Raw genomic sequence first — 144,179 nt, 5'->3', positions numbered from 1 at the left:
CGGCCGCCGATGCGCTGAAGCTGGCAAAACGCCTTGAGAATAGCGCGCACGTAACAACAAGTCGAGCGTACAAAAAACACGATCGTTCATACTGGGTTGAGGGTATGATTGAAGAGAGTCGCACAAATAGGGCTCGAAGCGCTCCTGAAATGAAGCGCGAGGATACACCTCCCGCTTGCATCGAGGATATGGACGCGGTTGAACTGCGGACCGAATTGAAAGCTGCTGGCATTTCAACGAAAGTAAAATCAGTTCCCAAACTGCTTGAAATGCTTCGCAAAGAAAGAGAAAAACGATGTTTTCAGCAGTCGACTTGACTTCTATTAGCAAAAATTGCCTGCAATTAGCAATTGCCTGCTCGCGATGTTCCACAAGTCTGTATGCCTCAGTTTTTATCATTTCTTACTTTTTTAATGAAATATTCATCAAAAATTTTTGTAGTGCAGTATGTGCACACTTGCAGCTTGAACGGTTTACTATGTCTCTTCACTCAATGCTAAAACTCGCATTCTCGCTGGTACGACTAAACGAGAGTGAAATGCTTTGTTTGTGCTTGTGGCGACTTATATGTGCAGTAAATGTTCTTCGCCATATTTGTGATAATCTTCCTTGATGTGCAATATTTACACGCTGTATCTGTATTCATGTATGATATGTTTATATTTTTTGTATCGCGCCACACTGTGTTGTTTTGTGTTTTTTGGGTTTCATCAAGATTAGGCCAATTGTGTTTTATAATTACTGCAGTGCACGCTTGACATGCTTTCGCAGTGCACCTCTGGCTGCCTATGTTCCCTGCGAAACGGCGCGGTTCACGTGGCTGACCTCATTGTAGCGCGAATGTTGCACCTCTCCTTTCCTCACAACCAGCCTAGTGTTGCATTTGGGTTGTAAGCCCCAAGGGTAGCGTTGGCCTGGCGGCCTGGGGCAAAGCTGGAAACATCCGAAGGTCCCGGCAAAGGATGACTCGACTGGCAACAGAACAACTTGTTTATTCTGGCATCGCAAAAGAGCAGCCGGTCAGGGCGACCACGTTACTCGAAGGAAGGAATCGAAGTCTCTCTCGCGTCCGGCGCAGCTGTCTTTTTTTATACCCTCGGAGTCGAGGGCAAGAGGGAACGGCTTGGGAAGAGTCATCCGATACGGCGACGCTTGAACATGTTCAGGCGTGACGGGCGCGTCCGCCAGGCCGGCGCCGGTCAGACCTCCTCGCCTCCCAGTTGAGGAGCTCCTCTCCCCGGCTGCCGCGCTTTGACAAGCGTGGGCAAAACAAGCACACACACACACACGCACGCACGACGACACGTGGCACTGAAACATGCCTGGACGCGCTTGGCGGGAGGCGTCGCGGCGGCGATGAACGAAGCCGCGGCGTCCGTTGCATCCGCGCCGGCTATACCGCGCGTCGTAGGTAGGCGAGACGTAACAGACCGCCCCGCCGGGAGAAGGAGATCCCGATGGTCAGGGGACTGCATCCGCTGTCCAGAGGGATGTCGCTCGATGATGCTCGTAATCGAAACCGATCGTCCCTCGACGTTGCTTGAGCGCAGCGCACAGAGAAGGCCTCGTTCTCGGGTTCAGGATCACATAGGACACTGTAAAGTCACTTCGGGAGAGTTGCCATTTTTGTGCTCGTTCCCAGCAAGCGTTAGAACTACGCCGAAACGCAACCGCTCAGTCAGCAAGCACGAGACAACCCTCACTAAGCTCTGCCAGGCTCTTTCCCCTTTTATACTACTGCCTAGTTCCTTACAGTAGTCAAGCAGCACTCAGAACGCGTCCACAAATTGGAAAATTGCACTAGAAAGCACATAATCACTTTGAAACACTAAACAAAAGCAATATGTTAAAAATCCTGCCTCAGGAAGAAAACATCAGTAACCAACAACTTTGAGGCGGATTCCTACGTTAGGGGCTTCGACTTAAGCCATCGGCGTTACCGTTGAGACTCCCCTTTTTGTAACGCACCTCAAAGGAATATTGTTGCAAAGCGAGGCTCCAGCGCAGGAGGCGGCCATTTTTGGGAGAGATGTTCTGCAGCCATTGGAGAGGGCAGTGATCCGTCTCAATGATAAACCTCGAGCCGGCTAGGTAGCATGACAATTTCTGAACGGCCCACACGAGACACGCACACTCTTTCTCGGTGGCGCTGTACGCCTGCTCACGACAGGTCAGCTTACGACTAGCATACAGGACGGGGTGTTCCACTTCTCCATTGTCCCTTTGGCACAGTACAACGCCCATGCCTCGCTCACTAGCATCGCACTGAACAACGAACCCTTTGGTATAGTCTGGCGATCGTAGCACAGGCTGGCTTGTTAGGGCGCTCTTTAGGGCGCTAAAAGCTCTTTCCTTTGTCTCGCTCCAGACGACTGTTTGGGGCTCTGTTTTTCTTAGAGCATCCGTCAGGGGAGCCGCGATATCGGAGTACCTGGGGATGTACCTCTGATAGTAGCCGGCGACACCCAAGAACGACCGAATATCGGTCTTCGTGCGCGGTTGCGGGAAGTCTCGCACAGCGGCCACCTTTATTTCAGAGGGGCGGCGACGACCCTGTCCAATCACGTGACCGAGGTAGACAACCTCGGCCTGTGCTAATTGGCACTTGGGAGCCTTGACTGTCAAGCCCGCTTCGCGCAGGCGGGTTAGCACTGCCCGCAAGTGTGCCATATGCTCAGACCAGGATGCGGAGAATATCGCTACATCGTCTAAATACGGTAAAGCGAATTCTTCCTGTCCTCGCAACACTTTGTCCATGAGGCTTGAAAAGCAGTATGGTGCGTTCTTCAAACCAAAACTCAAAACTTTAGGACGGAATGTTCCCATTGGTGAAATGAACGCCGCATACCTACTAGCCTCTTCTGTAAGTGGAACCTGCCAATAACCCCTGACAAGATCTAGGGTGGAAATAAACTGAGCGCTACTAACTTTCTCAAGGCGCTCCTCGATGTTAGGGATCGGATAAATTTGATCCTTAGTAATGGAATTAAGCCTGCGGTAGTCGACGCAAGGACGAGGTTCCTTGCCCGGTACCTCAACTAAAATCAAAGGGGAGGTATAATCACTCTCACCTGCCTCAATAACACCGAGCTGTAGCATTTTCTTTACCTCAGCCTCCATAATATCGCGCTGGCGGGGTGACACCCGGTACGCCTTGGATCGTACTGGCTCTGGCGAGGTAAGTTCTATATCATGAGTAAGGACAGAAGTCCTACCAGGCCTCTCAGAGAACTGACCTTGAAACTCTTGTAAGAGTTGGTGTAGTTCGGTTTTCTGCTCAGGCGACAGCGGTGCTTTACTGAGTAAGTCACTAATGACCTGATCAGAGTCTTCCCTGTTCGTCACTGAGCCTAGTCCCGGAAGCTCGACCGGAAGCTCTTCTAACTTTCCTGTGTCGTGCATTTCATCTCCAGTACCTGGTGCCTTCAACGCTACAGGCTCAATTTTATCCATTTCTGACGTGCTCGGAATATCAGCTTGCTGCGCCTCCGACCCTTTCTCATTGTTCGACAACGTCGGCCCCGCAACTACCGCCTTTGCAGCGAGCTCCCGAACTCTCGATCTGGTTAAGGCCTGAACGCTAGCCTCACCAAACAAAAGCCCCTTCTCGCGCAGGAGGTGATCGGACCTGTTCGAAAAAAGGTACGGGTACTGGGGGGGCAGCCTAGATGACACTACGGCCTCCGTCTCAAGTGCTCCGAAAGGTCCTTCAATAAGCACTTTTGCTACGGGCAGACACACGCTATGAGCTTCCACGGCTTGCTTGATCCATGCGCACTCGCCCGTGAACATATCGGGTTCTACGTAAGAGGGGTGAACTACATCCATTGTAGCTGCGGAATCACGAAGCACTCGGCACTCTTTCCCGTTCACGAGGAAGTCTCGCATGTAAGGCTCGAGAAGCTTCATGTTCTCGTCAGTGCTACATAATGACAAACACACGACTTCTCTTTTTGTTTCTGGACACTGCGCCGAAAAGTGACCCGGCTTCTGGCACGTATAACACACGCGCGCTTGCCTCGCCTCGAACCGCTTTCTGCGTTCGGCTTCGGCTGCCGCCGTCTCCTTACGTTCGGTCGGACTGCTTTCACTCGCATCCGCACTACGCGTGTCCCCCCTTGCTCTCATGGGTGTGAACTTCGGCCTCTCAGACTTGGAGCCAAATTCACCCTTTTGACCGTCCTTAGCTCCGCGAGCCCGACGCGTCACAAACTCCTCGGCTAGCTCGGCGGCTTTAGCCACTGTACTAACGTCTGGCCTATCCAAGACCCAGTACCGCACGTTCTCAGGTAACCGACTATAAAACTGTTCCAGCCCGAAACACTGCAGAATTTTCTCGTGGTCACCAAACGCTTTCTCTTCTTTGAGCCACTCCTGCATGTTTGACATAAGCCTGTAGGCAAACTCTGTATATGACTCATTTCTGCCTTTTTCATTTTTCCGAAACTTCCGACGGAACGCCTCCGCTGACAGCCTGTACTTTTTTAGCAGACTCGATTTCACTTGGTCGAAATCCTCTGCCTCCTCTCTCTTCAAGCGAGCGACTACGTCGGCCGCCTCGCCGGGTAACAAAGTGAGCAAGCGCTGTGGCCACGTTTCCCGAGAGAACCCCTGCTTCTCGCACGTTCGCTCAAAGTTAACCAGGAACAAACCAATGTCCTCTCCAAGCTTAAACGGCCGCATCAGGTCAGTCATTTTGAACGATACCCGTTCTCCTGCACCGTGTGCCTGACTTCCATTACGAGCGCGTTCCATCTCTACCTCGAGACGCTTCATTTCTAAAGCGTGGTCGCGCTCTTCTTTCTCTTTTTGCTCTTTACGTTCGCGCTCCTCTTTCTCTTTTTGTTCTTTCCGTTCGCGCTCCTCTTTCTCTTTTTGTTCTTTACGTTCGCGCTCGTCTTTCTCTTTTTGTTCTTTACGTTCGCGCTCCTCTTTCTCTTTTTGTTCTTTACGTTCGCGCTCCTCTTTCTCTTTTTGTTCCCTCTCCTCAATGGTCTCAAGGCATTCCGACAGCTCGTCATCCTCAGCCTCCAACTCAAGAATCGCCCTTAGCAGTTCTGGTTTTCTGAGTTTGTCTGAGACATCAAGACCCAACTCTCTTGCAAGCTCCAGCAATTTCGGTTTGCGCAACGACTTCAAATCCATGGCTGCTCCGAATGCTGCTTTCTCTACTGCCTACTATTGTCTTGCCGCAAACTAACCCGGCAGCAACGACAACCACAATTACCAGCTCTGTTTCTGACACTAACAAAAGCCTGGCAAAACTCAGAAGAAGAAAGTCCCGCACTCACCAAACCTCGCAGCCAAGAATTCAGCGCAGTCGTTCCGCTGCAGGCAACCAGTCATCACACAGGGCTCGTTGCACTGCTCCCGGATGGTCGTTGTGCTGCTCAGCATACAGTTGACCGCATATCTTCGCTGCTGGCCTCCGTTGTCGGGATCTCACCGCTGGCAACCAGTTGTTGCATTTGGGTTGTAAGCCCCAAGGGTAGCGTTGGCCTGGCGGCCTGGGGCAAAGCTGGAAACATCCGAAGGTCCCGGCAAAGGATGACTCGACTGGCAACAGAACAACTTGTTTATTCTGGCATCGCAAAAGAGCAGCCGGTCAGGGCGACCACGTTACTCGAAGGAAGGAATCGAAGTCTCTCTCGCGTCCGGCGCAGCTGTCTTTTTTTATACCCTCGGAGTCGAGGGCAAGAGGGAACGGCTTGGGAAGAGTCATCCGATACGGCGACGCTTGAACATGTTCAGGCGTGACGGGCGCGTCCGCCAGGCCGGCGCCGGTCAGACCTCCTCGCCTCCCAGTTGAGGAGCTCCTCTCCCCGGCTGCCGCGCTTTGACAAGCGTGGGCAAAACAAGCACACACACACACACGCACGCACGACGACACGTGGCACTGAAACATGCCTGGACGCGCTTGGCGGGAGGCGTCGCGGCGGCGATGAACGAAGCCGCGGCGTCCGTTGCATCCGCGCCGGCTATACCGCGCGTCGTAGGTAGGCGAGACGTAACACTAGTGATGTGTGGCGGTTGCAAGTGGTACACGTCTATGCAGAAAGTGTAAAGTTTTGCCATACTTAATATTTACTACCGACACTTTCTCAAGCTGGTTCTGTGCATAAGTGCATTGCGTCTAGCAAACTGTCGAAATGTATCGTTTAGACTTTTTCTGCGCCATGATGTGATGCGATAATAAATGTATTCTGTCATGTCAAGTAAACTGCCGCTTTGATTTTTTGTACGAGTTTTTGTAGCGATTATTACGGCAGCATTTCGAGCCTTCAACGTGGCAGCGACGTGGTGGTGGCGGCACCGCCACCCTCTGGCTGCGTTGACACCCTGTAGATGCGCCGCCACCCTGTCACATGGTTGGTCACGTGGTGCGGCTGATCACGTTGTTGGTCACGTGACCAAGTTCCACTCGGGCAGCTGTAGCTATCGCGTCACTTCAGGTTTAACCAAAGCTAAACCACCGTTATTTTTTTTTTGCAACTTGCACAAAAGGACAGGAACAAAGAATTGAGCAAAACACTCAACAGGTTAGGAAATTCGGTAGGCTGAAGAAGTTAAACTGAATGTACGCATTGCTACATTTAATTTTCGCTATTTTCAACTTCACTCCTGAACCTAATATGGCCTCCTTTTGGAGATTCTCATTTGCGATGGCATGTTCTATCTGCGGCCGCCTCAGCATTCACAGTTGACGGCGAGGGGACCGAATTCCCGGGGGTATTCAGCGTCGGTCGTAATCGAGTCACGTCACCATGCTGGTGAGTAACGTCATGTAGATCCGGGCGTCAGGGTACGTTAGTAAATTTCAGCTTTAACATAAGTGATGTGTCTCCACTTGGATCCCAATTTAGATCAGTTACGAAAAACAACAGAAGGAACGAAGAGGACCCGGTGGGACGCATTGCTGCCGTTATATGATCTCTAATCGTCTTTGAAACATTTGTCAGGCAGTGCTTTCAAATACGTGAAAAGGTGTTTGGCGCATCACAGCTCCAGCTGCCGCTGAGCGAGTTCTTACAACGTGAAAAAGCAATGCTTGCTTTCCGATCCCTCATATTTATGTCACACCCAAAAATAATTGTGGAATCTCCTTCATCACGCTTTTCCATAAGCCGTATAATATTTCCATGCGTTTTGGTTTATGGTTTATCGTCCCAAAGCGACTCAGGCTATGAGGAACGCCGTAGTGAAAGATAATGCAAAAAAACAGCGCGAACAAACGGGGACTAGACGAAGAATACACAGGAACAAGCGCTTGTTCCTGTGTATTCTTCGTCTAGTCCCCGTTTGTTCGCGCTGTTTTTTTGCATTATGTATCACCAACTCGCCCGCTTATCCATCCTGTAGTGAAAGACTCTGGAAATTTCGACCAGCTGAGGTTCTTTAACATGCACTGAAATCGAACAGTACACGGACCACTAGCATTTCGCCTACATCAAAATCCAAGCGCTCCATAACGATCGCAAAGTACAACATTGATGACTTGACTACTGTTACGTCTCGCCTACCTACGACGCGCGGTATAGCCGGCGCGGATGCAACGGACGCCGCGGCTTCGTTCATCGCTGCCGCAATGCCTCCCGCCAAGCGCGTCCAGGCATGTTTCAGTGCCACGTGTCGTCGTGCGTGCGTGTGTGTGTGTGCTTGTTTTGCCCACGCTTGTCAAAGCGCGGCAGCCGGGGAGAGGAGCTCCTCAACTGGGAGGCGAGGAGGTCTGACCGGCGCCGGCCTGGCGGACGCGCCCGTCACGCCTGAACATGTTCAAGCGTCGCCGTATCGGATGACTCTTCCCAAGCCGTTCCCTCTTGCCCTCGACTCCGTGGGTATAAAGGGGGCTGCCCCGGACGCCAACGAGAGCCTTCGATTCCTTCGTTCGAGTAACGTGGTCGCCCTGACCGGCTGCTCTTTTGAGATGCCAGAATAAACAAGTTGTTCTGTTGCCAGTCGACTCATCCTTTGCCGGGACCTTCGGATGTTTCCTGCTTTGCCCCAGGCCGCCAGGCCAACGCTACCCTTGGGGCTTGCAACCCAGATGCAACAACTGGTTGCCAGCGGTGAGATCCCGACAACGGAGGCCAGCAGCGAAGATATGCGGTCAACTGTATGCTGAGCAGCACAACGACCATCCGGGAGCAGTGCAACGAGCCCTGTGTGATGACTGGTTGCCTGCAGCGGAACGACTGCGCTGAATTCGTGGCTGCGAGGTTTGGTGAGTGCGGGACTTTCTTCTTCTGAGTTTTGCCAGGCTTTTGTTAGTGTCAGAAACAGAGCTGGTAATTGTGGTTGTCGTTGCTGCCGGGTTAGTTTGCGGCAAGACAATAGTAGGCAGTAGAGAAAGCAGCATTCGGAGCAGCCATGGATTTGAAGTCGTTGCGCAAACCGAAATTGCTGGAGCTTGCAAGAGAGTTGGGTCTTGATGTCTCAGACAAACTCAGAAAACCAGAACTGCTAAGGGCGATTCTTGAGTTGGAGGCTGAGGATGACGAGCTGTCGGAATGCCTTGAGACCATTGAGGAGAGGGAACAAAAAGAGAAAGAGGAGCGCGAACGTAAAGAACAAAAAGAGAAAGAGGAGCGCGAACGTAAAGAACAAAAAGAGAAAGACGAGCGCGAACGTAAAGAACAAAAAGAGAAAGAGGAGCGAGAACGTAAAGAACAAAAAGAGAAAGAAGAGCGCGACCGTCAACACGCTTTGGAAATGAAGCGTCTCGAGGTAGAGATGGAACGCGCTCGTAATGGAAGTCAGGCACACGGTGCAGGAGAACGGGTATCGTTCAAAATGACTGACCTGATGCGGCCGTTTAAGCTTGGAGAGGACATTGGTTTGTTCCTGGTTAACTTTGAGCGAACGTGCGAGAAGCAGGGGTTCTCTCGGGAAACGTGGCCACAGCGCTTGCTCACTTTGTTACCCGCCGAGGCGGCCGACGTAGTCGCTCGCTTGAAGAGAGAGGAGGCAGAGGATTTCGACCAAGTGAAATCAAGTCTGCTAAAAAAGTACAGGCTGTCAGCGGAGGCGTTCCGTCGGAAGTTTCGGGAAAATGAAAAAGGCAGAAATGAGTCATATACAGAGTTTGCCTACAGGCTTATGTCAAACATGCAGGAGTGGCTCAAAGAAGAGAAAGCGTTTGGTGACCACGAGAAAATTCTGCAGTGTTTCGGGCTGGAACAGTTTTATAGTCGGTTACCTGAGAACGTGCGGTACTGGGTCTTGGATAGGCCAGACGTTAGTACAGTGGCTAAAGCCGCCGAGCTAGCCGAGGAGTTTGTGACGCGTCGGGCTCGCGGAGCTAAGGACGGTCAAAAGGGTGAATTTGGCTCCAAGTCTGAGAGGCCGAAGTTCACACCCATGAGAGCAAGAGGGGACACACGTAGTGCGGATGCGAGTGAAAGCAGTCCGACCGAACGTAAGGAGACGGCGGCAGCCGAAGCCGAACGCAGAAAGCGGTTCGAGGCGAGGCAAGCGCGCGTGTGTTATACGTGCCAGAAGCCGGGTCACTTTTCGGCGCAGTGTCCAGAAACAAAAACAAAAGTCGTTTTTTTGTCATTATGCAGCACTGACGAGAACATGAAGCTTCTCGAGCCTTACATGCGAGACTTCCTCGTGAACGGGAAAGAGTGCCGAGTGCTTCGTGATTCCGCAGCTACAATGGATGTAGTTCACCCCTCTTACGTAGAACCCGATATGTTCACGGGCGAGTGCGCATGGATCAAGCAAGCCGTGGAAGCTCACAGCGTGTGTCTGCCCGTAGCAAAAGTGCTCATTGAAGGACCTTTCGGAGCAATTGAGACGGAGGCAGCAGTGTCATCTATGCTGCCCCCCCAGTACCCGTACCTATTTTCGAACCGGTCCGATCACCTCCTGCGCGAGAAGGGTCTTTTGTTTGGTGAGGCTAGCGTTCAGGCCTTAACCAGATCGAGAGTTCGGGAGCTCGCTGCAAAGGCGGTAGTTGCGGGGCCGACGTTGTCGAGCAATGAGAAAGGGTCGGAGGCGCAGCAAGCTGATATTCAGAGCACGTCCGAACTGAATAAAATTGAGCCTGTAGCGCTGAAGGCACCAGGTACTGGAGAGGAAATGCCCGACACGGGAAAATTAGAAGAGCTATCTACAGATTTGCTCATCGCGCCTACGTCCGATGGACTTAATAGGTTGCTAAAAGTCAGCCGGTCGGCTTTGATAGCAGAGCAAAAAAAGGATGGCAGCCTAGAAAACATGCGGTGCAATGTCAAAGAAGGTATCGCCAAGAAAAATGTTCGTTTTGTGGAAAGAGGTGGGGTCCTGTACCGGAAGTATCTAGACCGCAGAGGAGTCGAGTTCGATCAGCTGATCGTGCCTCAGTGCTACCGTCAGGATCTGTTGCGCTTGTCGCATGGCGGTTCGTGGTCCGGACACCTAGGAGTTAAGAAGACTAAGGACCGTCTCTTGCAAGAGTACTATTGGCCAGGGTGTTTTCGTGACGTAGAAACCTTTGTGAGGACATGTGACACCTGTCAGCGGGTTGGCAAACCAGGGGACAAATCGAGGGCGCCGTTGAAGTTGGTACCTATCATTACGGAGCCTTTTAGACGGCTCGTTATTGATACAGTGGGACCTCTGCCGGTAACAGCCACGGGGTACAGACACATTTTGACTGTGATCTGCCCAGCGACAAAGTTCCCTGAAGCAGTGCCGCTTAAAGATCTCAGCTCAGTTGAGATAGTCAATGCACTACTGTCCATATTTGCGCGAGTTGGTTTTCCTGCGGAAATCCAGTCAGATCAGGGCACAGTGTTTACCAGCGCTTTGACGACAGCCTTTCTCGAAAGGTGTGGGGTAAAGCTGTTACACAGCTCAGTGTACCACCCACAGTCGAATTCCGTTGAGAAGCTCCACTCCGTCATGAAGCGCGTGTTGAGAGCATTGTGTTTTGAGCAACAAAGTGATTGGGAGCTGTGTCTGCCTGGGGTGATGTTTGCATTAAGGACCGCGCCGCATGCGGCTACGGGGTTTTCGCCAGCTGAGCTGGTGTACGGTCGCTCGCTGCGGTCTCCGCTTCGCATGCTTCGAGACTCGTGGGAAGGCAGGGGCGACGACCCAGTCGTGGTCGAGTACGTGCTTAGTCTCCTCGAACGCTTAAGAAGGGCACAGGAGTTGTCAGGTGAAGCAATGGCAAAGGCCCAGCAGAGGGCCAAGGTTTATTATGATCGGACAGCCAGGGCCCGTCGTTTTGAGGTGGGCGATGAGGTGATGATATTGCGCACATCGCTAAAAAACAAACTCGACGTGCAGTGGGAGGGCCCAGCACGGATTGTTCAAAAACTGTCGGATGTTAACTACGTGGTGAGTCTGCCAGGAAAACGGAAAGCACAGCAAGTTTACCACTGTAATCTGCTCAAACCATATAGACAACGGGAAGCAGTGGTGTGTATGATGGTAAACGTTCCCGAAGAGCTTCCGGTCGAGCTTCCGGGACTAGGCTCAGTGACGAACAGGGAAGACACTGATCAGGTCATTAGTGACTTAATCATTAAAGCACCGCTGTCAGCTGAGCAGAGAACCGAACTACACCAACTCTTACAAGAGTTTCAAGGTCAGTTCTCTGAGAGGCCTGGTAGGACTTCTGTCCTTACTCATGATATAGAACTTACCTCGCCAGAGCCAGTACGATCCAAGGCGTACCGGGTGTCACCCCGCCAGCGCGATATTATGGAGGCTGAGGTAAAGAAAATGCTACAGCTCGGTGTTATTGAGGCGGGTGAGAGTGATTATACCTCCCCTTTGATTTTAGTTGAGGTACCGGGCAAGGAACCTCGTCCTTGCGTCGACTACCGCAGGCTTAATTCTATCACTAAGGATCAAATTTATCCGATCCCTAACATCGAGGAGCGCCTTGAGAAAGTTAGTAGCGCTCAGTTTATTTCCACCCTAGATCTTGTCAGGGGTTATTGGCAGGTTCCACTTACAGAGGAGGCTAGTAGGTATGCGGCGTTCATTTCACCAATGGGAACATTCCGTCCTAAAGTTTTGAGTTTTGGTTTGAAGAACGCGCCATACTGCTTTTCAAGCCTCATGGACAAAGTGTTGCGGGGACAGGAAGAATTTGCTTTACCGTATTTAGACGACGTAGCGATATTCTCCGCATCCTGGTCTGAGCATATGGCACACTTGCGGGCAGTGCTAAACCGCCTGCGCGAAGCGGGCTTGACAGTCAAGGCTCCCAAGTGCCAATTAGCACAGGCCGAGGTTGTCTACCTCGGTCACGTGATTGGACAGGGTCGTCGCCGCCCCTCTGAAATAAAGGTGGCCGCTGTGCGAGACTTCCCGCAACCGCGCACGAAGACCGATATTCGGTCGTTCTTGGGTGTCGCCGGCTACTATCAGAGGTACATCCCCAGGTACTCCGATATCGCGGCTCCCCTGACGGATGCTCTAAGAAAAACAGAGCCCCAAACAGTCGTCTGGAGCGAGACAAAGGAAAGAGCTTTTAGCGCCTTAAAGAGCGCCCTAACAAGCCAGCCTGTGCTACGATCGCCAGACTACACAAAAGGGTTCGTTGTTCAGTGCGATGCTAGTGAGCGAGGCATGGGCGTTGTACTGTGCCAAAGGGGCAATGGAGAAGTGGAACACCCCGTCCTGTATGCTAGTCGTAAGCTGACCTGTCGTGAGCAGGCGTACAGCGCCACCGAGAAAGAGTGTGCGTGTCTCGTGTGGGCCGTTCAGAAATTGTCATGCTACCTAGCCGGCTCGAGGTTTATCATTGAGACGGATCACTGCCCTCTCCAATGGCTGCAGAACATCTCTCCCAAAAATGGCCGCCTCCTGCGCTGGAGCCTCGCTTTGCAACAATATTCCTTTGAGGTGCGTTACAAAAAGGGGAGTCTCAACGGTAACGCCGATGGCTTAAGTCGAAGCCCCTAACGTAGGAATCCGCCTCAAAGTTGTTGGTTACTGATGTTTTCTTCCTGAGGCAGGATTTTTAACATATTGCTTTTGTTTAGTGTTTCAAAGTGATTATGTGCTTTCTAGTGCAATTTTCCAATTTGTGGACGCGTTCTGAGTGCTGCTTGACTACTGTAAGGAACTAGGCAGTAGTATAAAAGGGGAAAGAGCCTGGCAGAGCTTAGTGAGGGTTGTCTCGTGCTTGCTGACTGAGCGGTTGCGTTTCGGCGTAGTTCTAACGCTTGCTGGGAACGAGCACAAAAATGGCAACTCTCCCGAAGTGACTTTACAGTGTCCTATGTGATCCTGAACCCGAGAACGAGGCCTTCTCTGTGCGCTGCGCTCAAGCATCGACGAGGGACGATCGGTTTCGATTACGAGCATCATCGAGCGACATCCCTCTGGACAGCGGATGCAGTCCCCTGACCATCGGGATCTCCTTCTCCCGGCGGGGCGGTCTGTTACGTCTCGCCTACCTACGACGCGCGGTATAGCCGGCGCGGATGCAACGGACGCCGCGGCTTCGTTCATCGCTGCCGCAATGCCTCCCGCCAAGCGCGTCCAGGCATGTTTCAGTGCCACGTGTCGTCGTGCGTGCGTGTGTGTGTGTGCTTGTTTTGCCCACGCTTGTCAAAGCGCGGCAGCCGGGGAGAGGAGCTCCTCAACTGGGAGGCGAGGAGGTCTGACCGGCGCCGGCCTGGCGGACGCGCCCGTCACGCCTGAACATGTTCAAGCGTCGCCGTATCGGATGACTCTTCCCAAGCCGTTCCCTCTTGCCCTCGACTCCGTGGGTATAAAGGGGGCTGCCCCGGACGCCAACGAGAGCCTTCGATTCCTTCGTTCGAGTAACGTGGTCGCCCTGACCGGCTGCTCTTTTGAGATGCCAGAATAAACAAGTTGTTCTGTTGCCAGTCGACTCATCCTTTGCCGGGACCTTCGGATGTTTCCTGCTTTGCCCCAGGCCGCCAGGCCAACGCTACCCTTGGGGCTTGACACCCAAATGCAACACTACACAACTCCTCATTGCGGCAGCACTATGAGCAGTACTTTTGAACAAAGAAAAGAAATCGCGCTGAAATTAAGAAATTTGGGGAACACTTAGCTCCGCCTTATTGGTATGATGCTATAGCATTAACAGGTCTTTTCTGCGGCTTGGTGTCCTCTGCATATTTTGTATTCGAAATTTCAGGCTATTTCGCATGGTCTCATGACGTAACATTTAGCCCGGCGAGCAATGAGCACTCGACCGTATAACCAGCCAACAGCCACCCGCTAGTGCACCTCCCATCTCGGACATGTGACGGCGCTTGGTCATGTCACCAGGTATCGTAATCTAGTATCTTAACCCCGCTCAGCCACAGCGTTTAATGCCGGGATGCATGAGGCGTTTTTACGGCGTGAGGCCGGCGATTTTCACCCGATGGTGAGCGCCGCCACCAATGTGGACCTATCAGATAATTTTCGCACGTCGTCCGACGACGGTTGATGAGGCGGCGGCTGACGCGAGCGAATAGGTGCGCAGAAAGCCCGCTCTTTTCCGATATGACTGCTTGCGCACGTCGCCGTCGACGAGGCCGCTATGGCCGACGAGCACGTGGCGACTTGGGGGGCGGGCATGGAAACGTGACTGTCTTGAAGATAAACGATTCATCAAGCATAGCATTTCTTTTTTTTTATGGGGACATGAATTACTGTCGTATGAAAATGGGCGCGCGCGTTTCCTCAAGGCCGGTGGAAGAAAACCACGCGCGCAAAAAGCCTGTGTTGTCTCGAGCGTGTGGTTCTCGATATCTGGACATGTTCATGCGGAGTAATGTGATGAAAAAAAAAATCCGAGGGATCTGGTTGCATGTTACATTCTCGAATTTCCTGTTTACATTATCCCTACGTCATAAGACAGGCCGGTGATCAGCCATGGAACTTAAAAGCTTCACATCCTGAGCCGGCCCTCGCCCTCCTAACCAAGCCAAACTTGCGATAAGCCAAGTGGGAGCTCCGCGTTTTTGCGCCACTGCATGCAATGGACTCTACCGTGGCGCACGCGCGCACACCCACACACTCAGGCCAACACACACACACACACACACACATGCAGAAAAAGGCAGTGAACTAGGGCGCCAGAAAGTCACGTGCATGCAGGTACAATTCCTATACAAGCGCATCCCGAAAATGGTTACACGTTTAAATGGTATTATTCAATAATTTGTACGCTGAGCAACCTGTCACCATACTTGTGTATAAATGCAGAAAACACTTGTTGTGTGCAAGCAGCCTAGGTAAAATGATCACCGCCGTTCGTAAGTAGAAGGCAGCATATTTTCATTTTTGCGAAAGCATAGCAGCTCATAAGGAGGAAAATCAGGCGTTGTCCTCCCCAGAGGTTTGGAAAAACCACGTGACCTAATCAGAAAAAGAAAAATTAAGTTTCGTAAATAAAATACTTTCCGAAGTGGGTTCCGCACCCACGAAGGGAACCCGCCGCATTGGCTCAGTGGATAGGGCGCGATGTCAGTGCACGCTAAACATCCCCAGGTGGTCTAAATTATTCCAGAACCCTCCACTACGGCACCTTTTTCTTCTTTTTTTTCACTCCCTCCATTTTCCCTTTAGGCGCGGTTCAGGTGTCAGCCTATGAAAGATAGATACTGCGCCATTTCCTTTCTCAAAAAACCAATTTTCAATTTTTACTTTCAAGGTTAGTTTCTAAAATTGGTTTTGAGGAAAGGAAATGGCGCAGTAACTGTCTCACATATATCGGTGGACGCTCGAACCACGCCGTGAGAGGACTGACCTCTGGCCCACTTGAAGGTCAAAACCGTAAGCACCGCGAAATCGTTACGAGGTAGCATAGTGAAGCTTTCGCATCAAAAGTGAAGGAAAATAATGTTGCCGGCCGTGGCAATTGCTATCTAATATCTTAACCACCCGAGCTGCAGCCGGCGGGGGAGAAAGGGAAATGATATCGAGGAGAAATATAAAGGGGAGCGATAGCAAGGAAGCATAGGATTGAGTATTCGGGTGTGGCTCAATCCCCGGTCCGCTTTCGAAGGGGGATGCCATTCACATACCTGGCTTAATATCTCATATGGGCCCTTGAGGCTTGGGTGTTACGCATATTTTTGAAAGTATGGCGGAGTGCTTGGCTTAACGCACTCTGGCACAGGTCAGCCCGGTATTGCACTGCCTCCGGGATTGGCCCGTGGCACACGGGCTATTGCGCGCGCTTTTCTTCTGTCTCTTTACTCCCATCTTTCACCTCCTACTATCAGCACGCAGGCAGCTGGGCATGGCTCCGCATTGAGCCAGTAAGCAAGCCCGTGCTTTTCCTTTCGTCCTTCTGTCGACAACTCAACTCAACTTGAAAAAAGGAAGCACAGGGGCTCGAGCTGGGTTTGGGTATCGTCGCCTTCATCAACTTCCATTCGGGCGGCGTTAACTGATCAGCTTGGCTGGCCATTGCATTAGAGCAGCACGCCATCGCCGCAGCCCAACACCACGCTGCAAGCTTTCTCCTTCACAGCTCGTCAGTAGACTTAATTGTTGTCCGTAATTTTTTTCCCCGTTGCGAAAAAACTTGACAATTATGGTGAGTCAGGTTATAACTGCAACCTCTTTCGAAAAAATAAAAACACTGACGTGTAAACAAATGCGCAACACAAGGTTCTTACTGATGCTTATACGGCCGCTAGTTCTGTTCTGTCACCAGTCATCAGATTTTCTGTACAGCAGAACACCATTTACCATGAAGACACAGACCGTCCCACGGGGAGAAGTTGGGTGCAGCGCTAAAAAAATTCTATTCCACGCATTATGCTCTGGACTCACTGAGTGATAGCTGGGCCTTGGCACAATTCTGGAACGTTTAGCCATATCTTGTGTGATGTACATATATACCGCCAGTAGTTTTTGACAAATGGCCCCTCAAAGTCGGACAAAGACGGGGCGTGTACACCGCTTCAACCCCAACCCGACTTCTTTCTTTTCTTGCACCGCAGTAAAGGAACTGACTAGGGGAGCCGCACAGTCAGCCCGTTTCGAACACGCTGGGTGGAAAAAAAAAACAAACGCGAAGGGTGCCCCCCTCCCGAGGAGCTTGGCTTGAGGGGAGGACACACAAAGCGGACAATGGGCGAAGCTTACTAGTGTCTCTCTCTCAAACCGGGAGGAAGAATGTAAGAGAAGGAGGAGGAGCTCAACTTCATGCGGCCCGTGGTGGCGGCGTTGTGAACTAGGAGCGGATGAACCAGAATCCTGGCCATGAAACAACTTTCTTGAACCGAGGCTTGTGGCTCCAACAAACCTGTGCCTCCCGGAAAAGCACACACACATCTAGAAACTGAAGGCTATTGTCTTGTGGCATTTTAAATGTGAAACGCCTTCAACTTCTGGATCTGCGTTTACTTTTCCGGGAGGCACAGGTTTGTTGTTTTAAGGTACGATTCGGCCCATTCGAAGCTGGTAAAAAGGGGAATCGCTGTTAACTGCCTACACGCTGCTCTCGCAAAGTCATGTGCACACCTTATGGCCACCAGTGTGCAGCACCAGCTCAAGCGTCTAAATGCCGCGGGCTACCCGAACGAACTTCTGGCGTCGTTAGCTGACAAAATGTTGCGGGAAGTGGAGAAGGGGGATTGAGGGCGGCCAGAGCAAGCCGAAGGCCAGAAAGCAAGACCTGTTGCCATTCCCTATATTCGTGGTCTCCCACCGACTTAAGAAGGTTGCAGGGAATGCGGCGTCCCAGTCATGTTCTCTGCTCCTGAAAAGTTGTCACGGCTATGCCCTAAGATAAACGGCCGATGGACTGGCACTGACTCTCGCAAGAAGAGGAGTCAGGCCCGCTTCATCCCCTGTAGAATGGGGGTTGTGTATAACTAAGATACCTCTGTTATGTGGAAAGAAGTACATTGGACAGACGGGTAGGTGTCTAAACGACAGATTGCGAGAACACCGTAGAGCAGTCGGATGCCGTGTAAACAATAGCTACCTGGCTGAACATTGCAGCGGGTGTCCTATCCCTACCAGACCATCATGCACCTCAGCGTTGAGCAATACATGTGTACTGCACAGCTACGAACTTGATACTGTGAAGTGATCTAATGGATAAACGTTGTCTGCTTGCTATTGTTTGAGGTCGCCTAGAGAGGGAGGTGATGACCCAGAGCATCAAGCAAGTTGTGCACTGATGCGGTGAGGTTTCAACGACCAGTCCACCATCATGCTTTTCTGATCAAGTGCTCCCTTGGCTAGGAGTTCTTGCGGTTTTCTTGAACGACCAAATTCTCCACTCAACTTAGGAGCACCTTGTGTGCTAGTTTGTAATATATGGCTTCTGATCTGGAACATTTTCATAGTGCCCACAGCAATCATGCAAAACTGCTGCTGCATGGAGGAAGAGATTTGAAAGTGAGATATCTCCTTTGTTTTTGACATTTTTTCATAAAATGTTTTCTTTCAGTTCCTGCATGACTTCAACCTTCTCGTTAAGAAGGATGGACTGAAGGCCATAGAAGAAGGGTTTGCCACCACTCTGAGCCTTGCTTTCAGCGGCGCCCTTGGAGCAAAAAAAAAAAAGACTTAAAAGCCCTTCTGCAGGTTGATGGTGTTAGTTAGTTAGTTATATTGATTTTAATGGCGCAAAAGCAACTTAGGCTATGATGCGCCAAACACACGGTTAGAGCTTTTGTAGTTTGTATAAAACATTGGCTTCTCTGAGAAATTTAAAAATGCTAGAAAAATCAACCAGTGCTTGATCTCCTAAAAGTAACATGGGGTGTAGTGGGATGTATTCATTGTACAATGTTGTGAAATATTTTTTCCTCAGTTGTTCCAGTTTTCTGCATACAATTAAAATGTGGTTTACCGTGAGTTCATCGCCACACATTTCGCAGAGAGGTTTGCCTTTTTTTGTCAGTAAGAAGTTGTGAGTAAGGTGTGTGTGTCCAATGCGTAGTCGACACAAAATAACATCTATGAAACGCTCCTGATGTGTACATGATCTCCATTCTCCCAAAACAGGTTTTATAGAATGTAGTTTGTTGTTTGTTTGTTCGTCCCATGCAATCTGCCACTTATTCCCGAGTTTACTGTGCAGTAATTTAGAAAAATCCCTCTGTGGTATGTTAACTTGTTTTATATGGCCAATTCTAGCTTGTGCTGCGCAAGCATCTGCTCTCTCATTACCTAAAATTCCAACATGGCTAGGGACCCAGCAGAATATAATGTTATGTTTTTGCTTTGTAATTTAGCTATGTTATGTATGATTTTTCCTATTATGGGTTCAGCAGCGTTTGTAGAATGCAGCGCTTTTAGCATACTGAGTGAATCGGTGTAAATGATGCTATTTTTTATGTTTTGTTTTACTATTTGTTCTACAGCTACAAAGATGGCATAACACTCCGCAGTAAATACCGATGCATACTGTGGCAATCGTATCATTTTTTCATTTGTTCCTTGAATTACTGCACTTCCGATATGACTTGCTGTTTTTGAGCCATCAGTGTAAAATTCGGTGTAAGTGTCATATTTTTCTTGTAGTGCAAAGAACTCTTGCAGTATGTGCTCGTGTGGTATTTTCTCTTTGTTTACGTGTGTCAATGTGAAGTCACACACTGAAGGAAGGCTGTACCATGGTGGTAGATATTCATGTCTTTGTGCAATATTAGGTAGGGCGTCCAGCACTGCTAAGTCTTCACATTTATCTTCAAAGCGCATTATTAGTGGCCTGATAAAATGTGGTTTATTATTGAATAATCTCCTAGATGGGCACTTGGTAACAATGGGATAGCAGAGATGTTTAGGGAGCGAACGGGTTTTTAGGATGTACGTGCATGTTAGTGTGACTCTTCTATCCTCTAGTGTGGGCTCATTAGCTTCAACGTAAAGACTCTACCGGGGATGTTCTATAATCCAGTTGATAGGCGCAAACCAAGATTATGAACAGGGTCCAGTCGTTTCAAGTAGGATGCTCTTGCCGAACCATATACCACACACCCGTAGTCCAACTTGGAGCGCACCAAAGAGCGATATATTTGCAATAGGCATGCTCTATCGGACCCCGACCGTTTTCGCGAGAGTACCTTTAATACATTGAGGGCTTGGGATGCTTTCTTTTTCAGGTTGTTAATGTGTGACAGAAATGTAAGTTTCTTGTCAAAAGTGACGCCTAAAAATTTATGTTCCTGTTTGACTGGCAGTGTGGTTTGATTCAAGCACAGATTGGGATCGACCTGTAGGCCTCGTCGTAATGAGAATAAAACAGCTACTGTTTTTTGAGGGGAGAACTTGAATCCATTTTTCTCTGCCCAAGCAGCCAGTTTATTTAGTGTGATTTGTATTTGTCTCTCGCAGGACAGTATGGTGGAAGAAGTGTATGCTATCTGTATGTCATCTACATAAACTGAATACATTACGGACTTAGGTATTACTTTGGCCAAGGAATTCATTTTTACTATAAAGAGTGTCGTACTTAAAATGCATCCCTGGGGTACGCCACTCTCTTGGGCGAATGTCGTTGATAGAGTTGCTCCCAGACGGACTCTGAATGTGCGGTTAGTCAGGAAGTCGTTCAAGCAGTTCAGCATCCTGCCGCGGATCCCTAGATCTGCTAGGTCATGGAGGATGCCGAACTTCCACGCGGTATCATATGCCTTCTCCAAATCGAAGAAGACACCGATACAGTGCTGTTTGTGGATGAACGCCTCTCGGATGGTGTTTTCTAGGCGGACAAGGTGATCAGTGGTCGAGCATGCTTTCTTAAATCCACATTGATGTAAATCTAAGAGTCGACGAGATTCAAGTGTGAAGGTCAGTTTAATGTTTACTATGCTTTCGAAAGATTTAGCGATGCAGCTGGTGAGGGCTATCGGTCTGTAATTGTTAGGACTTGTTGGTTGTTTTCCGGGTTTCAGAAAAGGTACTATTATAGCTTTCTTCCACTCCTCAGGTACATTCCCAGTTGTCCATATTTTGTTAAAGAAGTTCAACAATGCCTGCACGGCAGCCTCAGAGAGATGGGCGAGCATAGCGTAATGCACATTATCTGGGCCTGTTGCTGTCTTTTTACCACAAGATAATGCCCTGATCAATTCCTGGAGTGTGATGGGTTGATTGTAGTCCTCGTGCATACCTGCTGCAAATGGAAGTTTTTGTTTTTCTGCTATTGCTTTGTACTTCTGGAATGTGTTTGTGTAATTGGACGAACTGGAAACTTCAGCAAAATGCTCACCTAGTATGTTGGCCTGTTCTTCTAATGATGTTTGTGTCCCGGGTGTAGTCAACAGAGGAAGTGTGAAAGGGGTATGGTCACTACTGAATCTTCGAACTTTTTCCCACATTTTTTTTGAGGTTATTGAGCTGTTTATAGAGGACACATATTTCTGCCACGAGGATTTCTCGGCATTTCTCCGAACGAATCGCGCTCTGGCCTTGGCCCTCTTAAAGACAATCAAGTTCTCCGCTGTGGGATACCGACGTAGAGAGCCCCAAGCTTTATTTTGTTGTTTTTTTGCCAATGTGCATTCTTGTGTCCACCATACTTTATGTTTTTTGTGTACGAGTCCTGTTGTTTGTGGTATGGCTAGTGTAGCGGCCGATATTATGCATGTAGTAAATTTTCCATTAATTTCGTCTATGCTGAGATCTTCACAAAATTCTTTTTCTAGTGTGGCACTTGCTGTAAAAAGTGACCAGTCGGCGAGGTGAAGTTTCCAGCGCCGTGGTCTTGTGGGGATGACTGCAGTAGACGATGAGGTCATTTAAAACATCCCATTTAAAATCGTTAAAAAGCGATGGTGATGCGAAAGCCAAATCGAGAAAGCTCATTTTTGCCGAGCTTGGGCAACAATAAGTTGCTTTTCCTGTATTTAAAAGACAGATGTTATTTGAGAGGATAAAATCTTCGATTGTTTGCCCCCTAGAGTCGCAGCGCTCGCTTCCCCAAAAAGGGGAGTGAGCGTTAAAATCCCCAACTACCAGATATGGCTCTGGAAGTTCATCTATCAATTCTTCTAGATCATGGACTGTTAGTGTAAAATGTGGAGGAATGTATACGGAACAGATTGTTAGTGTTTTATAGCTGACGATGCTGACTGCAACCGCCTCAAGTTTTGTATTGAGCTTGATTTCTCGAGCAGGAACGCCGCTTTGGACGACAATTGCGACGCCTCCTGAAAGTCGATTTGCCTGCTCGCGATCGCGTCTAAAAGTTTGATAATGTTTCAGGATATGTACATGTTGTGGACCAAGATTGGTCTCCTGAAGACATAAAACTATGGGTAACATTGACCCTAAAATATGTGTTATGTCACTATAATTCCGCATAAGTCCTCTGCAATTCCATTGAATTAAAAAAGCCATGCTTGTGTTTTTGAGTGAAAATAAAAGGAGATTTACTTATGTGGTGGGCCCGTTATGAGGGGCCTGTCTTTTTTCCGCTCAAGAGAGCTGTTCCGCCTCTGTAGTGGAGGCGGAGTGGGTGCTGTATCCATCACCTCAACCGAGGTGCTGGAGAACCGCGGAGGGCCCGCGGTTGTGTTAGTTTCAGGCTTCTCCCGACGGGGGGAGGTCCTGCGGGATGCCGACCCATGGACCGGCGCTCCCTGTTTTGAGGGTGGCAGAGCAGCCTTCGCTGTCCCTGCCCGGGGCGTGGATGGCCCTGCCACTGGCTCTGTGAAAGCAGCCTCAGCAGGTGCCGTAGAGCTGTGCGGTGCTACGCCCCCGCGCACCACATCAGCGAAGTTGGGTTTTGCTGTGAAAGAGAATGTGTTCGTAAGCGCAAAACGCCTCCTTGCTTCTTTGAATGAAATGTTTTCTTTTGTCTTTATGGTAATTATTTCCTTTTCTTTTTTCCAGGACGGACATGCCCTGGAGTACGCTGCATGGTCTCCTTCGCAGTTTGCGCAGCGCAGTGCTGCATCACATTCCTCAGAATGCTGGTCTTTCGAAGCGCATTTCGCGCAGGTTTTGCGGCCGCGGCAACTTTGTGAGCCGTGGCCAAACTTGACAGTTGAAACATCGGCGGGGATTGGGTATATAATGTCTGACGTTGACTTTCAAGTATCCAACTTCGATTGTTTCGGGCAAGGTACTAGTAATAAATGTGAGGACCATGTGTTTGGTATCTATTTCTTCGTTATCCCTGCGGATCTTGATTCGGTGAACGTCGATTACATTCTGGTCGGTAAGCCCTTCAAGCATTTCAGCTTCTGTGATATGGATAAAGTCTGATTCCGAGATTACACCTCGGACTGTGTTTAGAGATCGGTGGGGGGTTACTGAGACAGAGATGTCCCCTATAGACGCAATGTTGGAGAGTTTTGAACACTGAATGCTGTCGCGCAGCTCAAGAAGTAAGTCGCCGCTGGACATTTTTGAGACCTTGTAGCCAGGGCCCAAGGTATCGGTTAAGCATTTTGACACAAGGAATGGGGATATTATTCTTGCCTGTATTCCGTCACTTTTACTGTGGATTACGTGGAACTTTGAAAATGTTTGTCTCTTTTGAGAAAAAATCAGCTGCTTCGTTCCGCCCTCTCTTTAGAGAGCGATCAGGTTTGGATAAGGGTGGAGCCATGAAAAAATTTAGTTTTTCGGTCATGGTGCCAGCCACCCACCACGGAGTCCAACAAGGGGACGGGACAGGAACTTGAAAGCAAGTCCTGCCCACGCCAGCTGTACACCTTAACTATAACCAAATATGACAACTCAGGGTAGTTGGTCACACAAGGTTAACTCTCGCCGCCAGGAAAACAGGAAAAACCAAGAAGTGAGTAGGATATAGGAGAGTTGTGAGACAGAGATAGGAAAGTGAAAGATGGAGGGGAGGATAGGAAAAGGCGACTGACTGCCGATTCCCCCAGTCACGTCAGGCCGGAGGTGCCGTCTGCAGGAAGCTGGGGCCAAAGTGGTGTGTTCTCCGTCAAGGGGCCTTAAGGGTCCAAAACGTCGGCATCGGCTCAGCCACCAGGATCTCCTTTTCCCCGGACACGGCGATGCCACGCACGGCTAGGCGCGGGTGCTCGGGTCCGTGGTGATGCACTGTTCACCATCATCCGGGGATGTCCCTGCGGATGCTCGGGAACCCGTGGTGTCGCCTGTCACCAACGCCTACAAGCTGCAGACGCCCTCCTGCGAGGTTCCTGGCACGTGGGAATGGCTGCTCTGCTACGTGGGCTATCCGGCTGTTCGAGGCTGCCGGGACTTCGGCAGTCCTCTACGCCCTCCTCCTTGTGACTCTCAAGACCCCCCCGGCTCAACCGCCTTGAGATTACTCGGCGGAAATGGCTCCGCTGTCGCTTGGGAGTCCCACGGAGCTCCCAGATCCCGGCCACCCTAGCCGAAGCAGGGGTGCTCCCACTGAACCTTCTTTTCTTGCAGAGAGGCCTCATGCACACGGACCGGCTCCACCATGTTCCTGACGGTGAGGCCCTTTGTGCACGACTCTTGGGACGCGCCCACTCCAGGATGGGCATGCGATCCGGTGCATACTTGGAGTCGCTGGGCCCACCTACCAGCCATCTGGCCCTCCTCCCGCTTCCTACGCGTCCTCCTCTGCAGGTCCCCCTAGACCACGGTGTGTGATACGACGGCGCACCTCCGCCGTGCAACCGCCGCGGAGAACATTCGGACGAACTTCCGAGAATGCCGTGAGAGGGCGCCACTGTGTGTCGGGCCCACGTGGTCGGGCCGGTCGGGTCTACCGTGTCCCATCGCCGCACTATTCTAGCGCTATCTCCGTGCGTGGTGCTCACTCCACGTGCTAGCTAGCTCTTGTGCTGTGCTTGACATTCGCCGTCGCTCACGCGCTCTTCACGAGAATCATTGCTCGGAGAAGCGTTTATTCTCACCGACCATTGCGCCCAGTGATGAAAAAGTGACGACATGGGGAGAAAGTGCTTCGTTCCTCAATGTAACTCCGGTTACAAGACGTGCTCTGAGAAGGTGTCCCTGTTTGCAGCTCCAAAGGATGAGGACCGCCTTAAAGCTTGGCGACACGCCATACCGCGCAAGGACCGCTTGCTGCAGCCGACTGACCACGTGTGCGAGAAGCACTTTGAACCGAGCTTCGTCACTAAAACATGGGAGGCTCATTTCAACGGTCAAGTGTTAGCAAGTGCGCCACGAATAGCTACTTTGGCTGGTGACGCCATTCCGAGGATTTTTCCCGGATGCCCGGATTACTTGTCGAAGAAGACAAAACGAAGAAAAGAGCCTATGGATCGTCAGAACCCCGCCGCTCCCAAGCGGCATCGTGCTGCAGACGACGGCCCATTGGGCACACAGGCACCCAACGACGGCGGAACTTCAAGCGAATCCCTGCAATCATCCAGTGTGGACAATGGAAGTGCGCCTGAAAGCAGCTCAAGTTCGACCAGTCCGGATGCTGAACTCAGGAAAGGGCCTTTCGATGAAATTTTTCACAATCCTGGGTGCATAACTTTGCCAACTGATGCGTGTGCATGCCATAAAACTGACATCGATGGGGTGCGGGCGATTGTGTTCTGTGAGGTGCAAATTTCTCGAGCCGCAGTGGTACTGCCCGATGCTGTTGAACCTGATGGCAGGTATAGCTATATGGGTGCTCCTCCTAGCCATATAATAGTAAGGAAAGCAATCAGCATCGACTCGGACCTTGTTGTAACTGTTGCCTTGCTAGGTAAGCGTGTGACTCTTCACACGCAAACTTTCATGGTCCGAGCATATCTTAAACATAGTAGCTGAAAGTTCAAAATCGCTCAACAGACTGAGAAGGTACCTAGCCGTGTCCCCTCCATTCATCCGCAAACTCGCTTATGAAACATTCATTCGTACTAAACTAGAATATGCCTCACCCATTTGGAACCCGCACCAGTCATACCTAATTGAAGCATTAGAATCAGTACAAAGTCGTTCAGCCCGATTTATTACTTCATGTTACGATCGCAGAACCAGTGTTTCTGGCATAAAATCATCGCTTGACATACCGCCACTGTCTTTTCGCCGTAAAATTTCCCAACTCTGCCTTTTCCACAAGTTATACTACAGTTTTCCTCAATTGCACTGCACATTTCTACTCCCTCCCAATAGAACATCTCGTCGTCTTTTTAACAGCCTGAGCCTACAGCGCTTACATGGTTCCACCAATGCCTTTCAAAAATCCTTCCTGCCATCCGCCATTGAACTGTGGAATGAGCTGCCTGATGCCGTTGTATCTGAGCGCGATGCAAATAAATTCAAAACCCTGCTTTTAACTCATCCTTTTCGTTAGCGCACTTACAGTGTAATGCCCGACAATTTTCAGTACCACCTCTGCACATGTTACATTTTTGAACCCTTGTCTGCTAATCAGTTTTCCCGTTTTCTTCCTGTATATATAGCGTGATGGCCACAGTGTACCTGTGGTTGTTCCCTTTTTCATTTTTCAATGCTCTTTTAACAATTGTTTTGCCTTCTTCACTGTTATATTTCAAATGTTCCTATTGTTTGTGATTTCGTATTTTTGCTCCCCCCTTATGTAATGCCCCACCTAGGGGTCCTTAAGGGAAAAAATAAATGATGAAATGATGATGATGAACCCTCGCCGCCAGGAAAACAGGAAAAACCAAGAAGTGAGTAGGATATAGAAGAGTTGTGAGACAGAGATAGGAAAGTGAAAGATGGAGAGGAGGATAGGAAAAGGCGACTGCCGATTCCCCCCGGTCGGGTCAGGCCGGAGGTGCCGTCTGCAGGAAGCTGGGGCCAAAGTGGTGTGTTGCCTCCGCCAAGGGGCCTTAAGGGTCCAAACGCTCGGCATCGGCTCAACCACCAGGATCCCCTTTTCCCCGGACACGGCGATGCCACGCACGGCGAGGCGCGGGTCCGTGGTGATGCACAGTTCACCATCATCCCCTTGCGGGGATGTCCCTGCGGATGCTCGGGAACCCGCGGCGTCGCCAATCACCGTCGCGACGCCTGCAAGCTGCAGGCGCCCCCCTGCGGGGGGTTGATGGTGTGGGCATCAGCATCAGACGCAGGAAGCGTGAGTAGGATCAATATTGACGGAATGGCAAGGTTATGTTCCACACTTTCCTTTGTTTAAAGGCATACAGCAAATGTGGACGGAGTGTGATGACTGGATAGGTGGCTAAGTAAGCGGGAAGGAAAGGTGTTTTATGGCTATGATGAGTGCAAGAAGAGGCATTGCTCATGGTTGTTTTAGGCGTTGACTTGGTTAAAATAGAGCTTTCCCTCTGACATGTACACAGTGAGTTTGTGGCATATAGTTTTAAGGCACCTGGTTTTAATGATATCTGTAACATTTTAGCCCGAGTCGACCAAAAACCTCGTGTTTGGCGCTCTTTGGCCTTAGTTGCCCTTACGCGATAAAAACATAGCATAATCATCATCATATAATTTTAAGGGCCCTTTTGCTTTGGGGATTTTTTTCTTGTGCTTTACAGCCATTTCATTCAGAACACTGGAGTAGCTGAAGCACTGACTTGAACACTATAGGGGCATTAATTTAAAACCTGCCTTATGTGCAGTATTTTGTGGTGTATACTGCATATCATAAGTACTTTGTAGGGCTATCGAAGGTAGCGACCTCGTCAGCCAGTCAGCAGAGTACGTTAAACATGTTCCTCTGCGACTTGTCTGCTCGCAACGTAAATATGGCTAGAAAATAGCCTAAACCGACGTTTAGTACGTGCCATAAGTGTATGCATGCTTACGCTAAATGCAAGCATTTTTAGGAATGCTACGCCATTTGTCACATTCGTAGTTTTAGTTCCGTGGTATGCAAAGAAAGGTGCAACGATAAGTTCAACCCAGTGGTATACAACGGGATCCATTTTTATCAGCAAATCGATACTCCCCTTAGGATTAGAAGAGGCAGAATTGTCACTCTAAGTAAAAGAATAAAGCCAGTTTATCGCTCATATGTTACTGTTACAAGCGAGTTGAGGCGAAGCGAAAGCCAGTGGCTGATTTACGGCCATTAATGTGCTGAAAATAGCAGTAAAAATGACGAATTCAGTTCAAGTTGAGGGGTTCTGCTTCGAAGAGGACTGCCATTGTGGAAACGGCGTTTCTCTCTGGAAATTGCGTACGTAACCCTAGTGTACGTGAAGGCTCGATATGAAATCGCAATTGGCACATGTGCATTTTAGAGCACACTATCCATACATCCATATGCCAATTCTGTACTGGCACTACATTCTGCAGCTCCGGAACGTTGCCTGTGCACTCATGCTTGTGTGGACAGGTTTTTTACTATGTAACTAATTTTTGGCAATAAACATCAACATTGCAGCTTTGGCAATGATGCAAGGAACAACTGAGATAGAGTATAACTTACAGAAGTTTAAGCCACTTAAGCTGGCTCACAAGTGGTTTCTTGATACCAACAAATAAAGCTTCCAGAGAGAGAAGGACCCATTCAGTTCCAGTGCATATATGTGTAACACCGAATAGAAGGGTCTCTCCTTCAGTTTCATGAAATTATCAACATTCACCAACTGATGTGGGGAAGCACTTACTAACACATGACTGATGAAAGTGCATCTGAGCGTAGTGCTATTCATACCTTGTAAACAGGGTGTTTCATCTGAGACTATGCAATTTTTAAATATGGGCTTTTTGAGTTAGAAGAGCGCTTTTTTTTTGGCATATTATTATAAGCGGTGCAGTATGTATGTCAGAATACAGTGTGCTAACTAGCAGGGTGGTTAACACTATTGCATAGTTAACTTTTACCTCTTACCTTTAGGGTCCTTAATTACTGAGAGGCGTGTAGCCTACTGTAAGCATAATATCCGTATCAGTTGTTAGAATTTCGAAAACGCGGTTACACTTGGCGCTTTTGGCCCAACAAAGTTTTGCCTATTTTGATGAGTTACGTGCACCGGAGAGGTTGCTTTGCACGCAAGCTCCTCGAAAGGGCATGTATATTTTGGCACGATGTAGCCAAAATTTGTAGACCCACAGCACCGAGGGTTATTGTGTTTTTGAAATTCTAAAAACTGATATGAATATTCTTAGTGTGGGCTACATCCTTTGAGTAATTGCAGAGCCTAAATGTAATAGTTAAAAAGTTAGCTATTCATTAGTTAACCAGCCTGATGGTTAGCACATCCTAGCTGTATTCTGACCTACATACTACACCGCTGCCAATGCTATGTGGAAAAAGCGCTTTTCTTCCCTCAGCTGTGGCTGAAGGACATCTTTCGTAGATGTTGGCCCAGCTTTGATTTTTGACAGACAGTGCAATCAAAACCTCTCACCTTTCGCAGAATGGCCGGAAAGTCTATCAACTTTGAGCGCGCCTGGCTCTCTCTAAACAAGGAATGCTGCTTTTTATGTAATTCAGCTCGCGAATGTGACAACCTTATATACCGTTGTAATTTATATAATCTTGTGTCTTTATGTTACAGATATTCAAGCTGTGCGCTTGATATGCCTACTGTCAAAACTGCTGAACCAGCCGGCCGCAATGAATGTGACGTTTGTGCCCCTGGTAAGTTGTGCTGATGTTATGCTGCACACAGTGTTTGCTAACTGGAACAATGCTTTGTGGTATTGCGGCAGTATTATCACTGACATAAATTTGAAAACCAGTGTATCGCCGCAATGTTGTCACTAGTAGAAAGAGTGCCATCTTCACTTTTATCTTTTGTTTCTACTTAGGACATGGAGAAGCCATGCACCCCATGCATTGCGTTCACCGGGGACAGCACTGAAGATGCTGCAGAACTTTTCTTGTTCGGAGAAAAGATAAAAATTCTTCGAGTGCAGGATGCTACCTCCGGAGTAGCAGCATTAATGGCTGCATATTGGCTGTTTGATGTTAGCTACAATCGAGATGCCATCAATTTGTGTTGTATTTTTGAGCACCTTTTCCTAAATGTCAATGTCACCAAGGCAAAGTGCATTGCTCGTCGGCTTATAACCACGCACCAAAGTTCATTTATTCAGTCAAGCTGAGCTGAAAGAAATGTGTTAAGTGCCCTTAATGGTGCATGTTTTCATTGAAATGATGCATTAGACATCAGTATACATGGATCACGGCATTATATTCGCTTATGACCGCTAAATAGTTTATAACTGAATTTTGAAAGCTACATTGCCAACGAACTCGCAGTTTCGCCGTGCTCGCGTTCACAAAGTGGCGCCGCATCGCACCACGTGACTGGTCACGTGACCAACCACGTGACAACAGCTAGCCAGACAACCAGGCTAACCTGGACTTGCAATCAAGATTAACCAAGGCTAACCAAGCTATGCCTTAGCTTTCGCTGCGTATATCCTGGCATAGCCGAGCTAAGCCACTGCCAGTTTTTCTTCTCTTATGCTGCTTCGGTTTCTGTTTCATGAACCGAACAATGGCTGTGATGTATAGTTGACATTTAAGTGCAATATAAGCGGTAATAAGTAGCTTCAAAGGTGTATCATTTCAAAGAAAACATGCAAGCAGAAATTTGGTGTCTCTAGTGTTTTAACCCATTCACGCAAATAAATAGTTGCCAAAGAGTGCAATTTCATGTATGTGTCCTTCTTTTTGAATATTCATTACATATTCTGAACATTAAAACAATGTAAAGCAGAGCTATTGTCAGGAGCACATACTTCATGTTTGGGAAACGTCACTGCCTTGTCCAATGGAACAAAATGTCAGTGAGCATCGCATGGCCACACGATACACAATGAAAAGTTTGCAGAATGGATGGGACTGCTTAAAAGGGAAAAATTCAAAAAGGGTGCAAAGGTAGAAAATGTTTCTTACACCCATTATGAGAGGGTGTAAGTCACACGAAACACCCATTTCATTTTTTGCTCAAAAAGGGTGAAATTCTGAAAAAAATGCCCTTTATAAGGAGGCTTTGCCACCTAAAACTGCCCTTTTGAAAGGGTGTAAGGGTGTTAGTTATAGACACAATAATACACCCTTAAGTGTGTAAGTTGGTTTACAGTGTATTACCGGCATTATTAGACAGTAGCCTCGTATACATGAGCCCGACGTTGCGGGTCGAGTCGGGGCGCGCCAGATGTCGGGCTGGCCAGCCCGACCCCACCACGTTTACAAGTGCCGGTTTTCTGTCGGGCGGAGATCGCCGCTACCCCTAGCGTCGAGGAAGCAAACCACGCATGATGCAAGGGGAGGAGGAACGCCAAATGTTTCCTTTCCCGTCTTTCCAGTCGGTTGGTTCGCCGTTCACGTGCGCGCTCTCCTCGAGGCCGGCAGCGGCTCGCTTTGATTTCCAATGGGTGTCTCCGCTGCTGTGTTGAGCTTCATGCTATGTTTGAATCAGCTCTATTTCATGGCGATTTTAGTGTCATGGATGAATGTGCACAACATGGTGCTTGCTGTGGCGATGTACTGTCAAAACGTTCGCTTCCGCCGCTTCCGAAGACTCACGCCAGAATGGTCTCGTTCAAGATTGAGCGCCGACTGGTCAGATCACGAAGTCGCCGTCATGTTTGGTTAGTATTGCATATTCTTGTCCCTACGTAGCATAAATGCCTGATAAAAATTAAGGGTTAGGATACGGTGTCATGTGCCGCGCTGGAAAACGACAGGGAACACTGCTAAAGAGTGAACTGCAACACAAATTAATATGTTGTGCGTTAATAGTCTCGTCAGTTCCGTATCCTGATGAAGATGCCACTGGAGAAACTGCAATCTCTCGCATTATTAGTGGGGAAAAATGTCTGCTCTCTTCATTCTTTTCTTCCCCATTATATGTCCGGATACGTATGTGGCAGATCAGCATTTTCACTGAACATCTCGCAGGGCTTGACTGCATGGCACCGCACGAGAAAAAGCGAAGGTTGTGGACCAAAAACAGGTCCACAGACTGGTGGGACCGGATTGTATGCGAAAACTTTGACGACAAGGACTGGCGAGAGAACTTCAGGATGTCGCGGTGGAGCTTTTGTGAGCTCGTCGCAATGATGCGGCCGTACATGTCACCTGAGGAGTGCTTTGTGAGGACTCCAATTCCAGTCGACAAAAGGGTTGCAATAGCCCTCTACAAGCTCGCAAGCTGCTGCGAGTACCGGCTGGTTGGAAACCAATTTGGCGTTCACAAAAGCACCGTGAAAAAGTTTGTTTAATCCTTCTGCCTCAATGCGTCAACACACCTCACACAGAAGTATGTAAAGCTGCCGTCACCGCAAGAAGCAACGGAAATAGCCAAACGATTCGAAGAGAAATGCCACATGCCACAATTGTTTGGAACTATTGATGGTACCCACATTCCTATTACTGCGCCGAAGGGTGGTTACCGTGATTTCATTAACCGCAAGCAGTGGGCCTCGTACAACATGCAAGCAGTGGTGGACGACCGTGGACTGTAAGTGCACTTATGTCTTTCAGCTTAATTATTTTGTCGTATTAAACATGTGTTCAGGAGCGTATGATTAAAAGGCAAAAATATCAGTAATAGTTCTGAACAGCGGGGTTGTGTAACTGTTCATGACTACTACAAATTCCTGTACACAATCTTTTACGTGAAAGGGGCATATTTCTTCTGTCTGCAGTACATTTTCTTTCTAACTTTTGTACGTTTTCCGAAAAAGGTGTGTGGCATGAAAGGATAAATAAGCTTAGAATACATCTAATGCATGAAGTATGCTGCCTATTATTATTGCGTGAAATATGCACAAGCACTTTTGCATTTCATAAAAAAAGTCTAGGTTTCCGAATCGAATCGGATCATTGTTCTAGCCTTCCTCTATTACTGGGCTATGTAGAAATGCAGCTGCCTTCTCCCCTTCACACAAAAGAACAGCGAAATTCAAATTGTTAATAGAGTTCTAACAGTTTTAAGGAAAATTGCGCAAAACAGACAGGACAAGAAAACGCGGTCAAGTGCTGGCCTGTTTTCCCTCCTACGTCCTATCCCTTTGCGCAGTTTTCCTTAAAATAATCGCACGCCAATTAGCTCAACATTTTGCGCTTATAAAGAGTCCTTACCTGGGAAGTGTTTGACTCCGTCGTTAATACGTGCATGCGTTTGCATATGCAGGTTCCTTAACGCATCATGCCGAGCTCCCGGTTCTGCCCATGATTCGACGGCACTCAAAATGACGGAGATTTATAGGAGGAGTGAATACCTCCTGCCCAAGGGCGACCGGGTATTTGAAGGAAAGACAATTCGCTTCATGTTATTGGCAGATCCAGCGTATCCGCACTTGCCATGGGTTCTTAAGACCTACACGGGCAAACACACAAGTGAGCAAGAGTCATTCAACGCCTACCACAGCAGTGCACGAAACTGTGTTGAACAAGCGTTTGGAAGGCTGAAAGGACGCTGGCGCACCTTGCTCAAGCGCACAGATATATACTACAAGTTCGTGCCCACAGTTGCTCTCACAGCATGTGTCCTCCATAACTTCTGTGAAATGCGGTCGGAGTACAGCGAACAGTGGTCCCGTGTGGTCTCAGATGCGAACATTGACTTGCAGCAGCCTACAAGCGGACCATGCACAGAACTGCAGTGTGAACTGAGAGAGTGCCTGAAGGACTATTTGGCGAAAAATTTTCCACTGCGCACAAGCTCATTTCGATGAAACATGAGGCACATTCAAATGCCAACTCCAGAATCAGAACTTTATTAAATGTAACAAAAACGGATATACATCTCTGATTATTACACTGAGAAGGAGAATTGTGATTTCAACAAGAAATTTTGTTTTTTGGTTTCACTGTCTTTCCTGCGGTGTTGACGCACGCATCGTGTCTGGCCACTGTGTTTCGTGCACATTTGAACGAGCAGTGTGACGTTGCTGTGGTGCAGTGCTCTTCGGGAGTTCTGTTCTGTTGCCCTGTGCCAAGTTGGGCTGCTCAGCTATGTTGCCCACCTGTGTTGCCCGCTTGTGCATTTGTTCTTGGTATTTTGGCATGCGGTGTTCCTGCTGCTGAGCTCTGGGCATGTAGTGTTGTTGCTGGTAGGGTGGGGGCGTACGTGGATAATGTGTAGCAGTGTGCCCATGTGACAGTGTTAATGAAACCATTGGTGTCTGTGGCTGCATGGCGCTAAGTAAGGCTTGTTGGTGAGAAAAAAACTGTGTCATGAGAGCTTGAGTTCCTTGCAAAAAAGAATTACTAATTCCTTCCAGGAACCCCTTCATTGTCTCTTGTTCCTGTTTCAGAAAGTCCTGTTCTCTCTGGAATTGAAGTTCCTCTCGCTGCTCCCGCGAAGTCATGTTTTTTTTCATTGTTGTGAGCAGATCTTCAAAATGACTTTCTTTTGTTCGACGGCGTTTGGCTGGTGGTGCTGACGTGAACGAGGTCCCAGCTGAAAAGGCAGAACATCCTATTGTATGACACCACGGGGTAACAACGACTGTTCTGAAAGTGCAGCTCTTTTCCTTTAATGTTCTCGCGAAAAGTTTCGAAGCAAAACAATTCGTGTTCTGTAACTCCTTTATCACAATAAAACTTATATGCATATGCCTGCACTGAACAAGAATGCGCATTTTTGCCAAAGCCACTGTTGGGTTTCGCACAGTATGCTTTGTGATACACGAATTGTGCTCTATAGTGGTAAAGTAGGCTCTATGGAAAACAAACAAAACTCTCCTTTGGGCCTCCATTATGGTTAAACTATGCTGAAACAGTGGATCGCAACTGGCTTGCATTAGTCGTCACTTGTAATCCATATTATAACTATTGGAAAATTGGTTTTCCAGGAAAGGAAATGGCACAATAATTGTCTGGCATATCTCGGTGGTCACCCGAACCGCGCTGCAAGGTAAGGGATAAAGGAGGGAGTGAAAGAAGAAAGAGGTGCCGTAGTGGAGGTCTCCGGTATAATTTCGACTTACTTGGGATGTTTAACGTGCACTGACATCACACGGCACACGGGTGCCTTTAACGTTCCATCTCCTTGCGCAAAAAAAAATTCTGTAACTTCGCATTCCCGATACCATGCACGCAGATCTAAAGAGGAGCTTCAGTAAAAGTTTCTCTATGAAGCTCGAGTTTTTTTTTTCTTATCATCGACACTCGCAAAGTGAATTTCAATAAACTTACATGCATTTAGATCTGCAAAGCTTCCAATGTCCTCTTCATTTGTCTGTGAGCCGGGTGTGTCATTGTTACAGGAACCTGAAACAAGACCATGCCATTTCATCATCATCAGCCTGACTACGCCCATGGCAGGGAAAGGGTCCCTGATTCACATTTCTACAGTTAATGTAGTGATGTGCTTGCGCGATCACGTTGTCTCTGCGAAGTTCTTAATCTCATCCGCCCACCTACCTTCTGCCATCCCCTGCTGCGCTTGCCTTCACTCGTTATCCACTCCATTACCGCTAAGGACCAGCGGTTATCTTGCCTTCGCATTACATACCCTGCCTTTCTCTTGATTTCGACTAGGATGTCATTAACCCGCGTTTGTTCCCTGGCATGCTTAATGTTACACCTATCATTTTTCTTTCCATGACTCTCTGTGCTGTCCTTAACTTAAGCTGAACCCTTTTCGTAAGCCTCCACGTTTCTGCCCCGTAGGTGAGTACCAGTAAGATACAACTGTTGTACACTTTTTTATTGAGAGATATTGATACGCTGCGGTTCACGATCTGAGCGAACCTGTCAAATGCAGTCCACCCCATTCTTATCTTCTATTTATTTCGCTCTCATGATTCGGATTCGCTGTCATCACTTGCCCTAAGCAGACATCTACTTTACCACTTCCAGCACCTCGCAACCATTTGTGTACTGCTGTAGTAAAGTTTCGAAGGTTATTCACTTTGCACCAGAGGCGCGCCGCCAGACGGTTTGCTGACTTGAAGGATCTTTGCACCTAAGGTGCCCCGTCGGTGATAGTGTAATGACAGCTTCCAACAAGGGAGGTAACGAGAAAAATAAGTTGGTTATATACAGTTGGTTATATATAGAAAATGCACAACATATTAAACAGTGGCAGATAAGACGGATCTGGATAACAAAAAAATCTCCCCTCCTAGGCATAGCCGAAGATGCAGAGCATCTAAATCTGGCCTAGAACGACGGATTGGGCTCCCGGGTTTGGTGTTAAACTCTCAGGCGTCCATCTCGCATTCAGGAAGTGTGCAACAGCAGCAAGCCTCGACACGATTGGCTTCTTTCTGCGCGCTACCGCCTTCAATTTTAACAGTATTAATAACTTCCCCAAAACAAAATCCAAAAAAGTCATCAAATTATTTGCAAAATGCCATGCACAGAACGATCTCCACAAAAACGTTTGGCTCTCGAAATCACGCGTCCCGGCCTAAAATTTTGGCAGTGCTTGCAAAACCCTCTCTCAAGGTAAAAAAAAAAAAGCTAGACGGACCTTGGGGCCTCTTTCTGCACGGGTCAATCGGGTGCGTTCCCAGAACACATTCAATTGTGACCACTCTTCTGGTCCCCACGCTTAGCACGTAGCGGTGAGCCAGAATATCCCCTCTGGGGAGGGGGGAAAGGTATCTGTTGCGCCCCTCTGCTACCGGTGACTTCTTGAAGGGACGGTGAAAGTAATCACCCTGGCCTTCTGACGAACTGCTGACCACCGGCCATGGCGCCTGTCTCCACAACGGCTGCCGGCGTTGTCCGAAAATCCGGCGCCCCCGTGTAGCTGCCTGTCACCAGTCACCCTTCCTTAGCTCCCCACCCCACCCCTCACACCGTCTAGCTTTATTGTTGAGAGGCTGGTTTACTAGTGTATGCATCACAGTTTTCTAATACCCCTGTTACATGGGCGTTTTCAAACGGCAGTTCAGTTGATTCTCAGTTGAACTGAACGGCAGTTAGCGGTGTTACACAGCAGTGCTAACTGCCGTTGAAATCTCAACGGCAGTTGAGTTGACTGAGATCGGGGATCCCAGTTGAACGGCCAACTGACAAGATGCCGACATACGGACCGAAAAACTTACTGGATTGTCTTGGCTCAGTGTGCTTCGAACCCACAAATTTCTACCGCAAAGCAAAAATACACAAAAATAATTGTCACTGTAGTAAAGAATATATACACTACGATCATTTACAACAACAAAAAAGCACACACTGTTTTTTCTTATTTACACTTCGCTCTAGACGCGAGGACATGTGGTTAGAGTGCTAACTGAACTGAACGCGAAGTGCTCGTGTAACAGCTGGCGATTCAAGTTGAGTTCAATGGCAGTTGAAACCTTCACTGGCGGTTAACTGAACTGTCGTTGAAAACGCCCGTGTAACACAGGTATAAATCATCCGCCGGTAATGTCAGTCGCAAGCCCCACTGAAATTAACTCAATATATTTTTTTATTCTCTTCCAGGGCACATAAAAATGCATATTAACTATAGAGATGGTAACACTCTTCCCTAATTTTGGACGGATTAGTTAATAAACTCTGTGGTTGTCTGATTTCTGCGCAGCAGCAGCACAGTGAAATAAAATATATGAACAATTTTTTTTTGCAAATGATTCCCTTCACGTACGCACAAAGGTTTACAAAATTTTTGCAAACAGGTTTGCAGTAGCTGTATACAAACGCCCCCTGTCTTTATTTAGTGCTCTTATTACGTAATGTGCGCAGTGATGTAATGAGCATTCTCATATGCTAGCACTAGCCTGTGAGGGTTGGTTTTCCATGTTACACACAGCGATATACATTTTCAGCAAGTATTGCTTTTTTGGGGGGCTAGGGCTCCGGCAATTTAGCGCAAGCTGTACGTAACTAAACGCGGTAGCCCCGACAAAAGCATGTGTTAGTTCGTTATAGAAAAATGCCTTTTGTTTCAGGTCATTCAGCACATCGGGCTAAACTTCAACAACTTATTTTAATTACTTAATCGTACAAACTCAGAAAATAGAGTGACCACGTCTGTTCGTATGTGGATCTCGAAAGCGACCCGTTTCCGGGAGGGCACTGTCAGCGGACCTGTCCCATGTTTGTTTGTTTTTTTTAGTTTCCGATAGCATTCTCCTCAGCTCGGGGTGATACGACAACAGCACAAAAAGTATGTCACCTTCGTTTACGGAACCAGCTAACAACAAACTGAACTTTGGGGGCCGCATGACACGAGTGCTGACATGCACTGGATCTACTTACCATATTGGACGCTATCCAAGTCGATGTCGGCCTCTGCAGCGGAGTCAACACCGTACATACGTGCTTGAACGAGTGGCCGATGGCTTAATAGATCGCTCATATGGCCGAACCACTTCCATGCTGATGGGGACGCTCCGCTCTTGTTCTGTTCCAACAGCTCCTAAAATCCACGAATAAATTACCTGAGAGGTACACAAGGGCAACTTTTTCAATACTTACAAGCGTAAACCTTTTTTTCATGTTTTTCCAGCAAGTGCGCAGCTGTTCCCATGTAAAATTATAGCCCATAGCGCGCACCTCCCGCTCCAATTCTTTATACACATCTTGGTTCCTCTGGCGCTTGCTGTCGAGTGCTTCGCTCATGCTTCTAGCTTCTTTCTATAAGCGCCAAGAAACTTTTAATAGATTCTTCGCTCCACGCCGCGCGCACGCTCGTACTGGCCATGGTACTCGTACTTGCTGCCATTTTCCCGCAGTACGGGACCAGAAAATATCTCCGAGTTCCTGCGCAGGGCCAGCCAGACAAGAGAGGAGGCAAGAGACGAGACAAGGAGGGGAGGCGCTTAGCCGATGCGGCAGCGTATACATGCTTCCTAGAACCGGGTCGGGCAACGTCGGGACGAGTCAACCCACCCCTGCAGTCGGGCTGGCCCAGCTAGACTCGACGATCCCTTAGCTCAACCCCCTAGCGTTTACATTAGCCCGACAGCAGGTTTTCTGCCCGACAGCCCACTTAACCCAACTTCTGTCGGGCACATGTAAACCCCCTGTGTGATTTCAGTTTTGTAAACTTCGTTAGTCGTAATATAACCTGTATTATAATTGATATTTTAGTGATATATCGAAGTATCGACGATACAGTATCGAGTATCTGTATCAAAAACCTATTTCCGTACTGTATCTTGTATCGGTATCGGAGATACAATTTTCAAAGGTATCGAGTATCGTATCGAAGATACTATTTTGAAGTATCTTGCCCAGCCCTGTATGGAAAACACAAAAACGCTGATGCTCCTATCCAATGTACCATCGCTGCACTTACTGATCTGGTCCTCAAACTCAACTCTTTCGAAAGTTCTACAGCTCCTTTTACCTACAAACGAGTGGCACCACTATGGGAACGAAAATGGCGCCAAATTATGCCAACATATATATGCATAGCATTGAATCGGAGTTTATCCGCTCATACCCAACAAAAACGGCTTTTTACAAACGCTTCCTAGACAACATATTCATGGTAGGGACGAAAACAGAGGACCAATTCATCCAGTTTATTTCAGCATTTAACAACGTACATCCAAACATCTGTTTCACACACCCTTACTCCACCAGTCAAATTAATTTCTTGAACGTCTCAATTCGAATGTAGAAGGGTACCTTAATCACCAGTGTCTATAGAAAGCCCACGGATAGGCAACAGTACCTTCATTAGAAGAGCTGCCACCCACGCCACTGCAAAACTTCAATTCCATATTCCCAAGCCATCAGATTCAAAACGGATCTGCTCACGACCAAAAGACTTCGAAGAAAATTTTAGCCGTATGCGGGAGGTTCTGAGGGACCAATGCTATCCGGCCTCCATTATTGATGATGCCGTTACGAAAGCGGAAGCAACAGATCGTAATGAAATGTTTGGGGATCCCCCATCAGCAACCGCAAATGAACACCGCTCTAATCTCTTCTTAACCTTCGCAAACAACCTTCCTAATGTCAACAAAACTCTAAAAAAACATTTCAACATAATCGAACAAAACGATCGACTGTCAAAAATTTTTCCAACAGTTCTAAGGGTTACCTACAGACTACCAAAAAACATGCAGAATTATGTAGTTCACTCTACTGTCAATAAGTAAAAGCCTGTGGTTTGCCTACCTTGCAGGAAGAATCTCTGTCAAGTTGCACAACACTCCATCCGTGAAAACTTGAACTGTGACAGTAATAACGTAGTATGCATGCTCGAGTGTGGCGATTGTCAGATGCAATAAATTGGCCAGAGAATTCCTTCCGAATTAGATTTCGACATCTTTCCCAGGAAGGTCACGAGTTTCACAAACTAAAAGTTACGCTGCTACAGAGCGGCTTCCAAAATACCCGTGAGCGTGAGCAACGAGAGTCATACTTTATATATCAGTTTATTACTGTGCAGGCCGGTATAAATGAAAACCCTGACTCTCTCCACACTTCAGAGATCATAGTCCTAGCCCTACTGAAATTCACAGCACCCCGACTGCATCGCCTGAGGTCATGCCAATTTGCGTGCTTGCTTCAACATGCCGCCCTTCTCCTCCCCCTGCGATTCTTTCTTGCTCATGACCAGAGAAAACAGTTCTGAGAGCAAAGCATATTGCCTATTCCCCCCTTAACTTTTTATATTTTTTATATATTTTATTTGTTTATTTTTTCCTGCTTTGCAGATAATAGAGCGTGATGCTCCATATAGGGCAGTAACCCATTGCAATAACGCACACTTGGGCGATTTCGCACCTTCGTTCCCCATTTTCTTTGTTATTCTCCCCTCTCTCTCAGTTTTTAGGAAGGAGCCCTCTTTTTGTCTCCGCGACAGAAGGCGGGCGGAGGCACCTTCGACGCATCTTCACGTTTCGTAACTTCATTTAATTGAGGTCTCCTTTGTTTTAAAATTGCGCTCATGGCGGGAGGCGTTCCGGAACGACGCTGACCTCCGACGCCGCGCGAATGCAGAAGCGTCTATAGCTTTGCGCCGGGATGCAGGAAACTCAGGCGCCAGACGCCTCTAAGTAGGTAGAAAACAGTGCCTTCCACTGATTCCATGGTATTGGTGGCTGATCCGGGGTTTTCAGGAATGTACGAGGGGGCGTAAGATCCCGTGAAACTCATAGTAAAGGTTTACCTCGTCGGCACGTTGTTGTATTTTAGATGCAAGATCGAACGACAGACCGGAGCGAGCGATGTCATGCTGACGCCGTTTCCTCCGACCCCCCCCCCCCCCCCCCTCTACTTTTCCTGCGTCACGTATACGCGGTGTCAAGCAACATGCATGTGACTGAAACTGAAACTGAAGAGAAACTGAAAGTAAGAGAATTGAATTTGAAAATAAGAGAAGAGAAACTGAAACTGCCACACAGTTCATTACCTGATGGACACAACAGTATCACGTATTACTGAACGTCTTCATAAAACCACTGTTTGTTCGTCTATAACATTAGCAGCATTAGCATGTTTGCTTTTAATGACACCTAGGTAATGAACATGATTTACAAACTTAAGTAGTGTTGGTTCTGGTGTAACGCACAAATAATTTATAGACATGCCTTCGTGTATACGCCAGAAATTAAATTGTAAAGCAAGCCTTGAAACTGCCTGTGCATTTCTCATAAAAAAAAGGAAAAAAATTATCTTGCTTTCCTAGCATGCGTGTCATCTATATCAGATGTGATTGTAATCTTGAGCTATAACTTGAAATGACCCATGCTGGCTGCCATGAAAAATCGCTTTTTTAATTGTTCAACAAACCTCATAACTCATTTATGTCACGAAAGGAATGAAATGCTTCACTTATGTCTTATTGCTTTGGAACAGTAATGGTTCATTATGCAATGTAAAATCTGATTTAGGAATATTTTGTTACTTGTTGCATGGTTTGTTCCTGAAATTCAGCACATCCGCCAGTGTTGCGTTCTTGCGTGGTTTTCTTTTTTGTTAATTGAGTACAGATGAATAGCCACCGGATTCTTCGCCGATCGACCAGTGTGGGTATGTGCGATCTTTTGATAGGCTAACAACAGCAACATTGGCCAGGCTATCAGCTCCCGCAAGTTAGGTTCACGCAAGCTCCGCTTCAGGTTGATCTGATCTCCTTGCAACGAGTTGCTGATACGCAGGCTGACCCCGTCTTCTATTACACCCATATTTACCCGTTCCATGCGAAGCATATGCCCGCAAATATCCTAAATGGTCTTCTTTTTGAACACCTACACAATTTTCCTCATCATACTGTTCTCTCCACTGATGCCTCCGGCAGCTGTGAGAAGGCGGCGATTGGGATATATTCGCAGGATCTGGCTTGGAGCTATTCCGTTCGTATCCCTGATTATACTTCTAAATTCTTCTTAGAGTTTTTGGCTATTGGTTTGGTTCTCAAAATTCCCAGACATGTAGCACGGGTTCTTATTCTTGCAGACTGCCTTTCAGTTTTAGGCTCTCTCCAAAACTCCGGAAAATCTTTATTGAATCGGCCGCTTAGGTTTTTTGTTCCGTGCACAGTGCGTCAGATCCGCTTTTTCCGGGTACCTGCAGGCATTCGGGTGTCTATTTTAACGAGGTGGCTGATTTATTGGCAAGGTCAGCTCTCAGCGCTCCTGTAATCTTAATCTATCCCGTCCCTCACCTCATTCTGTTGGAAACTTCACATTTCCAGTGGTTCCAACATATTTCAGCCAGCTTGAGTGATTCGTTGCTCAATACTGTGTATTTTCACTCCTTAATGTACCCATGGGATGTTCGGTGGTGTAAATCAAGGCGTTTTGAGGTGTCAATGACGCTTCTGCGATGCAGAATCCCTCATTTAAATTTGTACTTACGCAGATACGGGGTTCCCTGCGACAAACCTTTGTGTCTCATGTGGGCAAGTTGAAACATTAGACCATTTTCTCCTCTCTTGGCGGCGGTTGTTCAAGGAAATCAGTATTTGGAGGTCCCTCTTCCAGTCTCTTCCAGTTCTCTCGTTCGGTGCGAGCGCCAAGGAATTCCCGTTAAGCAGTGTTTGTGGCTACCTTCATGATTACATAAGTGCAACTGATCGGTTACCTTGTTAGCTGTATACAAAATTCTGTCTCATGTCCGAAATGCTTGGTTCTATTCCTGGTAATTCATTTCTTAGATTTAATTGAATTTTCCTATCTTTATCTTGATTCAGTCTTCTACGCCGCCGCCTCACGTCTTTTTTCCCGTGCAAATACTTCATTGGCAATTCTCCACTGTACCTTAGCCAATCCCCCAGTGTGGGTATGTGTCATATTTACTGAGGTGAAGAAGAGTGTGGACTACAAACACTATCTGTACTTTTGCTCTATGTGGTTTTTTTTTGTCTGTTTGCATTGTAAGCCATTAATAGGCAGAAAAGGCATGCACGTAATGGGCATACCCTGTGCACATGAATGCGGAAAGCTGGTAATGGTTGCCGATGTGGTCAACGTGAAGGACCCGCTACCACGTGCCAAGTTCCCTGGCGTTGTTTATAGGATCCCTTGCAGCGACTGCCCCTCCGTCTACATTGGGGAAACCGGGAACTTCCAGCGGCGCATGAAGGAGCACCAGGGCGACGTCAGAAACAAGCGCGCAGCAAAAAATGCAGTTGCAGAGCACGTGCTGTCCACTGGCCACGAGATTGGCTGGGATGAGGTGGAAATCTTGGCGACGGAAAGAAACCTATCTGCAAGATCTGCAAGACTTCATCTAGAATCCCTAATCATCCAGACAACGGCCAACACGCTAAACAAGAATCAGGGCACGCTACATCCTATCTACGTGAAAAGATTGAAGAAGATTCTGAAGCGTATATAACCATTCCTTCTTCTGTGACAGCCTCATTGTGAACAAGGGCCCCGTATGGGACCCGAAACGTCATTTTTCATCTTTCGACTTGGTCAGTGACCCAATTTTCATTTGTGAATAAATCACATTGCCAACAAAGCGACGGGACCTTCTAGAAACAGGATATGGTTGTGACCCCTCACATGCAATGATTTTCACACAATTTGAAAATGTGGCAAATTACAGCAGTCCCGTGGTTATATTGCTGCAAAACAAGCTAGCTCATTTATGCAGAAACATATTTAGGGGCTGCCAAAAAGGAACATGTCCAAATGTTACACATAGCATCCTGTTTCATTGATGATGTTTATATGCGTGGTAAACGATATGAACAAGCATGTCTTTGTTGGTTAACTGCTTTGCTATCCATGCACTGTCATGCAGTACATACACAATCACAGTCCAGTGACTGCAGAGCGGTCTGCAACCAGTAACTTGCAAATATACTATGCAGCAAGCTTCTTTGCACGGTATTTGTTACATTTATCGAACGATGAGATGGAATTGGTATGGCTATTTCTACACAGTGTATTTCCTAAAGACTCCTTTCTGCCATACTGTACTTTTTACCCAAAAAGCTTCCTACAGTCATTTAAATTGCTACGTATAAAGATGTTTGTAGCAGGTGTGTGAGCCCGAACAAAAAAAATGTTAATTTTCCTTAATTCTTCAGTATTCCTGATTATCACGACATTGGCATCTATATGTTGGTACAACTTTTTTCAGGCATCACAACTGATGCACCGATGTGTTTGGTACTAATTCATCTTCAGACCTTTCATGTCTGTTGGGTAAAAAAAAAAACGAAATAATAGTTGGCTGCATTAGTTTTCACTGAGATAACTAGCATCACACAGCATGCTCTTGAAATTCCTCTAGCTGTCTGTAATTGGCTTCATTGTATAGCTTCATACTTGTTTAATTTAAACTCTGCACACTGCTCTTTTCACCCCACATGGCGACATGGCACCCGGAGCCCCGTGGGAATGGGCGAGGAGGATTCAGAGGTCAGCTGCTACTTCCCTGGAATCCAAACACAGCTATAGGCACCTGCAAGTCACGGTTAATTTCGGAGAGGCAGCTTTCCCCGCTTCCTTTCGTAGTCTTGTCCCTCATGCGTCGCGTGTCGCTGCGAACCCGACAAAGGGGAGGCCATCAATCCCCTCCCCCTCCCCTCCTTAAGCGGAGGAAAGATCCCGCAAATAGTTTCCTAGAGAGGTCCTTTTTTTTTTCCCGTGCGGTCAACGAGGGGTCAAACGACAGGCCCAAGCAGCGTGAGGCAACGTTCTCTGTTCATTCTAGAGACGCAAGCTTACACTGCAAAATGAAACCTTGTCTTTCTCTTCCAAATGCAATTTCATTTCACTTTTACAAAATGCAAGTTACATACTACAGAGATGCAAGGGCTAAAAGCTGCTAAAAAGCAGCTTGACTGGGCCCAAGCGCCTCTGAAATGGCAGTACACGACAAACGCACTTCAAGCAAAAAAAAGATGTTTACATATACGTATAAAAAACCATTAAAAAATGTTTACGTGCTCTTAACGCAGCGCTATCCACGTTCTTTTATTGATGACGCCATAAGCAGAGCTTCAAATCTGAACCGTAGTCAAATACTCCAGGGGCACCGAAGAGATAACCGAAATGATTACACTACAAACCTTATTCTCACATTTAACAGTAACGCATGTTGGTAACGCAACCGGTATGTTGGCCTGTTCTTCCAATCATGTTTGTGTCCCGGGTATGGTCACTACTGAATCTACGAACCTTTTCCCACATTTTTTTTTAGGTTATTGAGGACACATATTTCTGCCACGAGGATTTCTCGGCATTTCTTCAAACGAATCGCGCTCTGGCCTTGAACCTTCTTAAAGGCAATCAAGTTCTCCGCTGTGGGATACCGACGCAGAGCCCCAAGCTTTATTTTTTGTTGTTTTTTTGCCAATGTGCATTCTTGTGTCCTGTTGTTTGTGGTATGGCTAATGTAGCGGCCGATATTATGCATGTAGAAAACTTCATTAATTTCGTCTATGCTGAGGTCTTCACAAAATTCTTTTTCTAGTGTGGCATTAGCTGTAAAAAGTGGCCAGTCGGCGAGGTGAAGTTTCTAGTGCCGTGGTCTTGTGGGGATTACTTGAGTAGACGATGAGAGGCTGATGATAGTAGGTAGGTGATCACTTCCCAGAGGGTCATTTAAAACATCCCATTCAAAATCGTTAAAAAGCGATGGTGATGCGAAAGCTAAATCGAGGAAGCTCATTTTTGCCGAGCTTGGGCAGCAATAAGTGGCTTTCCCCGCAATAAAATGATAATATTTGAGAGGATAAAATCTTCGATTATTTGTCCCCTTGAGTGACATCGTTCGCTTCCCAAAATGGGGAGCGAGAGTTAAAATCGCCAGCTACCAGATATGGCTCCGGCAGTTGATCAATCAGGCCTTCTAAGTCTTCGATTGTTAATGTGATGCGCGAGGGAAGATTAAAGAACATGCTGTTATTGTTTTGTAGGTAACGACGCTAACTGCAACTGCCTCAAGTTTTGTGTAAAGTTTGACTTCTTGAGCAGGGACACCACATTGGACGACAACTGCGACGCCTCCCGAGAGCCGATTTGCCTGCTCGCGATCACGTCTAAAAGTTTTAAAATGTTTCAGGATATGCACATGTTGTGGACCAAGATTGGTCTCCTGAAAACATTAAACTATGGGTAACATTGACCTTAAATATGTGTTATGTCACTGTAATTCCGCATAAGTCCTCTGCAATTCCATTGAATTAAAAAAACCATGTTGATGCTTTTGAAAGGAAATGAAAGGGGATTTATTTATGTGGTGGGCCCGTTATGAGGGACCTGTCTTTTTTTTGCTCAAGAGAGCTGTTCCGCCGGTGTAATGTTGGCGGAGTGGGTGTTGTATCCATCACCTCAACAGAGGTGCTGGAGGACCGCGCAGCTGCGGTTGTGTTAGTTTTAGGCCTCTCCCGACGGGGGGAGGTCCTGCGAGATGCCGACCCATGGACCGGCGCTCCCTGCTTTGGCAATGAAAGGGCGGTTTTCGCTGGCCCTGCCATAGGCTCGGTGGAAGCAGCCTTGGCAAGTGCCAGAGTGCTGTGTGGTGCTACGCCCCTGCGCACATCAGCGATGTTTTGTTTTGCTGTCAAGGAGAATGTGTGTGTAAGCACAAAACGCCTTCTCGCTTCTTTAAATGAAATGTTTTCCTTTCTCTTTATGGTGATTATCTCTTTTTCTTTTTTCCAGGACGGACACGCCCTGGAGCACGCTGCATGGTCTCCTTCACAGTTTGCGCAGCACAGTGCTGCGTCACATTCCTCAGAATGCTGGTCTTTCGAAGCGCAATTTCGCGCAGGTTTTGCGGCCGCAGCAACTTTGTGAGCCGTGGCCAAACTTTTGACAGTTGAAACATCGGCGGGGATTGGGTATATGTCTGACGTTGACTTTCAAGTATCCAACTTCGATCGTTTAGGGTAAGGTACTGGTGTTAAATGTGGGGACCATGTGTTTGGTATCTATTTCTTTGTTATCCCTGCGGATCTTGATTCGGTGAACGTCGATTACATTCTACTCCGTAAGACCAAGCATTTCAGCTTCTGTGATATGGATAAATTCTGATTCAGAGATTACACCTCGGACTGTGTTTAGAGATCGGTGGGGGTTACAGAGACAGAGATGTCCCCTATAGACGCAATGTTTGAGTTTGGAACACTGGATGCTGTCGCGCAGTTCAAGAACTAAGTCGCCGCTGGAGATTTTTGAGACCTTGTAGCCAGGGCCCAAGGTATCGGTTAAGCATTTTGACACAAGGAATGGGGGGGGATATTATTCTTGCCTGTATTACATCACTTTCACTGCGGATTACGTGGAACTTTGAAAATGTTTGTCTCTTTTCTGAGAAAAAATCAGCTGCTTCGTTCCGCCCTATTTTAGAGCGATCAGGTTTCAATAAGGGTGGAGCCATTAAAAAATTTAGTTTTTCGGCCATGGTGCCAGCCACCCACCATGGAGTCCATCAAGGGGATGGGACAGGAACTTGAGAGCAAGTCCTGCCCACGCCAGCTGTACACCTCATCTATAACCAAATATGACTCCACTCAGGGTAGTTGGTCACACAAGGTTAACCCTCGCCGCCAGGAAAACGGGAAAAACCAAGAAGTGAGTAGGATATAGGAGAGTTGTGAGACAGAGATAGGAAAGTGAAAGATGGAGGGGAGGATAGGAAAAGGCGACTGACTGCCGATTCCCCCAGTCAGGTCAGGCCGGAGGTGCCGTCTGCAGGAAGCTGGGGCCAAAGTGGTGTGTTCTCCGTCAAGGGGCCTTAAGGGTCCAAAAGGTCGGCATCGGCTCAGCCACCAGGATCTCCTTTTCCCCGGACACGGCGATGCCACGCACGGCTAGGCGCGGGTGCTCGGGTCCGTGGTGATGCACTGTTCACCATCATCCGGGGATGTCCCTGCGGATGCTCGGGAACCCGTGGTGTCGCCTGTCACCAACGCCTACAAGCTGCAGACGCCCTCCTGCGAGGTTCCTGGCACGTGGGAATGGCTGCTCTGCTACGTGGGCTATCCGGCTGTTCGAGGCTGCCGGGACTTCGGCAGTCCTCTACGCCCTCCTCCTTGTGACTCTCAAGACCCCCCCGGCTCAACCGCCTTGAGATTACTCGGCGGAAATGGCTCCGCTGTCGCTTGGGAGTCCCACGGAGCTCCCAGATCCCGGCCACCCTAGCCGAAGCAGGGGTGCTCCCACTGAACCTTCTTTTCTTGCAGAGAGGCCTCATGCACACGGACCGGCTCCACCATGTTCCTGACGGTGAGGCCCTTTGTGCACGACTCTTGGGACGCGCCCACTCCAGGATGGGCATGCGATCCGGTGCATACTTGGAGTCGCTGGGCCCACCTACCAGCCATCTGGCCCTCCTCCCGCTTCCTACGCGTCCTCCTCTGCAGGTCCCCCTAGACCACGGTGTGTGATACGACGGCGCACCTCCGCCGTGCAACCGCCGCGGAGAACATTCGGACGAACTTCCGAGAATGCCGTGAGAGGGCGCCACTGTGTGTCGGGCCCACGTGGTCGGGCCGGTCGGGTCTACCGTGTCCTATCGCCGCACTATTCTAGCGCTATCTCCGTGCGTGGTGCTCACTCCACGTGCTAGCTAGCTCTTGTGCTGTGCTTGACATTCGCCGTCGCTCACGCGCTCTTCACGAGAATCATTGCTCGGAGAAGCGATTATTCTCACCGACCATTGCGCCCAGTCGCACAGTGATGAAAAAGTGACGACATGGGGAGAAAGTGCTTCGTTCCTCAATGTAACTCCGGTTACAAGACGTGCTCTGAGAAGGTGTCCCTGTTTGCAGCTCCAAAGGATGAGGACCGCCTTAAAGCTTGGCGACACGCCATACCGCGCAAGGACCGCTTGCTGCAGCCGACTGACCACGTGTGCGAGAAGCACTTTGAACCGAGCTTCGTCACTAAAACATGGGAGGCTCATTTCAACGGTCAAGTGTTAACAAGTGCGCCACGAATAGCTACTTTGGCTGGTGACGCCATTCCGAGGATTTTTCCCGGATGCCCGGATTACTTGTCGAAGAAGACAAAACGAAGAAAAGAGCCTATGGATCGTCAGAACCCCGCCGCTCCCAAGCGGCATCGTGCTGCAGACGATGGCCCATTGGGCACACAGGCACCCAACGACGGCAGAACTTCAAGCGAATCCCTGCAATCATCCAGTGTGGACAATGGAAGTGCGCCTGAAAGCTGCTCAAGTTCGACCAGTCCGGATGCTGAACTCAGGAAAGGGCCTTTCGATGAAATTTTTCACAATCCTGGGTGCATAACTTTGCCAACTGATGCGTGTGCATGCCATAAAACTGACATCGATGGGGTGCGGGCGATTGTGTTCTGTGAGGTGCAGATTTCTCGAGCCGCAGTGGTACTGCCCGATGCTGTTGAACCTGATGGCAGGTATAGCTATATGGGTGCTCCTCCTAGCCATATAATAGTAAGGAAAGCAATCAGCAATCAGCATCGACTCGGACCTTGTTGTAACTGTTGCCGTGCTAGGTAAGCGTGTGACTCTTCAGTCTCTTGAAGTTCCTTGCGATATAGCATGCACTGCTGATATTGAAAAACTGTTGCTGCATGTGCACCAGATGCACTTGTATGTTGGTGGACCAGGAGTCAAGCAGTACACAAATGTTCACCCAGCTACTGCCTTTGTTGACATCACAAGCCGGTGGCGGCACAATAACTGTGCTTTCTTTGTAAAGGGTACCGAGACTGCATGCCCGCGCTGCAAGTGCCTAGAAACAACACTTCGAATACACTACAAGCGCATGCTGAGCAAAAGTACAGGAAATAAGTCCGTACGATACGTCCGCATGACTACTGCTAAAAAGGGCGATGGTGCTCTCTTCAGAAGGGTTCAGTATGCCTTGAAGAAATCGGTTAGCCGTCTGACAAAGAGAGTGAAGGCACTGACGACTCAACTCAAGGACACCCAAAAAAAGTTATCGTCCATTTCTGATGAGGCCCTAGATGACAAGCTCCGGCATTTGAGACTTCCAGAAGGGCAGACAGCAGCTATTAAAGAATGCATAGCAGCTGCCAGATGCACCAACAAAAAGAGCAGACGCTATACCGAAGAATGGCTTTTACTCTGTCTTCTCTTGCATATACGCAGTCCATCAGGGTACTCTTTCCTAAGAGACAACAACATCTTACCACTTCCTTGCACATCAACTATAAGGAAGTACTTATCTATGGTGCGTGTTAATTGTGGCTTTGACACCCGTTTCCTCTCTGACTTCAAAAGAAAGCTGGCGACAAAGGATAGTTTTAAGCGGCATGGAATTCTGATATTTGATGAGATCCATGTCCGCAAGGAAATGAAAGTTAATGCGAGAACAATGACCTACATTGGTCATGCGGACTTCGGAGACGAGGTACAAGCACCCAACCAATTGGCAGACCATGGACTAGTCTTCGCGTTCCGTTCTTTTGGGGAAAATTATTTCCAACCTATTGCAGTCTTTGCAAGCCGTGGACCAACGAAAGGGACAATACTGGCACAACTTATAATGAAGGCTATCCTTCTACTTGAAGATGCTGGTGCACTTGTCGGTGGAATTGTGTGTGATGGTGCTGCAACCAACCGGTCAATGTGGAAGCATTTCGGTGTAACAGGAGTTCTAGAAGGCGCTAGAAATAGCTTTTTGAACCCTGCATGTGACGACCGTGATGTTTTTGTTTTTTCGGACGCACCACATCTCATCAAATGTGTATGCAATCGCCTGTTGCAGTACGAAATGTTTAGCATCAATGGGAGCCGAGTGTTTTGGTCGCATTATGATAAGCACTTTGTGGCGGACATGAAAGCTGAAGGCCGACTCAGGGTATGTCCAAAACTGTCGTTTTCTCATTTGAATCCAACTAATACAGAAAAGATGAGAGTAAAGCTGGCTACTCAGCTTTTTAGTATGAGCGTTGCAAACGGCCTGCAGTTTTATTCCAAAAGAGGAATAGAGGGACTCCGAAATGTAGAAAGCACAGTTGAGTTCACAGTCAGAATTAATAATTTGTTTGATGCACTAAATCGCAGACATCCAAACGAAGGGCTGAGGTTGGGTGGCGAGGACTTTAAAGTGCTGGAGTCTTCTTTACAGTGGCTGAATGAGTGGGAGAAGGATGTCAAGGCTGGAAAAATTGATCGCCACAACTTTTTATCAGACTCAACTGCTGAAGGGTTGCGAGTGACCATACTTTCCACAATGCAGCTTTCTAAACACCTTTTGGAAAAATGCGACTTCAAGTATGTCCTGACAGCAAAATTTAATCAAGATGTTCTAGAAAAATTTTTTGGCGTCATCCGTCATGCAGGTGGCCAAAATGAACACCCCTGTCTGCCAACTTTTCTGCAGCTTTACAGCATGCTGTCTATTTACAGTCTAATGAAACCGCATAAGTACGGGAACTGCCAGTTGGAGGCTAAAGAGGAACCGCGTCTGCTGAGTCTTTCAGATCTGACAGCTGCATTTTTAGAAGATGCGCCTAGTCAGTCTCGATTGGAAGAGCTTAAGGCAAAACTTGATGGCTATGTGGAGAACGAAATTGAATGCGAGGCTGTGTTTGAAAATGTCTCCATGGCGACCAGTGTGACAGATTGCATTGTTTACTATGTGACAGGCTATCTGTCCAGGAAGCTACTGAAAAACACGGGCTGTTCACAGTGTAGACTCGCGCTAGTAGCAACAGATAATGTGGCAAGAAAGCCTGAAGCAGTTCTCGTAATGTGCAAAACCCGTGGAGGGCTTAAACATCCTCACTCCGCGCTCTTCTACTTTGTGAAGCAGACAGAAGAAATATTTCAGAAGCACGCTGATGACAAAGAAGTGTATGACATCACCATTGAATACGCGCTAGAAAACTTCAATTTCTCTTTTCCGTGTCCAGAACATAAAAGAGATATAATGGCACAAGTGTTGCACTACTACGTCGGATTGCGAATGCACCAGTACTGCAAACAGCTCAAGAAAAATGAGCCCAACAAAAGCCAATACCTTCGCAAACTCTCAAAGCTGGCATAAGTGGCATGCTGCCTTTTTATGGAACAACGTAATGGGTTGTCATGAGATGATACTGTGTATAGGACTATGGCTAAAGATGTACAGAACTACGTTTAGAGTTCAGAGTTTCCATGTGTGTTGTCTTTTTCTGCCGTTGCTGTCGATATTTCGTTTAAATTTATGTCACTGCCGTCTTTGTTACTTGTCAAGAACTGCTAGCATCGCTGATGATTACTTTGCTGTTCACTGGCATTCGTCAAAATAAATCATGTGTATCGCGAACTCTGCCACTTGCCTCATTTCCTCTATGTTGCGGAATCGCATCTGCAGCTTGTTTGCAGTTTAGACAAGTACCAGCTTGGAGCATTAAAAATATAGATATGTGTTATCCACTCTCATTAAACTGAGTTGGAGGCATTGGGCAAGTGAAAAATAAAAATTAAAATGGTAAAAACTGAACATATCAAATCACAATGCGCCGCCCCAACAGCACCACACTCCGCAGGTCGGCACATCGCGATCAACGCCGATTTCGCGTTTAAAACCGCCTATATTCGCTTGCAATGCAAACAAAAGCGTTCAGCGATGATAACAGTGCCGTGCAACGTTAATACTGTCCGCTTAAGGAGCGTAAATCAACGCCGCAGCACCAGAGTTCACTGGATCACCCGTAAGACGGAACGTGAAACAGGCTCGGCAACGGGCACGGGCGGCCCGACTCACGCTAACGCCATCTAGAGGCGGACGAGGGAAGTAGGGACAAATGTGTCTCGCCTCCGGGGGCGTCGTCGTATCACCTAAAGTACTTCTAACACCGTGCCCTAGACTTTGGAGGCACGTCCAAGCGCCACACACCGGCTGCAGCCATCAGGCAGACTGCTGCCGCCTTCCTGGAGGAGTGCGGAAGCTCCACCCTCCTCTTCACCGACGGGTCGGTGCTGCCGGCCACAGGTCGGGCGGCTCTTGTGGCCCCGCAGCTGGGCGTGACCAAGACCTGCAGGCTTCCCTTCGCGGGCAGTTCCACTGCGGCCGAGCTGGTGAGGCCGCACCTGGCGGCGGACCTGATTGCGGCCATCCCACCTGGCCCTGTTGCAGTCCTCTGCGACTCCCGGCCAGCCCTCCAGCTGCTGTCCAGGCCCCACGACAACGTGGCCACTACCTCCCAGCTCAGGGCCCGCCAGCACGCCCTGGAGGATGCGGGCCACCGGACCACGCTGCATTGGGTGCCGGACCACTCCGGCATTGAGGGCAACGACCTGGTCGATGCTTCGGCCAAATCAGCCAACGCCGACGGGTCCCCGGTTTACCTAGCAGTGATGCAGCATGATTTTGCCCGTCCTCTCCTGTTGCAGGCGGTGCAGACCCTTCACCCGGACCGGAGAATTGCGGCCCCAAAGCCCTTTCGTCGGCTCTCGGACCAGCTGGCCCGGAGGGACCTCCTGCATCTCCGCATCGGGTGCACGTGGAAGCCCTCTAGGCTGTACGCCCTTGGCAGGGCCTCCTCCCCTGCCTGCCCTTCCTGCGGTGACACAGGGACTCTCGGCCACCTTCTGCTGGCGTGCCCGACCCACAATCTCCCCAGGCGACGCCTGGAGTCGGGATACCGGGCATTTGGTCTCCCATCCACCACGGAGAACGACCTTCTTTTCATGGCCCGCAACCAGCTCCAGACATACCAGTTCCTCCTCTCCTTCCTTGGGGAGACTGGCCTGAGCATCCTCCTCTAGACCTTCGCCCCGTCTAGCATGAGGCGATGGCTCTAAGAGGACCGATGCTCCTTCCCCCCGCCTGGTGCTTGCACACTATCCCAGTGCACCAGGACTCTCCCCCTCCCGCCCGGTGCTTGCACACATTCCCAGTGCACCGCGGCTTCCCCTCCCAGGTGCGAGCTGGAGTTGCTGCTGTGGCGGCATGACGGCAGGACCGCAAGACCACATGGCTGACCCCTGGCCACGGTTTCCACTGGATACGACGGCGACCACCTTCCCCTGGTCGCAAAGAGTGATGCCCTAAGGGCCAACATACATCGGGACCAGTACCCCCTCCCCTGAATAACCCATAGCAACAACCATCACCACCAGGCAGACCGTCCTTTCCCAGCGACCGCGCCCGACACAATGCTCGTCGTACTCCTGAACTCCCGCGTGCTGTGGATTAACATCTCCTGGCCGCTCTGGGTCCCCGTGTGTTTCGACGCTGGTGAGTTCGACCCATGACAGTGCCTGATTAGTTCTTTGGAATCTGGGTTGCTGATTTCAGACAGACTTTTAGAGAGGGCAAGCGACTAAGCGGTTCGGACGCCACGTGGCACTCTAGCCGCAATGGTAGCCTCGTCGAGGCTGCGGCCGTACACCTTTTATGCGCGTGTCCCGCGGAGTGTGTGCAATGTAGATTTATGCAAGGATTTGGTGACGCGCTTCTCCAAACATGAGCTTGGAGGTGTTCAGGATTTTGGTGCGGGTCATTTTGAGATCTTCGAAACAAAGGCAGCAGTCGATCGCCTTTTAGCTGAAACTTGTCCGCGCTAGAGAGAGTGAGATCAGGTTTGAGTACCGGGGGGTTCGAGCAAAGGTCGTGTGCGTCTTTTGCTTTGAACTTGACGAGAGGGAAGCCGTTCTCACGAAGGCGCTTGAGCCTTTTGGCAGGATAATTGGTAAGAAAATGGAGTGTGTTCCCGGATTCCCGGACGTGCCCTCGGGTGTTGTTCGGATCCGCACGGAAATGAGTCGCCCAGTCCCAAACCTACTAAAGGTCTCCGGTAAGACTGTGCAGTGCGAATACGAAAGTGTCATAAGTGTTTGTCGCAAGTGTGCGGCGGAGGGCCACATTTCCGCCATGTGCACAGCGCCACAGTGCTCGCATTGCATGAAGTTTGGGCACAATTCCTGCGATGCCCCTTGTCCGAAGTGCGGCGGCGATCACCGCGTCGCCGACTGCACCGCACGGATGTACTCTTCTGTCGCAGCGGTGTCACAGGCAACAATAGTGCCTTCGGATACCGCTAGTGTCGTTACAGGTCTTCCCAGCGAGAGCACAGCAGCCGCCCAGGAAGCCCTGGAGAATTCCTGTGCCGGGGATGTGAGCGTGCCCGCCGCCGCCCCTGCAGCTGCTGCCACCAGCAGTGAGGAGGGGCCCGTGGCGGCTGACGTCACCGGAGCAGAACCACATAACGAACCGGTCGGGGAGGACACGCCGCGCCGGGAGGAGAGTGCCCAGCCACGGACGGGCCTGCAGCTGAGCGGGAGGGCTCCTTCCTGCCCATGCGAGGCCAGAAACGACGTCGCCGCAAACGTGGACGCGGGGACAACCTCACGGACGACGCCAGTTCAGGACAGGAGGACCTGGACGAGGCTACCTCCACCAAGTCCCCCTTCCTCGGATCAGCCACTTGCCAAGCGGCAGGGAGTGGCCATTTCCACCGGACGGTTCGCAGCGCTCGCTGAGTGCAGCGGCCTGGACTCTGACTTGAAGGATGAAGCATCAGGTAAGGAGCAGAACCCTGTTCCTTGTCCGAATTGTCAGAACCTAGCTTGCGAGTGCTCAGAGATGTCGTCAACGGTCTATATTTCCGGGGACGAGACATCAAACGATGCCTCGCCCATGGAGACCCCTTAATTAGCTGAAGTTTCTCGCTCCTCTCTGCTGTCTCACAGCTAGTACCTCTTTAGATTCACTTTAATTGGTAGTGGTACTAGCTGCCTTTCTCTAACAAAAAAATCCGCTATGGCTTCCTCTCTCACAATTGCAACTTTAAATTGTCGCGGCATTTTTAGACGCCCGAAACAAGCAGAAGTAATCGAGCTAGCTCGTGCTAGGAACATAAATATTTTGGTTTTGCAAGAGACTTTTGTTTACTGCCTAAGCCAGATCCGGAACTTCGACAGAATATTTGGTACCTGGTCTTTTTGGAGCTATGGGGCATCGGGTGCGCGTGGTATCGCGATCATTCTTATGAAGTGCTACCGCGGCGCCGTTTTGCACCACTCGACGGATACTGATGGCTGCGTTCTGTCTGTCGATCTTGATTCTGGCTTGCGCGTTGTGAATGTGTATGTTCCGTGCAAAGACTGCGACGAGGGTGTGAAAAATAGGAGATGGCCCCAAAGGGACGGAACGAAGGAAGACGCTCAACGTGGGGCAACACGACACCCGCCCTCGCGCCGGGTCTGACCAAGGACAGAAGTGGCTCTCTCTATCTTTCTCCCGACTACCAGAGGCCAACCACTCGGGATGCCTTCTTTTCTCCCCTTCCCACTGTTCCCTTTTGTATTCATGTGTTTTTGCCAAACTTCAACCAGTGTAAATAAAGTCAGTGTGAAAGTGAAAGCCACCGAGAGAGCGCCGTTTTTGTGAGGCTCCCGCGCACGCGGCCCCGCCGCCCGAACGAGTCTTACGCGCAGTTTAGGTTTAATTAGTGCGGCTACGTCGTTACTTGCCGGGGTGTCAACGGTCACAGTTACTAACGTTTAGAAGAAATAACACAGGGTGCATTCTTTTCCTCTCTGGATGCGCACCTGGTCGGACCCTCGGTGGTTGTTTTGGTTGGGGATTTTAACTGTGTTCTCGATTTCGCGGACAGTTTCGTATCGTGGCACCCCACGGCGGCGGGACCGGGTCTTGGGGGGTGAGGCGCGGGCACGGGAAGAGCACGCGGAGGTCCGAAAGATCTCCGACGCAATTCTGCTTTCAATGCCGCTCTCCTCTGGTCCGGGAGTGAACGCGGCACTGGCTTCCCTTCGGAAAGAATATAGGGTGTTACTCAGGTGTCGATGGGATAGCTTAAGAGCAGTGGTGCGCGCTGAGAGGTGCGCAAGAGAGACTTGGTGCAGTAGGCACCTGCTCCGCCGCCACTTAGCACGCACAGAATCCACCCTAACAGCATTGATTGATCCCGAAACAGGTTCCCTCGAAAAAACACCTGAGGGAATTCTGAACCTAGCACGTCAATTCTTAATGAGTCTATACAAAGCTCCCCCTCCATCGAAGACCTCTTTCCCCTTTGAGAGGCCAGCAAACGAGGTATACGTCCCAGGTGGTCCGCTTACGGCAGACGAACTCCTTGCAGCTGTTAAATCCTTCAGCAGGAATCGTAGCCCAGGGTCGGATGGCCTTACGGCCGAGGTTTATGTCAAATTTAAGAGCAGCTCGGGGGTCCTTTCACCTCATTAGTGAATAGGCTCTTCATGGATGGGGCTCTGTCAGGTACTCAAAGGGAGGGGCTGATCACTCTCCTTTGCAAGGACGAGTCGAGACGCACTGACTTGCGAGCCTGGCATCCCATCACACTCCTGAACTGCGACTACAAGCTCATCGCTAAGTGCTTGTCCATGAGGTTAACCCTCTTCCTGGGGGACCTCCTTGGTCCTTACTAGGCATGCTGTGTTCCCGGTCGTACCACCCAGCTCCATGGTTTTGCCCTCAGAGACCTTTTTCCCTGGGCTCAGTCATGGAATTTGTCAGGCATCTGCTCCTTTGATCAGGAGAAGGCTCTTGACATCATCAGCCACGAGTACATTTTCAAAGTGCTCGAAGAGACTGGCATTGACCCTGACTTGCAGAGAATGGTGAGAGTATTGTACTCAAGGCCAACCTCTGCCGTAACAGTACAGGGTTTGTCTCGGAGTTGTTTGATGTGAGCCGTGGTGTCCAGCAGGGGTGTCCTTATCCCCCGCCCTCTACGCACTCGCAATCGAACCGCTCCTTCAAAGGTTAGCTAAGCACCCTCAGATTGGTCGTTTCCCTCTTCCACCAGATTCACCACCTGCCCCATGTTTGCGTATGCAGACGACCTGACTCTCGTCGTCCCTGACGAGGCATCTGTGTGCTCCGTCCTGGGCATCATAGATGCGCACTGCGGGGCAAGTGGGGCTAGGCTAAACAAGTCCAAGAGCGCTGCCCTGTATTTCAGGAAAGCGCCATCCAGTCCGCAACCTTTCCATGGCCTCGCCATTAAGGATTAGGTTCGAATATTAGGCTTTCATTTTAGCTCCGACAAGCTATCGGAAGCCAATTGGCCTCTGGCTAAAGAGAAGCTTGAGCAGAGAGTTAGAGAATATGGTACATTGGCGTGCCCTCTGACGGCACGGGCTGCTATTGTTCTGTCACTTCTGTTCACCATTTTGACGTACGTTGCCTGCACCGCACCTTTGCCGACACGTATGAAGATCCAGTTGGAAAGGATACTTTCCCCGATTCCTCTGGAATGGCACTACAGACCAGATAGGGAGACCTGTGGTGTAACAGCCCAGAGATGGGGGGGGGGCCTCGGCATCCCTGACCTGGGCATAGTAACTACAGTGCTACATGCCAGATGGACCCTAGCAGCCATGAATTCAGACATGTCCCTGACTCGAAGCCTGCCCTCATACTCCCTTAACACCCGTCTCCGAATTTTCGCCCAGAGTACCCTCTCACACTGCATTCCTCGGTCTGGCTCTCCACCACCCTTTTACACTCAGGCAGCTAACTGCCTAGAGCGCCTCCGTGGCATCCAGGCCGATGTGAACATTTTGACTACCCTGCTAAAGGACTTGGCCAGTCTTCTAGCACCCAGTCTCACCCCCCCCCCCCCCCCATCGACGTTCTAGCTGGAAATTAACATTAGCGAACTTTCTGGATGCCAGCAGGTCCTCGTTCATGTATTGCCTTGCACGCGGTTGTCTCCCCATCAGCAATAGGGCGTTCACGCGGGCGAGTCTGCAACCAGTTTGTAAATTCTGTGATGGTCACGAAGACTTTGTGCATCTCTTTACACAATGTCTCATTCCAGAGGCCCTCCTCCGACGTGCGGCTGATTTGTTTAGACTTCCAGGGGTGCCTTATCAGACTGTGAGATACCTTTACCCGTTGCCAGGTCATGCAGTGAAGCAGTTTGTGCTTTTGCTCGTTGAGTGCCCCCTACCAAATTTGGTCAGCGAGATGTGCCGCTGCATATGGTCGTAGGGTGCCAGGCCTCCATGAAGTGCTCGCACGAGTGCGGAAAGAGGCCTGGTTCCATCTGGGCCGTGAACAGCGCCACCTCTGCGAGCAAAAGTTTGCAGACACGTGGAGCAGACCACCTGTCATCTGCACGGTTTCGGGGGGAATCATTACTGTTCAGATATGAGCTGCCTACAGGGAATGGTTGTACTTCGTGACACTCCAGGTGTGAAAAAAGGTCCAGTTACCCTGTTGGCTTACTGCCACAGTGGTGACCATGGCTGCTCTCGTGCAAGGTATAGCCTCTTCAGAGTGATACCACACGGCAGCCACCCGTGCCCGGGAAGGGCCGTTGTCCCGAACTAAAAAAAACCTCTCCCCACTAACCCGGGTGGAGGGGTGCTTGCCGGAGATGACGTATGAATGATGATGGGTTGATAGGTTATGTGAGAACTTGGGGAACGGCACTTCTTGTGCCACTCCCCCTCCCATCTGACAACGGCAATGTGCTGCAGCGTTGCCGCCGCCGATCGGCGCCCGGACCGGACGGGGTGACCTACCAGATGCTGCGAAACCTGGATGTCGAGCAACGACAGATCCTCCTGCAGCAGATCAACCTGGTGTGGGAACGCGGGGAGCTACCGGAGGACTGGCGCACCACGGTCGTCTATCCTGTCCGAAAGCCAGGGCGCCCACCTACGGAGCTGAGCGGATACCGACCAGTGGCACTAACATCGGCGGCGGGTAAGCTCATGGAGCATATGGCATTGCAGCATTTGAACGAGCGAGCTGCGGATGCTGATTTGTTTGACGACCGGCAGACGGGTTTCCGTGGGATGCGGTGCATGGCTGATTCGATTTTGGACGTTGTCACGGCGCTGGAGCACGCCAGGGCGGCAAGACAGGTCGCGCTGCTGCTGGACGTCTCGAGCGCTTTTGACAATGTCCACCACATACCAATTCTCGCGGCGCTCGAGGGAGCCGGTGTGAGCGGGCGCCTGTTGCAATATGTTCGCGGCTTCCTGAGCGGGCGCACCACGCGCGTACGAGTAGAGGGCATGTTCTCCGAGCTTCGCCCGGTGGAAATGGGTGTGCCGCAGGGCTCTGCCTTATCCCCGTTTTAGTTTGACGTGGCCATGTCGGTGGCGCCAGCCTGCCTCCCAGCGTGCGGCCGATACCATGTGTATATGTCCATATACGCGGACGACATTGCTCTGTTGTGCCGGGGGCCACAGGGCGAGGCGCTACGCGTGCGGGAGTGCCTTCAGGGAGCGCTGACAGCAACTGACGCCTTCTTGCACAGCCTAGGTCTGTCGCTGAGCGCGGACAAATCTGTAGCCATTGCTTGCGATTCGCGCTTGCGCGCGCCTTGCGCCACTGTCACTGGACGAGACTCGCATTCTTTGGTGTAAATCGGTGCGGTACCTTGGCCTGGACATCGACTGGCGCCTTTCCTTCCGCCCCGCGGCGACCAAGGCCTGTTTGCAGACGATGAGGATCACCGCCGCCATGCACAAGCTCACCGCTTGAGGCCAGGGCATCTCCCAGCAAGCCGCGCTGCGACTGTACAACGCCGTAGCACTGGGGGCGGCACTCTACGAGTTGCCGCTCGTCTCGGTGCGCACGCCGTGCTGGAGGAAACTGGGGCTCTAGCACCATAGGTCCCTGCGCGTGTGCCTCGGCCTGTCAAAGAACTCTTAGTGCGCCGCAACACTGGCCGAGGCAGGAGCGTGGCCCCTCCAGCTCCAAGCAGTGCGCAGCGCACTGCATCACATCGACCGGCTCCATCGCACCCAGGACGGCGGCTCGCTCCTGCAGCGGATGCACACGCACCCACGCTCACGGATGGGTGCGGCGCTGCAGGAATACGAGCGCCTAAAGAAGTTTCTTGTGAACAGTGACATTAAATTTTCATTAAGGTAAATTATTGCAAAAGTTTGTACATGCGTTCTCTAACTTTCTTGCCGTGTCCCTGTCACTACCCGCAATTTTGTGCACTGTCTAAAACACTGCCATAGAGTCTAGGCTGCCCAATCAATATCATGGTTGCGCGTGATTGTGCAGTGACCATTGGTTATTAATTAATAACTGATTTTGGGGGGAAAGGAAATGGCGCAGTATCTGCATCATATATCGTTGCACACCTTAACCGCTGGTTTGAAACCAATTTGTTGTGCATTGTGCTCTTGTCGCAAACGTCATGTTTCCTATTTACCATTCAATTATTGCATTGGTTTAAACTTGTCATTGTATTGCTAACCCAAGTGTTTGTGATTACATGCTATTATTATTATTATTTTGTTTGCATTGTGTAAGGGGGTCGAGGCCATTGTCACGTGCACGGACGCCTTTAGCCTAGACCCTCTAAGACTGTGTCTAAGGAAACAATAAAGAAAGGAAGAATCCCAGTGTTTGTGTCAAAGGACTGAGTATATTCAGTGAACGAGAGCCTTTCTTTTTCAACGCATTTATATGAGGCAGGAAAGTTAGTTTTCGGTCAATTGTTATACCTAAGAATTTGTGTTCAGTTTTTAAAGGTAACTGGGTTTCGTTTAGGTGCAGTGTGGTATCTGTCTGTAGGCCCCGTTTCAGCGAAAAAAGTAAGGCCACAGTTTCCCGTGCAGAGAACTGGAAACCATTCCTGTCTGCCCATGTTGGCAGTTTATTTATTGTTATCTGCATTTGTCTTTTGCATGTGGATATGTTGGAGGATGTATATGCTAACTGAAGATCGTCAACATAAACAGAATACATAATGGTCCTTGGCATTATTTTCCTAAAAGAATTAATTTTTGCGACAAAGAGAGTTGAACTTAAAATGCATCCTTGAGGTACCCTATTCTCCTGAATAACATTCTTTGAAATCATTGACCTTAGGCGTACATCAAACGAGCGGTGGGACAAGAAGTCTTGTATGCAATTTAACATCCTGCCGCGGATGCCAAGCTCTGCAAGGTCTTGAAGAATGCCAAACCTCCAGGTTGTGTCACATGCCTTTTCTAAGCCACATTCTCACAGCCGGTTTTTCATCTGCGCCGTCGCCTCCGTTGCCGCCATGTCAAAAAAGACTGCAAGACAGTGTTGTTTGTGTATAAACACATCTCTGACAGTATTTTCAAGGCTAACTAGGTGATCTTAAGTGGAGCATTCTTTTTTAAAACCACATTGACGGCTGTCGAGAAGTTCACGGGATTGAAGGACAAAAGTTAATCTTATATTTAAGACACTTTCAAAGGATTTGGTGAGACAACTGGTAAGGGCTATAGGCCTATAACTGCTAGGAGATGTTGGTGGCTTCATGGGTTTAAGTAACAGTACAATAATAGCTTCTTTCCAAGTTTTGGGTACTTTTCCTGATACGCAAACTTTGTTTAAAAAATTTAGAAGTGCCTCTACAGCAGGTTCAGAAAGATGGGCTAGCATTTGGTAATGTATTTGGTCTCGGCCGGGCGCAGTTTGTTTACTGGCAGAACTGTTTGGATTTCTTGTATTGTAATTAAACTATTGTGCGGTTTATTTGTACCGCAACCAGTTGGCCGTCTTTGCTTCTCTACTGTGTTTCTGTATATTAGAAATGAATCAGTGCAGTGGCATGAGCTGGAAACACCAGAAAAATATTCACCTAAAATATCTGCCTGTTCTTCCAGACTAGCTGCCGCGGTGGCTCAATCGACTTCCGTTAATTCGGAAAATCGAATAACTTGACCTTCGCGCCTGGTCCCTACATTTATATATAGAAGTCTATGGGACAAACTCTCGTTAATTCGGATTCCACCCCACCTCGGATAATTCGGACGATTTCGGGCAGCCACCGAGGATCGAAAACGAAAATATGGCAAAGGCGGCACAAAAGTGATACCCAAACGCTGCATTGCCATTGACATCAATTAATAAAATTGGCCAATCCAATCCAATTGACGCGACTTGTGGAAGGGTGGGCGAGCGCTTTTCCTTGTTTTTTCACGTGTCGGCGTTATCGACAGGGCCATTTTGTATCTGTCGGTGCTCTACATCCTTGCACACTGTTTTGCCGAGGATCGCTAGATTTAGCGCGGCTCAGTTATTGAACTTTATTGGTGCTTTTCTGTTGTGCGCCCGTGTCACTGCATTCTCTGCCGATGGCAGCGCCAGCGAAACGGCCGAAGTATGAGGCCAAGGACTTGGCTACCAAAATGGAAATTTTGCGGGCCCTGAAGGACGGGCTCTCTCGACAAGACGCCATGAAGAAGTACGACGCGAAAAGGAGTACCCTGGGCACGTATGTGAAAAATGAAGAACAGATTCCTCAGGCGTTCGAAAAGCGAGAAGTTCCGAGCATCACGAAAGCGTCTGCGAACAGCAGCTCATCCAGAGTTGAAAGAGGCATTGCTTCAGTGGGTGGTCAACTTGCGAAATACAAACCTGCCATTCAGTGGACTGTTCTTCATGGCGCAAGCCGAGAGGTTTGCACTGATGATGCACATCGATGCATTCAAAGAATCGGAAGGATGGTGTGCGCGCTTCAGAGAGCGACATGGCCTCGTTTTTAAGTGTGTGCGGCGAAAGAAGTGCTCTCAACGAAGACGTTGCCAAAAACTGAAGAACGCTCAGCTGCTCGAACACGTCGCCGCCTACGATCCAAATGATATATTTAATGCTGATGAAACAGCACTTTTCTTTAAGGCTTTGCCAGACAAGACTGTGACCATGAAAAGATATCCGTGCATCGGTGGCAAAAGAAGCAAGGAACGTGTCACCATTCTTTTAGCCGCCAACATGACAGGGAAAGGGCACTTGCCGCTTGTCATCATTGAAAAGGCACAAAAGCCACAGTGCTTTAAGAACATGCCAGCTCTTCCAGTGGAATACCGAGCGAATAGAAACGCCTGAATGACGTCGGAAATTTTTCGAGGCTGGATGCAGAAGCTACACCAACAGTTTTCTGCAAACAACCGCCAAGTGTTAATGCTGCTGGGCAATTGCAGTGCGCATAACACTGTCACCGGACTGGACAACATAGAAGTTGTTTTCTTGCCACCGAACACAACATCGGCCCTCCAACCGATGGACGAAGGCATAATTCAGTATGTCAAGACCAAATACCGCAGGCGCATGCTGGAACGTACGCTCCTGTGCCATGAAGTTGGCAAGCAGTACGACGTGAATCTTTTGAGCACGGTCAACATTCTTGCTTACGTCTGGCACAATATGCCCGCGCACATAGTCGCTAACTGTTTCAGACACAGTGGCTTCGTTGTGCGTGAGCCTGGCGATGATGCAGTGTCGCTAGACGATAATGGAGATGACTGCCAGGATTTCGGAGGAGTTCTGCCGGATACGGTGACACTCCCTGATTACGTCGGCATTGATGACGGCGTTGTTATAGCAGGCTCTCTTACCGATGAAGAAATTGTCAAGGACGTGCTGCACGGTGAAGAGTCTGAGGAGGAGCCGTGAAAGGAGCACCCTCAGGCCCCTCGCACTGTGAAAGAAGTCGCGGAGGCCCTCGCTGTGTTGGGACACTGCAGACAGCATGCGAGTTGCTAAGCCCCTGGAAGGAGTTAAAAAAATTGTATCCCCGCGGGTTTCTGCGCGAAAGCAGATGAGCATCCTCGATTACTTTGCGCAGTAAAAGTATGCTGATGAAAGTGGTGGATTTATTGTTTTTGTTGCCCACTCGATAATTTGGACACTCGGTTGATTTGGACATAATTTACGGTCCCTACAAGTCCGAATTAACGAGCTTTTACTGTATCTGCAAAAAGTGCCCAAGGCTTTGTTTTGTTTCTTTTTTGCTTCTTTACATTCTTTTGTGCACCAGTATTTGTGATTTTGTTTTACTATTCCGGAGGATTGAGGTATAGCTTGGCGTGCAGCGGCAATAATACAGTTAGTAAAATGTATGTTATGCCTGTCTACAATGAGTTTGTCAGTAAATATTTTTTCTAGGCTGGCCTTTTCTCGGAACTGTGCCCAGTCAGCCATGTGCAGCTTACATCGTCGCAGTTTCGTTGGAATGACTTCTGGTGAAGATGTTAAGGTGATTACTACAGGTAGATGATCACTTCCATATGGGTTGTCTATGGCATCCCATTTAAGACCTGTAAAAACAGAAAATGAATTAAAAGATAAATCTATGCAGCTCAGTTTTCCTGAGCTAGGCGAGCAATACGTTGTTTCCCAGTGTTTAGTAGACAAATGTTGTTACTCATTATAAAATCGTCAATAACTTGTCCTCTAGTATCAGTTTTTTCACTACCCTAAAAGCTTTAGTGCGCATTAAAATCTCCTAATATTAAATATGGGTCTGGTAGTTGCTCTAAAAACTCCTCTAATTCATGAATGGTTACATTAAGATATGGCTCCAGGTATACACAGCACAGTGCAATTGTTTTAAATGAGTGTAGGATGGCTGCCACAGCTTCTAATCTAGTTTTGACTTTATGTTCTCGAGCTCCAACACCATCTAAGAGCTTGTTTGCCTGTTCTCAATTGCGGCAGGAGACATTATAGTTTTTGAGAATGTCTGTGTTTGCACCAAGTTCGTCTCCTGTAAACACAAGGTCACAGGCGAGCGTGTGGACTTTTATATCACTTATGTTATCTAAAGTCCTCTGCAATTCCATTGTATATAAGCCATTGTGTAGTATATGTGTAGGAAGAAAACTAAGTGTTTTCAAGTGCCCTGATTCGGGGCTTTTCTTTCTTTTCCCAGCCTAAGGAGCCCCGCCATCCCTCCGACTTTGACGGTGCAGGACCGCCTTGACTGGTATCCATCGCATCCTCAGATGTGGTGGACGACCGTGCAGAACGCACGGTTGTTTTCGCGTTGGGCCTCTCTGTGTGGAGAGGGGCCTTGGGGCTGGCTGACCTGGAGGTCCGCACAGCCTGCTTTTTGGTGGTGGCGCAGAACTAGCTGCGGCCACCAGGGGCATGGGTTCACTGTGTGTCCTGGGCAGGCGCCGAAGACCGCTGCGATGCTGTGCCCTGTTGCACCACAGCAGAGTAGGTTGGGTTTTGCCCCGACGAGAGTCGTTTCTGCACTTCTCTGAATGATCTCTTTTACCTGGCTGTTAGTGTTACTATTTTCTTTTCTTTTTTCCAGGCTGGGCATGACCGTGAGTAAGCCGACTGGCTACCCTCACAGTTAACGTAAAGGTAGGGTTCAACATCACAATTTTCAGCGGAATGGTCATGAGAAGCACATTTAGCGCAGGGCTCTTTGCCTCGGCAGCTCTGCAAACCGTGGCCGTATCTCTGGCATTTGTAGCATCGGCATAGACTGGGTATGTGTGGTCTGAGTTTGAGCTTTGTAAAGCCTACTTCGACTCAATCGGCAAGTATACTAGTGGTAAAGGTGAGGACAATGTGTTTCGTTGGTGTTTCAATGTTGTCACGTCTTATTTTGATCCTATAGACATTAGTTACATTTTGGTCTTTCAGTCCTTCCAGTAGTTCAGTCTTAGGTGCTTTAGATCATCATCAGAAATTACTCCACGAAGAGTACTGAGTGATCGATGTGGGCTGATTGTTACAGGAATTTCTCCGAAGGATGTAATATCTGAGAGTATCTCGTGTTGATGCTTGTACAGAGTTTCCAGAAGCAGGTCTCCACTAGCAAACTTTCTGATTTTGTAACTTTGCCCTACGGCATCAGTTAGGGTTCATGAAACAAGGAAAGGTGACACAAGTCGAACAGTTTTTCAGAGTCTTCGCTATGTACTACATGGTAGTGCGGGAAAATTGTTTTGCTGCCAAAGAAATGAGCAGTCACTTCGGTGTGCCCTCTTTTTAGAGGACGATCAGCAGAAACAAAAAAAATGAGCCATCAAATAGATCTGTAGTTCGGTCGTGGTGCTAGCCACCCACTATGGAGCCCAACTAGGGGGCGGGACAGGAACTTTCCAGGAAGTCCTGCCCATGCCAGCTATACACTTCAACTATAACCAGATCTGACGAAAAACCCAGGGTAGTTCGCCACACAAGGTTAACCCTCGCCACCTTTGAAAAAGGAAAAACAAGGAAATGAGTATGGAGATAGGAGGGTTGTGAGAAAGAAGATAGAGTGAAAGATTAAGGGGACAGGGTAAGCAAAAAATCTGGAAAAAAAAAACATTTTATTTTCTAAATATGAAAGTACATTCTTTTCTGCATCATTTGATGTATCACACTTCATTCTGTGCAATTTATATAAACCTGAAAAAGCTATCTGAAAGCAAAGCGGTCAGCGACACACCCCCTTTACGAGCGGTGTGTTTTCTGAGTTTTTACGAAAAACTAAAAAACACGAAATGTTCCTAATTTTAGCCGAAAGAGAAAGCTCTCTGGCAACCATCCACGTTGTTAGCCAAGACTAGCATGAGATGCTGCTGCACAGCTTACACGTGTTTTCCATGCGGTGCTGTTCTGAGTATATGCTGAGTAAAAACAGTAAAAACAGTGACCAATTAACACGCGAAATAATCGAAGCAGCGCACATCGCCTGGCCTAATGACGCATGCGTCAGTAGCCCCTCTTTATCAATCAGTCCTAAAGAATTGGCATTTTTAGCGAAGGGAAAATGATAATGTTGTTATCATCCTTGTTCAGTGTGACATGCATGAAGTGACTATGAATCTATCAATGGATGGTTTGGTTTCCTTGTGTTGTTGGAACTGTATATACGCCTCGTTCCAAACAATAAACACCAGTTGAAAGTCAGCGCTCGTGTGTGTCGTGTCTCCCTTCGTGTCCGTGTCTTAGTGCGCGATGTTCTGGTTATAATGAGTTACCAACTCGCCCAAGCATCTGTTTTAACGAATTTCATTTCTAGTACATCGGGCCCTATTCATTGTCTGTCCGTCCATCCATGTATTCTCGTCACCTACATTGCTGTCGCCGTATGCAACGCACGATCATTGGCTTTTCTCGTCAAAGAAAAACGTGTTCCAACGTACGTTCTGCAGCTGTTTGGAGGATTCCTGCCTTCGCAAGGCCATTGCTCAAGAATTTGCCACATCCTGAAGGCTGAATGGAATAGACAAGCTCGGTTTTACAGGCGCAGTCTTTTTCTTCTGCTGCAAAGAACCGAAGCCCCACCACATGAAAAGAAGAAATGGAAAGAGTTTTCGGATTTAGCGAACGCAACGGCTGACTTCCTGTGGCACCAAACCCTTTTCCATCTAGGCGCATCACCGGCCAGAAAGAAGCACACGACAGAGAATGTCATCCACACCGCAGGGAACGTGTCGCTGCCTACGGAAGTGCGCCGTGTTCTCTCCCAGGGGCCGAAGTACGCCACGGAACCCAAAAGGTCGCCCGCAGAACTTCTGAGCCTGGTGAGGCCGGTGTCCAGGTTGGCACCGGCGGCAGAATCAGATAGGTGCGTGTCTGAAGGAGTTGATGCACTACTGCGTTGCAAGGCCCCAGTGAACACCGTCTCGGTTCGGCGAACTGTCTCGTATTTGAAGGGAATTTCGCTGCGTTTGCTCCCAGCTGACAAGGAAGGGGGATTCCTAGTGCTACCCTCTCAATTGTACGTCAAGAAGGGTACGGAAGCTATTTTGTCTTCGTTTTCTGTGGCCACGAACCTTAACCTGAAAAGAATTAAAGCTAAGGCCAAGAGAGTGTGCAAAAAACAACCTTGAACTGTTAACGAAAAGAGCCGATAAAAGTAAAGGGCTTGGTTTACAAGTGTTTTTTAGCGCAAAAACCCACAAACCAGAGTGTCCGTTTCGTGTGATCGTATCTGAGAGAGGCACATGGCAGAAAACTGTAGCCGTTTTTCTAAAGAAGATCTTAAATTCGCTTACGTTGGACGATCCTTTTCAGGTAAAAAATTCGCAGGATGTAATCCAGTTTTTAGAAACTAACAAGAGCAAGGGACTGAAGGCCTGCTCTTTTGACGTCAAGGACTTATATTATTCACTACCACATGATGAGCTTTTCGCGTGCTTAGCAGAATGTATTGACCAGCAAGGATTAATTGAATTCCAAAACAAGAACGGGATATCCGCCGAGGGCTTTTCAGAACTACTTCAAGTGTATTTAACTTCTACCTTCATTTCCTGAGATGGCGAGTTTTACCTGCAAAAACGAGGAGTTTGCATCGGGTCATGCATAGCTCCCGTGCTTAGTGACTTGTTGTTAGCACAAAAGGGTAGAAGGCTTCAGGAAAAATTGAAAGGGTGAAAGGTTGTACAATGTTTTCGCTATGTTGATGACTTTCTTGTTCTTATAGACTCTAATGTGGAAGAATTTGACGCAGTCTTTACGCAGATCAAAGCTAACTTTGTTGAGTGCCTTCACCCCCTCATACTAACTACTGAAGTGCCAGAAAACAATGTCATCCAATTTTTAGACCTCAAACTCAGATTAATGCACCATCACATGTGTTGGTCTTACCAGCCACGAAGCAGAAAGCCATTGCTCTCTTTTATGTCATGTCATTCTAAGCTGGTAAAACGTGCCGTGGCGAAGTCATGCTACCACAACGCGCTTAACAAATCTTGCATGCACTCCATGCAAGATAGTTTCCTTCTCCAAACTGATCGGCTCGTTAAGGCTGGTTATCCCAAGCAGCTACTAGTATCAATGTCCGAATCTATTCTCAGTAGTTTAAGCAAAAATGGAAAAAGGGAGCAGGCAGAGATGCGGAAGGAAAAAGAAAAAACTACTGTTGTGCCTTACCTTCATCAATTCTCCCACAGACTAAAAAAGATAGGAAATAGAGCACGTGTCAAGGTTATGTTTTCGGCTCCGGATAAGCTTGGGAAGATGTGCAAAATGGTTAACACTGAATACGTTCCCAGAGATTGCGACATCAAGCATGAAAATCAATTCGTATCATGTGAAGAAGGTGTAGTGTATGCCATTCCCTTGTCATGCGGCAAGTTGTATGTGGGTCAGACGGGGAGATGCCTCAATGAACGCCTGAAGGAGCACAATAACAACGTGCATAACACAGTAAAAGGGCATCTCGGGATCCATTGTAAAGACTGTGAAAGCAAAACTTGCCACCCTGACTTCACTAGCACACAAATTTTAAGTAAAAACAGTGACCAATTAACACGCGAAATAATTGAAGCAGCACACATCGCCTGGTCTAATGACACATGCGTCAGTAGCCCCTCTTTATCAATCAGTCCTAAAGAATTGGCATTTTTAGCGAAGGGAAAATGATAATGTTGTTATCATCCTTGTTCAGTGCGACATGCATGAATTGACTATGAATCTATGAATGGATGGTTTGGTTTCCTTGTGTTGTTGGAACTGTATATATGCCTCGTTCCAAACAATAAACACCAGTTGAAAGTCAGCGCTCGTGTGTGTCGTGTCTCCCTTCGTGTCCGTGTCTTAGTGCGCGCTGTTCTGGTTATAATGAGTTACCAACTCGCCCAAGCATCTGTTTTAAAGCATTGCAGTTTTTGTAAATGCGCACCTTTCTTTGACGATACAGAATTGTTATTTTTTCATTGTGACAAGACCACCAGAGAAGTCGCCGAAGCATTCCATATCACCAGAAAATCAAATGGCTGCGTTAGCAAAACGTCTTTAGTCTTGTCAGCGAAGGAAATTCATTACTGCATAAAGGGTAGATTGCAAGGCAGTTACATCACGTGTGTATGGTGGCATTTTGGTGAGTAAAAATGCCACCATATGAAAATGCCTCTGTATGACCTGGCGCGTGTGCGCCCGTGCTTGTATGTATAAATTGACTTCCTGCTTCAAATAAATCAGCTGCAAGTCAGCGCCGTGTTTGTCTCCTCCTCTTTCTGGTCAGCGCCGTGTTTGTCTCCTCCTCTTTCTGGTCCTGTTGTCTAGCGCTGTTTGAAATTGTATTGTTACTATGATAGTGCCTGATTGGTTCTTTGGTATCTTGGTTGTTGATTTCTAGATGGACTTCTAGAGAGGGCTAGCGAGCAGGCGGTTCGGGTGGTAGCCTCATCGAGGCTGCGGCCGTTTACATTTTATGGGTGTGCGCCACGGGGTGTGTGTAATGTGGATCTGTGCAAGGGATTGGTGACGCGATTCTCGAAGCATGAGCTTGGAGGTGTCCAGGATTGTGGTGCGGGTCCTTTTGACATATTTTTCAAAACGATGGCAGCAGTTGATCGCTTTTTAGCAAAACCTGTTGTCCGCGCTAAAGACAATGAGATGAGATTTGAGTAGGGGGGGGTGCGTGCAAAAGTAGTGCGTGTCTTTTGCTTTGAGCTCGATGCGAAGGAAACCCTTCTTACAAAGGCGCTTGAGTCTTTTGGTAAGGGTATGGGTAGGACATTAGTGTGTGTTCCCGGATTCCTGGACGTGCCCCCAGGTGTTGTTCGGACACGGATACGGAAGGAAATGATTAACCCAGTCCCCAACCCAATAAAATCGCAGACACGACAGTGCACTGTGAGTATGATGGTGTCGTGCGCATTTGTCCCAAGTGTGAGGCGGAGGGCCACCTTTCCGCCACGTGCACGGCACCATACTGCTCGCGCTGCATGAGGTTTGGGCACGATCCATGCGACGCCCCCTGTCCGAGCTGTGACGGTATCAAAGGCACAGCGGTATCAAAGGCAGCAACAGCGCCTTCGGATACTGCTAGTCTCGTTCCAGGAACTCCCAGTGAAAGCGTAGCAGCAGCCCGGGATGCCTTGAAGAATTCCTGCGCCCAGGAGGAAAGCGCAACCATCACCGCCACGCCCATGATCACTGCCACCCCTGCAGCTGCTGCCAACAGCAGCAAGGAGGGGCCTCTGACAGCTGGCACGCTGACAGCGAAACCACATGATCACCCAGTCGAGGAGGATGCGCCTGTGCTCCCCACTGTGCCGGGCGCCGGTGCAGCGGGGTAGAGTGCGCAGCCACTGATCGGCCTGCTGCTGAGCGAGAAGGTAATTTGCTACCCGCGCGAGGCCAAAAGCGACGTCGCCGCAAACGTGGCCGCAGGGACAACCCTCGCAGATGACGCCAGCTCAGGCCAGGAGGACCTGGCCGAGGCCACCTCTACCAAGTCCCCCTTCCTTGGATCAGCCACTTGCCAAGTGGCAGGGAGTGGCCATTACCACAAGATGGTTCGCGGCACCCGCTGAGGACGGAGGCTTGGATTCTGACACGGAGGACGGAACACCAGGTAAGGAGCAGAGCTCTGTTCCTTATCCAAATTGTCAGAGTCTAGGGTTCAAATGCTCAGAGATGTCGTCGACTGTCTATACCTCCAGGGACAAGACACGTAACGATGCCCGCGGAAACCCCCTAATCAGCTCAAGTCTCTTGCTCCCCTCTGCTGTGGTCTACGGCTAGTACCTCCTTTGCTTCACTTTAATTGGTCGTGGTAATAGCCTTCTCTTTATAACAAAAAAACCGCTATGGCTTCCTTTCACAATCGCAACAATAAACTGTAGCGGTGTCTCTCGCCGCCCGAAGAAAGCAGAGGTAATAGAACTCGTGCGCGCTAGGTACACTGATATTCTAATTTTGCAAGAGACTTTTGTTTACCGCCCAAGTCAGATCCAGAACTTCGGCAGAACATTTGGCACTAGGTCTTTTTGAAGCTATGGGACACTGGGTGTGCGTGGTGTCGCGATCATTCTTATGAAGCGCTTCCGCGGCGCCGTTTTGCGCCACTCCAGGGATGCTGATGGCCGCATTCTGTCTGTTGATCTCGCTTGTGGCTTGCGCGTTGTGAATGTATATGCTCTATGCAAAGGCTGTGACCAGGCTGCATTCTTTTCCTCTGTGGATGCGCACCTGGTTGGATCTTCGAGGGTTGTTTTGGTTGGGGACTTCAACTGTGTTCTCGATGTCGCGGACAGTCTTGTACCGCGGCACCCCGTGGTGGCGGGACCGCGACGTTGCTGTTACACTCAGAGCTCTTGTAAATGAGGTTAGCCTTGCCGATGCGTGGCAGTCGCGTTCAGGACAGTCAGGCATGACATGGACAGGGCGGAAAATGCAGAGCAGGATACACAGATTCTACATCTCTCCGTCACATGAGCCCTGCATGCACTCCGCATGGTTGTTTTCCACAGCTCTGAGTGATCACAAAATGGTCATCCTGCGCTTTACTCATGGCACGTTAGCTCCTCGTGGCAAGGGACCATGGCGTCTCAATCCAGAATTGCTTTTGGATCAGAGGGTAGTAGATGACCTCTCCGTTATCCTGGCGTCTTCTGTAGAGGGCTCCATAGACTGTGCAAGTTGGGACAAGGCGAAGAGCGGTGTCCGCGATTGCTGTCGGTCCTGGGGAGTGAGGCGAGCACGCGATGAGCGCGCGGAGATTAAGGCCGCTTCCGATGCAATTCCCCTGCTTCAATGCCACTCTCCTCTGGTCCGGGAGTAGCCGCCATGCTGGTTTCACTTCGGAAAGAATATAGGGTATTACTCAGATGTCGATGTAGCTTAAGAGCGGCGGTGCATGCCGAGAGGTTGGAGACTTGGTGCAGTAGGCACCTGCTCTGCCACCACTTAGCGCACACAGAATCTACCCTATCAGCAATGATCAATCCTGAAACTGGTTCCCTCGAACAAACGCCTCACAGCATTTTGAAAATAGCACGTCAGTTCTACATTCGTCTATACATAGCTCCCACTCCACAGACAACCTCTTTCCCTTTTGAGAGGCCCACAAACGAGGTATACGTCCCAGGTGGTCCATTTACGGTAGACAAACTCTTTGCAGCAGTGAAGTCCTTCAACAGGATTCGTAGCCCAGGGTCAGATGGCCTAACGGTCGTGTTTTATGCCAAATTTTGGGAGCAGCTCGGTGGTCCTTTCACTTCATTAGTGAATAGGCTCCTCACGGATGGGTCTCTGTCAGACACTCAAAGGCAGGGGCTTATCACTCTCGTTTGTAAAGATGAGTCGAGGCGCACTGACCTGCGAGCCTGGCGTCCCATCACGCTCCTGAACTGCGACTGCAAGCTCATCGCTAAGTGCTTCTCCACGAGGTTAACTTTGTCACTGGGGGATCTTGGTCCTTACCAGGCATGCTGTGTTCCGGTCACTCCACCCAGCTTCATGGCTTTGCCCTCAGAGACCTTTTTCTCTGGGCTCAGTCACGGAATTTGTCAGGCATCTGCTCCTTTGATCAGGAAAAGGCTTTTGACATCATCAGCTAAGAGTACATTTTAAAGTACCCGAAGAGGCTGGCATTAACCCTGACTTCCAGAGAATGGCAAGAGTATTGTACTCAAGGCCAACCTCTGCCGTAACAGTACAGGGTTTGTCTCGGAGTCGTTTGATGTGAGCCGTGGTGTCCAGCAGGGGTGTCCTTATCCCCCGCCCTCTACGCACTTGCAATCGAACCGCTCCTTCAAAGGTTAGCTAAGCACCCTCAGATTGGTCGTTTCCCTCTTCCACCAGATTCACCACCTGCCCCATGCTTGCGTATGCAGACGACCCGACTCTCGTCGTCCCTGACGAGGCATCTGTGTGCTCCGTCCTGGGCGTCATAGATAGGTACTGCAGGGCAAGTGGGGCTAGGCTAAATAAGTCCAAGAGTGCTGCCCTGTATCTCAGGAAAGTGCCATACAGTATGCAACCCCTCCATGGCCTCCCTGCTAAGGATCGGGTACGAATATTAGGTTTCCATTTCAGCTCCAACGGGCTATCGGAAGCGAACAGGCTCTGGCTAAAGAGAAGCTTGAGAAGAGAATTAGAGAATATGGTACATTGGCGTGCCCTCTGATGGCACGGGATGCTGTTGTTCGGTTACTTCTGTTTACATTCTTGACGTGTTTACTGCATAGCACTTTTGCCGGTACATACGAAGGCCTGGTTGGAAAGGAGCCTTTTCTGATTCCTCTGGGACACCGTTACAGACCAGATAGGGAGGCTTGTGGTAAAACAGCCCAGAGATAGGAGGGGGCTTGGCAACCCTGACCTGGGCATAGTAACCGCAGTGCTACATGCCAGATGGACCCAAGCAGCCCTAAATTCATACATGTCCCTGACTTGAAGCTTGACCTCATTCTTCCTTAGCACCTGCCTCCGAATTTTTGCTCAGAGTACTATTTCGCACTGTATTCCTCAGTCTGGCTCCCCATCGCCCTTCTACACTCAAGAAGCTAACTGCCTCGAGTGCCTCCGTGGCATCCAGGCTGATGTGAACATTGACTACCCCGTGAAAGGACTTTGCCAGTCTTTTAGCACTCAGTCTTCCACCCAGATATAGTAGACGGGACCTAACCCATCTACACCCCAGTTGGAAATTGATATTTCTGCATGCCAGCAGGTCCTCGTTCCTGTACCTTTTTGCACACTGTTGTCTCCCCCTCCTCAGCAGGGCGTTCATGCGTGCGAGCCTGCAACGAGTTTGTCCGTACAGGACACACCAACATACACTTGTGTGTCCTGTACTGTTTTTATGTGGGACCAATTATGTAGCAGCAATTAGCATAAGGGATTGACAGCAATGAAGAAAAATTTGCTATTCATTCAACCGGCTTCAATAGGTAGTTTAGCATAGTGTGTACTACTACCTTTACCGCTTATTAATAGCCGTCACTATGCATGCACAGATCACCGTGAAGGTGTTAGATGGTGCCACATTCCCGTCAACAACACGCTAGCCTGCCGTGTCAGGACCAGTCAGCACGTGCGCAATGGTGGGGCGCAATAAGCTGTAGCAGTGCGTGCTATGCTGAAAGTATGTACTGTGGGCTAAAATATTGTTTTTTCTCTTAGGAGGAGGGCCAGAAGCTTCTACCATGTCCTCCCTGAGAGAGCAGGTGCTGGCCACTGCAAGCTACATTACCACCCGAATAAGGAAAAACTATGATGCGGATGAAGTAACGGGTGTGCCTCCAGTGGAAAGTTTGCCAAAGGAGGTGGGGCTGTTGAAGCCTATGGTAGATGAGTCAGGCGACACTGATTTGGATTACGTACACAGGGCATTCTGCATGAAAAATATCTTGTTGCAGGAAGAACAGCAGTCCTCTATTCATGAATGCTTTCTTCTCATGTCAATAACAGCGTGCAGTGTTACAAAGTCTCTTCGTTACGCACCTGGGATGGAAAGCTGGACCAGATTAGCCCGTTCACAGTTATTTGTTAAAATCCTTCTATGAATGCACGTATGGTGCAGTGGGAGGCATCCGTAAGGTTGCACCAGGGAGGGCCATGCCCTACCGCTTTTGGTCGCAGAGCCTTGGCCCACCTCACGAAATACCAGTTCCACTCCCTCTTCAGAGAAAACGACAGAATAAAGAAGAAGGAGGGAAAAGCAAGGAGGATAAGGTACATGGAAATGCAGTCCTTTTTGTTTCTGTTTCTCTGCCCAGTGCTCAATTTTTTCGCATTAATCATTTTGACTTTCGTGATTGCTACGATGCTCGAAAATAGTTCTGAATCTGAACGACAACAAAACGCTCCGCCCTGACCTTCGTATCTTTGTGCTTTCTAGACGAGAGCATCAATCATTAGCCAGTTAAATCCAGTTATATTTCAGGCTGCCAATAGCAAGAAAAACCGTGCAGTCAGTCCAGGCTGCTTGAACAGCAAAGGCGCTTGTGTATTGTCCTTCAACACATTTTTGCACAGAATGAGCAGAAAAAAAAAGTGGATGGAAGCCTTGGGGACTCTGAAACAACCAAATCATTGGCTGTGCTCAAAACATTTCACTCAAGGCGCCCTTCCAAGGTTCACCAGAATCTCTGGCATCAGCTGGCGGCTACAAGCAATGGTAAATACGATGCGGTGACTATGATGGGAGGCACTCTAGAAATAAGCACTTATCAGAAAAGGAAGTATCACATGTGCATTACATTACCGACATAGTTAGCAAAGCAATGAAAGCTTGCGGAAGATGCCTACATTTAAATTCAGCAAATACTTTGCTCCTTTGTGCAAGTGTTATGTTTTTACCAATGCTCATTTCTGGCTTGCAACCAAAACAAAAGCTGCATGAAACAGAATTCGCGCTGGTTGCGATTTTGCCCCGCGGCGGTTAAGCCCGGCGACGGGGCTCCATCCTAAACATCCGCGCCTGCACCCCGCCCTCCCCCCCTCTTCTGTCTGGTCTCCGACCGGGAGAAAGCAGTTGTTTGGCCGATGACCTCTTGTACGCGGAATTCCGTCTGGGGCTCCGGCGAGGCCAGCCAGGGGCTCGGCGCGGGACGTTTCGGCGCGATAGTTTACGTTCGTCGCAGCCTCTGATTCGTCGGTCGGGCCCCGGGCTGTCCGGGGACTGTGAGAGAGGGAGATGGGGACGCTGCGGGGGGGACTGTAGAATGTGGCGGAGGGTAGTCGGAGTGGAGATTTTGGATGTGGCGGTGTGCTGGCTAACCGCGCGTGTGTGTGAAGTGTCAGCCGAGAGGTGGTCGGCTCGTCGCGAAGTGTCTGGCCAGCGAGTAGAGACTCCGGGGACCCGGCAGCGACAGCCCGACGCCATCTCAGACCGGACCTCAACCACCCGAACAGCTAAGCCCCGCCACTCCCGCCTTTACGAACTCTATCCTTAATTCTGTCCTTAAAAAGTGCTTTGTATACTTGTATTTCTTCTCGTCTGTCATCTTAGACTTTGTGTGCAGAATCTAAAACTTGTTCTGTCTGTTCAGTTCCCATGTTTTGTTGTAATTGATGACATGATAAGTGTTGTTCCGCTTTGCTAATTAAATTCCTTCACCCTTATTACCGACTCCTGTGTCGTGCCTCCGGTCAGCCGCTGGTCAGGCGTGGACCTATCGCCGGTTAGCCACTCGGTCCTGCTTAAGGTCTGGCACCTGGGTGGAGGTGTTTGTCTCTCCTCCCCTAGAATTGGTATCAGAGAGTGTGGAGCCCATTGTATGCGTGCTCCCACTCCGTGACAAACTGGAGCCCATTGTATGCGTGCTCCCACTCCGTGACAAACTGGCGTCCGCGACAGGACCCTGTGCTAACCCTGACTGGCTCTGACCGCGAGACGATACAGACGTAAACGGTTTTTTTTTTTTTTACTGCTGGTGTGAACACGATGGCGGAAACAGAACGCTTAGTCGCACTCGGTAAGGAGTTGGGTCTGGAGGGAGCAGAGCTGCGCGAGTTCCTGAGGGAAGAGAGAGCGGCGGAACGCGAGCGCCGCAGGCTGGAAGACGAGCGAGAGAAAGAGCGTGATGCGCGGGAGAAGGAGCAAGATGCGCGGGTGAAGGAGCGAGATGCGCGGGAGAAGGAGCGCTCTGATCGAAAACTCCAGGAAATTGATAAGGAGATGGCACTCCTTCAGTTAAGGGCGAATTCCAACATTAGTGGCAGTTCGGTCAGCGAACCGAGCTCGTCAACGATGCCAACCCGAGCGCTTGGAGTTCGTCCACACAAGTTGATGGCCCCATTTAACGAAAAGGGTGATGACCTGGACGTGTATCTGATGCGGTTTGAGCGGGTGGCGGAAGCCCAACAGTGGCCACGGGAGCAGTGGGCCACTGCGCTTAGCACTTGCCTCACAGGAGAAGCATTGAATGTGTTTGGCCGAATGCCGGCTCCTGACTCGAATGACTACGATAAAGTGAAGCTTGCGCTGCTCCTCAGATTTCGGTTGACAGAAGAGGGATTCCGCCAGAAGTTTCGGAACGAAACGCCCAACGACCACGAGACTCCCTCGCAGTTCGTGTCTCGACTGGGGAACTACTGGGGAAGATGGATAGAACTGTCGAAAACAGACAAGACATACGAGGGGGTGAAAGGGCTAATTTTAGCCGAGCAACTGTTGGAAAACTGTGCGCCTGCAATGGTGACGTTTATAAGAGAAAAGCGGAGCACGGACCTGAAGGAATTGGTTCAACGAGCAGATGAATATGTGATGGCACGTGGGACCATCAACTTTGGCCGAAGAGGCTCCAAGACGGATAGCCTGGTCGCTGGCCAGATGACCGAACAGCCGCGTGGCCCGGGGACGCGCTCACGGTGTACATCTGCTCGCGACCAGGGCACATTGCGTTACAGTGCAGGGCGAACCGTGGTCCTCCAGTGCAAAAGAATCGGACACCATCTACCTCCGGGAACGTGTCTACATGTATTGAGGAGGGCTATTTAGAATTGAAGGGTGGACAACGTGTCCCGGTCGTCAGCATGACTGCATTGTCAGGGGCGCCTGACTTGCCGGTCGTAGAGGGCTTGATCAGTGGAAGGAAGGGTCGAGTGCTCAGGGATACAGGTTGTAACATGGTGATCGTCAACCGCAGCTTCGTGGAGGACGAAGAAATGACCGGTGACTACCGGATCGTGTACTTGGTAGACCGCTCTGCTAAGTTCTTGCCTGAGGCCCGCATTCATATCGACACCCCATACTACCGAGGGGAAGTTACAGCGGGGTGCATAGAGGAGCCCCTCTTCGACCTTGTCCTCGGAAACATTGAAGGGGTACGACGTCCAGGAGCACCAGATACTGAGTGGAAACCGCAGAATTCGGAAGAGACAGAAGCTCCTCCAGGGGAGCACCATGATTCCTGCGACAAGTGCCCCGTCCAGGTTACCATGCCCACAGCGGCGGTCACGACCCGCCAGCAAGCGGCCCGACAATCCCAAGGGGGATTCCGTAAGCTACGGGCGCCTGCTACTCTCCCTGATGTCAGCCCTGACCAGATGAGGCAAGACCAACGGGAGGACAGTAGCCTCCTAGTTTGCTTCGAGGCAGACAAGCAGAGAAAGAGGACGAGGTGCAAGGGAGGCAGTTCGTTCACATTCGGTCTCCGGGATGGCCTGCTGTACCGAGAGTACGTTCCAGGCACCGGAGCGAAGACGACACAGCTCGTGGTGCCCCAGAAGCATCGCGAGAAGGTTCTCCAGTTGGCACATGGGGGGCTGATGGCAGGGCATCTCGGCAGAAAAAAGACAACAGACCGCATTCTCGCGGACTTCTTTTGGCCGGGTTTACAGGGAGATGTGAGCAGGTTTGTCGCATCGTGCGACATATGCCAGAAAACCGTGGCGCGAGGCGCAGTGCGGAAGGTTCCCTTGGAGCGGGTGCCTCTCGTTGACACCCCCTTCAGCAAAGTCGCTGTGGATATAGTGGGACCCCTCAAGCCTACCACACGCCGAGGCAACCGCTATATTCTGACGTTGATAGATTACGCCACCCGATTTCCAGAGGCAGTAGCCCTGCCATGTATCGAGACAGAGAGGGTCGCCGAGGCACTTCTGCATATATTTGCACGGGTAGGAGTACCGGAAGAGATGCTCAGCGATCGAGGATCAAACTTTACTTCCGAACTTATGGCTGAGGTGGGGCGCCTTTTATCTCTGCGGCTGAAAACGACGACTCCCTACCACCCCATGGCGAATGGTCTGGTGGAGAAAATGAATGGCACCTTGAAGACGATGTTGCGTCGGATGTGTGCTGAACAGCCCAAGGACTGGGATAGATTCATCGAACCTCTTCTTTTCGCTTACCGGGAGGTAGCCCAGGCGAGCACGGGTTTCTCACCATTTGAGCTCCTTTACGGACGCAATGTGCGGGGACCGCTTGCCATCTTACGAGAACTGTGGACGGGCAGTAGGATTGAGGAAGAGGTGAAGACAGCTTACGAGTATGTCATTGACCTTAAAGAAAGATTGGAGACGACGTGCCAAATTGCTCACGAAGCACTGACCCAAGCAGGAGAGCGGTACAAGGCATACTATGACAATCGAGCCCGGCCACGACAGCTGCAAGAGGGGGACCAAGTGCTTCTTTTATTGCCCACTGAGCATAACAAACTCACCATGAAATGGAAGGGACCCTATCCAGTCGTGGGAAGAAAAGGCGAAGTGGATTACGTTGTTGACGTCGAGGGCACTACGAGAATGTTTCATATCAACATGTTAAAGAAATATAATGCCCGCGAGACACGACCAAAACTCCCGGTGCAGACTGTTGCTACAGTAGCAGCGGACGAGGCGTGCACCGAGCTGATGTGGCCATTGGATGAGCAGGTGGGCCCCCAAGACATCGCCATAGCGGGCCAACTGACACCGCAACAGGTGAAGGAACTGCGGGGACTGGCATTAACCTATCAGGACGTTTTCACGGAACAACCAGGCTTCACGACATGGGCTGAGTGCTCTTTACCTACGACGACGAATAAGCCCATCTATGTGAAGCAATATCCACTACCTCAGGCAGTCCAGCAAGCAGTCGAGAAAGAGGTGTCCAGCATGCTACAGATGGGAGTGATTGAGAAATCACGCTCCCCGCACAACGCCCTGGTCGTTTTGGTTAAGAAACCGGACGGTTGCTACCGGTTTTGCGTGGATTTCCGGAAACTCAATGATGTGCTGGTAACAGATGCGGAACCTATTCCTCGTGCGGACTGCCTAATCGCCGAAGTTGGGGCAAGAAGGTACTTCTCTAAAATGGATCTTGCAAAGGGATATTGGCAAGTGCCTCTGGAGGAAGAGTCAAAAGAAAAGACCGCCTTTTCAACTCCCAGCGGACATTACCAGTTCAAAAACATGCCATTCAGCATAAAAACGGCACCGGCAGTATTCGCAAAGCTAATGAGGAGAGTGCTCGAAGGAATTGACAACGTCTACCACTATTATGACGATGTTTTGGTAGCGACAGAAAGCTGGCAGGACCACATGACAGCACTCCGCCTCGCTCTCGCACGGATACGGGCAGCCAGACTGACGATCCATCCAAAGAAGTGTCACTTGGGTTTTGAGGAACTCTCTTTCCTCGGGCACACCATTGGAAGGGGCAGCCTAGGCCCAATGAAGGCCATTTTGGGCAAGATCCGCGATTCTCCGAGACCGAAGACCAAGCGCCAAGTTCGGGCATTCTTGGGACTGTCGGGTTACTACCGGGAGTTCATAACAAACTACGCCAGTGTTGCGGCTCCCCTGACGGACCTGACTAAGAAGCTGATGCCCAACACCGTTAAGTGGGGGGACCGGGAGCAACACGCCTTCACAGAGCTGAAGCGGCTGCTCTCAGAGCCACCCATCCTACAGGTGGCTGATTTCAAAAAAGATTTCGTCCTTCGCACAGACGCCTCCGACCAGGGTCTTGGGGCGGTGCTCCTCCAGGGAAAAGAAGGGGTGCTGCACCCCGTCGCCTACGCAAGTAGGAAGCTACTACAAAGAGAGCGAGCCTACTCAGCAGTCGAGAAGGAAGGCCTCGCAATCGTTTGGGCCATCAAACGATTTAATTTTTTTTTGTATGGGCGAAAGTTCACCCTCCAGACCGATCACCAACCACTCAAATACATCCGCGAGGCGCAGTTCATGAACTCGCGACTGCTCCGTTGGGCCCTCCTACTCCAGGAGTATGATTTCACGGTCGAAAACATACGTGGGAAAGACAATGTCGGGGCTGATTACCTCAGCCGGGTTTGGGAGCCCGTCGCCCGACGAGTTGATGATCTCTAGAGATCAAGAATTTTTCGCTTGAATTTGTGTAACGAGTTCGTTCTTCAGCGTGTGTCTATTAAATGCTTGTGCACGCCTGTATTCCGCAGTAATATGTCAGTGGGTTTTGCCTGTATTTCGCAGTATTATCTGGATGTGTCTGTGCTATCTATTCAGTACAATATGCATGCCGCACACAGCGAAGCGCGCGCGACTTCTGTTTTTGATATGGTAATGTTATCAGGGATAACATTCTTGACGTGGGGGTGGTGAAACAGAATTCGCGCTGGTTGCGATTTTGCCCCGCGGCGGTTAAGCCCGGCGACGGGGCTCCATCCTAAACATCCGCGCCTGCACACCGCCCCCCCCCCCCCCCCCCCGCCCCCTTCTTCTGTCTGGTCTCCGACCGGGAGAAAGCAGTTGTTTGGCCGATGACCTCTTGTACGCGGAATTCCGTCTGGGGCTCCGGCGAGGCCAGCCAGGGGCTCGGCGCGGGACGTTTCGGCGCGATAGTTTACGTTCGTCGCAGCCTCTGATTCGTCGGTCCCGGGCCCTGGGCTGTCCGGGGACTGTGAGAGAGGGAGATGGGGACGCTGCGGGGGGGACTGTAGAATGCGGCGGAGGGTAGTCGGAGTGGAGATTTTGGATGTGGCAGTGTGCTGGCTAACCGCGCGTGTGTGTGAAGTGTCAGCCGAGAGGTGGTCGGCTCGTCGCGAAGTGTCTGGCCAGCGAGTAGCGACACCGGGGACCCGGCAGCGACAGCCCGATGCCATCTTGGACCGGACCTCAACCACCCGAACAGCTAAGCCCCGCCACTCCCGCCTTTACGAACTCTATCCTTAATTCTGTGCTTAAAAAGTGCTTTGTATACTTGTATTTCTTCTCGTCTGTCATCTTAGACTTTGTGTGCAGAATCTAAAACTTGTTCTGTCTGTTCAGTTCCCATGTTTTGTTGTAATTGATGACATGATAAGTGTTGTTCCGCTTTGCTAATTAAATTCCTTCACCTTTATTACCGACTCCTGTGTCGTGCCTCCGGTCAGCCGCTGGTCAGGCGTGGACCTATTGCCGGTTAGCCACTCGGTCCTGCTTAAGGTCTGGCACCTGGGTGGAGATGTTTGTCTCTCCTCCCCTAGAATTGGTATCAGAGAGTGTGGAGCCCATTGTATGCGTGCTCCCACTCCGTGACAAACTGGAGCCCATTGTATGCGTGCTCCCACTCCGTGACACTGCACAAGGTGAGACCTCTCTTGAACAAATTGCTTGAGCACCTGAGGAAAATTCCACGAGAACAGAAACTGTGCATCGACGAGCAAATTGTTCTTTCAAGCGACGAAGCTCACTGAAGCAATACAATCCAAAGAAACCACATCAATGGGGATACAAAGTTTTTGCTCCGAGTGGGGTGTCTGGTTTCTGCTAAGATTTTGAGGTCTTCAGCGGTGTAGCGGAAAACAAGCAGCTACCAAGTGAGCCTGACCTAGGTGCAAACAGCAGTGTTGTCGTGAGGTTGTCTCACACGATTACCAGGCACAACAGTCACCAGTTGCTTCTTGACAACTGGTTTACTTCTATTCCTCTGCACGTTTTTTTCACAGAACGAAAAGATTCACTGCCTCGGCACTGTGCAGTAAACCCGTCTACCTGGCTGCACGCTCCCGAAAGAAAGGGAATAGAGAGAGAGGAACATATGACGAAAGGGTGTGCGAGGTGTCGGGGACCAAGCTGTCTGCAGTAGCGTGGCACAACAATAAAGTAGTGACACTGCTTTCCCTGTTCGCTGGTAGTGAGCCAGCGGGAGAAGTAAAACGGTACTTCATGTTGGCGTTCACCAGCCAATCCGCCTTTTTCATTTTCCTGTGCTGCCACCTCGCGTACAACGCTGGAAGCTCACTGGTAGGGTACTGCGCGCCCAACCCGGCCGGACTGAGTGCCACTGCGCAGCACGTTTTGTTGGAATCTGTCAACGATGGCGTGTCCTGGGCAGCACCTGGTACCTGGAGGATTTCTAGGGTTGACTGATGGCTGGGTGCGAAGTCCGAGGCAGGCTGTAGTGCCCACCGAAGAGCAAATTCTTCAGTATCTCCGATCATCTGGCATGCGATGCAAACACCAGCTAGCAAGGGCCGCCGCTTCAGAGATGAAGGCTACATTCGGAACATAATGTTCAATGAAATATCCCCGATCAGTGAGGCTGGCGTTTTCCGCTGTATATGCTTGCCAATCATGATAGGTGGATACTACATCGTGCATGCCGTAGTACAGAAAACGACTGGGGACAACAATTTTCACAAGCAATCGTAGTGCTCAAGCACTGCAGAATAGCTACACGAGCTATAAAAGCACAAGCATACTCGCAACGTGGCAGCTCTGCTAGCATTTCACTGTATTTTCCCACAACACACCGCTGCATAGGTTAAACAAGCATGCGCGTCCATAAACACGAGCGCGAGAGGTGCACATTAATCCATTCCAGCGATACCACGCAGAGCTCTTTATCATGGATATGATTCGAACACACGCATAACGCACCTTCTTCTTCTTCTGCCTCTTAATACATGGCACATACCCACCGGGGGATTGGCCAGGGTGTAGTGCCATAAACAAGAAAATTTCCATAGGAGATTATGACAAAATTTTAGCACCATGCGTGAATGCTCTCGTAGCTTCTTTTTCGTTGCCCGCTGCATCGCGCGTTGAAAGCGGCTCCCAGCACTTGCCCATTTGGCCTTCTTGCTTGAGAAAGCAAAAAGCGTCGGAACGAAGTCTGGGTGCCGCGGTGACATTCGAGGCCTTCCTGCCCATGAATAAAACACTTCGTAATAGACTGCACACGCATTTAAACACAGTACCTCGTCCGTACCTGTCAGAAAGTGATTCCCGCACAGTCTTGACGTGCTTGATGGTGCCCAAGGGCGGCACGATCGTCGAGCCGGCGGACTGTTTTTATCCACGCTTGGCGACGAAGGCTGACCAGGGAAGCGCTCGGAAAGTGAAAAAATCCGAGTTTACTTCCCTTTACATATTGGGCATTGCTGCCGTATGCAACAGATTTCGTAGGTATCGCCAAATGCGTCGCGCTGAACGCCCGACGGCTGCAGCAACGCACCCCGCGTAGGAAGCCGGTTTGTTTACACTTCCACAACCGGTCTCGAGTGGAACGAGCGACCCTTCCAATATGTTTCGCGACACCGCCGCCAGGGGATGGGCGCATGTGCAGTCGCGTCGTGAAAAAGGCGGATTGGTGGCACCCCCTACACTGGACACCGTGGCTTGCAGCTCGAGGCGGGGCTGGTACAGGAATTGTATCGGTGACCGCTAAAACTGTACGGTGCCAGTCTGACAACGTGCTCGGGCACTTCCGGTGAGCGGGCAATAAACGGCAGTTGTTTCATGGCTACCGCACGTGTCGGTCTCTTGTATACATGGTGTCAGAAGTGACCAGTTCCCGCGCCAAAAAACAAAACAAAAAAATGACGGAGCTTCCGCCCCCGGAGTCGTTACGTTTCGGGGCTAATGTGGCGGACAACTGGACTCGATTCAAGCAACGGGTAGAGCTCTACTTCATCGCCACTGAGTCAACAGAGCCAGGACGACAACGCAGCAACGCCCAGAAAGCCGCCATTTTGCTTCACCTCGCCGGTCAAGAGGCAATAGATGTTTACAACACCTTCGATCTTACCGCTGAAGACAAGAAGGACTACGACAAGCTAGTGCAAGCTTTTGAAGCCTACTGCCTACCTCAGAGCAATGAGACGTTCGAGCGCTACGTGTTCCGGAACCGCACGCAAGCCGAAGGTGAGCCGTTCGAGCAATTCTATCGAGACCTGCAACTGAAATCCAAGACCTGCAATTTTGACAACCTTCGGGAATCGATGCTGCGAGACCAAATAGTGTACGGCACATCTAGTAAGACGTTGAGGGAAAAGCTTCTAGCCAAAAAGGACTTGACACTCACCACAGCCGTCGAGTGGGCAAAGGCTGAGGAAATCACTGCCGCACAAAGCAAAGTGTGGAGTGAAGACAAAAGCGTCGACGCAGTGGGTGAAGAGAAAAACAAGCATCAGCAGCACAGGAACGACGCGCTGGGTTACGGCAAAGGGAGACACCAAGAAAAGAAATGCGGCTACTGCAACCGCTCGCATAGGCCTCGCTAGTGTCCAGCATATAGGAAAAAATGTGCTAGGTGCGGAAGGCAGAATCATTTCGCAGTTTGCTGCAAAGCAAGAGCAGCGGATGTTAACGAGGTTGCCGAGCGGCCGGACGACGACGACGACTTTACCGTGCTGCACGTATCTACAGCATGCAAGAAAGCGAGCGCTGCTGATGTGCGCGACTGGGAGGTAGCAACTCGTATTTCGGGACGGGAAGTGCGGCTGAAAGTCGACACCGGCGCGCAGGCCAACCTGCTGCCGCGCGGTCTGTTTGAAGCCCTGGGAACCAAGCAGCAGCCAGAGCCAGCCAGGGCTGTACTACGCAGCTACGGCGGGAATGAAATCGTGCACATGGGAAAGGTATGCCTCCCGGTTCGGATTGGCGCCGACACTCGACTAGTGGAATTCTTTGTTGTGAAGAAGGGCCGTCAAGCGATCTTGGGACTGCAGGCTTGTGAGCAGTCTGGTCTTGTCAACAGAATCAGAGCAGTAAAAAAAGATGAGGCTTTGTCCGAGTGCGTTCGCCGGCAGTATCCCAAGTTGTTCACGGGCATCGGAAAACTGAAGCGGGAATACAGCATGACTCTTCAAGATGGCGCCCATCCAGTCGCCGAGCCAGCGCGGCGGGTACCTCACGCAATTCGATCGCGGCTGAAAGAGGAGCTTGATCGCCTGGAGGCTGCAGGAATCATTGCCAAGGTGCGAGAGCCATCTGACTGGGTAAGCCCACTTGTTATTGCTCGAAAGAAGAACGGCCAACTTCGCGTCTGCATGGACCCCCAAAAAGTGAACAAGGCTTTGAAGAGGGAACACTTTCAGCTTCCGCGCAGGGAAGAGATTGAAAGTGAACTGGCAGGAGCGAAATATTTCAGCACGCTTGACGCCAATAGTGGATTCCACCAAATCCCGCTTGATGACATGTCCTCGAGAATTTGCACATTTAGCAGTCCATTTGGTCGTTACCGGTTCCTAAGGCTGCCCTTTGGTATTTCATCGGCTCCAGAGATATTTCAAAGGACAATGACAGAGATTTTCGACGGTCTACCAGGGGTACGCATCTACATCGATGACATTTTGGTTTGGGGTGCCTCATGGGAAGAGCACCAGGAGAGACTGTACAGAGCCTTGGAAACGGCCAGTGCTGCTGGCCTAACTCTTAATTGGGACAAATGTAGGTTCGGAGTGAAACAGATCGACTTCCTTGGAGACAGAATAAGTGAACAAGGCATCAAACCAAACCCAGAACTGGTAGAGTGCCTAGCCCATTGCCAGAAGCCAGCTACGAAAAAGGAAGTCCAGAGGCTACTTGGAGCAGTCAACTATTTCAGCAAGTACTTGCCGAACTTAGCAAGTCAGACAGAATCACTTCGTGGTCTGTTGCGGGAGGACTCTGTCTTTGAATGGACTATAGCGCACGACATCAAGTGGGCCCGTCTAAACGAAATGCTCACGCAAGCTCCTGTACTTGCTATATTTGATCCATCTTTACCTACAAAGCTGTCCACTGACGCATCCGCCTTTGCATTGGGTGCAGCCCTTTCCCAGCAGCATGGTAGCGACTGGCGGCCTGTAGGCTATGCGTCAAGGGTCCTGACAGAGACCGAGCGCAGATACGCACAGATTGAAAAGGAAGCCCTTGGAATAGTGTTTGGCTGTGAGAAGTTTAATGAGTTTGTCTTGGGCCGAAGAATCGCTATAGAGACCGATCACAGTCCATTGATATCTATCTCGAAGAAAGGACTCGGAGACATCCCGCCTCGACTTCAAAGGCTCTTCCTGCTACTGCTGAAATACGACTACCTGTTGCAATTTGTTCCTGGGAAGAAACTGGTTATTGCTGACACTCTTTCCAGGATGCACGGGAAACGCTTGTCAGATAACTTATCAGATGACTTGGAAATACACGCCATAAGTGTCTTGGAGGACCGGGTGAGCAAGAGAACAATGGACAAATTGAAAGATGCCACGGCTAGGGACCCGGAGCTGCAGCAAATCATGGCAAAACTGCAGGCGTCACAGTCTTTGAACGGGGAGTGGAAAACGCACACCAGTGAACTGTCAGTGGTGGAAGGTGTGTTGTTGAAAGGTACCAAAGTTGTCATTCCTTCCGAGCTTCGAAAGGAAATGCTTTGTCGGTTGCATCGAGGGCATCTGGGCATAGCGAAATGCACATCACGAGCACGCAGCCTCATGTACTGGCCCAGGATGGCAGCTGAAATAAGAGAAATGGCTGAGCGGTGTCCGACCCTGTCAGATACATGCTTACAAACAGCCTGCTGAACCTCTGCTGTTACGGGATACGCCCAGTCGGCCATGGTACAGGGTGGGAGCCGACTTATGCGAGCATGCTGGGAAGCATTACCTTGTTGTGTACGATGCCTACTCTAACTATCCGGAGGTGGAGGAGTTGAACGCCACCACAACTACCGAGGTCATAAACAAACTATCTCGGATATTTGCACGTTATGGCATCCCCCACGAGGTCTGCACTGATGGAGGTCCCCAATTCACAGCCAAGGAATTTAAGGACTTTGCAGTGATGTTTGACTTTGAACACATCATTTCCAGCCCTTATTATCCGAAATCGAATGGACTCGCGGAGAAAGGCGTACAAATAATCAAGAGGCTACTCAAGAAGGCAGGATCATCAAAGGAGGAGTTTTGGCTTGGCCTCCTCAACTATCGTGCGTCTCCGCTGGAAGACGGTGTCTCACCATCCAAGTATCTCATGGGTCGCGACAGCAGAACGCCGCTCCCGGACCCCTGCTCGGATTCAGCTCAGCAGCTCTCAAAACCTCGAAAACATAAGCAGGATACGAACAAAGGACAGCAGCTCCCGCCATTACAGCCTGGAGACAGCGTTCGGATTAGGTCTGGAAGCAAGTGGGGCACAAAAGCTATAGTTTTAGATCTTGTGGCCCCCCGATTATACAGAGTAATAACAGAGGATGGAAGCGAATTTAGAAGGAACCGTCAAGACTTGCGAAAAACGAGAGAGATTGGCAACCCAACATCACAACAGCTTCATCCTACAGGACGCAGCGCTGGAGACGTGGAAAGTCGCCCAGTGTTGCAGAGAGCGACAAGACCCCAACAGGCCCTCATGCGTGTTGACACTCCGTTATCGAGTGCAAGATCAACAGCCCCTGCAAGGGAGCTGTGTACACCACCTAGACTACTAAGACCGCCTACAGCATCCTCGCCAGCAGCAGGAGAAAGGGGTTCCGCGGAGTTCGTTCCTCTCACACCCCCTAGACCAGCTGGAGCGTTGGGGGCAACCGAACCAAGCGTGTCGCCCAAGCAACAAACAGGAGAGCGGCCAGCGGTGCAACCTCAAGGGGGAGCAGCAGAGACTGCTACAGAACACACTACATCCTCTGGACCGACTAGAGTGGTTGGTGCAGAACTAAGACGGTCCTCAAGACTCAGAAGGCCTCCCCGCCGGTTGGCCCACCAGAATTAAGGCGCCCCGTCCTGCATATCACCCGCTCCCTATTGTGAAGGACTTACTCTGTAGTCACCTTCTCAATGTTTATAGAAAAGAGGATGTATCGGTGACCGCTAAAACTGTACGGTGCACGCCAGCCAGTCTGGCAACGTGCTCGGGCACTTCCGGTGAGCGGGCAATAAACGGCAGTTGTTTCATGGCTACCGCACGTGTCGGTCTCTTGTATACGAATAGAACGAAAGAGTGTTTTTTTTTTTGTGGCAATGTGTGTGTGCGTGTCATAGTCGTCTCCTGTGTGTTCCGTGTGCGATGGGCGTGCGTTCCTGTGTGCGATTTCCTTTTGTTTTCTTTTCACTAAACCACGTTTTATGTCTTCACTAGCCAGCCCTTGGCTGAGTTGATTCACGAACCCGAGAGTATAACATTTCAGAAGTGGGATTCTAGGCCAAACAAACTGATGAGCAGTTGTGAGCGGTGCCATGAACAAAGACGATGTTCCGAGTGGCAGCGTTCCTACATAGCCGCCGGGGCCGCCGCGAGTCCTCTCCACCCCCCACCCCCTGCCACGACGAACGTTGTACGAACACGCAAACCGAGCCACCAAGCGGCTCAGCGCAACACTGGCGCTCACAGGGGGAGAGGGTACCCACCGCGGCCCGCGGCCGCTGCCTCTTCTCTCCCCCCCCTACCCCCACCTCCCTTTCGTAGCAACCATGTAGCAACCCGACCAGCACGAACCAAGGACGGCCAAGGCGAGGCACGTGCCCAATCGTGTACGTCACCTATTTTCTGGCAGCTCATTGGTCTATCGAAAAGTTGTCTCGCCGGCTGTTCCCGGGAAGCCTGTGCCGCTGGGTGCCGCCGCCGCAGGGACCGCAGTTCTCCCAGCTCCCAGCTTCAGACAGCCCAGCTGACGATGACTCCCTGGACGCCACCCTCCCCTCCAGGCCCCCGTCCCCTTCTCCATCACCGATGGTGACGCGCCAGCGGGCCCAGTACCTGAAGGAGCACCCAGACCAGCTCCCAGGACCTAGGCGCCAGCCTAAGAAGCCTCGCGGCGCAAGCACACGATGGCGGACACGCAGGAGCAGGTGAGCCCTTCTGCGGCAGACACCGCTCTTACCGCTTCCCCTGCAGGTTCCTCCCAAGAGATGCCTAGCCAGCCCCCTGGAGAGCCAGACAGCCTTGTAGACGTTGCTGCCATAAGGACAACCCCTGCAGCCAGCGCCGAACACTCCAGCGCCCTGCAGCCTGCTGGTGGCGGCCACCCAGCAGCCCTACCTGCAGTCCTCCAGCGCACAACCACCGCGCGAGGCCCAGCCTGAGGACTCTCTGCTTTCCTCCCCTGTCCAGAATACGCAGGTAAGTAAGGAGACTGCCCCCTCCTCCCCCCCCCTGATGTAGGCAGCCAGGACCACCGACGCGAGGGAGGCTGGATCCTGGTCCAGCGCAAGGCCAGGCGCTCAGGGACTCGGAGACGCCCCCGTTATTCAACGGTCCTCTTCCAGCCACAGCAGAGGTCCCTCTCCCTCCGTGACGTGGTGAGGGAGGATTACAGCGCCTTCCTCTACTCCCTGCCTGGCGTCCTGGAGGTCAGGATCAACCGGCGGCGCAACATCATTGCTGCTGACGTCGCCTCGGAGGAGTCCCTGGCCGGTCTCATGGGCCTGAGGACACTCCTCAACACGCCGGTCAGGCCATTCGAGGCGTCCCGACCAGACAGCTGCCTCGGGACCATCTTCGGCGTGGATCCAGCGGTGTCGGATAGGGACATCGCGGACACCATCGAGGCCTCCGTCGACATCCAGAGCATCCGGCGCCGCGGCAAAGCTGTAACCATTAGATTGAGCGCTGCCCCGCCTGAACAGGTCCTTATCGCAGGGATGCCGTTCCGGGTTCATCCCTTCAAGGCCCGCCCGCTGCAGTGCTCCCAGTGCGGCGGCTTCAACCACGCGGTTGCCACCTGCACAAGACCCCAGCGCTGCACCTTTTGCAGCGGCCCTCACCATCGCAGGTCCTGTACTGCACAGACCCCCAGGTGCCTCCACTGCGGAGGGCGTCACAGCGCTGTGGACCACACCTGCCGCCGCTGGAAGGAGCAGAGCCAGCTCACCACAGCCCTCTGGGGGACAGCCAACCCTGCCGCCCACCATGCAGTCATGGCCGAGGTCCGCCAGCAGCACCAGCCCTACCGGGAGCAAAGGTCCCCGGCAACCAGGACCACCGGCGGCATAACCTACGCGATGGCCCTCCCGCCCTGCTGCCCAGGCCCGAGCCCCTGCCCCGGACGCACTGCCGACGGTGACCGCTGCCCTGCGGATGGCTGTCCAGTCCCTCCTGCCACAGCTCCCCCCCAACTCAGGGGCTCGCCGGCTGTGTGAGGCAGCTCTCGCTGGAGCGAGCCCCTCAAGCTACAGACATGGCCAGGCGTAAAGGTCCCGGAGCACGGCCGCATGTTCTGCAGTGGAACGTGAACTCCCTGCGTGCGCGCCACGCCGAGCTCAGGGACCTCCTATTGCAGGGCACATTAAACCCTGATGTGATGTGCTTGCCTTACAGGAGACCCGCGTCCCAGTCGATGCCGCCCGCCTCCCTGGGTACACGGGCTATGCAGGCTGCTCCAGCTGCGCACTGCAGACCTGCAGTGCGGCCCCCTGCCTGGACAGCTCCCACCCACAGGAGAGGCCCCGTGCTGGCATCTACGTGCGGAGCAACCTGCCCCACACCGTCCTGCACGTGGCCTCCCCAGACATGAGCCCGATGGAAGTCTCCGCCATCCGCGTCCGCCTTGATGGCAAGGACACATCGGTGGCCTCTGTCTACGTTCCCCCTAGCGTTCCCTGGGACCCTTCTTGTCTAACTGCGCTCTACTCCCGCTTAGGCAAGGATGCCCTAATCTGTGGCGATTTTAATGCCCACCACAGACTGGGGCAGCCAGACGACCACCTCCCGCGGCAGGAAGCTCCTGGACCGGCTGCTGGCCTACACCTCCTGTGGCCTAAGGTGGCCACATTCATCCGCCCAGGCCACTCCACGGTCATCAACCTGGCCCTCCACTCGGAAGCCTGCCGATACTCTTGGAAGCGGGCAGCAGACTCCCTTGGATCGGACCACTTTCCCATTCACCTGAGCCCTGCCCAACAACAGCGTCCAAAGGACAGGGAGTATCGCCTCATTAAGTGGCCCCAATTTAGGGAGCTCACTAAAGAAAACCCATTCGCAGGTGATTACCTGGATTGCCTGAAGTCCTGCGCCCAGGCGGCCACGATGTCGGTGTCGTGTCACGCGCAGGCCCCTGTCCCCGACCTCCGCCTCCTGGGTCTCCGCGCTGCCAGGCGCCGTGCGGAACGCAGGGCGGAGAGGACGTGGGCTCCCGAGGACTGGAAGGCCTACCGCAGGATCGACGCCACCTGCCGCCGCCAGGCCAACCGACGGACAAGAGAGAGCTGGGCCGGCATCTGCCGCTCACTCCAGTCTGCTCGGCAGTCCTCCAGGGCCTGGGTACTGTTCCGGTCCCTCTTGCAGGTGGCCACCAGCCGCCACACTGTCCTGGGCGCAGCCATCGCCAGGAGGGTCTCCTACCTGGCCATGGCTGAGCAGCTGGCCGACCACTTTTCTGCCAGCCTCACGGTTTCCGTCCCTCCTCTGGTCCCCCTGGCCCTGCCCCCTCCCGGACGACCCCCTCTTCCGGCAGGCGTAACCAGTTCCGTTGTAGCCCTGTGTGAAGCTCCCATCACTCCTCACGAGCTCCACCGAGCCCTCCACAGCTCCAAGCAGCGGAGCGCTCCTGGGGCAGATGGGCTCAGTTTGCAGATGCTGCGGAACCTGGACGCCCCAGAGCAGGCCCGCCTCCTGGATGCCTTCAACATCATCTGGGACAGCGGCATCCTCCCGGAGAGCTGGTCCACGGCAATCGTGGTCCCGATCTGGAAGGCCAGGAAGCCCCTCAGGGCTCTTTCCTCCTACCGACCTGTGTCGCTGATTTCAGCAGCCTGCAAGTCAATGGAGTTCGTGTCCCTGCAATGCCTCTCCTGGATAGCCAGGGCCAGCGACTTCCTCTCCGAGTGCCAGACGGGTTTCCGCAGGCACCGCTGCACAGCAGACTCCATTGCCGACGTGGTCTTCTGCCTGGAGGAGGCCAAGCAGCAGGGAGAGGTCGCCCTCCTGGTCCTCCTGGACGTCCAGACAGCCTTCGACAACCTGCCCCACTCCACGATCGAGCAGGCTCTAGACTATCTTGGAGTGACTGGGCGGTTGCGCCGTTTCGTAACCGCCTTTCTTTCCAACCGGTCCATGCAGGTTCGGGTCGGGGGCACCCTGAGCTCTCCTCGCCCCATCACCGCCGGGGTTCCACAGGGCACAGTCCTCAGCCCCTTCCTCTTCAACCTGGTCATGGCCGGCCTCCCGAACGCCATCCAGCAGGATCGCCTCCGAGTCTTCTGCTCTCTTTACGCAGATGACACCGCCCTCTGGGTCCGCGCCCCCCGCAGACACATCATCTCTGCAAGGCGGGCCCTCCAGCGGGCCCTCGACGCGGTTAAGTCCTACCTGACTTCCAAGGGCCTGGTGCTCTCCGCCACAATCGGAGGCCCTCCTCGTCCATCCACGAGGTGCACGGGCCATGGCCGGGATCCGCACCTTGCAGATCGACGGCACCAACCTGGCCTGGAGACAGCAAGTGAGGTACCTTGGGCTTACCATTGACCATTGCCTCACTTGGATCCCGGCAGACAAGCCCCTCCTGCTCCACCTGGACCGCGTCAACCGAACGGCCGAGCACCTCCTGGCACGCGGGAATGGCTGCTCTGCCACCTGGGCCATCCGGCTGTTCGAAGCTGCCGGGACTTCGGCAGTCCTCTACGCCCTCCCCCTGGTGACCCTCAAGGCCACCCGGCTCAACCGCCTCGAGATCGCTCGGCGGAAATGGATCCGCCGTCTGTTGGGAGTCCCACGGACCTCCCAGACCCCGGCCACCCTTGCCGAAGCGGGGGTGCTCCCACTAAACCTTCTGTTATTGCAGAGAGGCCTCACACACACGGACCGGCTCCACCATGTACCTGACGGTGAAGCCCTCTGTGCACGTCTCTTGGGGCGCCCCCACTCCAGAATGGGCATGCTCGCCGGTGCTTACTTGGAGTCCCTGGGCCGACCCAACAGCCATTTGGCCCTCCCCCCACTCCCAACGCGTCCTCCTCTGCTGGTCTCCCTGGACTTTGGAGGCACGTCCAAGCGCCGCAGACCGACTGCAGCCATCAAGCAGGCTGCTGCTGCCTTTCTGGAGGAGTGCGGAAGCTCCACTCTCCTCTTTACCGATGGGTCGGTGCTGCCGGCCTCAGGCCGGGCGGCTGCGGCTCTCGTGGCCCCGCAGTTGGGCGTCACCAAGTCTTGCAGGCTCTCCTTCCCAAGCAGTTCGACAGCTGCCGAGCTGGCAGGACTACACCTGGCGGCTGACCTCATGGCGGCCCTCCCACCTGGCCCTGTGGCAGTCCTTTGCGACTCCCGGCCAGTCCTTCAGCTGCTGACCAGGCCTCACGATACCGTGGCCACCACTTCTCAGCTCAGGGCCCGTCTGCACGGCCTGAAGGATGCGGGCCACCGGATCACGCTGCATTGGGTGCAGGGCCACTCCGGCATTGAGGGCAACGACCTGGCCGATGCTTCGGCCAAGTCAGCTCACGCCGACGGGCCCCCAGTATCTTTAGCAGTGAACCAGCACGATTTTGCCCGCTCTCTCCTGTTGCAGGTGGTGCGGACCCTTCACCCGGACCGGAGAATAGCGGCCTGAAAGCCCTTCCGCCGGCTCTCGGACCAGCTGCCCCGGCGGGACCGTTCCCTCCTTCTGCGTCTCCGTATCGGATGCACGTGGACGCCTTCCAGGCTGTACGTCCATGGCCGGGCCTCCTCCCCTGCCTGCCCTTCTTGCGGTGACACGGGCACTCTCGGTCACCTTCTGTTGGCGTGCCCGACCCACGACCTCCCCAGGCAATGCCTGGAGTCGGGCTACTGGGCACTTGGTCTCCCGACCACCACGAAGGACGACCTGCTGTTTCCGGTCCGCAACCAGCTTCAAGCGCACCGGGTCCTCCTCTCCTTTCTTGGGGAGTCTGGCCTGAGCCTCCTACTCTAGTCCGTCGCCCCATCTAGCACGAGGCGATGGCTACAAGAGGACCGCGGCTCCTTCCCCAGCCTGGTGCTTGTACACTATCCCAGTGCACCAGGTCTCTCCCCCTCCCCCCGCCGGTGCTTGCACACTCCCAGTGCACCGCAGTTTCCCCCTCCCAGGTGCGAGCTGGAGTTGCTGATGCGGCGACGTGATGGCAGGACCAAAAGATCCTCCTGACGGACCCCAGGCCACGGCTTCCCCCGGACACGACGGCACCCACCTTCCCCCTCCCCTCCCCCCCTACATCCCCCTAACCCCTACCCCTGGTCCCCAAGAGTGATGCCCTAAGGGCCAACATACGTCGGGACCAGTACCCCCTCCCCAGAATATCCCATAGCACCTACCACCACTACCACCGCAGTTCTCCGTTGGCCGCTTCTTTCTGTGCTTCGCTGTGACGTGAACTGCCCAAACGTGACAAGGACGCAAGCGTTCGCTGCTGCCGACATGTCGCGGAAGTGTAAAGCCCTTTCTTTTAAGGAGAAGCTCGATGTGCTGAAGAAGGTTGACGAAAACCCTAAGAAGAAGCGTGTCAACTTAGCAAAAGAGCTAGGTTTGGCACCGTCGACGCTCTGCACCATTGTTGGGCAGCGAGATGTTATCTTAAAGAATGTGCAGCACTTCGGTGTGAACGTGAAACAGGCGAAAACAGCGACCCATGTCAAGCTGGAAGAGGTCCTGCTGACTTGGTTCCGCAAAGTGACAGTGGCCGGCGTCAACGTGGACGGCAAGGAGCAGCGTGAAAAAGCAGACACCATTGCGCTTTCGCTTGGAATTGAAAATTTCCAAGCATCTGGGGGATGGCTGCACCGGTTTAACCCTTTATGCCTCATTGGGACACCCGCGTCCCACCTCGCTAGTTTTGGAAATGCGCTGTCCCTGCAAATCTAGAGAAAACTGGAGCGGCAACTGCTTGTGGTGCCATCTGCGAAAAGTTCGTACAACTATATTACACCTTTTTTTTTGCCATACAAGGTGGCACTAGTAGTCTGCACTCTGTCAAACCTGCTACATTTTTCAAAGTGTGTTTGTTCACGCCATGTGCTTTTCGAACTCACCGTAGATGCTTCTAAAATGCCCGGTAAGATTTATTTTGTGTTCCGCATGTTCCTGTGTCTGTATAGTGTTTGCCCTTGAATGAGTTTTTTTTTTTTTTGTGCAGCGTAATGCGATGTATTCATGAAAATCTGATATTGCACATGGTTTTGTTAGCCTAGCAGTGACACTGTGTCACCAGTAATTCTTTCAAAAATGCAGTGTATTGTATTTTCTTTTTAGGGAATCAAAAGCTCACTGCCGAGGAAGCTTTAGATTTATTCTTCAGCCTCCCAGACGACTACGCTACTGATTCATTCACAGATTCTTCGGGCGATGATTTCAATGTGCCCTCCTCATCAGCTCTTGTTCCCGTAGAGACGTCAGAATGTGATGAGGTTGACGAGCCAGCACCCAAAATTCGTAAAAAAACTCAAAAAAGGAAGAGAAAAAGCAAGAAAATGCATGCTAACGTAATTGAGAATGATGATGCATCAGACGATTATGACGAAGGAGAACCGCAGTCAACAGGCTGGATTGCAGGACTGCCGACCGACATTCCTAGCGCCATCACAGAAAAACCGCCCACATTTTCACCAAATCTCGGTCCACAAAGCAGTGCGTGTGATGCATTCACCCTGTATTTTGATGAAGAAGTGTGGCAGATGATTGTGCAAGAAACAAATCTCTATGCATCTCAGGAAGGGAAGACACACTATGAGCCTATAACAGTCAGCGAGCTAAAGGCATATGTAGGCATGCTCATTCTGATAAGCATTCACCCCTTGCCGCAGGTATACCTATACTGGAGTTCTGGTAGGTTTTTCAACGTACCTGAAATATCCAGCGTGATGTCGTTTCGGCGATTTCAGCAGATTATGAACTGTCTGCACCTAAATGACAACTCTAAGCTGCCCTTAAAGACCGCGCCAAACTACGACAGATGCTATAAAGTGAGGCCTCTCATGGATCTTCTAAACAAGAAGTTTCGGGAAGAGTATAAACCCTCTTCGCACGTTGCTGTCGACGAATCCATGATCCTGTTCAAAGGAAGATCGTCAATGAAACAGTACATGCCGATGAAGCCAAAGATAAAGCGCGGTTACAAAATGTGGAGCCTTGCCGACAGCGAAACAGGATATTTGTGCAAATTTGACTTGTATACAGGACGAACGCAAAATAGGCCAGACGACCTAGGTCTGGGTGAACATGTTGTCCTTTCCCTCAGCGAGGATGTTGTGGAAGCAGGCTCCCATATGTTCTTCGACAATTTTTTCTCATCCTCGAAGCTGCTTCTACGCCTTAGACAACGAGGCGTGTTTGCTTGTGGCACGTTCAGGCCCAACAGAAAAGACCTGCCGCCTGAAGTAAAGGTAGATAACAAGCTAACCCGCGGGTCCTTCATCTGCAGGTCGAAGGGACCAATTTCAGTCTACCAGTGGCGGGACACTAAAAACGTCCATATAATGTCCAACCACCATGATCCCCAAGAAGAAGCCTCAGTAGAGCGAAAGCTACCCTGTGGCAAAAAAATACATATTACGTGCCCCAAGGCTCTGAAGGACTACAATTGTTGGATGGGCGGTGTTGACCGGTTCGATCAGAATCGGAATGCTTATCCAGTAGATCGGAGGTCAAAAAAGGGATGGCACCGAATATATTATTTTCTCCTTGATGCTGCTATCGTGAACGCTTTTGTACAGCATACAGCCCATGCAGAAAACTTGGACTTCCTTCACTTCAAGCTGATTCTTGGGCGACAGCTTATCCAGCGTCAAAGCTTTCGCGCTGGAAGGAAGTCGCGAGGAGACTTTCAGCGTAAAAATGGATGCAAAAGTGGCGCCTTGATGACTGGTGTCCCAGCTGAGATCAGATTTCAAGGAAGAGACCACTTCCCAAAAGCGTCTGGAACAAGGAGGAGGTGCCGTTGGTGCTCAACAAAGCGCTCCGAAGTCCGCACAAAGTTCATGTGTGGAGCTTGCAATGTGCCGTTATGTACTGACTGTTTCTCACCATTTCATTCAAACAGATAAGCAGTTTTTGTAAAAACCTGTCACTGTGTGATAGCGCCTCGTGTTCAGTGGGACATGGGTTGTCCCACTTTGCTTTTCACCCTTTCGCGTGCACTGGGACATATGCTGTCCCACCTTTTAAGCTTTCTTAGAACGATGTACATTATTCAAAGTTGCTTGAAACACGTTTTTTTTATTTGAATAAACAGATTTTTCATTAAAAAACTTAATTTCTTTGCTTATATTTTTGCGCCTTATAAAGGGTTAAAGAGTGGCACGGACTTGTCTACCAGGTCGTCTCAGGTGAAGGCAAGAAAGTGGACCAGTCAGCTGTGGACGAGTGGCTGAACACGCTGCCGGCGCTGATTTCGGAGTACGCGCCACGCGACATATTTAATGCCGACGAAGCGGGCCTCTTTTTCAATCTTTAACCGGAAAGGAGTTTGTGCGTAAAAGGCCAGGCATGCCAGGGCGGCCAGAAAAGCACGGAGAGAGTAACAGTACTCTTTTGCTGCAACTCGGATGGATCCGAGAAACTCCAGCTTACCGTCATCGGCAAGTCGAAGAAACCGAGAATACCTTGCACAAGATCATGCACAAATTCAACAAGTTGTGTTATAGTGGATAGTCCATTTCTAAAACCGTGCTGGCAAAGGTGAATTAGCTTTTTAGCCTCTACGTATTGAGTCAGGAATTTTAGGATAATGTGTTCCAGAATTTTCCCTCATGTACATGTCAGAGATATGGGTCGATAATTATTCGGGGAGTGTTTATCACCTGATTTGTGAACAGGAATTACTTTGGCGATTTTCCATTTAGAGGGAATGCAATATTCACAAATTGATTTCTCGAAAAGAAGACAAGGACATTTGCTACAAAGCTCGGCATAATGTTTCAGAAAACCATTAAAGGGGCTGCGAAACACCACTTGCACGGATTCTTTATGTCGCACAGATGCTGACTCAAAAAGAATTACGAGAATCGATGCGTAGGAACGGGAGTTATTCAATGAAGAAATTTCAAAATACAAGCAAACAAAATGCTGCCCTCAACTCTATTTTCGCGCAGCTTCCCATTCCCATTTCACTCTCCCAATGACGACACACTGTGCGACCAATCAAAACAGCCTATCTTAGCATGTGGCGGAAGTTTACACTCCATGAATGCCTGTTCTCTGTAACTCATTCATGCCACGGCTGGCGGCACCGTTTGCATGGTTACAACAACCATGTGAATGCCCAGCGATGCTTCATCGTCACGTCGACGACGCAGAAGAGAACACTGATCAGTGACGTTTCCTTACTTATGGATCCGAACTCAAGCGTGAGATACTGCGACGATGCGACAGCCTGCGCAAGATATCAGACACATTTAGCATAGCGCGTACCGCTACTGCTTACCGCCATCCATCGCCCCTAGCACGCTGGTTGGTCACGGCGAGCAATGAGTGCGCACTGTTGACGGGAACGTGGCGCCTGGCGCCATCTGGCGCCGCCACCCGGTGATCCTCCACACGCTGACGATGCGCACTGTCTGCTAAATGTGAACAGAACGCATCATTCCTTGGCACCGAAACGAACGCTTATAGAGCGCAATGGCTCGATCGGATCAACTCTGCAAAGCCGCTTTCAGATACATAGAGATTACCCATAAGTGTTAGTGCTAGGTCGTAGGATGTTTACAGAGAAGCGCAAAGTCATTCGATGCAAAAAAGTAGCCAGAGCATCTAGTGGTGTATTTTTGTTTTACTTGTTTTTCAGTGCTTTTATCTAGGGCAGACAAGTTGGTTTTGTTAATGTAATATAGAACACAAAAACTTGACAGAACGTATCTCTAGTTATTAACACAATTTGCAGTATATTTACTCTTTGTCCAATCATAAAGCTTGCCCTCTGTGATGTCATATCCGATGCTAAAAACCGCCACTGTATGGTGACACCGTCAGCGCCATGAATTTGTTTTTTCAAGCTAATTAAAATATTAAAAACAGAAGTATACGTGGTACAACCGATGCTAATAACATCACTATAACTCCTATGCAACCAACAAGCAAAACAATGCACTGAAAATGTGTTTTGGGGTCCCTTTAAGAATGCCATCAGGGCCGCTACTTTTCTTTTCATCAACACTTAGAAGCAAGGATAGCACACCAGCCTCAGAAATTGTGGGCGTACCAACGAGATGCTCTTGGCCATATTGTTGTGGCGCAATCTGGCCAACGTGGTTTTTATCAAAAGTGAAGACCGATTGAAAATATTTGTTGAACGAATCTGCTTTAAGTTTGCCGTCCAGAGATGACATGGGAAGACTTATCTTTTGCTTTGTGCTCAAGTAACGCCAAAATTTGTTTGGTGCAGTTTTAATAAAGTTTTGTAATGTAGTGTTGCAGAAATGTTCTTTTGCATTTCGAGTTGCATGTTTAAGTTGCCTATTTAATGAATTAAGGCGACAGTGGTAGTCAGGGATGGTGCAAAATTTGTTCCGCTGTCTGAGTCTTTAGATCTTTTGTTTAATATGAATTATTTCATGCGTGATCCAGGGATTTTAAAATTTAAAATTTAAAAATTATGTGAAATTTAAAAACTACCGTGTGATTATGTGCTGCCATATTGTGATGTTGCACTCTCAAACGCTCTCCATCTCAAGGAACTTCGTTACAAAAATCCGTAATGAATGCACAGGCCACCAGTCACCTCAACTGTTCAGAGATGAGCACGGACACCTTGCTTCCTGGATAATTATGGCGCTAGTTCCACAAAAATAAAACTAACACAAAAAACCACAACACCTCCAACATAGGTCATGAGGTGTTGCACTGCCTGCACTCCGAAAAGTGTCTCCCCCACACAGGATCCGCCTATGCCACGGAAGCAAGGAGGCTAGGAATGTCCCCATTGAAATGGGGTGGTGGCAGGTGCTACTATGCTCGGTATTCCTTTTTTGCCTTATTTCTCTAACCAATTTGTGAAATTTAATGCTTTTGCCTATAAATTCACCATTCATTCCACTGATTTTACGTTTGACCAATTTTTAATTCTGAACTTAATCTTAAAGCCTCACCCTCGTTCGAGCCAAAAATCCTCCGATCACTTTTTGCTAACGTCTACCACAGGTTCATTCATATTACCTTTGTTATCACCAAACCCTAGGGCCTCAGGGAGAGTGAACGTGCCTATATCGACATCTGGATGGATACTGCCACATTATAGTAAAATATGTTGAATTATTTCTATGATTTTACAGCACACTGCGCATGTATCGTCTTTTTGAAGCTGCACATTCTAAAACACCCTGATTTCGCATCAAAAAGTAGGGTGCTGCCTCTTGAGCTTTCTAAGATCACTTCCTTGCTAATCTGCCTTTTCTATTTTCTGTGCAGGTCTAGTCTGCTATTAATGAGACAGCATTAAAAGCCCCGTTTACCCAGAAAATCTCGCATCAGCATTGTTACCAATATCAGCAAAAAATTACGAGCATGTCTCCGGCCAGTGGTTCCCAGAGAGCAACCTAAAAGGCAGGTACGACACCTAGGTCACGTGGCCTTGCAGTGTCACAACAACCTGCCCTCCGGATAGGGAGCAAACTGCCCATGGTGGCAGTTCAATTAAAGATCAGCCACTCGGGAAGACCAACCTGGGCCTCACTAGGTTCACCGCTGGGAGCACTTGTCATCGCAGAGTAGTGGCGCATCGCTCGACTGCTGCACAACTGCGCCACGAAGGGTATGAGGACTCTGAGGGATCTACGAATGTTAAGTAGAGAGTGGCCTCATGCGTCTATGGGAATTAACCCAATACGCCATCATGCCCTATTCTTAAGATGAAGCTTAAAGGGAAGCTGAAACGGTTTTCAAATTGCATGAAACGCTCTGGTTGGGAAGAAAGAACCTTGAAAATCATTGTGTCAATTTTTTCCCGATTCTATCCGCAAACAGAGCTGCAATCGCTTCTTAAAACCAGTGTTGTAGGCGTTACCGAAAAAAAAGTAACTAAATACGTTACTCGTTACCTTAACAAAAAAGGAACGCGTTACCGCCCTACGTTACCTACAAAAAAAGGTAACGCGTTATCGTTACCGTTACCGAAAAAAAGTACCGCACGTACGTTACTTTGCCGTTACTTCATGGATATAAATTTTAAGTTTTTGTCCCATTAAGAACTTACGATAAATTTATAAAGCTCACATTTCACATATAACATCTAGCCCAAACAAAGATTTTAAGCGATATCCTGATTTAACGAGAATAGTTTGCACAAATGTGCAGGAGCTTAACAATGTTAGTGGCGTAAAGTTGCCTTTAGAGTTCCAAGTGTTGGATTCTAACTCTGTTGCACATGGTGAAGCCATCTTCTGAATGTGGCATTAAACACAAAATGACACTCCATCGTCAATTCTAACTTCACAAAGAAAACATCGCTGAACTCTCAACAAATTTCAAGTAATTCTGAAAAATGTGATGTTCCAAAATGCTCGGCATGCTTCCACTCTGTAGAGTTGTGTGTGTGTGAGTGGTTTGGCAAGGAGAGGTAGGTGAAGGCAAGTGTGTGAATGCGTGTTCGTGCACGTTTCGTGCTTTATGGCTATTGTCTTTCTTTTTAGTTTGCGTTGTCAAGGGCAGCTGTTTTCTGGCATGCATGCGAGCCCCAACAAGGGTTGTCAGGAGCAGCTGTACATTTTGTTTATTTACATCACTTTAGGTGCTCTGTGCTTTTTATTTCTAAAAAAAAGGGGGCGGAGCAGGTCACAACTGGAACAAAAAGTAACTAGTAACGTGACACTTCACGGTACCGAAAAATGTTAATGTAAGTATGTTACCCGTTACAGTGCCAAGTTGGTAACGAGTACGTTACTAAGTTACCAGAAAAAGTAACGCGTTACCGGTAATGCCATTACTTGTAACGCGTTACCAACAACACTGCTTAAAACCCACCTCCGGCACGACCTCTTCGCCTCTGGAAGCGCCGGGTGGGGGGATGGCAGAGAGGGAGAACTGGCAGAAGTGACGCCATTCACAAAGAGTCGGCCGGCCGTCCGGATGCACTTACTTCGCTGCGGCCCCCGCTTTGGCGAACCATGGATCAACGTAATCTTCTGCCAGTGCTGTTTACTTTCTCTCGTTCGGGCGTTCCGTGTAATGGTTGAAGCCTGTATATAAACCAGTTTTGGTATGGTGCTCCTTTCAAACAGCGGTCAGCACATAGCTCGGTAGAATCCGTCGGTTGTTCTCCACGTTAACCAATCTGGTGGTACGCAGCATGCCGAAACTGCCTGCACAAAATATGTGCAGCAATATATCTCTTTTCACTATATTACTTTCTTACCTGTTTGTAAACTTTTTGCCTTTTCCAGCTGGTTCACACCCATGCTGAGCTAAGGCCATTTCAAGCACCGTCTTTAAGGCACACAGTCTTGAAATTTTTGAGCTCGTTATGCACTGTGTGCCTTTTTGCTTTTTCCTGATTGCTTGCACCTCATGGCAGCACAAACAATTCTCTTAATCTCTCATCAGCGCGCAGCACATGCAGCTGCACGTAACTGAACAAGAAACCAATTATATAAGCCTAGTATACTTGAGCAAAGCAAACATTTGCATTCATGAGCGCTTGGTCACTGCTGACGATTGACAATGGCGCCAGAATTCATACAAATTTGTCCTTGAGTTGGAACGGCAAAGTCGTCGAGCAGCGGTACGCATATATCTGCGACAAGTAATTCTGCTCGTTATCTTGATACGCAACAGCAGCAAATATATCTCGCAGCACACTAATTTTGATGAGCAGCACTGCGAGCTCCAAAACGCAGCCTTATTTATTGTTCAAAAGCGTGTTCAGCATGCAAAAAAAAAAAAAGAACATACGGGGGTAAGTGCAGAAGTTTCATGGTTGAACAGTAGCCCGAACATGCGACAGAAGGAAAACGCACACGGGAGCTTCCTCCCGGTTGCCTCGTCTCTTCGCTCTGCAGTAAAGCAGTGTACCCACTCCAACTCATCCAGTTTGGCATTCTTTTGTAGTTCTAAAAGGCCTTTGGGGTAATTAGGCCAGTAACTACAAATAAATGACCAAACAAATGCTTTACCTCGCGCGACTCGTGTAAGCATGCCGGTGATCTGAATTAGATCATGTTTACACGCGTTACAAGAAGTTGGTGGCCAGACTTTTATGCAGTAGCAGTACACAAAAACGTTTCGGCGCAATTTACTTTTTTTTCATTACCACTTGCACCTACACAAAACATATGCATGCGTATGCACCGACGCAAAACATACAGATCAGTCGAGATATGGTTTTTGTGTTACCCTGGTAGGAAGTGAAAAGCCCATACTGGGTTAACGAAATTTCTGGCTTGCAGGCGCCGCCATGTGGTCGCTTCTCTATTACCTAGCTTCTTATCAGGCGGTGGCACCAGCTTTCTGTTTAGTTTGTAGTTCTCAATGATTTCGGTATAGATTTAGGCGCGCTCATTCAGGTTCCAACAGTCCGGCAGTTCCACGGAAGCAACGAATATGGGAATGCGCTGACTACCCCGGAGTCAACGAAGATGTTGGTAGCAGAGAAAGCTGGGAAGCCCTGCTGCGCAGTGAAGACCCCGCTTGGCAGAAATAAGCCAATCCGCCTGGCGGCTGATGCCGCGAAGAGATATAATATCTTTGTTATCCTTTAGTCAAGGAGGCTCCGGCCCCCGCCCTCCAGGCTTGCGTGCCGGGGGCGGTGAGTAGTAAGTGGTCTCCATTTATTTATTTATTATACCCTCAGGTCCAAAGGCATTATAGAGGGGAGTGGGTTAATTAGGATAAACAACAGTGAAATAGAATACAGTGAAAATGAATATTACAGAATAAAACAAATACCAACATCCAGAAAAAATAGTGTAAAAAACATGCATACAATACAGTGGAAGCAGATATAACACACAATCAACTTTTTTCAGAATAAACAATATTAGCTACAGCGTCATGAAAGATTTTATTATCAGCAATGGCTGTAATATCAGGGGGAAGGCGGTTCCATTCCACAGATGATTGGGGAAGATATCACTGAAAAGAATATTTGATGTGGCTTGTTGGGATGCCTACCTTGTGGCGGTGATCGTTGCGACGTGAAATGTATTTGGGGGGGTGACACGTAATAGTCGTGAAGCGCAACGTGATGATATAGCTTGTGAAATTGTTAGGCGACCAATTTTGCGGCGAGATTGTAACGGTGGGAGTGAGACGTTAGATTTCATGGCTGTGATACTTGCCGTACGGTTGTAATTTGAAAGAATGAAGCGAACGGAATTATTTTGGACTAATTGCAAGAAATATATGAGGTTTTCATGCGTAGGGTCCCATATTGATGCTGTGTATTCTAGTTTCGGACGTACGAGTGTTTTATAGAGTAGAAGTTTAAGGGATGAGGGAGCGGCAGAGAAATTGCGACGTAAGTATCCTAACATGCGGTTAGCGTTATTAATCACGTAGTCAATATGAATAGACCATGTTAAGTTTTGAGTGATATGAATTCCTAAGTACTTGCATGTTTTTACCCAATCAAGAGGAGTACCATCAAGATAATGAAGGAAGAGCGTTAGATGCCGGGAAACACGCAAAGCTTTACATTTGTTAGTGTTTAATTTCATATTCCATGTAGTGCACCAGTTTGACACCAAGTTAAGGTCTGACTGGAGAGTGTCAGTATCGTTGACGTTATTTATTTCCCGAAATATTACACAATCGTCAGCAAAAAGGTGAATGTTAGAAGATATGGCAGAAGGAAGGTCATTAATATAGATTAAGAATAGGAGTGGTCCAAGGACCGATCCCAGTGGAACACCAGACAGCACGTTAGCAATCGGTGAATTACTGTTATTAGCATGCACAAATTGCCAACGGTTTAGAAGGAAAGATTTAATCCATTGGAAGACGTTAGGATCGAGATTAAGATGGCTCAGTTTATGTAGTAGCAATTTATGGCATACTTTATCAAAGGCTTTGGAAAAGTCCAAAAAAATGCAGTCAGCGCAAGATGAGTTGTCAACTATGCGGTATAGCTTATCAGTAAAGGCAAGTAATTGAGCTTCACAGGAGTATGTTTGACAAAAACCATGTTACGCAGGCGTGAAAAATCAATTCTCATCGAGAAACGTAACGACATTCTTGAAAATATGTTCTAGTAATTTGCAGCATGTGCTGCTGAGCGAAATGGGACAAAAGTTTTGAGGGCAGTGCTTACCACCGGACTTGTCAAGTGGAACCACCTTCCCAATTTTCCAGTCGTTAGGAAGGCTTGCTGTGTCGAGTGACTGTTGAAAAAGTTTGGTTAGTATAACTGAATTATAAGCACAAGCATTTTTTAGGAATTTAGCGCTAATCACATCGGAACCAGGTGAAGAATCATTTTTTAAAGATTCAATTAATTTGGCTAGGCCAGGTGGATCGACAGTGATAGGTGACATTGTCGGGAACCTGTGGTGCGGTATGAATGGAAGATTAACGCTTGAAATGGAAGAAAAGCTTTCAACGAATGTGTCATTCAGCACAGAAGCACAAAGGTCATTGGGGATAAGTTTACCGGAGGCGTCTTGTCTAATTAATGGGTCGTTTGCAGGGTGTATAACGTGCCAAAATTTTTTAACACTCGTTTTCAATACAGTTGGTAATGTGGCAGACAAAAAGTTATTCTTTGAAAGTTTAATCGCGTTGACGTAGGCGTCGGAAGCAGACTTGTACTTTGCCCATCTCGCATCAGATGGTGAAAGCTTCGTGCGGCGGTATAGACATTTGTTTTTGATAGATAATCGTCTGATGTAAGAGTTGTGGCATGGTGCTTGTAGATTAGAGGTGACGATGCGCTTTGGGACATACTTATCAGTTAGTTCGTGAACCTTCGTTTTGAATGATATCCAGTTATCCTCGACAGAGCAGTGGTCCGAGTTTGCAATAAAGTAATCAACAAACGTGCCCAGTTCATTGTTAATAGCGGTAAAGTTGGCGCGTTTGTAATCTAGAATGATTTTTTTATTTTGTTCACTTTTGGATGTGGTATATTAATGCAAAAATTGAGCAGAACGTGATCGCTGATGCCTGGAAGATGACAGCTTTTATTTCAGGTGGAAACAAAAGCTGTCATCCACCCATTTATCCAGTCGAGATTTCCAACACGGGAAAATGTCGCGACGACTTTCGCTGCCGGCGCACTCCGCGGCGTCGTTGGTTCCGTTGTTTTCTGGAGCTGCTGATGGCTCGAACATGCATGGTGAAAGTCCAAACTGTTCAACACTGCTTGAATTATCCATAATTTCCAAAACGTAGTCCTTAAAAGCCCGCTGAAGCAACGCGCTACGCAGCAACGCCATCGGTGCCGGCCGGAGATCCCCGTGGATGACGTCACGACAGTCCCGGCCAATCTCGGGCAAGAGCGGCGTTCGCTCGGCGCCCTGAGGCGATGGGGCACGTTTTCTTCTAAAAAACAGCTTTTTGTGTTTATTTCGGCTCTTTTTGAATGATTCTTTTTCAGGGGACTAAAAGCTATAAAATGATGTAGAGAACTTTTTTTCGAAAAGTGCTGGAGCTTCCCTTTAAGAGTCCCCTCCAATTTTTTTTGCTCCACTGAATTATACCAGTCCTTACTCTGCATTTTTTAAATGTCATTTCATGACAACAGAGTCTGTGCTCCCACTGGATATACAAGGTCATGTAATGGGGACTTAGAGCTCGTGTAATGGCTACCTCCATTTCATACATAGTAAACAACAGTCCCAAGGCTAGTGCGGCTGTTCACGTAGGCTAAGTCAGTGTCCAAAAAGTAGTTCGCTATACAACCAAAGTGAACAGAGGCATATCTCGTTACGATCAATCTCAAGTACCATAACTTAAAGCTTCCTGCATTTTCTTTTACCTCATACCACATTTTCGCCCCTCGACTCACTGAGACTTCAAGAAGTAAAAGTTACATGTGGCAGCATGATATGCAACTGGTAGGATGAATCACAGACTCTATCAGTGCCTAAAAAGTAGTTCACACTATGAAAATTAGTCAGAGGGCCCGAGCAATGAGCATCTGACAGCTTCAAGCATGATTCTAATGCTAGCACTTCGTTTTATACCTCTACTTGTTTTCAGCAAAATCACCATGGCTTCAATGAGAACTAATGATACATGGCGAAATAGTACGGTTTTGCAGGTGCACTACTTCTGCAGCCTCTGCAGCTTTGACTGCTTTGTAAGAAAAGCAGTATAGAGCAAACTGTACTATAGAGTTCGCACTAGCCTGAACGCCTGTCGCCCTCATTGGCGTTCCATAATGACGAATGTGCGTCGACGCAGCCTCTTCATACGGCCTCTGCAGCTGGAAGAGACCTTTTTGATGCAATTAAGCCGGCCGTTAAGCACCGCAGGACAATCTACCGATGTGAAGATTTTGGCCCATTTCACATGCTGTGACTGGACCGACTGGACCGAAAATATTCGGTTTAGTCGTTGAGGCCACAGTGCGATTTTCGGTCACTGCTTTCACATGCAACACCGACACAGCGAATTCGGTCGGAGGGACAGGCAAGGTTCTTGATGTTTGCATAGGCAACCCATTATAAAATGCGACAGAAACGTTTCACAGAATGTGGTGATGATGCTATGAGCAGCGTATTTTTAGATACAAGTCAATTTTCCGTATGTTTTGATTAGAAAAAACAGTTCTGCTTCCACTGCGGCAACAGCTCCCACGTGACCCCACGTCGCACGCCGTCGCGGCGCTCCCCATTGGTCACTCGCAGAGCGAACACACCGACGCAACGACTGAATACCAACCGGTCAGAACTCGATCGCAAGCCGTCTGCAACTAGACCGACGGCCCTTCCCTGTCGCACACCGACAGAATTTGCAGCGTCGTAGGAGAAAACCACGTGCATGTGAACCGGGCCTTTCACGAAGTCGAGCCACGATGTGACGGCGCCGTGAGATGCACGGAATCGCGTCCTTTGCTTCATTCAGTGTGTTTCGCTAGCACATTCGGACGTTGTCACTTGCAACAAAGCAAAGGGCGTGATTCCGTGCGCGCCCGAACTCGGAACTAGGGATAATGATACCAACAACGTTGCTGTGGAAAGTCCAGCGTTCTGGCCGCTTTGCGCTTTCCCAAATCATGACAGTTGTTGCCACTGTTAGTGCGCAAAGGCTTTACACGCCCCTCCTCATTCAAGAGAGCCGCGCAAATGACTGTCAGGCAAGGCAGACGCAAGGATAACAGAACCCCACACCACCGAATCGATTGCGCACTGTGTAAATGCATCGTCGTAAAGATGAAACTTCTTTGTCACTCAGCCGCGCGGCGAGTCATGCCTTTCAAATGTGGCCGACATGTGGTCGATCATTCTTGGCAGCATCCTGTGTGTTTCTGCTCTCTGGGAAACGGCCGCTAGAGGGCCCGAATGAGCGGACGTGTTTATTATCGTCTCCGCCAATTTCTGGTTCCTGTGCCCAGCTAAGTCCTTTCTAGGACCCACCAAGGCCCTCAATGGATCCTGGAAGGTTCACAGACCCCAATCGCTACCATCTTTTGGATGTGCCCAATGACCTCGGTGAGCTACCCCTTGAAAATGTCTCTGGCAGCCACGCCGCTGCGCTAAGCCTCGCCTCATCGAGGCGAGCCTCGCCGGCGCGCCACGTTCCTCCCTCCCCAACAACCATGGAGGAGCCCGTGGATGGAGAGACCTTGAACCCTTTGGACTGCCACCCTGGTGAGTGGAAAAACTGTGCTCCATGCATACCGTAATCGGACCACGGATTTGAATTCGCCCCCAAAACACCCGGTATCGGCCTCCGTTCAACCTAAACCAAGCGCCAGCAACGCCGGCGCGCCACCGGACGCTGCATCTGGGAACACCCAACGCGCGTTCAAGGAGACGCCGCAGCTCCTACGCATGACGCGCGCCGTCGTCCATAGAAGTAAGCAACTCGCCGCACTGCCGGCGGGAGCCATCAGAGTCGTCTTTCACCCGCGAGGCGGCCTCTCCCTGGAGAAGATCCCGGCTCCCAGTATCCTGCAGGCACTTCACTCGACGCTCAGCTGTTCAGTGATTGGCGAGTTGCACATAAGAATCCACCCAACCAACAACACTTTCACAGTGGCGACGGTAGCGGAGGCAACAGCTCTGGCATTGGTCAAAATTCAACAAATTACCTTAGCTGGACAACAATACCCGGAAGCCACGTACATCGCGGCCCCTCCAGCGGCAGTCAAGGGCGTCATTTCCCTGGCCTACTGGAATGAAACACCAGCGCAAATCCTGCCTGACTTACAGTACAGAAACCCGGACGCTAACATTATAGCGGCCCGACGCATGGGGAAAACAGCGTCCATCTTAATAACTTTTGCCTCAGGTCCCGTGCCTCACACAATTAAACATATGTGTGTGGTACACCGCTGCACCGAATACAAGGGTAGCCCCGATGCCTGCACAAACTGCAGGAAGCCTGGACACAGGTACGACGTGTGCCCTCTCCCGAAGGCTGGACTCTGCCCGCGGTGTGGCGAGAAGCACACCCCTCAAGAGACCCCATGCACACCAAGCTGCATTCTTTGTGGTGGTTCCCACCTTACCGGTACCGGCTCTTGCAAAGCCAGGACCCCTCCACCTCCTAGACAGACCGCGCTGAAACCCAAGCAACCAGTGCCCACGCCAAAGGACTTTCCACCGCTAGTGCCTCATCAAGATTGCCAGCGAGCCTGGACCAAACCCACCAGTACACCCCAAACCTCACAGCGGGAGGAAGAGATAGCTCTCCTGCGGGAAGAGGTAAGGCATCTTATGGCAGCCATTAATTCTATCCATCCGACCGTTTCTCCACCCACTCCTTCACCAACTCCCCAAACCTCTTTACCTACACCCCAACCCTCCACACCCCCTCCACAAAAGAAACGCAGACCAGAAGACATTCCAGACATGGATTCTAAATTACAAACCTTTGCCCAACAGCTCGAAGCCAGTATTCTGGCTCAGACTCAAAATTACATTGAAGCCGCCATCACTAAGCTTACAGAAACTATTATCAGTCAAGTAACCACTGCCATTCTCCAACAAATTCCACAAATAATTGCTGGAATGTCTTCACATATCCCAGCTAGCAACCCCATAGCTGCTCCCATCCTCCGCCCCCCCACCCTCCAGCATGGCCCAGTTGACGGGCAATAATCTCCAATTAAGCATCCTACAATGGAACTGCAGGGGGTTTCGTCGCAAACGAGACCCCCTGCAGCAGCTCCTCTCTGCTTCCTCCACACCCCCTGATGTAGTAGCACTTCAGGATGCTGGCACAAATTTATCGCTACCAGGATATGCTCTGGTACCCTCTGACACCACTCCAAACCCCAGGGTTACCACGTATCTCCAACATTTTGTACCATACACTTGTCATGTACTAACCTCGCCGGTAGCTCACACATTCCTAGAATTAATCCCCTCCACTCACAGATCTCATCCCCTCTTCATCCTCAACTGTTACCTCCTTCCGAGGAAATCGGTCTCAGATTTAATCTCTCTAATTAAAGCCGCCTCCAACGCTGCAAAAAGGAACCCCCTTATTATATTATTGAATTTCAACTGCGCACATGTAGACTGGGGGTGCACACGCACTAACAAGAGAGGAGCGGAATTGCGCAACACCCTTCAGATGCACGGCCTGTCCATATATAATGATCTGAGCACACCTACAAGAATCGGCAATAGTGTCACTGCCGACACAAGCCCAGATCTTACTTTTGGTGGCAACCTTCCCACACCGGTGTGGACAAACACAAATGAGGCCCTGGGCAGTGATCATTATATCATAACTATACAGCTTGATTTCGCCAAAATGCTAAAAACTACCGTGTCCGAATTACCAGCTGGGATAATCTTCGGAAGCACAGAGAGGCCAAAACATTAGAATCCCCATTTAACCTCCACACATGGATGACAGAGCTGAAACACGATGTCCAGGCATTCACGCAAACATTAGACGCCACCCCCGAGACTCCCGTTGCAGACAGTCGCTTAGCGCACCTACTCCAAGCTCAGAACAGTATCCTCACACGCTGGAAAACCCAGAAGCAAAATCGGAAACTTAAGCTAAAATTAGCGCAACTACAGAAACAAATAGAAGAGCACAGTGCCGCACTCAGTAAATCTAACTGGCACCAATTATGTGACGGATTACGCGGTAATCTCTCCTCCACCAGGGCCTGGCATCTTCTACGGCATATGATAGACCCCACTGAATCTAAAAAGCAAACACGGCTTACACTCAAAAGACTTACCCATAAAAATCGTCAAAATCATCAAGCACTGTTACGCCAACTACAATCAACTTATACCACTGTGGGCCAAGCTGTATCATATCCCGACTATGTAGGCCCCGATCAACCCTCCCTCGACGCCCCCATTATGGAGGTTGAAGTCAGAGCAGCCCTTATCAAGCTCCGAAACTCAACCCCTGGGGAGGACCAAATCACAAATGTCATGCTCAAAAATCTAGATGACCGTTCAATTTCCCTTCTCACCGACTACTTCAATGAGTGCTGGGAAATGGGGGCGCTACCCGCTGAATGGAAGCACGGGAAAATAATTTTCATTCCTAAACCAAATAAGCCCATTAACGGCCAAAACCTCCGTCCCATTTCGCTGACTTCGTGCTTGGGCAAACTGTTTGAGCATGTCATCCTCACCCGTCTCACGCAACACATGGAATCCCATGGACTATATCCCCATACTATGGTAGGATTTCGAGCCCATCTCTCGGCACAGGACGCCCTACTGCAGATTTCACACGCTATCCTCAATGACATGTTACATCACACCAGAGCAATCCTGGCAGTCGATCTCACCAAAGCATTTCACAAAGTTACGCACAGCGCCATCCTGCAGGGCATCCAAGAGCTGCAGTTGGGGCCTAAGACCTACAACTATATTCGGGCCTTCTTAAACGGTCGCACAGCCTCACTGCATATAGATGATATACAGACCCCCCCCTTCACACTTGGTAATGTTGGTACCCCGCAAGGAGCGGTGTTATCTCCCTTCCTCTTCAACCTCACCCTCATCCCCCTGGCCAAGGCTCCCAGCCGCGTTCCGCGCTTAGGACACACACTTTACGCGGATGATATAACGGTTTGGACCACATACAGCTCGGATGACGACATAGAATCGACCCTTCAGGAAGCCACCACGACTATAGCTACTCACGCGGCAAATATTGGGCTTGAATGCTCCCCCACAAAGTCAGCACTCCTCATAATCCGCCCGCGGCGCGTCCCTACCTCCCCCATCACGATCTACCTGCATGACACTCCCATACCGCAAACACCTACCCTCCGCATTCTTGGCCTGCATTTACAGGACACGGGGGAAAACAACCTTACCCTGAAAGCACTAAAACAGTCCACTTACTCCGTCATCCATCTTAGAAGGGTTTCACATTCACGAGCCGGTCTAGACGAAGCAGACAATCTCAAGGTGCTGCATGCCTTTGTGCTTAGCCACATTCTTTACGCCACTCCTTACCTGAACCTCTCCTGTGTGGATAAAGACAAGATCAATGCTCTAATCCGCATGGCTACCAAAGCAGCCCTATACCTACCAAAGAGCACTAGCACGGACAGGCTCTTCAAATTAGGAATGCACAACACTATACAAGAACTTATAGATGCACATCGCTACACACAGTACCTTCGTCTGGTTGGCACGGAAACCGGACGATATATACTGGATTCTCCGGGAATTCGCATACCGGCACACACGACAGACTTCATCTCTCTCCCTCGCGCCATACACACCGCGCTTATCCTGAAACCCCTTCCCAAGAATGTCCACCCTGAATACCATCAATCCCGCCGCGTCGCGCGAGCCAAAGCTCTCCGTAAAGAATATGGCACTTCAGAGGATGTGCGCTGGGTGGACGCCGCGTGTGGTCCAGACCGTTCAGTACCTGTGGCTTACCATCCAGCAGCCCCCCCATTTACCCATTTCATAGACCCCCCTTGTACCCCGGAAGAAGCAGAGGAAGCAGCTATAGCAATAGCCATTGCCCAAACCAATGCGGCTTATATACTTAAAGATTCCAAAACAGCCGTTCTTAACTTCGCCCGCGGACGCGTCCACCCCCCGCGTGGCAGATATTGAGAATGTGCACCCTAAATCCCGATAGGCGTATTGAGCTCGTGTGGGTGCCGGCTCACTCTGGCAATCCCGGAAATGAGGCCGCCGATAACATAGCCCGAGGACTTATTTGCCGGGCAAATGGCGACCCCAGCCGGGATTTCTCGAGGGAGCGGGCACACACGTTTTCAGAACTAACTCAACAAGCACGCCTTGCCCGTCGACTCTATCCCACTCCCCACCCCCGCCTATCCCACTCCCAACAAATCCTCTGGAGGCGACTCCTACCCCTCAGCGTCTCTCCTACTTCCGCCATGTTTCCCCAGAGTGCACACTCTGCGGAGCTCCGCACGCCACCCTGGACCACATCCTCTTCGGCTGCCCTGCGGATCCTCTCCCGCAGGGACAGCCCGCCGTCGGTACATGGGAGGAATGGGAGGCCCTCCTTGCGTCGCAGGACCCGGACACGCAACTTCGCTGTGTGAACCGGGGTGCCAGTGCCATGGCCCTACGTGGCCTGGACACATGGAGGAAAGAAGGAAAAGAGGAGAGGCTGCTACGTCACATTTTTTGAAGCCGGAAGCGAGGGCTCCGCCATGACACTTGGCCGTTTTCTCAGCCAATGGCATGCGAGCGCCGCGAAGATCAACGCGAGCGGCGCGAGCAGACGATTTCGCGCCGCGCCAGGCTGTCGGCAGCTGTCAGACACGGCGGAAAGTGAGACTTCTGCTCCCATTGACAATAAAGACGCTGCGATGCCCAGCTGCTGCGTTCCTGGGTGTCGGTCGCGCACGCCAGGACAACCGGGCGTCACTTTCCACACGTAAGTATACTGCATTTTGTTTTCGTATTTAATTGACTGCGTAATGAGTAAAATGCATGCTCGCAGAACATAACGCACGACACGGCATGAACGTGGTATTCGTACCGCCCCGGCCTTATTGGTGGCTCTTTGTCCGAGTGCAGTGAATAGTATTGTTTTCAAACAGGTTTCCGAAAGATCCAGAGCGAAGGAGGCAGTGGACTGAGGCCGTTAGACCAGGCCAAAGAGATTGGGAGCCAGCAAAATGGACTTGCGTATGTTCAAAACATTTCCTGCCCGAGCACTTCGATCGGATGTCGCCGCTCGTAGTTCGTATACGTGCGGATGCCGTCCCCCTTCAGGTGAGGAACCACCTTCTATACATTCTCAAGAGATTGGAAAGAAATGCTCTTATTGAGAAGGTGCTTTATTATAACTTTACTGCATAAGCATGCATTCAATATGATGTTTTAGGTGTTCGTGCAAGAAATAGAACGATTTGTGAATAAATGGCTTTAGCTAGACGTTATGATCGAGTAGCGCGGCTACAGTACTCCCGCACTGATAAAAAGTAATTGTGTCATTATACTCCTAAACTGGCTGCGGTTTATATATGGCTCTGGTGAAATTCTGCTTACTGTACATGATAATTTATTTATTTATTAGCTTACGCACTCCATCATTAGAAGAAAATAGAAAAAAAGAGAGCATCGAGCACACCACAGCACACACATCTCCAGCGTCTCCACTGCAACAGGTATTTTCAAACAGCGCTGTTTTGTGACTACTACAGCTATTCAAAGCATCACAGTGGCTGTGTATATGTTGGAGTAGGAGCTACAAACACTGCTTCCTGGCACGGGCTCACCAGAAGATTTACCTGAATCCCATGTCACACTAGTCATCATATTTCTTAACCCTTCAGACAGCACTCAAAACAGCCTTAAAGTGTGATGCTCCACCTCCATCTTTCACTAACTGCTTAAAGCTGAACACCTTGTATGCTTGGTACATGATGTATGCGTTAACAGACAAAGAAGGCAATATCATTAGCAATATGGATAAGATATCAAATAGCCAAAGAGACACAAATCTATGCAGTAGCCAATGCAATCAGAACGTTAATGAGAGAAGCCGCAGCGCACAGCAATGGGACATCCCGTAGCAGTAAGAGAAGAGGAAGTAACGGAAGCCTTAGTAGGAATGAAAAGTGGGAAAGCAGCTGGTGAGGATCAGGAAACAGCAGATTTGTTGAATGAGGGAGGGGAGATTGTGCTAGTAGAACTAGCCATCCTATATATGCAATGCCTTGTGACCTCGAGAGTACCAGGAGCTTGGAAGAATGCTAACATTATCTTTATAAAGGAGACGTCAAGGACTTGAAGAATTACAGACCGATCAGCTTACTGTTCATTGCCTACTAAGTATTTGCTAAGGTAATCGCTAATAGTCAGGACAACCTTAGGCTTTAATCAACCAAATAATTAGGCAGGCTTTCGTAAAAGATACTCAACAATAGATCATGTTCACGCTATCAGTGAGTGATAGAGGAATGCACAGATTATAACCGACCCCTATATATGGCCTTCATTGATTACGAGAAAGCATTAACTCAGTGGAAACCTCAACTGTCATGCAGGCACTGCAGAATCAGCGTGTGGAAGAGTGTTATGTGAAAATATTGGAAGATATTTATAACGATTGCACGCCTACCATAGTCCTCCATATAGTCAGCAATAAAATTCCAATAAGCAAGGGTGTCAGGCAGGGAGACACGATCTCGCCAATGCTATTCACTGCCTGTTTACAGGAGGTATTCCGCGGCCTGAAATGGGAACATTTGGGGATAAGAGTTAATGAAGAATACCTGAGTAATTTGCGATTCGCTGATGACATTGCCTTGCTAAGCCACTCAGGACAAGAACTGCAAAGCATGATCAATGAGTTAGACAGGCAGAGCAGAATGGTGGGGCTAAAAAATAATATGCAGAAAACCAAAGTAGAAACAGCAGTTCGCAATTGGTAGCGAGGTGCTGGAAGTAGTAAGAGAATATGCCTACTTAGGGCAGGTAGTGACCGCTAATACAGATCATGAAAGGGAAATAACTAGAAGAATAAGAATGGGTGGAGCGCATATGGCAGGTTCTCCCAGATCATGAATGGCAGTTTACCATTATCCCTCAAGAGAAAAGTCTACGACAGCTGTATCTTACCGGTACTCATCTATGGGGCAGAAATGTGGAGGCTAATAAAGAGGGTTCAGCTTAAGTTAAGGACAACACAGTGAGCTATGGATAGGAAAATGACAGGTGTAACATTAAGAAACCAGAAGTAGGCAGAGTGGATGAGGGAACAAACGTGGGTTAATGACATCCTAGTTGAAATCAAGAGGAAGAAGTGGGCTTGGGCAGGGCACGTAATGCAAAGGCAAGATAACCGCTGGTCCTTAAGGGTAACAGAGTGGATTCCAAGAGAAGGCAAGCGTAGCAGGGGGCGGCAGGAAGTTAGGTGGGCGGGTGAGATTAAGGAGTTTGCGGGAATGCGGTGGCCGCAGCTGGCAAAGGACAGGGTTAATTGGAGACATGGGAGAGGCCTTCACCCTTCAGTGGGCGTAGTCAGGCTGATGATGACGATGATGACATTCCTCCAGAATAAATTTTTTTTTACAGGCACCTATGGATGTCGCTGAAAGCCAGGAGACTTTGGCAGGCCCATCACAACAGGTATTTTACAATATGCCATTTTGTGCCTGCATCAATTTGAAGAACAACAGTGTCTGTGTTTATGTCGCAGCACGAGCGACCAAAAACAGATTTCTGTAACAGAATGCATCCTGGCACTGGCTCAGAGGAAGTTTTCTCTGAATCGCCTCAACACATTAGTCATTTTTTATAATCCTTTTGACAGAACTGAAAACACAGCCTAGCAGTGTGATGCTTTTCTATTTTTCAGTAGTTGCTTAGAACTGAATACATCTTATGCTTTGGTAGAAGCATATTTCTCAAGAATAAAATTTTTTTTCACAGGCACCTATGGATGTCACTGAAAGCCAGGAAACTTTACCAGGCCCATCACAACAGGTATGTTACGATATACCATTTTGTGACAGCAACTGCTAGAAGATTGACAGTGTCTGAGTTTATCTCGCAGCACGAGTCACGAAACGGGTGGATTTTTATGTAAAAGAAAGCTTCCTGGCGCAGGCTCAGAGGAAGTTTTGATCAAGCCACCTCAGCACACCAGTCATATCTTTATTCCTTCAGACATAACTCAAAACGGTCTAGTAGTGTGATGCTTCTCCACTTTTCACTAGGTGCTTAAAACTGAACGCTTGTTATGTCTCGGTACACACACATTTCTCCTGAACAAAATTTTTTTACAGGCATCTATGGATGTAGCCACAATGCTGGACATTCAGCCAGGGCCATCTCAAGCCTTTCAACTTACACCAGTAAGTTTCATATCATCCTGTGTGGTTTCCATCCAGGTTTATTCACTGCATGAGGTAGGATGTCGTTGCAATTCTGCAATGTAAAGTGCAGTAGAACCTGCAGTTGTTTGTCAGGCCCCGTGCTTACCGGAGACAGTAGCAGAGTGCAGTAGGTTCTGCAAAGATCCTTCATATAGAATGATACCTTTTTGTGGAACCACATAAGCACATTAGTAACTGACACAATATTCTTTCATGTGCCTTCATTGCTTATGTTCGTTACACAAATCAATATAGTCATCTCGTCAGAGTTCCACTACAAATAATCTGTCAGTATCAAGAAAAATTTGGCTATGCAAGACATACTCCACCAGGTCAGTGATATCTTTTCTACAAAATTTTCTCACGTTATTCCAAACTGGTTTTACTGATTTTGGACAAGGTCATTGACAGCTATGTAGAAAGTATTCGGTGCAAACTGGCATGCGTGCTACATGAAAAAATTTGTACTGTCATGTTTTCTTCTTTTTCAGTTGTTCCTTGTATAAGTTTTCATGAAATACTTCTTATATGGGTACATGCCAACCTCTTTAACGTCAGTTCCAGTGGGCATTCAGAAAAGGAGATTGATTGCACGACACAAAATTTAATGCAATAATTTTTAAAGCTGTATGCATTCACGCTTCTACACAGTTGTGCTATTAACCCTGCTTTATTTCTGCAACACTTTGAGTGTATAATAAAAATAAAATGTGTAGACATATAACATTACCTTAACATGCTAGGTGATATGAGTTTAACAATGTGCGAGCGTTTTTCTTTTGCAGTGACATCGAAAGGCATTGAGTACATATGCACTGAAGCTGTTGCGTGGCCCAGTAGTGGGCATGCCGAGTAATTCTGTGATTAGCCTCATGTCCTGCTTTCCTTCTTATGCCTTGATGCATGGCGGAGGAGAACAGGGCAACAGGCATTCTAAGGTGGGCTGCATTACTAAACAGTTTATCTTATGCAGGAACTTCCGACTTTGCCAACCGCCCCAGCCTCTGTTGGGACGCCACGAAGGAGGAGGCCAGCAATGGTAAATGGACCTGTCAAATGTGCCTATTTCTGAAGCAGAATTCAACACCATGAATGTCAAATGCTTGTGCATATGCCAAGAGCGTATTTGATAGCGTGAGTGGCCCGTCCACAGCATGCATTATTAGCATAATCTTTAACACAGCATGTGCAGGCACCCAGACTGTGTGAATGGACTTAGCTTGATTTTGCCGTGGCAATTTTTACTAATATCTACTAACTGATCTGCATGGTATATTGTATGCAATGATGAATCAATAAACCAATGAATTTTTAAGTGTGTGAGTGGCCTGCATATCAAGCTGAGGAGCACATTATGGAATCTTCTTCTTGGACACCTCTCCATCTACCAGAGGAGAATCGGTGAGTCACAGCTTCATTTATTGATCTATTCAAGTACCCTAAGGGTCCACTAGGGGCATTACATAGGGGGAGATGGGGGGGACTCAAAGCGGAACAAAATTGTATCAAAAACAAAAAAAAGCAGCGTAGGTACGTCACTCAGGTGCAAGTCGAGAAACATCATTGGCAAGTAAATATTCTTACGACAATTCACAAAGAAAAAATAAACAGCAGGTGCGAATTAGTCATCTGAGAAATCAAATTTTGTTACTGAAAGTGTGAGGAATCCATATAAGAAAGTGATCCTGACTGAAATAACAAAGACTCTGTTATCATGGCAATCCTGGAAGGTAAATCATTGCATTCTTTCATCATTAAGGTTACAGGTGAATTTTTGTACTTTTCCCTCTGGACAAAAACAGGGTTACCCTTGTAGGCATTACCGGCTTGATGCGAGGTGAGGTGCTGGTAAAATATGTGACAGGGCAAATGATCTGTTGCTATGGTACAATGTGCGAGAAAAAGATGATCAAGTGAATTTTCTGTGCGTTGAGTGATGGCATGCTGAGCATTTCCATCAGAGGTGAAACACTTTGATATTAAAGTAGGACGAGAAGATTAACTGAGCTCCTTCATTCTTCTTTTAATGGAACATTCAGAGTGCTTTGTGTTTTATATATGCACACTGTTGTAACTGTGGTATGCAAGGCTTGGGTGTGCATTGTTCTAATGATGCATTGCATTTTCTATCTCTCTTCATAGGAGGACACACCCGAAAAAGCTTACTTGAGAGCAAGGGCTGCATGGTTTTCTGCAATGCATGCTCAGTCAAGAAAAAGCATAAAAAGGCTGTAGCAAACAAGGCGGAGACTGCAAAAGAAAAATGCGGAACTAATATCTGTTCTGTCCGCTTTAACTACGGAGAATATCATCCTGACAGAGCAAGTGTCTGTTTTAGATGGCCTGGGTAAAGTAAATAAGCACCTACTTGAAAGACAAGTCGGAAAGCATGGTGGAATTGGCACTCCAAAGCAGTACTCCCCTGAACTGAGAACTTTTGCCTTAACTTTAAATTTCTATTCCCCACGAGCCTATCAGTATGTCAGGAAAGTTTTTGACACGTGCTTCCCACATCCCAGAACTCTGCGAAAATGGTATGAGACTGTTGATGGCCAGGCAGGACTTTCAACAGAAGCTTTCAATGCACTAAAAATGAAGTGTGCTGAAACAGCAAGCAAGGGGCACCGAACAGTTTGCAGCCTCATGGTTGATGAAATGGCTATTCGGCAAAACATCCAGTGGAACAAACGCAACTTTGAAGGGTTTGTTCACTTTGGCAGTGGCATTGACAGCGACTCTTTGCCACAAGCAAAGGCTGCATTTGTTATAATGGCTGTGGCTATTAATGGGCGATGGAAGTTGCCCCTTGGGTACTTCCTAGTTGATGGCCTAATTGGAACACAGAGGGCTAACCTTGTCACCCAGTGCCTTCATAAGGCACATGATGCTGGAGCTATGGTTGCTTCACTCACTTGTGACGGGGCGCCCGCAAATCTGGCTATGTTGCAAGAGCTTGGGTGTGATTTCCAACATGTGGGAGACCTAAAAACAACCTTTCGACACCCAGCTACCCAGGAACCAATGGCAGCTTTTTTGGATCCCTGCCATATGCTAAAACTTGTGAGGAATGCACTGGCACACAAGAGGTACTTTATTGACCACCAAGGAAGGACAAAGTCATGGGAGCATATTGAGCGGCTGCATAGCTGTGCAGCAGAAAGAAGGCCTACATTTGGCTAACAAGTTGCGCAGAGCTCATATTGAGTGGCAGCGGCAGCCCATGAAAATTAGACTTGCTGCCCAAGTAATGAGCACTTCTGTTGCGACAGCACTAGCCGAGTGCAGGGAACTTGACCTGGAATGTTTTTCTGGCACACAGGCAACAGACAATTTTTTGTTGAAAATTAATGAGACATTTGATGCCCTAAATTCTAGAAGCCCATATCAGAAAGGTTGGAAGAAACCTATAAATGAAAAGAACATTGAAGCTTTCGAAGGCATTTTCAAAACCACAACCCATTACCTCTCTTCCTTGAAGGAGTCTGCAAATGGAAGACGAATGATTGAAATAAACCGAAAGACAGGTTTCTTAGGTTTTATCATCTGCATGCAAAGCCTGATTAGTCTTTTTCATTTTCTTGTCACTGAAAAACGAGTGCTGAAGTACATTCCGGCCCACAAAATTTGCCAGGACCATTTGGAACTGTTTTTTGGCCTGATTCGAGCACATGGCGGGCATAATGACAACCCTACTACACAGCAGTTTCGTGCTGCCTTCAAAAAAGTGATTGTTCAAATTGAACTGGCTGATGTATCAACAGGCAACTGTCTGAGCCTGGACAGCATCTCCATATTGTCATGCAGCAGTGCAACAGTTATTTCTTCTCAGGTCTTGAATATATCTGCACCAAGGAGGCAACTTCTAGACAGTGATGCTGTTCAGCAGTCTCAGGTAACAGCTGCAGACCATGACTACATCATAGCTCCAGGCTACATCAGTGAATGTGGAGGCCGAATTGTGGCTTACATGGCAGGTTATGTAGCTCATAAATTGGCTGCAAAGCTGACTTGTGAGCACTGCACAAGTGCACTACTCACAACAGAACGAGGAAACATTTACTCACTAATTAAGAGGAAAAGCAGAGGAGGGCTGAAATACCCATCAGAAAGTGTACTGAAGATCTGTCAAAAATCGGAGGCGGTGATCAGGACGGCAGTGCGCCTGAACAAATTGGCATCAAGAACACTACTCACTGATCTTCTCCATGAGGTTCTTTACGCATTCCACGGTAGAGAGCTCTTCAATGAACTTCATGAGCACATGTTCGACAACTCTCCACTCGACAATCATTACATACAGCTTGTCAGAAGTGTTGCAGAAAATTACATCAACATACGCTTGTTTCATGTTGGCAAGCAGGCAACCGAGAGCCTGCACACTGCTCAGGTCCGGCAGATGTTTAAAAAAATAACTCAATTCAAGGGGCAGTGACTGATGCGACAGTGAGAATTCAAAAATAAGACTTGGTTTTCGTCAGCACATGTCTTAATTTACCGTAGAGTATGAATGCGACCAGCCCATAGGGGTCCCATGCTTCATGTTGACACTGCAGCTTGCTGCCGCAATATGAGCTGAATAAGAATCTTACATGTAACAGACTTTCATGTCTGACTTTGTCAGAATAAAATTCTATTCAAATGGCCGCTCACAGTTTAGAGTACATTACAACCTGTCATACTGAGTATTGAAAAGAATAGCTTTTTAATGTGAATGCGTCATGTACACCACCGACTTAGGCTCATGCTTGATGGCAGTCACTGTCAGTTTTTTCAGAGTAATCAGGGTTTTGATTTAGCTTGATTGCTACTGAATCAACCAGAAATTACCTGCTTCCTAAAATCAGATTTTCGTCTTTTGTGGTAAATGAACAATACGCACATTTTAAAAAAGAAGTCAGTTAAGTAAAATCAGTACATGTCCAGAGCGCAAATGCTAGTTCTTGTTCATGAATCTATATGCTGTAGATTCACAGATGGACATGTACTATTGGTCACTGATGTTCAAGAATAGGGGCTGCAGTTAGCAGTCTCCCAGAGCTTTCTTTACAGCGTGCCTGCACTACTGTCCTTTAGGGTACAGGGTGACTGAAGTATCTCGTATTTTGTAAAAAATATGGAGTGCATGTTTTTCATACTATAGAAGCCAGAATAACCAAGAGAGTAATTAGTGTACCATACTTACAATTTTAGTTCTAGATATTCAACACAACTGAAGGTGATTTTGGCCTTTCAAAGTAATAGTGTCAAAAGGGGGTGATCATCCCACTGCACACAGCAACAGAGTAAGCACTAGCATATAAGTTTTGCAACAAATTCATGTTCTTAAATGATGAAAACACTTTTCCACATGCACTTGGTACATTCATGCATACAGAGGACAACCTTATCATTCTACCAGCTGCAATTTGTACATTATATTAAACATTCTTTAGCTGTCATCATACCGTAGTTGTGCACAGCTCAAATGCCCGACCTATGTGCAGACTATGTTGGTTGGCTCGTGGTTTTGACAAATATAAAACAGCATGTGCACACAAGTACCACATAGTACACAACAAACAGAACAGAAAATTGGACAGAAAACTATGCTATTTCTATACTGTTTCAGGCTAGGCAGATAAGAGTCAAATACAACAATGCAACAATAGAAACAGTGTCAGCAGGGTGCTCTCTTTCTTTACATATATTACAGAAAGGAATACATGAAGCAGAAGGGAGGAAAATGATTCACTTTTTCCACTAGCTGCGACAACTGTTACCAATTTTTCAACTCACTTCCATGCAGTGCTCCAATTACTTTGCATTTGCATCGCTTAAATTTTATCAACTTTGTGATGCAGAAACAACTACCGAGAAATGAAAGCTTTCACACAATTTGGCAAGATCGGTCCACAAATATTTTTCTGTCTCAAAGCCCCCATTTACTGCCTTCCTATATATGTTTTACTCTCTCTGTTCGAATGGTTCATAGTTGCAAAGTGATCTAATTCAGTTGTGCATTTCTTCTTCTGGTCTTTTTTGTTGAATCCTTTTTATGTGTGTTCTCCTTCCATGTGTTATCACTTTTGTTAAAAGATTTTGCTTGCTTCAGGTAGCAAGCTATGTTTTGTAATAAGTGTTATGCTGTATCAAACCTTTAAAGCTCATATTTTGATTGTCCAATAAAATACAAATTTTGGACTTCATTAATCCGTTTAATCAGCTGAATGCAAGAAAGTGCAACTCGGCGAGGTGGTCGCAAGGGTCGACTCGGCATCTCGGTAAACGGTAAGTTGCGAAGTACACTCAATCTTACAGAGGCATGGCCTTACACTTCACCACCCTTAAGCGCAAATGTTTTAAACCTAACACTGCGCCTCCTAAACCCGGCTATGTGTCCTTACGCTCGCACAACAGCACTCGATCGAGACAGCAGCGCGGGTCGGTCGATCCACTGGGTCCATATCGGAGAAAACTTGCACGCAGTTGACATATCGCTCGCACAGCGTACAGTAAACATATGGTACGCTTCAGAATGCTTCGCGTATCGCTTTGCTGGCGGATACCATCATATGCGGCGCTGCTTCCTTGGCACTGCACGCTTCGGTGAGCACACCGCGGCCCACGCATATCGGTCGCCACCAGTTGTGACCTTCATGCATAGGGGAATGTAGACGCAACGGGTATGCTTACAAGGACACGGTCTGGACGAGTTTGTATTTATTCGTGGTTAAAACAGCGCGGGAAAAATACACAAAAATGAAGGAACACGCAGAACACGTATTCACACACAAAACAATTAAGCGCCGACTCGCACTTTTTCTTCCCGCGCTGCTGTAACCATAAACCAGCGTGTCACCGTCTTCTATCGCTTTATGAGCCGTCGGCACTGTCAATTTCTCCTTGGAACAAGGCTAGCAGCGTTGAGGGACGCAACCGCACAAAGCCGAAAGAGAATAGCGCCAAGCCAAGCCTTTTCAGAGAAAGCTGTCGCGGGCTTCCAAAACAACCGCTTTCGTCAAGACGGCATCCTGAATGAACTAAGCGCACAGCAATGAAGACCAGCACCGACTACAGGCCTCTGGAACTTTGTGCCTCCCGCGGACCACAACGATTGAATAAAAATGCGAATTTCCAACTCTACTCGACCGGTCTGCCGACATGGGTGATGCGTGAAGCAGACGACGCCGCTGCGCCCAACAAATCCCAGTAGGCCTTGCAAAACCACGTGACTTCCTGCACGTTTTTTGTCATGCGGCTTGGATAGCGAGGGCCTCTCCTATGGTTTCCTTCCTCCGTGCCTGGACACATGCGCGTAATGTGAGGGCTGTGCGGTGGCCCTGAGACCTTGCACGGTCCAAACTCGCTTGCTTAATGAAGTTTTCCATCCATCCATCTGCTCTCTGTTCTTTGTGTGTTTTAACGCTAGAAATATGTCGCAGTCTTTGGATCATCTAAGCCGGCCGTCTTAAACACATACGATTTGCGTCACCGGAAAATACGTCCGAACGTGTGGAAAGCAGACTGAAAGCAACAGCAATCACGGTCAAGAACCATGACTACGTTGTATACACGCTATGCATAAATGCCTACTTACCTCGGCGTTGTCCGCGTATACGCTTATGTTGCCCGCATGCCGTGCCGTCCAGAGGTGCATCCGCATCGCACACAGTTCCTAAGTTTGTGATGAAGTCAGTGAAGCATCCACCAAGCCTTTCTCTGCAGCTTCGCATGCCATGTCAGTCGCAGCGTCTCTAATGCACTGCAATGACACACAACGCGAAAGGCAAGAAACGCACGTGCTCGCCGCAACTGGCATCATTTTTCCCCCTTGACTGCAGAGGTAACAGAGGGGAGAAATTCCCGTAGAGCCAATGGGGACGAGCTTTGAATGCGACGGTGGCGGTGCCTGTGAGCGGTGGTAAGGAGGAGGATGTAAACGCATGGATTGCTCAAACCATTGCCTCCTGTAGAAAGATGCCTGCGGACTGTTAAGAGATGGCGCTAGCTACTTCCTTATATCCGTCAGTCAGGGTGGTGTGCCGCGGCGGTAGCAGCCGGTGGCGGCATAGGCGGCGCTGGTCGACAAGAGCGGCGGCCCCTCTGTTCAATTGTATTTGAGCGAAGTCGTTGTGCTCAGGCCACTTGCATATATTTGCCACTTTTTACTTTCATTTCTGCGCGCTTACGTTTCCGTTTGCTTATTGGATGGATGGATGGATGGATGGATGGATGGATGGATGGATGGATGGATGGATGGATGGATGGATGGATGGATACGTCTGAACCCTTTACATCGGGCGGTGGCTCAAGCCACCTAGCCATTTCTTGTGAAATTTTGCTCCTTTCTTGCTTTTAGCCACCAATCAGATAACCTTCGCTTGGTTACTTCTAACCTCTTAAAATCCACCTTCCCTTCACTATCCCTAAACCCCAATGCCTTGGGCAAGTCAGCCCCGCTGCCTTCCACTGTAGGGTGAAGCCCTTTACAGAAAAGTATCAAGTGTTCAGCCGTTTCCTCCTCCTCTCCGCACGCAATGCACAAAGTGTCTATCTCCTGGTACCTGACTCTATACGTCTTAGTCCGCAAAACTCCAGTCCTGGCCTCAAACAACAAAGAACTTCCCCTACAATTATCATAGATATTTTCTTTGACAATTTCCTGTTTAAAGGTCCGGTATGTTTCCAGTGCCGATTTCGTCAGCATCCCTGTTTTCCACAAAGCTCTCTCTGTTTCTTTAATCTTTTTCTTAACCGATAATTGCTGATTTGCCCCCTTACTGCTGTCAAGATATTTGCTTGTCAATTTTCTAGTTCGCTTTCGCCATTTCGTGTCAACATTCTTTATATACAGGTATCTGAAAACTTTCCTAGCCCACCGCTTTTCCTCCATCCTTCTCAATCGTTCCTCAAATGCTATCTTACTGCTAGCCTCTCTGCTCTCGAAAGACGCCCATCCCATATCACCCTGTACCCCCTGATTTGGTGTATTGCCATGTGCTCCCAAAGCTAACCTCCCTACTCCCCGTTGCCTAATTTCCAGCCTTGCTTGAACATCTGGCCTCATACACAGGACCGCATTCCCGAAGGTCAGGCTAGGGACCATCACCCCTTTCCAGATCCCTCGTACCACCTCATACCTATTGGAATTCCACAGTGTCCTATTTTTCATGACAGCTGCATTCCTACTCTTTATTCATTACATATTTTTCATGCTCTGTCAGATACTCAACACTGTTATTTATCCACACCCCAAGATACTTGTACTCATTCACTACTTTTAGCACGAACTCCTGTATTCTATGCTCACCGCCCTCTTCATTAAATATCATGACTGCAGATTTTTCCTTACTATACTTGAAGCCTAATCTATCTCCCTCTGCACTGCATATGTCTAACAACTTCTGCAGGTCTTCCTTGTTATCAGCCATTATCACTATATCGTCCGCGTATATTAGTCCCGGTAATGTCTGTTTAATCAATTCCCCTTGCTTGAAAAAAGATAGGTTGAAGCCTAGTCCGCTCCCCTCTAGCTTGGCCTCCAAACCTTGCAGGTACAACATGAACAACAAAGGGGACAGAGGACATCCTTGTCTAAGCCCCCGCTGTATCTCTACAGGCCCTGATACATTTTTTCCCATTTTATGAGCACTCTGTTACCTCTATATATATCTTTTAAAAGATTAATTACTCCATTTTCCACATCCAATGTGCCCAATATGTCCCACAAATGCTCCTGAGTAACGTTGTCATAGGCTCCCCTAATATCCAGAAATGCTAGCAATAAGGGCCTATGTTCCTTTTCCGCAATTTTTATACACTGTGTCAATGAAAATAGATTGTCCTCCAACCTCCTTTGTTTCCGGAACCCATTCTGTAGTTCCCCTAACACCCCCTCGTTCTCCACCCAAGCCTGCAGTCTATCCTTTATAATTTGCATCACCACCCTGTAAACCACAGATGTCACTCTTATGGGGCGATAGTTACTTACGTCTGCTTTGTCCCCCTTTCCCTTATATATCATGTTCATTCTACTTAATCGCCATTCATCGGGGACTTTCTCATGCACTATCATTTTGTTCACTACCTGTATTAATGTTTGCTTGGATTTTGGTCCTAACTTCTTTATCAACATAATCGGGATACCATCTGGTCCTGTTGATGTGCCACTAGGAACCTTCTTCTCTGCCCTTTCCCACTCTCCTTGCTCAAGTGAAGCTATTGCTGTAACCGGTCTATCCTCCTTCGATAAATTATGTACCACGTGTTTTGCTGAAAATTTTTCCGTCATCCTTGTTCCTATGTGTTTTATTGCTTCATCCCCTTCTAGTCGAATACTCTCATCTGTAACAATAAACCTTTGTTCTAGCCTAGTTTTATTACTCATTGCATTTAGACGTTTCCAGAATTTTCGGGCTGCTTTTCTATCCTTTATATTTACTTTTGGCATCCATTGGGCACCCTTTCTTCTTATTTTCTCATTAATCAAATAGGATGCGTCCCTTCTACACTTTATGAAGGTATCCCATTTTCTGTCTACTTCGGGCTTTGGTTCCCCCCTCTTCTTGGAATATCTGTGTTCCCTGGATGCTTCCTTGCGCTTTTCTATTGCTTTCTTGACCTCCTCATCCCACCAACTCTTGGGTTTGCATCTTTTCCCTTTTAGCTTTACTCGCACCTTAGCTAGCTCTAGCTCCAGTAATCGAGTTAATTTGGTATAAGTCCATTCTGTTTCACTATCCTCAAAAATTACTTTCTCGATTTGTTTGGCTGCTACTTCCAATTGCTTTTCTGAGTAAAAATTTCCCCCTGATTGTTCATCTTGCTTCAGTCCTACATAGCTTTTTCTTCTGAAGCTCAATTTGATACGCTTGTGGTCACTACCTAGACTTCTGGAACCATCTTCATCTATGCTCATTGCCCCTAATGTGTTATACATCCTCTGTGACATTAGTGCATAATCTATCGTCGAGTGCAGACTCCCCGCCTCCCATGTTATGAGCCCTTCACACTTCTCGGTGCTGTTGCATACAACTAAATCATGCCTGTCACACATGTCCTGCAGCATGCTTCCTGTCGAATCCGTGTACCCATCCAGGTCTTCTATGTGTGCATTCATGTCGCCTAATATAATTATCTCGCCCTGTCCTCCTAGCTCATCAATGTCGCTTGCAATACATTCTAACATTTTCCTGTTTTCCTCTTTGGCATTAACCCCTGTCCACATTTATACAAAGCCAAGGAGTGTTTGTTTGCCTGCCACTGTTCCTTTTAGCCATAAATGTTCCCTGCATCCCAGTCTAACCCTTTGCCGCAGAGCCGTGAGCTACGGCTACTGCGCGCCACGACCGCGCGGTAATAAGCGCATGTGCGCATGTGTTGAAGCGGCCGCCACAAGGATCGCTAGCGACCACGTCAAGTGAGTATCTGACAGAGCATGAAAAATATGTAATGAATAAAGCTAGTAGGAATGCAGCTGTCATGAAAAATAGGGCACTGTGGAATTACGATAGGTATGAGGTGGTAAGAGGGATCCGGAAAGGGGTGATGGTCCCTAGCCTGACCTTCGGTAATGCGGTCCTGTGTATGAGGCCAGGGGGCCTATTCTCGACATTTCGCCATTTTGTTCAAATTGTGACGTAGGCGTGACGTAACCATCAAGGCGGTGCCAGGTTACGTACCCACAGAATCTGATTACGTGAAGAGAAAAAAAAGTAACAACTGATATAGAAATAAACACCGTCGTCTGCTACTATTGGCGCCAAGTACGGAACAGAACGCCGCTTCAGGAGCTTGCGCTGAGCCTCTGCGTTGCAATCTTCGGTGCGTACGCGTCGAGGGGCAGTGCGAAGGAGTGAAATATGTTGCGGCCTCTTGAGTATCATGTCGGATGTCCGGCAGCAGCTAAGGGCAGACTTAGACTCGCACGTCGGTTGTCAAAGGATTCATGGAGTTCGATGCGGCGGTGCGAGCGAGGGCGCAGCCTAGACGACTTTTCAGTCGAGGTGAACTGATGGCGTACCCGCGAGTCACGAGCGGCCCCACACGCGTGCGTACTGTTGCCCAGAGAAGCTGGCGAACATCAGGAACGGGGCCAGGGTATTCGTAATGGCGTGCGTGCCGAATGGGAGCGGAAAGTGAAAGCTTTGGCCGGCATGATGCCTTTGTGGCATTGCTCCTCATAACGACAGTTTCGCACATTTGCTTACCAGCCACAACTGAATGCAGGAACTGAGACTAAGGCAGTTTTCTGGGGGAAAAGTCATCTCGTCCGGGCCAGGAAAGGAAGCAACGAGAGCTATATTTTTAGAGTGGTGCCGCCACTGCTGAAAAGGCGCCCGAAACGGCGCCTAAATACACAAGCGATTGCGGGTCGGTGGGCTGAAAACGCTGATTGGTCAAAAAAAATGTGACGTCACGCCTGCAACGTCATATTCACGTGACTTTTAATGGCGTCATTTCCGTTTGGGGACAGACACATTTTCCCTAGAGTTTTCTCGGAATTCCCCAGGTTTTTGACAGCGCGCGCGGGATTAAAAAAAGCGCATCTGATGCGCTGCGCTTTCACACTGCATGCGCACTTCTGAACAGAATGGCGTCAGTGTTTCCAAACCAGAGTGAACGTCAACCTGAGCACGGTGACCATGATTTTCATCACGACGATCGTGGTCGACGTTGCGGCGTCTGCGACAAAGTCTTCACTCAGCGGAAGAACATGCTGCAGCATATGAGGATTGTCCACAAGTTGGAGGCAAAAGGAGCTTTTCTTCGCTGCGATCAATGCAGCAGCCAGCTATCAACGCTCGAAAATTTGGTTCATCACTGCAACGTGGTGCACAAATTTCCAGCCGAAAATCTGCAACTGTCCTTTGGGAACGACAAAGGTAATGAGACATGTATGCAACGCGACGTGCATGAATTTGCCTGCAATGCCTCTTTGGCCCTTTTTTGTTTTGCTTTAATGTTTTTTGCAAGTTTGTGCGAATGCATATACAGTATTGTGCGTTTTTATCGTGAAGACTCAAAAATTTCCCGGCCTCAGCCGCTGGCTCATTTGCGGTGAAACTGTACACAAAGCTTGCGAGCGCTCCCCTCACACAGTCTACAGACGACCGAAAAACATTTAATACACTCAAAAACAAATAACTGGCCAGTTTTGGGGTGTCGACCCTGTGAAAAAAGTAGACGCCAGGTCTGCAAACACATGCAAACATCAAGCTGTGCACAGCTTGAGGCTTCAAATGGAAAATAATGGCAAAGTTGATTGTGATTCCTGCAACGTAATACACCTCCTAGAATGCAGTGTGTGCAGTATGCACTACATTGGGCAGACCGTTAACCCTGCACGAATTCGCTTGAATAACCACCGCGCGTATATCTCATCCCTACCCAACCTTCCCTTGTCAAAACACATTAATGAGAAAAACCACCCATTTGATGCTTAACAGTCTTACAGGGTGGGTTCCACAACACCCGAGAAAGAGAGCAACGTACGCGAGTCGTACTTTATTCACAAATTTGAGACAATTCCTCACGGCATTAATGAAAGTCCGGGCGTATTGACCTTAGGAGCGCCGACTTGACCAACCTCGGTCGTTTCTCGCCAGCGGAATCTTTGTGTGTTTGTGTTTTCATGCACAGTGCACATGTCTCTAGTTAAGCTAACTGCGCCGCTTTCCGCCTTGAGTATGCGTGCCGATCGAAGAGGCTCCAGAGAAGTTCCCTGCCCTGTCTGTGTTTGATTCTGTTTATTTGTTTACTCGTTATGGCCAGCGGCACCCGAGTACGTGCATCTATAATTCTTATCTGTTCCGCGAATCCGACACCGTCTGTTTCTGTTCTGTAGTCGCCGCCGCTGTGCCTTGAGAGGTGCCTTTTCTCCCCTCCCGCTTCCGGCCCTGTCTACCAAGCAGCCGCGGGCAGCGGGCAGAAAAAGAAAAGAGAAAGGAAAAGGAGTGGGAGGGGAGAAAAGGCACCTCTGAAGGCACAGCGGCGGCGACTACAGAACAGAAACAGACGGTGTCGGATTCGCGGAACAGATAAGAATTATAGATGCACGTACTCGGGTGCCGCTGGCCATAACGAGTAAACAAATAAACAGAATCAAACGCAGACAGTGCAGGGAACTTCCCTGGAGCCTCTTCGATCGGCACGCATAGTCAAGGCGGAAAGCGGCGCAGTTAGCTTAACTAGAGACATGTGCACTGTGCATGAAAACACAAACACACAAAAGAAAAAAGCGGCAAAACATCCTAGTTCGGGAAAGTATCGTGTGGGGGGAAATATGAATGGCGGGAGCATTTAGTCAAGGGTGCTTCAATTGCACCCCGCACGGCAAGGTGATTGAACTGGGAAGATGGGCTGGGTGTTGGGGGGGGGGTAAAGAGCTTTGAGTAAGCGGATGGGCGGCGAAGCTTGAAAAAAGATTCCGCTGGCGAGAAACGACCGAGGTTCGTCAAGTCGGCGCTCCTAAGGTCAATACGCCCGGACTTTCATTAATGCCGTGAGGAATTGTCTCAAATTTGTGAATAAAGTACGACTCGCGTACGTTGCTCTCTTTCTCGGGTGTTGTGGAACCCCTCCTGTAAGACTGTTAAGCATCAAATGGGTGGTTTTTCTCATTAATGTGTTTTGACAAGGGAAGGTTGGGTAGGGATAAGATATGCGCGCGGTGGTTATTCAAGCGAATTCGTGCAGGGTAACGGTCTGCCCAATGTAGTGCATACTGCACACACTGCATTCTAGGAGGTGCATTACGTTGCAGGAATCACAATCAAATTTGCCATTAATTTTCAATTTGAAGCCTCAAGCTGTGCACAGCTTGATGTTTGCATGTGTTTGCAGACCTGGCATCTACTTTTTCCACAGGGTCGACACCCCAAAACCGGCCAGTTATTTGTTTTTGAGTGTATTAGAATGTTTTTCGGTCGCGTGTAGACTGTGTGAGGGGAGTAGTGAAAATTTTGGCGAGGCGCTCGCTTTGATCGAGAATGTTGAAATGTTTTCTGAGGATTTTGTTACGCACTGTGACATTCCGTGTGTGCTACGAGGATCCACGTTCGACGGCGCGGCGTAGACGGAGACCCGTGACAGCGGCATCATCAATTACCCAGCCATGCTCTTTGAGTGACGACCAGAACAACCGGACCCGCCGCCGCCCCGGGGAAACAGGCTTTATCCTCCCCAATTTCCGGGCACATTCCAGGACAAGGGAGCTGTCAGCGGGCCAGAGCGCGCCGTACCACAGCCGACGCTATGCGCTACCGCGAAGACAACATTCTTTCCCTCCCCCCCCCCCCCCCCCTTTGTCGTGGGCTATCGCCGGGAAGGCACCCACAGCTTCCCAGAAGGGCCGTGACGGACACCTGTCATGGCGGACAGGCAGTACTCGCCAAGAATGTGGAAAGACAGGCGCTAGTGAATTAGCTCCGAAGAGAGAGCCTGTGTATACTCTCACTTGAGAGAGAGTGGTGGCGTTTTTGTTGTTTATTTAGTTTGTATTGTTAACAGACTCTGGGTTCGAGGCTAAGCCCAACCCAAGGGGTGGTCCCCATCTCGCATGTTATTTTGGATTGGAGAATTGATGCTTTGGGCGGGCCACTGGAAATGACCGTCCTTAGGCCTTTGTTAATCAAGTGCTTAAAAGCACATGTAAACGGATGCAGTCCAGTCTGAGCTGGGGCTCCATGCTTAGCATGTAATGTGATGCTACTTAGGCACTAACCTGCCCGGTCGATGAGTAAAGTAGTGCAAAGTTTGTTCTTTTGTAAATTCAGTTCTGCTTTTTCCAGTTTAACTCTCTGTATATGTATGTTGTAAAATTATGCTCTGCCGTCATCATCTACAAGCTCGCCTCCTGTTCATCTTCCAAGCCAAACGACACTAGAGGAAGGGTTTGTGAACCATCCTCGAAGAAACGGACGACTATTGAAATTCTACTGCAAGCACGCTCAGGACGACATCGTTTGCCAAGAGGGCCTTCAGCGCCGAAGCCCGTCGGCGTGCAGCTTCTGCCAGCAACCGCTCGAGCCCAACTCCGGAGCCACTCCATCGCCCCCATGAAGTCGTCGGCACGTAAGCTCGGACGCCCCAGCCTCTGATGTATAATCTTAATCATGTGTAATTATTGAATATACCTGTTTGTTTAAACTGAGCCATACGGTGTCTCTTTGCCTCTCCGTCCCGTGTGGACCTGCGCATTATGGGGGTCATCACACTGGTGTCAGAAGTGGGGTCTCAAAAGCAAATGTCCTCTGAATGCTGTGACATTCATGACTTCAAAATTGTAATCAAAAGGGAATCACGGGACTGATTGTGGGACTTTTACCCCCATTTGAGAGGCTTGAGGCACTGGAGGGCTTGAAAAAAAAAAATGACTGTATCTGAGGGAGCTCCCACTCCACAGCCGTCGCTCGGAGCAAGCATGCTGGCATTAGGAAGCGTCATTCCGACGTTTACGGGAGATAAGACAGGGGTTCCAATCTGCGATTTCTTTTCCATGCTAGAAGAGATTGGGAAAATGGGGGGATGGTCCGATGCTCAAATGCTGGGAATGGCGAGGTGTAAGATGGCAGGAGCTGCTCATGATTTTGCATGGCGAGACGAGAAAGTAAAATCCACAAAATCATTTGCGGAATTTAAGAAGCTCGCGTTTGAGCATTTCGACACTGAACCACGTCACGTGCGGGTACAGAGGTTCCGTGACGCCGGACAGATGGTAGGGGAGGACGTGCGAACATTTGCGTCGCGGCTTCAGCGCCTAGCACGCGATACGTTAAGCAGGGAGGAGGAAGGGGACCAGCTAAGGAAGAAATACGCGGAGGATATACTTAAAGAGGAAATGACCGCTTTGTTCGTGGCTGGTCTGCAAGACCCCGTGCGCCGGTTCGTGCTCTCGCGCAAGCCGAGCAATTTCGACCAAGCCGTGGAGGCCGCATTGGATGAGGAACGAAATGAGGCGTTAACGACAGCCGCAGCGAGAGTACGCGTCATAGAGAGAGCGGTGCTCAACCCTGAGGATGCTCTCTTGACAGAGCGGTTAGATCGCTTGGAACAGCTGCTAACTCAGCAGGTAGAACGCCAGGTTGAAGCGCGCGCTCAACAGCGCCCATTCGCTGGAAACCGGAGACCGCCACAAAGCTACAGGCGCGGTATGCGAGATTCTGAAGAAATCGTATGCTTCGCTTGCCAGGGTCGCGGACACATCGCCAGGTTCTGCCAAAACGTGCGCCGTGGGGAGCCACAAAGAGAAGCAGGCGAGACACGCCCTAAGCAAGCCTACAGCGGGGCTCCAGATACCGAGTCAAAAAACTAGTTAGTCCTCCCCAGCCTGAGGAGCGTGGGGAGGGAGCAGTGGATGATGAGGTGGTGGTAGTTTGTGTGGCCGACGAGGCATGCCCTGTTGTGCGTTGCAAGTTAAATGGTTGTTGTATGGAATTGTTGATAGATACGGGGTCAAAGGTGACATTGCTTAAGGAGAGCAGTTTTAACACGCTTCGAAGGAAGGGGGACCGCGAGGTGTTGGAAGCGTCTGGTGGTATGGCAACCAAATTTGTAGGCATAACGGGGGATCCTCTTGGCATAAGTGGACTCTACCGGTTACACTTCTCTCTCGGCGGAATTGCATTGGAGCACCCCTGCTACGTATGCCCGGACACGGTGTCTCTGCCAAGCGGAGTGTCAGGTATATTAGGGCAGGATTTTTTGAGAAAAGGGAAGGTAGTAGTCTCATTCTCTGAGGAAGAGGTTAATGCGGGCGGCTCAAAAGTTCCGTTTTTGAACAGGAGAGGGGCTGAGATTCGCATTACCGATATTGACACCCGTCAAACAGTGGGATCATTGGAGAAGGTATATTCGCGGGTTGCCGTCCGGCTGGTCGAGGAGGCGGTCGTCCTTCCTTGGTCGGAGCACATTTTGTACGCGTTTGTGCCTTCAGATGTAGAGAGCGGCGCCGTGGGAGTGCTTGAGCCGGTCGACTCTCTCAGCAATGGCCTGAAGGCAGCCGCGTGCCTCGTGACAGTTAATGACGCCCACAGAGTGCCGCTACGGGTGGTTAACTGTAGCCAGCAGCCACTGAGCCTTCCCAAGAACAAAACATTGGCTTTCTTCACCTCTGCGATAGAGAAACGTGAGCCCACCGATACGGTACTCGCAACTGTAGAGCATGCTAGTCCTTCGGCTGCTCCAAAGGTGTCGTTCGATCTTTCTCACGTAAAATCCAGGGAGAGGGAGGCTCTGGCTGGTTTGCTGAACGACTACTCGGAAGTATTCGCCGCGTCCAACCTGGATTTGGGCTGCTGTGGCGTTATAAAGCACAGGATAGAAACCGGCACTTCATCGCCCGTTTACCAGCGTGCGTACAGGATTCCTTACTCCCAACGTGAGGAGATAGAGCGACAGGTGCAGGACCTGATTGATCGCGGCATTGTCGAACACTCAAAGTCACCCTGGGGAGCACCAGCATTATTAGTGGAAAAGCCAGATGGCTCGTATCGATTGGTAGTGGACTACCGCAAACTAAATGCCGTAACTCGCATCGATCCATACCCCATCCCCAATATACAGGAGACGCTTTCTCAGCTGGGCTCTGCCAGGTACTTCACGGTAGTGGACATGGCGGCGGGATTCTGGCAGATAGCAATGGATCCGGCAGATGCCGAGAAAACGGCATTCAACACGCCCTCAGGGCACTATGAATGGAAAAGAATGCCGATGGGTCTGGCCAACAGCCCTGCTGTCTGGCAGAGAACCGCTGATGTTATCTTGGCAGGTCTTCTGGGGAGGCTGTGCTTCGTGTATATGGATGACATTATCATATACAGTGACAGTTTTGATAACCATTTGCGCGATATTGAGCAGGTTTTGGTGCGACTAAGAGCAGCGGGTCTCAAGCTGAAGCCCTCTAAGTGCCAATTCCTCAAAAACAAGGTGAAATACCTCGGGCACGTTGTTTCAGCTGACGGCGTGCGACCGGACCCTGAGAAACTAAGGTGTGTCTCGGATTTTCCATCCCCGACTAGCGTCCGCCAGGTCCGGCAGTTTCTCGGCCTGATCGGTTACTACCGAAGGCACATAGAGGAGTTCGCCAAGCTCGCTAAGCCGCTCACCGCCTTAACAGCCAAAAATGTCGCCTTTCGCTGGGACGAAAACGCGGAGAATGCTTTTGGGGCCCTGAAAAGGAAGATAATGAGTGCACCGCTGTTGCGCCACCCGGAATTTAGTTTGCCCTTCGTTATGGCCACAGATGCGTCAAAGTTCGCAGTTGGTGCCGTGCTATCTCAGGTTATCGAGGGCAAAGAACATCCCGTTGCTTTTGCTAGCCGACAGCTGAGCCCCACAGAACAAAAGTACGGAGCTACGGAAAGGGAGTTCCTCGCCGTTGTCTGGGCAGTAAAGCACTTCAGATGCTACCTTTACGGCCGCAAATTCAAGCTAGTCACAGACTGCCATTCTCTGAAATGGGTGATGAGTGTCAGGGACCCTAGCTCGCGACTCGCTAGATGGAATCTACACCTGCAGGAATACTGCTTTAAAGTTGAGCACAAGTCAGGAAAGACACATCTGAATGCTGATGCACTCAGCCGCACAGCTGCCGTGGCAGCTATAGATGAGTTTGTCCCCGTAGTCGACCCCGCCGAATTACGCACAGAGCAGTGCAAAGATCCTGACCTGAAGCGAATAATCGAAAGCTTAGAGGGCGCACCGTCTCACCCCGAACAGCTAGGTTATTTCATTGACAAAGACGGAACCCTGTGTCGGCGCACGAGGCCAACCAGGAAAGGGAGACCAGAGAAAACCGCTTGGGAGAGAGTCGTCATACCTCGGTCGTGGACAGAAAGGGTTCTTCGCGAGTTTCACGATGCGCCATGCGCCGGTCATTTTGGCGTAGCAAAGACACGCAGGCGTGTGGAGCGTTTGTACTTTTGGAGTGGCATGCGACAGGATGTTAGAGACTACTGTGCGAAGTGTCATTCCTGTCTCGAAAGAAAAACACCCAAGGGACGAAGACCAGCTCCAATTCAGCCGTTCTCTGAGGTTTCGGCTCCCTTCGAGCGGACAGGTATGGACATAATGGGCCCATTGCCCACGACCACTTCCGGAAACAAGTACATTTTAGTATTTGTCGATCACCTTTCAAAATACGTGGAAGCGGTAGCACTCCCAGATCAGAAGGCAGACACGGTTGCAAGAGCATTTGTCGAACAGATCGTGCTCCGACATGGACCCCCGAGGCAACTCTTGACAGATCGGGGAACGAACTTCGTGTCGCAGCTAATGAGGAGAGTTTGCGAGCTGCTTAAGATCGCTAAGAAGCAGACAACACCGTACCATCCGGCTTGCAACGGCGCGGTGGAGCGACTGAACCAAACCGTGGCCGGGTTCCTGTCGCATTTTGTTTCGCGCGACCAGCGGGACTGGGACTTGTGGCTCCCGTATGCAATGTTTGCCTACAATTCCGCAGCACACGAGAGCACGGGCGAATCGCCATTCTTTCTTCTCTACGGCCGAGACCCGGACCAGCCTAGTGAAGTGCCAGAGGGCCCCCGTCGTGTCCCATACGCTTCACTGGACGACTATAAGGTTGAGCTAGAATCGCGCTTGCAAGTGGCGAGGGACATCGCAAAGGAGTCCTTAAAGAAAGCGGCGAAGCGCAGGAAGGAGGTGCACGATCGCAGTGCTAGAGACGCGCCGTTTGATGTGGGGGACAGCGTGTACATTGAAAACTGCCAAAGGCAGATTGGGCTAGCTCGTAAGTTCCAGACGAAGTGGAGAGGACCGTGCGAGGTTGTCGAGAAGCTTTCTCCGGTAAACTTCAGAGTCCGAGACGTGAACCGGCGTTTGATAAGGATACACGCAAATCGCCTCAAGTCGGCACCGGTTCAGTATTCACGAAATGAGGAAAGGGAAAGCGCGGATTTTGATGGGGACAGAAGTGAAGCGGAGCGCGCAGATAGTTCGCAAGAAACGCCCTCTCCTGCATTTGTTCGGCAGGCGCCCGAGGTGACGGCCGGAATGCCACCGGATTTACTTCATGCATTGCTAGAAGAAGAAGCGCGCGAGGTTGCCGCGCAGATAACGCCAGGAGAGGCTCCTGCCACGAGCCCTCGCGAGTCCCAAAGCAGACAAAGGGGCACAGACTTACTTAGTATGACTCATGAAGGCCGATATCCGCTGCGAAATCGGAAAGCTAAGTCGGACTAATGGCGTAAACAGAGCGGAGTTTTGAACTGGTTAGAATTGTGTAATGCCACAGCTCATAACATTGCTATGTGCTTATGTGTTAAGTTATCGGAGTTGGTAGTTAAACCTTTCTGTCATTAAGTAACACCTTCCCAGGAGAGCATGCGGAGCGCATGCAGAACCTGCCCTACTTCCTTTCGTTATCTATATTTTTGTCTGTGCCGTGATCGTGCTAGAAGTGGGAGCTCCTTTGTAACTGTGGTAAATTTATTTCGTCCAGTTTGGACTAGAAAGGAGAGGCTTGGGTGCTGAGTTTCATGTTTATCTGTAAAAGAAGATCAGTGCTGCCCCTGGAGACGCCAGTATTGACAGCGGAGGCATATGGTGTTGTGCAGTGGTGTTGAGTGCAGCGAAAAGTGTTTTGTCGGACGCACTGTGCGAGGCGATTCAGAAAGACAAGGGGAGCTGCGTGGACTCAAATGTTCGGAGAACATTCTTCTGGAGGGTGAGCGAGTGTGACATTCTGTGTGTGCTACGAGGATCCACGTTCGACGGCGCGGCGTAGACGGAGACCCGTGACAGCGGCATCATCAATTACCCAGCCATGCTCTTTGAGTGACGACCAGAACAACCGGACCCGCCGCCGCCCCGGGGAAACAGGCTTTATCCTCCCCAATTTCCGGGCACATTCCAGGACAAGGGAGCTGTCAGCGGGCCAGAGCGCGCCGTACCACAGCCGACGCTATGCGCTACCGCGAAGACAACATTCTTTCCCTCCCCCACCTTTGTCGTGGGCTATCGCCGGGAAGGCACCCACAGCTTCCCAGAAGGGCCGTGACGGACACCTGTCATGGCGGACAGGCAGTACTCGCCAAGAATGTGGAAAGACAGGCGCTAGTGAATTAGCTCCGAAGAGAGAGCCTGTGTATACTCTCACTTGAGAGAGAGTGGTGGCGTTTTTGTTGTTTATTTAGTTTGTATTGTTAACAAACTCTGGGTTCGAGGCTAAGCCCAACCCAAGGGGTGGTCCCCATCTCGCATGTTATTTTGGATTGGAGAATTGATGCTTTGGGCGGGCCACTGGAAATGACCGCCCTTAGTCCTTTGTTAATCAAGTGCTTAAAAGCACATGTAAACGGATGCAGTCCAGTCTGAGCTGGGGCTCCATGCTTAGCATGTAATGTGATGCTACTTAGGCACTAACCTGCCCGGTCGATGAGTAAAGTAGTGCAAAGTTTGTTCTTTTGTAAATTCAGTTCTGCTTTTTCCAGTTTAACTCTCTGTATATGTATGTTGTAAAATTATGCTCTGCCGTCATCATCTACAAGCTCGCCTCCTGTTCATCTTCCAAGCCAAACGACACTAGAGGAAGGGTTTGTGAACCATCCTCGAAGAAACGGACGACTATTGAAATTCTACTGCAAGCACGCTCAGGACGACATCGTTTGCCAAGAGGGCCTTCAGCGCCGAAGCCCGTCGGCGTGCAGCTTCTGCCAGCAACCGCTCGAGCCCAACTCCGGAGCCACTCCATCGCCCCCATGAAGTCGTCGGCACGTAAGCTCGGACGCCCCAGCCTCTGATGTATAATCTTAATCATGTGTAATTATTGAATATACCTGTTTGTTTAAACTGAGCCATACGGTGTCTCTTTGCCTCTCCGTCCCGTGTGGACCTGCGCATTATGGGGGTCATCACACGCACGTTAGGCGGGTTACTGGTGAAGGCAAGTACGAGATTTTCCCGGTGATCTGTTTTCTCGCTGTATCGATCGACGCCCCTCAAGTATTTGCTCTCGGTTGAGTTTAGATGCATGCCTTTTCAAAGGCATCGCCGACAATGGCGGGGGGGGGGGGGGGTATCGTTGCTTAATGAGGACTTCTCGCATATGCGTTTGGAATTTTTTACTAAGTCTTCATCGTGAGAACATATTCTTTTAAATCGATGTGCCTGAGAAGTTTGGGATGCTTGTTTTAGAGTGACGAGGATGGCAGCTTTGGAAGTGTAGGCATTGTTGACGGTCCGTCGGTTTTCTATGTACAGAAGTGGTAATTAAGTGAGCCTTCGTTTACCGAAATCTCAACATCTAGGAAGTTAATTGTAGTGCGGGAGTACGTGTAAGTGAAAGATATATTGAGGTTGACGAGGTTGAAGTTTTCAATAAAATGTATGAGTTCTTGCTCTGTTTGTTTCAGTCCAAATTAAAAAGATGTCATCCAAGTAGCGTTTGTATAAGGTGGGCTTAATGGGCAATTTTTCAAAAATTTAGATTCAATACTATGCACGATGATGTTGGAGTAGGTGGGGGCCATCCTTGTACCAATGGCTGTGCCGTTAATTTGTAAACAGTGTTCATTGTTGAATTCGAAGTTGTGATATTCGAGTACGATTTTCGCCAGTATTTCTAAAACACGTGGAGCAGGGGAGCATCAAATCACTGATCGAAGCATATGAACAAAACAGAAAGGAGGAATCCCCTGCCCCACGTGTTTCAGAGGTATTGCTCACAGCAACATCTTCCAAGAAGCTGCAGGGAAGAGAAAAGTCGATTAGACGGTAGCCAGTCGTACTTGAGCCTTCTACATCGTAGGATTCACCACCGAGAGGATCAGGTTTCGTGAAGTTTGCGCGCGTCATCGTGCCGGTTTATCACTGCCCTTCTTGCTAGTGAAGCGATTATTTTTAATGTTCTCTTTATGCTCCCTTTGCCATCTGCCATTTTTGATCGTTCCATCTTCTGGGCAAGTACTATATTTGAGATTCGAAACAGAAGCAGAAGCGATCACGACCGCAGTTATGCAAACACGCGAAACACACACATACACGCATGCGCGCACATACACACGCACACACACATACATACACACACACACACACACTCGCACACAAAAAGACGAAACACGCTACAAGAGCACCTCTGTCGGCATATATGCCATAAAAGTAAATATTTACAATGATATATTATCTTTTAGTATGCACCATTTACTTGCCATACACACACACACACACACACACACACACACACACACACACACTCTCACACACACACACACACACACACACACACACACACACACACACACACACACACACACACACACACACACACACACACACACACACACACACACACACACACACACACACACACAAGCAAGAAAAAAACACGCCATAATGAAGAAAACCGCCAAAGACAACGATAAACAAACCGGCCTCCGAACTCCATTCGTCATTTTTAAACGCCAGGGCAGGCCAGGGCGCGCGGCACACTCCTGCGCGACATTTAAACTGCCTTGAGCGGGAGCTCGAGGCCGTGCTTCCGCAGGATTTTTCCGCATAGCGCAGCCGATTTTTCTGTGCCAAAATTCCAAATTAGATTTTTTTGGGGGGGGGGGGGTTACCCTACCATACCCCCTTAAAATCAGACTGATATCATTGCCTTTAATATCTTTGTTATTACTTTCTTAATCGGGCGCAGGCGTCCACAAACGATAACACGAAGGGATCGCATTCCAGGATTCCACCACCCAATTGCATGCTTCAGCGTTAAAGTGGGTAACTAGGGACACCTAGCAAACAC

The 144,179-nt window shown here is 49.4% G+C and overlaps 2 protein-coding genes across 3 annotated transcripts; one reads left to right on the top strand and one right to left on the bottom strand.

The window, feature by feature from the left end:
• Positions 1–24,309: 24,309 nt before the first annotated feature.
• Positions 24,310–30,371, top strand: LOC144095697 (uncharacterized). Its single transcript, XM_077629355.1, has 5 exons — positions 24,310–24,343; positions 24,881–25,036; positions 26,867–26,920; positions 29,313–29,395; positions 29,566–30,371. Exons 1-5 carry the CDS (start codon positions 24,310–24,312, stop codon positions 29,860–29,862), a joined length of 624 nt encoding a protein of 207 aa, XP_077485481.1. The 3' UTR covers positions 29,863–30,371.
• Positions 30,372–33,455: 3,084 nt separating this feature from the next.
• Positions 33,456–127,283, bottom strand: LOC144094354 (uncharacterized). 2 transcript variants are annotated; one of them, XM_077628334.1, is made up of 5 exons: positions 127,020–127,283; positions 103,990–104,204; positions 37,937–38,096; positions 34,916–34,990; positions 33,456–34,178 (listed from the first exon to the last, which is right to left on the bottom strand). In XM_077628334.1, the coding sequence occupies exons 3-5, from the start codon at positions 38,034–38,036 to the stop codon at positions 33,583–33,585; spliced, it is 771 nt and encodes a 256-aa protein (XP_077484460.1). In that variant the 5' UTR covers positions 38,037–38,096; positions 103,990–104,204; positions 127,020–127,283; the 3' UTR covers positions 33,456–33,582. The 2 variants fall into 2 exon arrangements, with proteins under 2 accessions (XP_077484460.1, XP_077484459.1); XM_077628333.1 differs by lacking the exon at positions 103,990–104,204.
• Positions 127,284–144,179: the final 16,896 nt, after the last annotated feature.

The sequence above is a fragment of the Amblyomma americanum genome, chromosome 6, assembly GCF_052857255.1.
Source record: "Amblyomma americanum isolate KBUSLIRL-KWMA chromosome 6, ASM5285725v1, whole genome shotgun sequence".
NCBI classification, from domain to species: domain Eukaryota; kingdom Metazoa; phylum Arthropoda; class Arachnida; order Ixodida; family Ixodidae; genus Amblyomma; species Amblyomma americanum.
This window is presented reverse-complemented; position numbering and strand designations above follow the sequence as displayed.

Bases quoted from the DNA above. Each gene is read 5' to 3' on its own strand.
- LOC144095697 (XM_077629355.1), top strand. From the start codon at position 24,310: ATGCACACGGACCGGCTCCACCATGTTCCTGACG. The intron at 26,921-29,312 runs GTGAGTAGGATC...TTTATGTTACAG, and splicing joins CAGCATCAGACGCAGGAAGC to ATATTCAAGCTGTGCGCTTG. The intron at 29,396-29,565 runs GTAAGTTGTGCT...GTTTCTACTTAG, and splicing joins ATGTGACGTTTGTGCCCCTG to GACATGGAGAAGCCATGCAC.
- LOC144094354 (XM_077628333.1), bottom strand. From the start codon at position 127,085: ATGCGGATGCACCTCTGGACGGCACGGCATGCGGGCAACATAAGCGTA. The intron at 34,991-37,936 runs GTAAGTAGATCC...GTCTTGTTTCAG, and splicing joins CTTGGATAGCGTCCAATATG to GTTCCTGTAACAATGACACA. The intron at 34,179-34,915 runs GTAAGTTTATTG...CTGCCTTTTCAG, and splicing joins CTTTGCAGATCTAAATGCAT to CTGGGACCTCGTTCACGTCA.